This window comes from Pogona vitticeps, chromosome 2 (assembly GCF_051106095.1).
Source record: "Pogona vitticeps strain Pit_001003342236 chromosome 2, PviZW2.1, whole genome shotgun sequence".
Lineage (NCBI taxonomy): Eukaryota > Metazoa > Chordata > Lepidosauria > Squamata > Agamidae > Pogona > Pogona vitticeps.
The window spans coordinates 30,222,600-30,336,729 of record NC_135784.1 but is presented as its reverse complement, the minus strand read 5'-3'; the positions used below and the strand labels follow the sequence as shown (position 1 = coordinate 30,336,729).

Genomic DNA, 114,130 nt, shown 5'->3' with positions numbered 1-114,130 from the left:
CAAAAAGGTGCCTGAGATACAGTAGCAAAGTGGATAAAGAGACGGGAGATGCTTGTAAACCGCGCTCTGTAGTAAACTTGAGGAAACCTTGCCACTTGTGTTGGTAGAGTCGTAAGGTAGAAGGCTTCCTTGCCTTGTCAAGGACCTCCTTTATCGATGGGATATCCTCCACGCTGTCAATTGGAGGGAGTCCACATCTGGGTGGAAGATCGACCCCGAGTCCTGAGTGATTAGGTGAGGGATGAGGGGAAGCTTCACCTTGTCGACCGCTGTCTGCAGAAGTAGAGAGAACCAGGGTTGTCTGGGCCACCAAGGTGCAATCAAGATTGCTTCTGCTCGTAGGGCCCTGACTACTGACTTCTGAACCATGGGAATGGGAGGGAACATGTAGAGAAGGCCCTTGTGCCAAGTGATCATGAAAGCATCCCCCAATGACCCGGGGCCCCTTCCTGTCCTGGATGCATAGTGGGGGCATTTCTTGTTGTAGTTCGTGGCGAACATGTCGATCACTGGTGTTCCCCACCCGTGGCAAAGTTCCTGAAAAATTTCCAAATCCAGCTCCCATTCGTGGTTCTGAGTAGAGCGGCGACTGAGCTCGTCCGCAATGAGATTGTGGTAGCTATGTGAATGGCTACCGGATAGATGTGCTCCTGGTAGCACCATTCCCAGAGATGTATTGATAGAAGCAGGAGGGACTTCGACCTTGTTCCCCCTTGCTTGTTCACATAGAACATTGCTGTGGTGTTGTCTGTGACGAGCTGGATTGCCCTGCCTCTCACCAGAGGAAGGAAGGACTTCAAGGCCTTTATGATGGCTAACAACTCCAGATGGTTTATGTACAACTGCTTCTCCTGAGAGGACCACAGGGCGTTGATCTGGTGACCCTCGCAATGGGCGCCCCATCCTAGTGGACTGGCGTCTGTAGTGACCTGTGTTGTCAGATGGACAGGGCGGAAGGGACGCCCCACTAAGAGGTGAGGTCGGAAAGTCCACCATTGCAGCTGCTGTGCTAACTCCGGGGTGACAGTGAGGAGCTTGTTTTGACTGTCGAGGAGTGGATTGAAGAGGGACAGCATCCAAATTTGAAGTGAACACATCTTGAGGCGAGCATGGGACAGGGTCGCCGTTTTAGAAGCCATGAGGCCTAGCAGATGTTGTGCAAGACTTGCTTTTAATCTTGCCCCTGGCCTGAACTTTCTTATGGCTTTCTCCAACTTCTGGATGCGTTCTGGAGGCATGAACATCCGAGCATGTACTGAGTCTATTCTCGCTCCGATGTAATCTACCACCAGAGAGGGAGTCAGTTTGGATTTCTCGTGATTTACGGTGAGACCCAGTGACTGCAACGTCTGGAGGACATACTGAGTGTCCTTTAAAGCCTGATGTTCGGACGTCGAGACAATCAGCCAATCGTCTATGTAGGGGAACACCTGAATCCCCTGAAGACGCAGGTATGCTGCCACTGGAGCCATGCACTTGGTAAAAGTCCTGGGTGCTGTGGAAAGGCCGAAGGGTAAGGCCACAAATTGATAGATGGTGTTGTTGAAGAGTAGACGCAGATATTTCCTGTGACTCCTGTATATGGTGACATGGAAATATGCGTCCTTTAGATCCAGAACCACAAACCAGTCTCCTTGCCTCAGAAGGTGGATGATGGACTCCAAGGTCACCATCTTGAACTTGCATGCCTTGAGAAACCTGTTGAGGTTTCTCAGATCCAGGATGGGACGTAGGCCCCCGTCCTTCTTGGGAACCAGAAAGTATCGGGAGTAAAAGCCGTTGAGGACATCCTCTGATGATACCTTCTGGATGGCCCCTTTGCGAAGAAGAGTCAAGATCTCCTCCTCCAGGACAGGATCGAATGATGTAGGGTTGAACTGTCCTAGAGGAGGCAACCTTATAAACTCCAGGCGGTAACCGGAGCTGATAATGTTCAGAACCCAGATGTCGTTGGTGATGAGAGTCCAGTTGTGGAGGTAAGGAGAGAGGCAGGTGGTGTGGGAGGTTGGTACTGGAATAGTCAGGGAGTCAAAGGTACTGTTTTTGTTTTCTTCCAGGTGTCTTGAAAGACTGCTTCTTACGAGACGGTTGGGGTCTGAAAGCAGCAGATGAAGAAGAAGAAGCCTGAGGAGGACGTTGAGAAGAATTGCCCCCATAAGGACGGTAAGTACTGGTGGATGGCTGCTGGTAAGGCTGGGTGGTGTACTTTGGACGCCACTGAGGTTTGGATTGTCTAGGTGCAGGTTGCACTCAATATGATTTAGCCGTTTTCTTACATTTGTGTAAGTTCTCCAGGTTCTCATCAGTATTTTGGCTGAAGAGGCCTGAAGCATCAAAAGGTAGGTTTTCTACCCTAGTTTTAATGTCCTCAACAATGTTGGCTGAGCGCAGCCAAGCATGCCTTCTCAAGGTGATAAGACAGCCAAAATTCTTAGACGTGGCGTCTGCCACATGGCGGGCGGCTAGTCGTTGGTATTTGGATACTGTGAGAGCCTCCGCATGAGTATCCAGACAGAGCTGCCTTATATCTTCTGGTGCCAATTGAAGGGCTGGGAGAACCCTGGACCAGAGCTGTTTTTGATAGGCACCCATGGCCACCAGATAATTAACCGCACGCAGGATGAAGGTTGTCATTGAATACATGCGACTTGCCACAATCTCAAGCTTCCTTCCCTCTTTGTTGGTTGGAGTAGGGTGACCCTTTGTCGGAGTCTTAGCAGAACTAGATTCTACTATTAAAGAGTTAGGAGCCGGATGCATGACAAGGAAAGAAGTATTCTCGCCATGTATTCTGTAGAGATTTTCAGTCCTTTTCAAAATCGTGGTAGCATTAGCAGGATGCTCCCAGAACTCTTTGATGAGATCCATCAGTTCCGGAATGAAGGACAAACTAACTGGATGTGTCCTTTCAGCCTCAATGTCTCCAAATATTAAGTTTTCTTCTCTCCTAGGAGAGTGTTCGACTGCCAGCTTAAGAGCTTGGGCCATACGAGAAACCATTAGAGTGTAGGAAGAAAAGTCTTCCGAAGGAGAAGACGGTTTCAGGTTAGCCGCTTCTGGGGGCAAAGGTTCCCCAGGGACTGGGACTTCTAGGGACACCTCAGACTCGTCGTCCTCTCCCACGTCTGAAGAGTCATCTTTAGGATCCTCCTCCTCCGAATGGTATGAGGATGGAGGCCGAGGGAGCTTTGGCTCCGAGGGTGCCTTTTTTGGGCACGAAGGAACCCCATCGTCAGTCTGTCGAGGTGGTAGAGCCGGCGGTGCAGCGGGGACATCCTTCGGCACAGTGGGCTTGTCGGAACCCGTGTCCAACGGCCTCTTAGGGAGAGGGCTTCGACGCGGAGACAGGGAACCAGAGGTTGAGGAATAGGAGTACTTAGACCTCTTCCTTCTATGTCTCCTTTCTCTCGAGGTCGAAGAAGAATCAGTGGAAGAGTCTCTCCTTCACCTTCTCCGGTGGGACCTCTTCCGACCCCGACTGTAATCCGAGTCGGACGGTGAGGAGTCCCTTCGGTGTCGGTGCTTCCGTCGGTGACGACGCTTCTTCGCCGGCGGTTCGTCGTCGGCAGAATTAGAAGCTGGACGCCGAGGGATTGGTTCCTCCGTTGGCTTTACTGGTCGGCCCCGTGGAGGGGGAGGAGATGTAGAATGACCCAACTCCGAGAGGAGTGAAGGAGATCGGGTTGTTCGCCCGGTAAGTATCGGGCTGAGTGGAACGCTCTCGGCGCCGGCAACGAGCTTGTAGAGCTGGCTAACCGTAGGCAACTTTCCCAAATCCACCGGTGGCGGTTGGCGAGGTGGAATGGGGGCGCCCAAGTCGGAGACCGGATCCTGGTCCCGAGAAGATTCCTCGAGGAATGGAGAAGGCACCGACGCCGACACAGGCGGGACGACCAGGGTAATCTCCTTGGCCTTCGGTTTAGCCTTCGGCGCAGCCTTGGATGGTCCCTTCTTCGTTGGTGCCGAGGTCGAAGAAGAAGGAACGTCAGAGGAAGACTTTTTCCCTGTCGGCAATTTCTTAGATTTCCCCTTAGAATTCTTCTTGGGCACCTCCTTAGATGTCGAAGGAGGGGAAGAAGAGACCAAAGTCACCTCAGAACGGACAGTGGAAACTGACTGGACAGATTCCATATCTGACGGTTGTGAAGCGGACAGAGTTCGACTCCACAGAAAATATTTGAGGCATTGCTGACGAGATTTTAGGGTCACCTTGGTGAATTCCTTGCAATGCCTACAAGTGGTGGGCGAATTGGCCTCACCCAGACAGAAAAGGCAGAGGGAATGATGATCCTGGAAGGGGAGCTTCCCGGAGCAGGCAGAACAGCGGCGAAAAGGTCCTTTTTTCGCTGACATAGGCCAAGCAGTAGCAAACAGCAGAGAAAGTAAGTAATTGAAGGAATCCTGCAGGCGCGTGGCGCCTCAGCAGGAGGTAATAGGCCTCAATCAGGATCAAGCGGGAAAACGAAAGTACTTGCAATGAGCACGCCAGAGGCAAAAGAAGGTCAGCCGGTCCGAATTCAGGGCAACGGAGATGCGGATAGACAAAAGACAAGCCAGGTCAAGTCCGAAAAATCCGAAAATAGCGAAAAGAGAGGCAAATCTCAAGAGCTCTAACCAAGAGGTTCCAACTCCGCGGGCAGATAAATGGAACTGGGGGTTTTTGGCGGGCTGCACTTGCGCAGTGCAGGGCAACTCAAACTTTGTATCTTTTTCCTCATAGCTCTGGAAAATTCCGAGAGGAACCAGCGCAGGCGCTGTTTAACCCATCAGTGTGGATTCATAGAGAACCACGTTGAAGAACCATCAGATCATGGCCCTAAAAAACCTTCAAGAATACATTGCCTCGAGAGTGTTGGACAACGTGTAAATTCAGTAACTCAACCAATCAATCCATGTGATTCTGTGAACAAGGCAGGGCACTGGCAGGCTTAAAAATCCCATCCAGGAACATCCTGAAATATAAAAAGACTTATTACATGGCATATTCAGGTCAAAGTGGAGCAATAATTTGTATTTATTCTGCCAAGAATGGTACTGTCTTAAGGAATAGGGTGTCATAAGGATATATGAAGAGCCCTGCTGGATCAGGCCAAGGGCCCATCTAGACCAGCTTTCTGTGTCTCACAGAGACCCCATCAGATGCCTCTGGGAACACACAAGACTAGATGCCTGTTCTCCTGATACTCCTCCCCTGCATCTGCCATTTTGAGGTACCTTCCTTTTAAGCCTGGAGATTATACATCCCCATCATGGTTTGTAACTTGTGATGGATTTTTCCTCCAGGAATCTGTCCAATCCCCTTTTAAAGGTGTCTAGGCCAGATGCCATCAGCACATCATGTGGCAAGGAGTTCCACAGACTAACAACACACTGGGGTCAAGAAATATTTTCTTTGGTCTGTTCTCACTCTCCCAACACACAATTGGAGGGGATGTTCGCTGGTTCTGGTATTGCGTGTAAGAGAAAAGAACTTCCCTCTACCCACTTTATCCACCCCCTACATAATGTTAGACGTCTCAGTCATGTCCCCCCTCAGGTGCCTTTTCTCTAGACTCAAGAGCCACAAATGCTGTAGCCTGTCCTCATAATGGAGGTGATCCAGCCCAGTCATCATTTTAGTTGCTGTCTTCTGCACGTTTTCCTGTTCCACTATGTCTTTTTCGGGGTCTGGCGACCAGAACTGTATGCAATACCCTGTTTCCCTGAAAATAAGACCTAACCTGAAAATAAGCCATAGTATGATTTTTCAGGATGCTCTTAATATAAGCCTTAACCCTTCACCCCAGTGAAGTGAAACTCTGGCTCCACCATTGTGCAGCATTGTGCAGCAACCAGAAGATGATATGACTGCATTTGAATAAATGTAGATTGTTGTACATGAAAAAAATAAAACATCCCCTGAAAATAAGCCCTAATGCTTTTTTGGGGAGCAAAAATTAATATAAGACCCTGTCTTATTTTCGGGGAAACACGGTACTCCAGGTGTGGCCTTACCAGCATTTTGTACAATGGCATTATAATGTTGGCTGTTTTATTTTCAATCCCCTTTTTAATGAAACATAGCATGAAACTGGCCTTCTTCACTGCCACTGCATACTGGGTTGACACACTGGTCAAGCTGTCCACCAGCACACCAAGATCTCTTTCCTGATCCCTCACGGACAGCTGAGAACCCATTAGCTAATAAATAAAGTTTTGATTTTTTGCCTCAATGTACATTACTTTACATTTTCTGATACTGAAACACATTTTCCATTTTTCTGCCAATCCTCCCAGTTTGAAGAGATCCTTCTGAAGTGCTTCACAATCTCTTCTGGTCTCCACCACCTGGAAAAGGTTCGTGTCATCTGCAAACTTGGCCATCTCACTGCTTATCCCTGGTTCAAGTCATTTATGAAGAAATCTGTCCCAGGACAGATCTCTGCTGCACATCACTGTATGGCATAAATTTAAGTATGTCTGATCTGGCCTTCATGCATATGCATTATTTATTTACGTACTGTATTTTTCTGTGTATAAAATGACCCCCATTTTTCTAACCCCAAATTAGAAAATTTGATTGCTGCTTTCCCTCTACACTTCCTAAGTCCTGCAAAAGCAGAATCAAACGGCTGCGGAATTGGAGGGGGAAAGCAGCAATCTTGCAGCCCTTTCTTCCTGCAGCCCTTTCACCGCTGGTTTCCCCGCCAATTCATAAGCCCCCTGCATTTCGTTGCTTGCAACTAAATTGGGAATGTGTCCTTGGGCCTGATAAAGAGACCTGGGTGCCTAACATGGAACCAGGAAATATGAATTATTGTCAGTTGCCTAGACACCTGCAACTCCTCCTTTGTCTCCCCCTTCTCCACTCCCCTTTGCCACCCTTTTCATGTGGAACTTATAAAAAGTGTATACTCTGTAATAAGGGATGGAACTCTCCTCTGCATGTTTGGGCAGATGGAGTTGCATCCATTATTTTTGCTTGCTTTCAGCTGAAAATAAACAAATGTATATTGGATCTCCTTGTCCCTGGTTAATTGGGCAATATACCAGAGACAGGTTAATGGCCAGACATTAGTTGTGGCGCCCTTCATTATATATATCCATACAGATCCATCACTTAGATTTATGTTTTTCGGAGTCATTTTTCAAAAGGATGTTGTTTTTTGTTGTCATTGTGTGAGAAGGGAAGTGAGGGAAAGAAGCCCCTCGCTGGAGTGCGTACCCTTCCACCAACTACAGAAAGGGAGGTACAGACCTCAACCGCTCCATCCTCTGTCATGAAAGAACAGTGGGGTACCAATACCCGGGACTTGGAAGTAAAAATGTGCAGGTTAATGGTAGCCATTCAAACAGAGGAATGGCTACCAGGAACTGACAGGAACGGGTAGGATAAAGAGGGTGGAGATTGAGGCAGGGATGGCAGAGATAAAAAGGGAGGAGAAAGGATTACCCCCAGGTTGGGAATGGATCTGGGCACAAGATCCCTGGACCGGAGAATGGGAAAGTCTGGGTACCCAAGAAAGAGGCGGACTATCGTTAGAGATGGGAGATTCCCCCGCGTCCATCTTATTGGGGTGAAGCTGAAGCTCGTGAGTGGCAGAGGCGTCTGAGAGAGGAGAAGGAAAAGGTAGAAAGAGAAAAGCAAGATAGACTGGGATGGAGAGTGGAGGAGGTGAGAAGGAGGGAGGTCCAACGAGACCATGGACCCTGTTTCCTGCTGCCCAAGATGTTGAGTGGGACGGATCTGCAGAAGACGAGACTGTTCCCTTATTGGAAGGAGAAGACGTCGAGAATCTAAAAGACGATCCCATCCATGGTTGGCTGGGGCCCTGAAACCCAGAAGAGAAAATCCCTTTTGGGTTGAAGCAGAAGAACTTTTGTTGGGCCCATTGGCGACAAGAGAAATGTTATGGGACAATTTTGTTGACAAAGAGTTCTTGTTGAATACTCCAATAAACCTTTCCCCTGTTGCAAAGTTATCTAAATCTAAAGATGTTTTTGTGGAGACCTAGTTTCAAAAAATCGACCCCTCACACATTGTTGTTTTTAAATTCATGGATCATAAGCATTCTTCAGAGGAGTAGAAAGAAACAGGAAAAAGAAGAGACACAGTGTAGATAAGAGGGGGATGGGGAAAACCTAATGCATGCAAAAAGCTGAAGGACAAAACAAGACATCTGCTTCCTGATTATGGTAATACAGCTTTTTCTGGCATTCGGCCTTTTTATACAAACACCCTGTCCCAGCTTGTAAGATTAAGATAGTCCATAGTCAAAATGGAAACTTTAGCCAAGAAATCAGAAGTATGGAGGTGGAGGGGCTCCTAAGGAGGAACTAGAAAAGATCCTTCATGTGTAAAGATGTCTTGTGGGAGATGACGGCTGAGATCATGCAGCTGTTGATATTCCTGATTCCTATGTACAGATGTGAAAGCTGGAAGGTTAGAGGAGAACTTTACAGAGATCATGGACCCCCAGAAAAGCAAACAAATGCATTTTAGCTCAAATAAAGCCTGGTTTGTCAATAAAGGGTAAAATTAGTAAGCTGAGGCTATCGTATTTTGGATTCTGCCCAATAGAGAATCCAGTTTTAAAGTATGAGCACTGAAAAACACAATTCAAGAGAAGAAACTCCATCAGTCCAATTACAGGCTCCAACAAAGTCACCCACCAATATCACAGCCTTGTTTACTTTTTCATTTACCCTTATGATCTGTGCCATCCCACAGGGCTCCCTTCATTCCACGTTAGACAAACAGGGCAATTATCTGTACAAGTGAATAAATGGACAAGTAAAGACAAAGCTAATTTTTCAATGAGCCTGTGACGTTTACCCCATGGCCCCTGCTTGTTTCATCAAACACAGGGCTCACCCGAGTATCCCAACACGCCCTTTAACACACTGCCACCAGTTGATCTCTTTATCAACTTATATCTCCTATGAAAGACTGAGGTCCATTCAGTACTGAACTTTTAAACAGAAACAGGATTATTGATTACAAGTTCTTTTAGGAATCGTTCTTAGGAACATCCTTAAAGTTACACAAAGCTACAGTATTTTACTTTAACCTGTCCTATCTTAATTAATACAGGTCACACTCTGACTAATCATTCCCTAAACACTCTCCCTGCCTCAAACCCAAACTATCTCTCTCTGTCTCTGACTGAACTCCCTAGACTCTGACTCACCCCTCCCTTCTAGTTTCTCTGGCTCCGCCTCCCAACAGTTCTCATTGGTTCATGCCAATAATCTTCTACCTGAGTCAAAGCAGGGTGATCACTACAGAGCCCCAACACAGCTTTGGAGTACAGTGGTGCCCCACATGACGATGATAATCCGTTCCATAGAAATCACTGTTTAGCGAAAACATCATCATGCGAAAACCATTTCCCATTGGAATGCATTGAAACCCATTTAATGGCTTCTACTGGGGAAAATACATAATCGTCCTGCAAAGATCACCCATAGGGAAGCCATTTTGCGAGTGCCAATCAGCTGTTAAAATGGCTGTCCTGCGAAGCATAGGTCCCAAAACACCCGTTTTGCAAGCACGGAGCGAGCTGTCAGAATCATCATCTTGCGAAAATTGGTTTGCGAAGCATGGACCCAAACATTGTCCAGCGAAAATTGCCCATTGGAAACACTGTTTTACAAATCACTAAAGCGATTGCAAAACCTCATCGTCATGCAGATTCGTCGTTTTGTGAGGTCATTGTCTAGCGAGGTACCACTGTAATGCCATTTATTAAACCAGAAGAAAACTCCTGGGGTGACTAGCCAGCCATGCACTGACTATAAAACGGATAAAATAGCAGGAAAAGTATTTCTAGACTGTGAGCAGAAAGCTCTAAAAGGGAGACCCACTAAGCATTTTAAATGCAACCTCCTATTAGTGTGTAACACTTTCTGTTTCCTCTGCAGATTGTCTGAAGCTTGCAGATGCTACACCTATAACACAGACATACCTTGAGGACTTTCCTCCTCACCTAACTCCAAGGTGGTTACTTGCCAGAGGAAGGAAGTTGACAAAATGGCAGTTTCATTTATTGTTATTGCCAAATGGTGAATGCAGGGTAATCCTCATGGGCACTAAGACTGCCATCTAGTGGACGTTAGATCCAGCAGAAATCCAATATAATGGTCAATTAAATTGTTTTGATTCACTTGTTCTTGGGGAGGGGAAGAGGGTTTCGTTAGACATCAGTTTCATACAGGAACTTCCTTAACATTTGAGAGTGATCTTGGAGCACAACATTGTGTAGCAGAATGGGGAGCACATAGCTTAGAGTGTGGTTACACTAGGAAAAGCCTTGCATTTGAATTTGGTTTCGTCGTTGTTGTTTAGTCGTTTATTTATTTATTTTTATTTATTTATTTTATTTATATCCCACCTACCTGGTTGGTTAAGACCACTTTAGGCGGCTAACAGCATAAAATAGTACAAAAATAAATATAAAAACATTTTTTACATAGAAGAAACATTAAACAAGATGGGAGGAAACAATGGGAGAGGGAGAGAAGAGGGCATCAGGAATTGTCTGGAGGGAAGGCCTGCCGAAACATCCATGTTTTTAGTTGATTTTTAAAGATACCCAGCAAGGGAGCCACGCAAATCTCAGGAGGTAGGTTGTTCCAGAGGCGTTTCCTTCCGGGCCTCCCTTGACGTTAGGTGTTGTGTCCGACTCTTTGTGACCCCATGGACCAGAGCATGCCAGGCCCTACTATCTTCCACTGCCTCCCATAATTGTGTCAAATTCATGTTGGTTGCTTCGCAGACACTGTCCAACCATCTCATCCTCTGTTGTCCCCTTCTCCTCCTGCCGTCACACTTTCCTAACATCAAGGTCTTTTCCAAGGAGTCTTCTCTTCTTGCCTAAGGAGGAGGTGGACTATAGAAGGAGAAGGGAGATCCCACCCAGACCCTCATATGGGGGGAGGGGGAAGCCGAAGCAAGAGAGTGGAGAAGGAGGCTGAGAGAGGAAAAGAAGTTGAAAGGAAGGAAAGATTGGAATGGAGGATAAGAGAGATGAGGAGGAAGAGTTACAGGGGGGACCCTGGGAGAATCGAGATCCAGAGAAACGAATCCTGTGGATTGATGCCTGGGATGACGAGACTGTGCCGCTGTTGGAAGGTTCAATGGGGCAGACCATAAGAGATTGGGTTCCATCAGATTTGTCGGGACAATGGAACGCGAGTCGTGGGAATCCGTTTGTGTTTGAAGACTGGAAACCCCTTTGGGACCCATTGGCAGAAGGAGATGAACTTCAAGGTCATGTTATGGATACCCATTCAATGTTAAATACACCAATAAATCTTTCCCCTGTTTCGAAGCAACAAAAATCTACTGGTTTCTTTGAGTCAGAGCCCAAACCCAAACCCTCACAGTGATCTCCATAAAGTCCTGTCCTCAACAGCCTTGCTGAAGTCCTTCAGACTCAAAGCTGTGGCTTCGTATTTGGTCTTCCTCCTTTCCCGCCGAATGATCAAGTGCCCTTGATAAAAATGTGAATTTGAAATAGATGTGTCCCCAGCAGAGCAGAGCATGTGAATTCTGGAGTGAATGTGAATGGGGTGGAAGAGAACAGGGGTGTGCCTTTTTGTGGTTTTTAACTCAGATCCTCCAAGAACCCAAGGAACTGCAGCTCATGAATCCTAATCTGCAAGTCTGTGGATTTTGGACCAAGGGAGACGGGGGTTATTTACCTGCACCATTGGCTTCTTTGGCCTTTGCTTCATGTTCTTGATTTATTTATTTTTTTAAATGGAAGTTGCCACTGTGCTTCCTAGAAACCATAGTTTTTTGGAAGGTGACATCTGTAGCAGTAAGACTGGTGGCAGAGCTTTCAGCGGTGCCCAAAGAACTGACATTCCTCTTCCTGGAGGAATTTGAGCAGTTATTGGTTCGTGAAGATCCAGAAACCTCCCAGTCATAGGAACCAGAAAGGGTAGGGCAGCTTCACAGTCCCCACCCCACCCCATCCCTGTCCCCAGAGTCATCTGTTCCCTCCTCCTAGACCAGCAGCACCCTTGGGACACAGAGTTCTTCCCAGGCCAGCAGCAGTCAGGGACACGCAGCGGGTCATTGTTTTCCCAAACATGGCAGAGGGGCCCTGTGGGGTCATTTTGCGGTGGTCAGTGTCCCGAGCTTGCACACTGCAATGCCTGTCTTGTGGTGGTCCAGAGGGGCCAGACCTCAGGGGTCTGTTCTCCACCACCCTCCGCCAACATCTGGAGAGGCACCACCCAAGGCCCCTGTCTGCAGAAGGCACTTTGTCACCACCGTTTTGGGGAGGGAAGATAGTAGCTCCAGGGGAAGATGTGGGGAGGCAGAAGGAGGCGACTCCTTCCAAAAGGGCAGCCATGGGGTTTCTGGGGCCGGGAGCATGAGGCAGGCCATGCACCACCAAGTGGCGCCCATTGGGTCTGCAATGACCCTCAGCCGGCAGTCAAAGAGTAAAGCCCAGCAGGCGGCCACTCGTCTCGTCACCAAGGCAATTGCATGTTTTTTCCCACCCCCTGGTACAAGACCATGGAGAACCCTGAGTTCTAGACTTCTGCCCTCGCTCTCTGACTTTGTGAGGGAGGTGGTCCGTGACCAGTTTTCATGGGCCCAGGGGTGTAAGGTGCACTTCATGGCGGACCAGTGGAGTGGAGGTCAGCACGGCTACCTCTCACTCACAGCCCACTGGTGGCAGCCAGAGGACCTGAACAGTGGCAGGGTATAGGCAACAAGGCCGCAGGGGAAGAACCTGGTCCTGCCCCCAGGCTACAGGTCTGCTCTGCTGCAGGCGTGGCACATGGAGGCTCAGGCGACGGGGAGGAACATCACCAATGAGTTCCTGTAGGAGTGGGCACTGGAGGGGGGGGTCACCCATGGCCACATGGTCACGGATGCTGGGCGGAACATCTCGGCAGCACTGAATGCGGTGGGATTTGACGGCATCGTGTGCATGGCACACAAATTGCACCTTGTCATGCACGATGCCATTGGCCTGGCAGCTGCGTCAAGCCTGAGTGGGACATACACACCCGGGAAATGCAGGCACTCCTGGAGAAACACCACCAACTGGTGGGCCACTTCTCCCACAGCCTGAAAGCTGCCCTCTGGCTGCATGAGAGGCAGGAGGAGTTGGGTCAGAAGACCCACGTTCTCCTGACAGATCTGTCCATCAGGTGGAACTCCATCTACACCATGTTGTCCTGCCTGGTAGAGTAGAAGACTGGTTTGGAGGACATCATGTCCTCCATGCCCATTCTGCCCGGGGGGGCGGAGAGGTGGGCATCAGTGCCACGGACTGGCTGGCCCTCTCCCAGATGGTGGAGGTGCTCAAGTCTTTCCAGGAAATCACTGACATATTGTGTGGTTACACAGCAAGCCTGGGGCAGGTCATTCCCCCTGATTCATGCCCTTGATTGGTCCTGGAGGAGTGGACAATTGAGCTCGCAACAGAAAAAAACCCTACCCCGTTTACATTTTGTATACCTTGGTTCAGTCATCAGTCCAAATGGGGACTGCAGCCAAGAAATCAGAAAACATGAAGACTTGAAAGCAGCAATGAAGGGACTACAGAAGACCATCAAGTGTAAGGATGTGTCATGGAAGACCAAGACGAAGATCAAATCAAGATCAAATCAAAAGACAATAAAGCTGTTCTATTTTGGGTACATGATGAGAAGACAAGATTCTCTAGGAAAGATAATCGTGCTGGGAAAGGTGAAAGGCAGCAGGAAAAGAGGAAGACTAAAAATGAAATGCGTTGACTCCAAAAAGGAACCCACCGCTTTGAGTTTACAAGAGCTCATCAGAGCTGTTGAGGATAGGATATTTTGGAGACTGATCATTCATAAACTGGAGGCCACCTAACGACATACAACAACAGTGGTAATTTCCGCCAAAAGCCCGTCCTTGTCGGGGAGAGGTGGCTGAAGCGAATCTTCTCTGTTTCCACCGCCAGACACCAAAGGCTCCCACATGCCCTACAGACCCAGCACCCAACAAAGCCAACAAACGGTGGCCAAGCCCTGGAGGCGACAGAAGCTCTGCTGGGACAAGGAGGCAGAGAAAGGGTTTCCTCTCCTCCTCCTCCTGTCTGGAGGCTTTCTTCGGTCAACCCGTGGCCATGAAAAGTTTGTGTTTGGCCACCTCTCAATCAGGAGCTGAAGCTCCACTGGGGGTGGGTGGGAATGATCTCCCGAGCTGGGGGCTTGTCCTCGGGAGGTTCCCCATCCACCCAAGCCATGCAGTTCTTCTCTTTCCACCTTCAGCACCTGCCCTTCGTGCACATCCATCCGGCCTCTCTCTGTCTCCCATGCCGTGCCCTTCTTTCACCCTCTCCAAAGGGCATTGGTGCTCCTTTGAGCAGACCAGGACTCACTCTCCCTTGCCGGCCTTGACCTCCCAACTTGGGAGACGAAGAAAGAGGGTCACCGGAGAAGTGAAGCCAGCACATTGGCAGAAAATGCTTTCTTGTCCTTTTTTTGTTGTTAAGTCATATCCGACTCTTCGTGACCCCATGGACCAGAGCACGCCAGGCCCTCCTGTTTTCCACTGCCTCCTGGAGTTGGGTCAAATTCATGTTGGTAGCTTCGATGGCACTGTCCAACCATCTCGTCCTCTGTCGTCCCCTTCTCCTCTTGCCTTCACACTTTCCTAACATGTGAGTTTTATGGTTCCTCTTTGGGCATAGGTGGGCTCTTGGAAACCAAACCAGTTTAAAGGACAATGTGGCTCTTTGAGGAGCCACACATCACATCCATTTTTATTTATTTATTTATTTTTTGCAACATCAAATCACAGCCCAAGGAGCAAAATGGTATTTCTGTTACAGCTTGTGAGCACAGTGGAATTTCAGGTTTGATCATGGTTTTAGTAGGAATCCATGAAAAAAAGTTGTAGGGAATCTGCAATTCAGACTAATTTTTGTGTCATGGTGAAGCTTTGATTGTATTCCTGCATTCAGCAGGGGGTTGGACTTGATGGCCTTGCAGGCCCCTTCCAACTTCACTTTTCTATGATTCTGTGAACGTTGTGCACCAAGGCTGAAGTGATGTTTACAGTTCAGTCAGTGGGCACAATCTACTATTGTGGGCAAGAATCCCATAGAAGGAATGGAGTGGCCCTCATAGTCAACAAAAGAGCGGGAAAAGGTGTACTGGGATACAATCTCAAAAATGATAGAATAATTTCAATACGAATCCAAGGCAGACCTTTCAACATCACAGTAATCCAAGTTTATGCACCAACCACTGATGCTGAAGAGGCTGAAATTGACCCAATTCTATGAAGACTTACAACACCTTCTAGAACTGACATCAAAGAAAGATGTTCTTCTCATTCTAGGGGACTGGAATGCTAAAGTAGGGAGTCAAGAGATAAAAGGAACAACAGGGAAGTTTGGCCTTGGAGTTCAAAATGAAGCACGGTAAAGGCTAATAGAGTTTTGTTAAGAGAACAAGCTGGTCATCACAAACACTCTTTTCCAACAACACAAGAGGCGACTCTACACATGGAAATCACCAGATGGTCAATACTGAAATCAGATGGATTATGTTCTCTGCAGCCAAAGATGGAGAAGCTCTATACAGTCAGCAAAAACAAGACCTGGAGCTGATTGTGGCTCTGATCATCAGCTTCTTATAGCAAAACTGAAGCTTAAACCGAAGAAAGTAGGAAAAACCACTGGGATACTCAGGTATAATCTAAACCAAATCCCTTATGAATACACAATGGAAGTGAAGAACAGATTTAAGGAACTAGATTTGGTGGACAAAGAAATAGAGGAAAAGAATAGAAAGGGAAAAACCAGAGATCTGTTCATGAAAATTGGAGCTATTAAAGGAACATTTTGTGCAAAGATGGACATGATAAAGGACAAAAAATGGCAGGGACCTCACAGAAGCAGAAGACATCAAGAAGAGGTGGCAAGATCTGGATGTCCTGGACAACCCAGATACTGTGGTTGCTGACTATGAGCCAGACATTCTGGCGGGTGAAGTCAAGTGGACCTTAGAAAGCATGGCTGACAGAGATGGAGCTTTGTCGTGGTGCAGCCAGCAGCTGCCGGGAACAGCTCCTGGGAAAAGCTGGAACCGCCCTGTCTGGGGTCCCTCTATAAATGGGAGATCGAAGGGGAGACCAGGAGAGGTCTCTCTCTGTAGCAGTTGGTGAGCATCAGAAAGAAGAAGACTGGGCAGCAACCTGAATTTTCTTTTCTCTGAAAATTCACCTGAGCACAGATCGGAGATGGGAGCCATCTTGGCAGAATAGCTGTGAGTAACTCCACCCCCACCCCCCGAGGAGAGGAGGAGAAGAAATATGGCTGAAAATATACAATAACAAAGTAAGTTGAAGCCTTTGATTTTTGAATGACCTCATTAAGATGAAAAAGAAATTAGAGTGGAAATACTTGGCCGAAAGAAGATAAGGAGCGACGAGTCTTGTTTACCAGTCTGCTTCTTCAAAACAAAACTGACGGGAAGCAACAATTAGAACTGGATATGGAACAACTGATTGCTTCAAAATTTGGAAAGGAGTATGACAAGGCTATATATTGTCTTCCTGCTTATTTAACTTATATGTAGAATACATCATGAGAAAGTCCAGACTGGAGGAATCCCAGGGCGGAATTAAGATTGCCAGAAGAAATATCAACAACTTCAGATATGCAAATGATACCACTCTGGTGGCAGAAAGTGAGGAGGAATTAAAGAACCTGTTAATGAGGGTGAAAGAGGAGAACACAAAAAATGGTCTGAAGCTCAACATCAAAAAGACTAAGATCATGGCCACTGGTCCCATCGCCTCCTGGCAAATAGAAGGGGAAGATATAAAGGCAGTGACAGATTTTACTTTGTATTCGCGAAGGCTTTCATGGCCGGAATCTAATGGTTGTTGTGGGTTTTTCGGGCTCTTTGGCTGTGTTCTGAAGTTTGTTCTTCCTGATGTTTCACCAGTCTCTGTGGCTGGCATCTTCAGAGGACAGGACTCTGTGCTCTGGTGTAGCTGGCTTGGGAGTGGAGTATTTATGGCTGTGAGATAGGCTTTTGTCTTTTTTTTTTCTTGTAGATGGGTGATTAGTGTGTCTTTGTTGTGGGTGTATTGTTGTGTTAAGGAGGAGAGATTATCTGTCACTATGATTGATGGGTGTCATTAGCTGGTCTTTTGTGTATAGTGATCCCCAGCTACACCAGAGCACAAAGTGCTGTCCTCTGAAGATGCTGGCCACAGAGACTGGCGAAACGTCAGGAAGAACAACCTTCAGAACACGGCCAAAGAGCCCGAAAAACCCACAACAACCATTAGATTTTACTTTCTTGGGCTCCATGATCACTGCAGATTGTGACAGAAGCCACGAAATTAAAAGACACCTGCTTCTTAGGAGGAAAGCAATGACAAACCTGGACAGCATCTTTAAAAGCAGAGACATCACCTTGCTGACAAAGGTCTGCATAGTCAAAGCTATGGTTTTTCCAGTAGCAATGTATGGAAGTGAGAGCTGGACCATAAAGAAAGCAGACTGCCGAAGAGTTGATGCTTTTGAATTCTGGTGCTGGAGGAGGCTCTTGAGAGTCCCCTGGACTGCAAAGAGAACAAACCTATACATTTTGAAAGAAATCAACCCTGAGTGCTCACTGGAAGGACAAATCCTGAATATGAGGCTCCAATACTTTGGCCATCTCATGAAAAGAGAAGACTCCCTGGAAAAGACCCTCATGTTGGGAAAGTGTGAAAGCAAGAGGAGAAGGGGATGACAGAGGACAAGATGGCTGGACAGTGTTATCAAAGCTACCAACATGAATGTGACCCAACTCCAGGAGGCAGTGGAAGACAGGAGAGCCTGGCGTGCTCTGGTCCATGGGGTCGGAGACGACTTAAACGCTAAACAACAAGAAAAGCCATGTGCTAACCAATCCATGATTCCAGTGTTGTACTGAAACTCTATTCTTATATCTCCATGTATGTGATATCTCTGTGTTATTGCTTTATACTATGGTAAGCTGTGTAACTTTGCAGGAAATTGTAGGGCATTAAAAGTTATTAGAATTATAGGAGAAGCTGATATGAAAAAGAGAGTTAGAATCCTTATAAAGCTTGAGTCCAGTCTCTGAACTGTGTCAAGCAACAGGAAGAGGTCTGTGGTTTGAACAACAGAACCGAGTTTGTGGCTAAGTCTGTCTACACAGGCTAGTTCTTGGCCCTGGGGCTTTCTGGTGGATCAGAGATATGCATACAGAAGAAGCTAAGCTAAGGAAACCACAAAATGCTGAACTTAGTAGAAACATATTGTTCTTAGGTAGAAATGATCCTACATATCAAAGGAGGGAAGGAATAGGGGCAAGGTTACTCCTGAAGGGTATAAGACTGCCTGTCATATGTGATTTTCGGTCTCCTCGCCTTATAGGGAACCAAGTTAGCTTGTATTGGTTGCATATTCCAAATAATATGGTGTTCTATCTTTTCTTCTGGTTGTGTCTTGTTGATCTTCTGCTGGGGGGAACTTGCCTTTCAAGTGTCCAGGAGGAAGCTGACTGTTCACCAAAGAAGGATGTTGTTGTTTAGTCATTAAGTTGTGTCCGACTCTTAGTGACCCCATGGACCAGAGCAGGCCAGGCCCTCCTGTCTTCCACTGCCTCCCAGAGTTTGGTCAAATTCGTGTTGGTTGCTTCAATGATGCATGCTGAGGCTTATTCAAAACATGTCAAACATGCCACGCAGGGAACAAAGGGTCCTTTTAAGAACATAAGAACGTAAGAAGAGCACTGCTGGATCAAGCCAATGGCCCATTTAATCCTACTTCTTGTATCTCACAGGGGGCCCACCAGATGCCTCTAGGAGCACACTAGATAGCTATCACCTGATGACCCTCCCCTTCATTTGGCATTTTGAGGATCCTTTGGGGGATTCCCTCCTCCTTTTAGGGGATTTGGGATGCTAATTTCCCTTTCTTCAGTGTAAACTGAATTGCTTGTAGCCTACAGTACTAGGATGCAAATAATATTGTCTGTAGTATTCATCAGTGGTTTAATTTGTGGCATGGTGTGTCATGGATGAAGTTGTCATCTCTCCTTCTATGTATTTTGAGGAAAATTCTAGTATATATTTCCACTGGGATAATTTTAAATATGGCTGTATACTGTAGAAGAAATGATCTGTTTAGAGCAGAAGAGGCTCACCATATCTTAACCCATCCTGACTTTAAAAGAAATATTGATCCATCTTGCAAGTTGTGTGCTGGTAATGTTTACTTTAACTCTTTCAAAGGCTTGTCTCACAGAAAAAGAAAAAGATTGGTGGTGTGATCAGTACTCATAGATCAATTGTGGTTTGAGGCTTTGGCCAAGAAAAGATCCAAAAGTGAAAATATTTAATTTTATTCCCATAATTCAACCAAGTAGCATCATAATTTGGATTCTGCCCAGTATGATATCTGAAAAAGCATAACTCAAGGGGAGCGAGTCTATCAACCCATTTATGGGCCCCAACAAAGACACCCACCACACCAGAGGCCGGTTTTGCGATCGCAGATGTGATTGCAAAACGGTGCCCGCATAGGGCAAAAATCTCAGAGCGAAGGTCGGTAAGCGGTTCGCTTACCGACCTTCGCTTTGCAACCCACTGATCAGCTGGTCGGCGGGTCCAAGATGGCCACCGGAACAGCCGAAATGGCCGCGCACAGCGTTTTCACACCCTCGGTAAACGAGGGAAGGGCGCGAAAACGCTCTGTGCGGCCATTTCGGCTGTTCCGGCGGCCATTTTGGACCCACCGACCAGCTGATCTGTGATCTCGCTGCGGCCAAAATGGCCGCGCGCAGCGTTTTCGCGCCCTCCCCTCGCTTACTGAGGGCGCGAAAATGGCTGCCGGACCCGGAAAAGCATCGCTGTACAGTGAGTTTTTGACCATTTGGAACGCATTAAACGCTGTTTAATGCATTCCAATGGCTTTTTTTGATCCGTACAGCGATGCTTTCACACAGCGAGGGTTAATCCGGAACGGATTAACCTCGCTGTGCGAGGCACCACTGTACAACTCTTGAGCAGGAAGGCAGTGGACCTCCTGGGCCCATTGGCAGGAAGAGCAGGTGCTGGGACACATGAGTGGGACACATGAGGACAGGCTAGTCCAGGGGCTGGGCCCTCATTAGCTCCAGCTGGGACAGGGGCATCCCCATCTTTAGATACTGTATGAGTTTCATCCAGGAACCTTCCTAGCTTCTGATGGTCATCCTGAAGCACAAATTTGTACAGCAGAAAGGGGAGAAATTTAGCTTAGAGTGTGGTTACACTAGGGGGGAAAAAACCATATTTGAAGCTTCCTCTGACTTTTCTCTACAAGCTCTCCAAGTATGGTAAAGATTGGTTTTCAGATGTACAAGTTCTACACTCACAAAAAGGCCTTCCCTACGAAAGCACATAGACTCACTAAAATTACAGAGAAACTTCCACCGGCTCTCCTCTACAATTACTCCAATTTTGGTGAAGATTGGTTTCCCCTCGTAGCTCTTAAAGGTCATTTTCCTGGGGGGGCACCCTTTTTGGGTGAGTAAATTAGATGTCTGAAACCCAATCTTCATCAAACTTGGAGGGATCATAGAGGAGAATCAATAGAAGCTTCCCCAGGATTTTGATTTCTCTAGGTGCCTGAGGAAAACTGTCGTGGGGGCCCTTCTTGTCGGTTTATAACTCAGATGTCCAAAATCCAAACTTCACCAAATATTCAAGGATTGTAGAGAAGAGTCAGGAGGAGCTTTGCTGCATATTTAGTAGCTCTGGGTGCTGGATGGGGTTTTATAGGGGTTTAAAGTAGAAACTGAATTGACAAATCAATTCATCGGAAAAAAAATCATAAATTCTTAATTGTGATTTGCCAACCTTGACAAATCTCAAATCAAACTGAATCACCATTTTCTGATTGGTCCCTATCTCTAATCAGGAGTGGAGAGATGCAAAGACTCCACCTGGTCTTCACTACAGACCAGACCCATCTCTGCCTCCAGATAAATATTAGCTCAGTATTCCAAGAGTATTAAATAAATGATCAAGATGTTGCTGTTATGTGCCCTGAAATCACTTCTGACTCACAGTGACTCAATGAATGAGTGATCTGCAAAATTAAGAACCAAATGGTGCTGTTAATGTGCTGTCAAGTTGCCTCCGACTTAGAGCAACCCCATGAAGGTCCATAATGTCCCATCCTCAACAGCCCCACTTAGCTCTGCCAGAATCAAGGCTGTGGCTTCCTTTAGGGAGTCAGCCCATGTCATATTTGGTTTTCCTTTTTTCTCTGCTGAAAAATGTGAATTTGAAGTACAGTGGTGCCTCAACTTACGAACTTAATCCATTCCGGTCGTAACTCAAAATGGTCGTAAGCCAAAGTACCATTTTCCATAAGAATGCATTGAAATGCAATTAATCTGTTCCAGCTGAAGAAAAAAATCAACTCTGCCCAAAAAGAACACAAAAAATCCCACACTGCAAGACCCATTGGAAATGTGATTAATCTGGCTGAAGGGGAGGGGAAAGCAAACAAACCGTGCAAGACCCATCGGAAATGCAAAAAAAAAAAAAAAAAGCAAAGCAGAAAGCAAACAAACCATGCAAGACCCATCGGAAATGCAAAAAAAGCAAAGCAGAAAGCAAGCAAACCCCACAAGACCCATTGGAAATGGGATGGGGGAAACCAAAAAGCAAACAACCCCCCCAAAACCCATTGGAAATTGGGGGGGGGGGGACCCAAAACAAACAAATCCCGCAAAACCAATCACAGCATAGAAACATAATCCCACCACCCAGCCCAAAACCACGCTGCAAAACCCACCCAGAACAGTTTTTAAAAAGCAGAAAGCAGCACCTTACCTTACCAGGCAGTCCAAAGCCTCCTCCGATCACACTCACTCTAACCGTTGGGGCAAAAGAGCTACAAAGAAGCAGCCTCTTCGCCTACCAACGGTCAGCAATTTGAATTCCCCCTCTTTTTTCCCTGCCTTTTTTGGTTGTAACTCGAAGCTCCGGCCACAAGTCAAGTCAAAATTTTGCAGCCGGAGCTGGTCGTAACTCGGAATGGTTGTAAGTCGGGGACGTTCATAAATCGAGGCACCCCTGGAGGAGAACAGGGGAGGTGCCCTTTCATGTTTTTGAACTCTTAATTCCTCAAATCTTCCAACAACACCAGGAACTGCAGCTTGTGAACCCAAATCTGCACAGCTGTGGGCTTGGGCCCCACAGGACAAGGGAGTTATTTACCTGCACCATCAGCCTCTTTGGCCTTTACTTCCTGTTGTGGATTTAAAAAAAAAAAAAAGTTGTCGCGCTGTGCTTCCTAGGAATCATAAGACTTTGGGAAGTGCCATTCACAGAATCTGATGGGCAGTGAGACTACAGTGTGAGATTTTCTTCTTCTTTGTATCTACGAGGAGGGAATGGACAAAAAGATTTGCCATTTTGAACATGTCTCTCTTACCATGTCTTCTTCATGACCATTTTTGGAAACAAGCACCATCCATTGGCCAGAGATCAAGAGCAGAGCAGAGCTGCTGACAGGTGGTCAGGGAAGAGGTGTCCCCCCCACCCCCCGCACCGGTTTCCTGTGCGATTTGCTTCCTTTTCACCAAGAAGCGGTCAGTGCTGCTTGTCGTGCAGAGCTGAGCTTGATGTTCAGAGAAATACTTTGCCTTTCTGCCAATTATCATCTCCCTTCTAAGGGGTCCCTAACAGGTACCTGGAGAAATGGAGGATGAGGAAGGCTACATGGCACTTAAAATCCGACCAAGGCAACACTACAGACAGAGTCCTCAACCTCAGAATTACGGTAGGTAAGAGCTTGTTTATTTATTTGAATTTGTTGCCCCTGAAGTATTGTGGAGCTCCGTAAAACACGTGCTGGTCAGCTGGTAGGCATTCTTGATTATAGTCTGCACAGCTCCTGGCAACTGCTTGCTCAGAGGCTATGAGCCTTACAGCCCAAAACACCAGGAAAGCAGAAGGTTATCTATCTTTGACGAAACAAAAAGGATCCATCAGGTCTTCAGCTCTGTGTCTATACTGTATTCCTGCTCATTTGAGGACATCAGTGTTTGCCAGGTGTGTGGGAGAGAAAGGAGTGAAACATTCTGCTCACTGACATCTGGAGATATGTGTTATTGAAGTCACTGGGATGTAACACTTTATCTGTTGGGCATGTGTGAGGGTTCGATCTTGGGATTAACTGTCTCCACAACAAAATCATGAGTCGTCTTCAACTTTAAACTAGGGGTCAGGTTTAGTGGGGTATTCAACAAAAAGTCCTTATCAAGTAAGTCATCCCACAATTTCTCTCCCATCGCCAATGGGTCGGATGGGGGTGTCCATTCTTTTTCAACCAACTTAGAGTCCTCAACGTTATCCCAGGGTCTAGTCCAGTGGGGAACTCCATTTTCCCTCAGTAATTTGTCGGCTCTCTCATCAAGGAGTAGGATGGTTTCATCCTCGTCCGGCTGGTCATCTCGGATCTCTCTGGTCTCTCGAAAGGGGTTCCCTGCAGAAAACCCCTCCTCCTCGCCTACTCCACTCACCATTCTCTTCTTTCTCTCACCTCCCGCTCAACTCTTCCCTTCTCTTCCCTCAATCTTCTTCTCCACTCTCTTGATTCTGTTTCACCTCAATACAAAGGCCTTTTAGGGATCCCCCTTTTTCTATGATAGTCAGCCTCCTCTCTCAGCACACGCACACACTCCCATTTCCCGGAACATGGGTCTTGTACCCAAACCGAACCCCCTGGTATCAGATCTTCCCTCCTTTTTATTTCAGCCGACCCCGCCTCAATCTCCACCCTCCTGGTCATTGGTATTCCCGCCAACTCATCCGGGGTTTATCCCATGCATTTGTTCTTCCAAATCCCAGGTATCAGTTCCCTTTCGAATAGTCTCTTTTGGTGGGTCTGTCAATGTGGTCTGTACCTCCCTCCTCATGTGGAATGGCCAGCACTCTGGTGAGAGCGTCTTTACTCTCATCCTGGGTCTCACAGCAAGGTCTGGGAAAACCCAAATTCAGATTCTCACACAATGATGACACTCATTGGTCGGCCATGGACCAAACCCCATCTGTCACCAGGCTTGTTGCGAAGGTGAAATAGGTATGGATAGAAAGAGAACCAAGTATGCCAAGCTTCTTGGATTAAAAAAGGAAGACTATTTGTTGAGATTGTTCTATGCTATCAAGTTGCTTCCTATGATAAACATTCCAACAGGGTTTTTGAGATATGTGAGATGTTGAAGAGTAGCTTACAAATGCCACCCCACCCCTTGAGTTTCCATGACCCAGTGAAGATTTGAACTATGACTTCTTCTAGTCTGAAGTCTATCCACTATACCAACATGGCTCAAATATAAGAATATTTATTTATTTTTAAAAAATCTGAATGTGACCAATAAAGATAGCTCAGTGAACTGTTGCAAAACAGGGCTGTGATTAAAACATACAAATATAGCAAAACACTATAAGAAGGAGCATAAAAAAAACCTCTGTCAACTTCAGTGCCTTGCCTACTGTCATAGCCTTCTTCTTCCCTGATGCTTTCTGGAGGCTGAGAGACAGAAGATGATGAAATTCACAAAGCACTATTATGTGACCTGTTGGGTGGGATATCCTCTCCTTGGCCCTGGGGCTCAATAACTCTAGATATGCATTGAAAGTCATTCCTGTCCTGTGCCGTATAAGGCTCACAATATTCATTCTAAACAGTAGCCTTGCTGTGATATTTTATATAAAACCCAAAGGCTGAAGAGTTTTCTATGAACATTGACTGTTACAGAAACTGTATCACACCATTGCCGATGCTGTCAGATCATTGCTGGGGTTGGAGGTGCTGTGATCCTGCTCCTGGTAGGAGCTGCCCTTGCTGGTATTTGTGGTAAGTAGTTGTTCTAGCCTATACATTGCAGAAACTAACAAACTAACAACTAACAAGAAGTAATTGCAGCACTGGATATGTTGCCAGGATCATTCCTTTTCCACAGGTGAGCAGCAGCACTGCCATATTGAGATAGATAGATAGAGAGAGAGAGAGAGAATTTAGCATATTGTGTATTCGTAACCTGACTTTCTGGACTGTTCAGCCCAGAGGCCTGCTCTACCAAGCTGCAAGGTGACCTGACTTCTCATGAGAGAATATTGTCTCCTCAACATTCATGGCATGATAGAATCATAGAATAATGGAGTTGAAAGTGGCCTGTTAAGGCCATTGAGTCCAACCCTCTGCTCAATGCAGAAATGTGTTGAAATTGACACTGTCCATCTGGAAACTGCTTCCTGTCCTAGCTGCAGGATAGTGGCCTGTTCCACTGAGCTTTAGGGTAGAGCTACCCTTCATGGACTCAATGAGGCCATACAAACCATCCTTCTTCTTCAGCCCCCTCCAGTGGACTAGTCTACTGGCCCTGAGATTACAGTAGTTGGCAATGGTCTTTTCCTGTGTTGATAGACCATTCTACTGGGCCACTCTTGGAAGCCTGAGGGGACTGAATGTGTATGGGCCCTCATTTATTTATTTTTTAAGTCAGTTGCACTGGTCTCCTCTCTTGCTCTAGTCCAGGGGTTTTAAACTCAATTTACCTGGGGGCCACTAGAGACAGAGTCTGGGTGAGGCTGGGCCTCATCAGATTTTCCGCCAAGCGGAGCAAGAGCCCTAGGAAGCCGCCCAGGAGTTTCTTTAGCCGACAGACAGGTGGGCTGGCTGGCAGGCTGCAGTTCTGGATGGAGGGTGCAAGAGGTGCTGTCTTGGGAGAGAGCCGGCGAGCGAGGCGAGGCTTTTTTTTTTTACTCTTGATAGCAGAGGATGTGTGGGCACTTTGGGGGGGACAGGCAAGGCGAGGGCCACAAACTATCATCTGGGGGGGCCCGCAAATGGCCCCCGGGCCGCATCTAGTCTCTTATATCATCAACCCCTCCCTCCCTCCACCAGCCCTCTCCTCCCTCCCATTGATAACTTAACCTTAATTGTGGTTTCTATACCTAGTTAAGGTTTGTGTGAAGGCACAGACAGATCCCATCCTTATTGTATGCTGATTTCATTGTGTTAACACAGTCTTCGCTGATTTAGTGCATATCCATTTTATACTCCATTTCATCGTCGCAGTATATAGTATTTACAGTAATACCCTCTAACTGGAGCCTTCGTCTCTATGAGTGTTTACACATCTTGCTTCATCATTGCCTGACACATATTGCTTCATCAACTTACTGCTTCATCAGTTATGATTCCTGTACCTGAGATTGGGAGACAAGGCCTGGGCCTGTGAAATTGCACCCTGAGGCCTGGCGTTCGGCCTCCCAGTTCACCCTGTGGTAATAGTACCACTTTGAAATTTTGGCTCATAGTCCCCAAAGGTTGATGTTCTTCTGCTAGTTTACTTCCTCCCTACCAATAGTTCATAGTTTCCAATTTCCAGATCTCGGCCTCCTTGCCTCTTTGCACATAAATTCCAAATTTATATGTTTAGCTCGCCTGATCCTATGTGAGGAAGCACAGAATAAAAATCGAATAACCTTTGCTGATGATAGGGTAAGGTAGAAAATCTATGACTACTGCACAAGATCACAGTAGCTCAGGGCCACTTGTATCTAAAATAAGTGCCCCCTCAAGTGGTGAAGAAGGTCTAATTGTGATAACGTTGAAAGGCAAAGCATACAGGTACGTATCCTGTGGATTATATCTGGAATGTCAGCAAGCCATTCTCTGCATGTCTTAATTCCAGAGATAGATGTACCAAAGCAAAACATTATGTGAGGGTAAAAACATTGTAAGATCAGGAAAAACGGATTTCCTGGAAGAGGAATAATTCACCACCATAATTCACCAGAACAGTAACACAATGTTCTTCTACCAGACTTTGAACATGGCCTGATTTTCTGAAGATGCTAATCACTTAAATACATTTTTGTACTGCCAGTTTTTCAGTTGTGTGGATGTAATCTTGAGGATGCTCCAGAGAAAGGCCTTGTCTTCCAGAGATCCAGCAATGAAACAGAAGATAATACACGCTTGGACACTGTAACTAAATTAAGGACATTTTTCTGTAAGCCACTTGATGGCAGCGCCACAGGTAAATTCAGTGTTTTCAGTGACATGGTTTAATCCACTGGTTCTTAATCTTTGTTATTCAGATGTTTTTGGACTGCAACTCCCAGAAGCCTTCACCGTCAGCTCTGCTGACTGGGGTTTCTGGGAGTTGCAGTTCAAAAACACCTGAGTGTGACAAACCCAGACCTACTGGGATCTATCACACAGTTACTAAGCTGCCACCAACCATTCCCTATAATAAGTCACACAGACCAGGGATGGATTTTTAAACAACAAAAGAATAAGGTTTATTTTAAATACAAACAGGGTAAATAAAACAATCAGGTGAATAAAATAAAGTAACGTGGCTTATTCTCACACACACAAGCATACAGTTTGGTTCACCTAGAACCTTTAACTTAAAGCACAGACCCTGAACCCATCAGTTCTGGCTAACCCACAGACACCTGAACTTATCAGGTTGGTACTCTGACACACAGTAGTACCCTGTCAGACACCCAGACTCCCACAACAGCTTCTTCTTCCCCAGCTGCTGCTTCGTCCCAACCCAGTGTCTCACAGTCTGTCTCAGCATCTACTCTTCACCACACAGGCATCACATATTTATACAGTACAGCCCCTCCTCCTGATGTCCCGCCTTCCACTCCCCATAGGATGGAACTTTCCCTCCAAACCCATGACAGACAGGTAACATCAGTGCTGTTATGTAACACCTCCCCTCTTTAAAAGTTGTTTTGTAGGGGGAAAGCTAAAAGTGCTTTTCACCAAAAAAACAACCTGCATAAAATACACAACAACATTTATACATACCATATAATACTTACATATACTTACACTCCAAGTTAACCATAGCAAATATGCATTTAAACATTTTACCATATACAGTACATCAATTTACCTTTATTAATACCAACCAAATTCAAAACCAGGTACATTTTAACTTTTTGTTTTCATTATATACATATAGTCCATGTTCTTTCGCCGTCTTCAGTCTTCAGGTCTTCTTGATAAGGCGTCAGCAACACAGTTCACTGACCCTCTGACCACCTTCACTTCAAAGTCATAGTCCTGTAAGTTCAAAGCCCACCTCATAAGTTTGCTATTGTGGCTTTTCATTGTCTTTAACCATTGCAATGGTGAATGGTCAGTACACAAAACAAAATGTCTTCCCCAGATGTAAGGCTTGGCCTTCTGGATCGCGTAGACTATGGCCAAACACTCCTTCTCCACGGTTGCCAAATGTCTCTCACCTTTTTGAAGTTTCCTACTCAGGTAGGACACTGGATGCTGGCCACCATTCTCATCCTCCTGGCACAGAACTGCTCCTACCCCGCTGTTAGACGCATTGGTGTAGATGATGAACTCCCGGTCGAAGTCTGGAGCACGCAGGACAGGATAGTTGATTAACGCCTCCTTCAACCTCTGGAACGCCGCCTCACAGTCGCTGGTCCACGGGATGCGGTCATCAGTCTTCTTCCTCGTCAGATCGGTCAGCGGAGCCGCAATCTCGCTAAACCTCGGGATGAACTTTCTGTAGTAGCCCACCAACCCAAGAAATGATTTGACTTTTCTCTTGGTGGTGGGTCTAGGCCAATCTCGAACAGCTTCTATTTTGGCCTCCAGGGGTTTTATCATTCCTCCCCCTACCATGTGACCTAAGTATTTTATTTCTGGGCTACCCAGCTGACACTTGCTGGCCTTTACTGTTAGCCCTGCTGCACTTAACCTCTGCAGCACTAACTCCAGGTGTATCAGGTGATCTTCCCAGGTATTACTGAAGATCCCTATGTCATCAATGTAGGCCACTGTAAAGTCACTGAGCCCTGCCAAGGTCTGGTCCATCAGCCTTTGGAATGTGGCTGGTGCATTTCTGAGACCAAAGCTCAGGACTCGAAACTCATAGAGACCAAAAGGGCTGCAAAAGGCAGTTTTTTCTTGATCCCTGGGATCAATTCTTAATTGCCAATATCCCTTTACCAGGTCCAATGATGAGATGAACCGACAACCCCCTATGGTTTCAATCAGGTTGTCTAGCCTGGGCATTGGGTAGGCATCAGGAGTGGTTACACGGTTTAATTTCCTGTAATCGACACAAAACCTAATGCTCCCATCAGGCTTGTCCACAAGGACTATCGGAGAGGACCAAGGACTAGAAGAGGGGACGATTATGTTCTCCCTCAGCATCTCGTCCAGCTCCTTCCGCACCTTGTCCCTATAGGGTCCCGTTACTCGGTATGGGGATACTGCCTGCGGGGGTGCATCCCCTGTGTGGATCCGATGCATCACTCCCTTCACTATCCCCGGCTTGTTGGAAAACACCTGTTGATATTTGCTAAGCAGCATTTTTAGTTCTTGCTGCTGGTCTTGGGTGAGTGCAGGACTGATCTTTACCTCCTCTGGGTTGTATTTTACTTCCCCTCTACCCTCCCAGAAGGGTAATTCAGCTTCCTCACTCTCAGCTGCTTTTATAGCAAATAGAACCCTCTGTTCCCCTCTGTAGTAGGGTTTTAGGGCATTCACATGAACCACCCTCCTTGCTTGGTTCTCCTCCTGCTCTATTAGGTAGTTCAGATCTGACATCTTGGAAATGACCCTATATGGTCCTGCCCATTTGAGCTGCAGTTTATTCTCTCTGCAGGGCCTAAGCCAAAGCACTTCCTCCCCTGGGTCAAAGTGCCTCTCTCTAGCTTTGTGGTCATACCATGTTTTCTGTCTGACCTTCTGAGCTTGCAGGTTTTCTGCTGCCAGCTCTAGATTTCTCTTTAGGTCATTCATCAAGGTGTCTATGTATGTCACAACGTCTTGTGGGTCATCCTGGGTGATCTGCTCCCAATTTTGTTTGATCAAATCAAGGGGCCCTTTCACCCTTCTCCCAAATAAAAGTTCAAATGGACTGAACCCGGTACTGGCTTGTGGCACTGATCGATAAGCAAACAAAAGGGATTGCAGCTTCTGGTCCCAATTGTTTGGATTCTCTGCCAAGTAAGCCCTAATCATGCGCATTAGAGTCCCATTGAACTTCTCAGTTAACCCATTACTTTCCGGATGATAGGCAGTGGTTTCCTTGTGCTTAATTCCACAGATTTGCCATAAGCGTTTCATGAGCTTTGATGTGAACGATGCGCCCAAATCTGTGATTATCTCTGAGGCAAATCCCATCCTGGACATATACCCCACCAAAGCATCGGCCACTGTGTTAGTTTCAATGTTAGTCAAGGGTATGGCTTCAGGATACCTTGTGGCATGGTCCACAATGGTTAGAATGAACCTGTTCCCCCTCTTTGTGGCCTTGGGCAAAGGTCCCACAATATCCACCCCTATGCATTTGAACGGAGTGTCAATCACAGGCAAAGGGCACAACTTTGCTTTGGTCCTGTCGCGGTTATTCCCCTGCCTTTGACACACATCACATTGTTTACAGAACTCCCTGATCTGCTTCCCTATGTCAGGCCAGTAGAAATTCTGTGTTATTCTCTGCTGTGTTTTGTTCACTCCTAAGTGTGCAGCAAACATGTCAGAGTGCCCCCTTTGTAAGATCATGGGGCGATACTTTTCAGGTACCACCAGCTGACTTCTGATCCCATCTCCCCCTTTTGAGATATTCCTCAGGGTTTCTCTATATAAAATCCCCTTTTTCTCCAGAAATCTCACTGGGGTTTCAGGTGTCAGCTGGGCGTCAGTCACCTGTTCAAAACACTTTTGGAGAGTGGCGTCTGCCTTTTGCTCCTGTCCAAATCTGCTGTCTGTGGTTAAGGTTTCCACCACAGCTTCTGAACTCCCCCCACCTGCTTCCGTCTCTGGCTCATCATTACCCCCCTGAACTGTCCCTGTGGTGGCTTGTGAGCGTGTAATCACTAGCACCCGTTTCACATGTTCAGCCAGGTCATTTCCCACGAGCACGGCTGCTGGCAGAGTCGATGAAATCGCTATCCGCCAATCTCCCCTCCAGCCTTGAAAGTTGACAGGTACCTCTGCTACTGGCAGAGAGATTATCTGCCCCTCAATCCCTGCCACCTTCATGCTCTCATTTGGGATTATAAACTCCCTAGGGATGATATCTGGATGGCATAGGGTTACTTGGGAACAAGTGTCCCGCAGCCCCCTATACTGACGGTCAAGTATTCCTACGTCCACCCCTGCTGTCTCAAACAACTGAGAATCTGTTTTTATCAGCAAGCAGCGCTTTACCTCCAGAAGAGGACCATTTTCCTCAGCCTGATCAGCAGAGGCAGCTGTCCCAGACTGAGTAGCCATGGCAACAGGCTCCCTCTGTGACACTGAGCCTTGCTCTTTCTGGACACAGAACACAGCTTTTGGCTTGGTCCCACTAGAATTCTGAGGCACCATTCCTTTTAGCTGCTTTAATTTTTCACACTCTGAGATTAGATGACCCTTTCCCTGACAGAAATAGCATTTTCTGGTATATTTTGATTCTCTCTCATCTTGTTTTGGTTTTCCCTCCAAAATCTGAGGTCTTGGTTTCATGTCTGAGGGCTTCCCTTCACCATGGGCCCCTCCCCCTTGCTGGCTTTTCCCTGGTCCCTGAGAGTACTTGCTGTAGGTTTCTTTGGGTTTACCTACAGATTTCCCCTCACCCAAGGGCTTTCTTATTTGGGAGATAAAATCTGCGATCTCTGCGGCTGCTGCCACAGATTTCGGTTTCCTTTCCCTCACCTGGAATTTCAATTCCCCCTGCAGGACTGAATAGAACTGTTCCAGGGCTATCAAGTCTTTAAGCTGCTCATAGGTCTCTATTCCCTCCTGCGATAGCCATTTCTCAAGCAGCCTCACCAATTGGGCCCCCACTTGGGTAAAAGTCTGTTCTGGCTTCTTGGTAAGGGACCTGAATCTTTGTCTCAGCTGCTCTGCATTTATCCCATGTCTTGCAAACACCAGTTTTTTAAACTCTGCAAAATCTTTCAACAATTCCTCAGGCATCTCGGCATAAACCTCAGCCAGGCTACCACTGATTAAAGACCGCATGATGGTCATCTTCTCAGTTTCCCTCACTGAGAAGTCCACAAACGCTCTTTCCACTAAGGAAAAGAACACCTCAGGACAATCTCCCTTGTGGTACACAGGGAATTTCTTCAGGTCAGCCTTAGACAGTTGGCCTCCCTCAGAATCCCTATTATTATTATTGTTCTGGTTCATCATTTCCAGTTTTCTTAACTCATACGCCATCCTTTCTTTTTCCAGAGCAATTTTCTCTCTCTCCATTCTTTCTTCCCTCTCCATTCTCTCTCTCTCTCGCTCTAATTCAAATGCCATTTTCTCTCTCTCTAATCTTTCCTCCATTTCCCTCACCCTCAGTTCATGCTGTTGGGCTAGGATCAATTTTCTAAGTTCTGGGTTCTGCTCTCCTGTGCTGTCACCTTGCACTGAGCCAAATTCATCCTCAGAACCTTGGTCAATCTGGGGGTCTTTCACTTCACTCATGTCTGCTACTTGGCTTCGAGTCAAGGGCATACCCCCCCTCAGAACAGGCTGCTTTAAAAAGTCAAGCCTCAAAATAAAACGACCACTTTTTTTCCTTCTTGCCTCAGAACCCAGCTCTCCCTAGAGACTGCTGCTGTTCTTCAGCACTACTTGCAACAGTATCGAGTCAGAGCCTACCCCCCTCTGCTGGGCCTCTCAGCTGGCAAGCTAGCTCGCTGTTGCTACGCAGTTTTGCCTCAGCGTTTTCCCGCCAAAACTAGGCTGCCTCAGAGCACCTTAATCTAAGTCTCCCCAGTTGGCACGTTCTTCTACTAGCGCACCTCCCCGTGAGGTACACCTAGAAGATTACCTACGCGCCTCAAACTGTCCCTGACTAGACCCCCCTTGCTCTGGGCACACCTGCCAAGGCTTTGCTGGACCGCTGGACAACTGGACCAGTCGTATCCCACACGCTGGACACCAATCAATGTGACAAACCCAGACCTACTGGGATCTATCACACAGTTACTAAGCTGCCACCAACCATTCCCTATAATAAGTCACACAGACCAGGGATGGATTTTTAAACAACAAAAGAATAAGGTTTATTTTAAATACAAACAGGGTAAATAAAACAATCAGGTGAATAAAATAAAGTAACGTGGCTTATTCTCACACACACAAGCATACAGTTTGGTTCACCTAGAACCTTTAACTTAAAGCACAGACCCTGAACCCATCAGTTCTGGCTAACCCACAGACACCTGAACTTATCAGGTTGGTACTCTGACACACAGTAGTACCCTGTCAGACACCCAGACTCCCACAACAGCTTCTTCTTCCCCAGCTGCTGCTTCGTCCCAACCCAGTGTCTCACAGTCTGTCTCAGCATCTACTCTTCACCACACAGGCATCACATATTTATACAGTACAGCCCCTCCTCCTGATGTCCCGCCTTCCACTCCCCATAGGATGGAACTTTCCCTCCAAACCCATGACAGACAGGTAACATCAGTGCTGTTATGTAACACTGAGTAACAAAGGTTAAGAACCACTGGTTTAATCCACACCTTATAACAGTTTGCATAACATTTATCTCCTACATGTTGTGAGGGCTTCCATGAAATTTAAAAATGTTCTCTAGACTCCAAGGTTATGAAAACGTCTGACTAGTAAATTCATATGAATGCCGTTAACTTTTATGTTTTTGTTCTATAACCTTGTCTTTTCTGAATACTGTACACATATTTTAGGGAGAAAAAAAAATTAAACATTTTTGTGAATGCTGTATCTCTCTGAGCCATGAGATGTTCCAAGATGGGTTCTCTTGGGCTCATTTTCTCTCTGAGGAGAGAGCGCTCAGTGCTTATAGCATTTCTGTCCATTGTATGCACATAGTAACCTACCAGTTGAAAATGTGGAAGGCTTTTATTTATTTGTTTATTTTACTTTGGGGTATATGAACAATGAGGAAGTGGAAGTGATTCAGACAATTGATCCATGTAACTCAAGTACTGTTGGCACTCACGAACTCAATATCAGGCAGGAGCTTTTCCCAGCCATGGACTCACTGGTGATTCCAGAGAGAAAGCTCTGCTTTAACTGCAGTAGTGACTGGTGTCCATCATGGTGTGGCGAAAGGTGCAGCAGTCAATGGGGGGATGGAGCCAGGGATGAGAGGCAGAACTGGGGCAAAAGCAACCATTCATTGATGTACACGTATGTGCGTACACACACACACACACACAGAGCCAGACATTATGATCAGCAAGCTAACTAGGAGTGGACTGGATAGAACAACTGTCAGGTGGACACACAGTTTGGCTACAGAGTCATACTCATAGGGTGATGATTAATGGCTCCTTCTCAAACTGGGTAACAAGTGGGGATACTCCAAAGCTCAGTCCTGGGCTGTGTGCTCTTCAATATTTTTGTTAATGACCTGGATCAGGGGGTGCAGGGAACGCTAATCAGATTTGCAGATGACACAAAATTGGGTGGGTTAGCTAATACCCTGGAAGACAGAAAAAAAAATTCAAAATGATCAGGATAAGCTTGAAAAGCTGAATATGAGCCAACAGTGTGACGTGACTTTAAAAAGGCAAATGCTATTAATGCTTTAACAGAAGGGTAGTCTCCAAATCTTGAGGGGTACTAGTTCCCATCTCTTGGGCACTGGTTAGGCCTCATCTTGAGCACTTTGTTCAGTTCCGGACACTGCATTTCAAGAAGGATGCTGACCAATTGGAACGAGTACAGAAGAGGGCAACAAGGATGATCAGGGGCCTGGAAACCAAGCCCTCTGAGGAAAGACTGAAAGAACTGGACATGTTTAGCTTGAGAAAAGAAGACTCAGGGATGATATAGGTTGTCATACAGAGGAGGGGCAGGATCTGTTCTCTATCATTCCAGAGCACAAGTTACAGGAAGCCAGATTTCTGTTAAATATCAGGAAAACCCTTCTGTTAGAGCAGTACAACAGTGGAATCAAATACCTTGAGAGATGGTGAGTGCTCCAACACTGGAGGCATTCAAGAGAAATTTGGACAACCATCTGGCAGATATCCTTTGATTTGCATTCTTGCATCGAACAGGGGGTTGAATTTGATGGCCTTATAAGCCCCTTACAACTTCATGATTCTACAATTCTGTTATTCACTCTCACTTCTTAAAATGTGCACAAGCTAAAATCCTTTTGTATAACTTATGCCAGCATAAGGTGAATGATGTCACCAGAAGCCGTAGAGTCCCTGTATCAATTCTGGATTGTTTGCAACATTGTCTCAATGTATGCAACTTACACATATCCCAGAATTGATGCAGGGACATTTTCATTAGTGGAAATCTGATACCCGTTAGGTCATTCTTTGTAATCCTTTGTAAATTATGTAACAGGATTTTGGCCACTGTTGGAGGGAAACTGACAATTTGCACAATTGAATAGCTTTAATTAGTTTTTTTCTTCTGATTTTTATTTAAGCAGTGTTTCTAAATATCAGATACCAGATTTCCTTTACATAGCTGTGCCTTTGACTTTAGTATGACATTAAACCAAGTGTCTTTATTTTTCTTTCGTCTGTTTCTTTTTTCATGACAGAGTGTAGACTCTGCCCTGTCAACTGGCTTCCTCACAAGAGAAAGTGCTACTGGATCGCCAAAGAAAAACAATCCTGGCACAAGAGTCAAGAAGACTGCAGAGAAAAACACGGCCAAATGCTGGTGATAAAGAGCCAAGAAGAACAGGTAAAAGTTTCTGTCCCACTAAGGTGCAGAAAGAAACTAGTGCAGGCTTAAGCACAATACTATCTTTTATGTGGGGCAAATATTATCCTGTAGAAGACCCGACATCTTATTTATTTATTTATTTATTTATTTATTTATTTATTTATTTATTTATTTATTTATTTATTTATTTATTTATTTATGTATTTATGTATTTATTTATTTATTTATTTATTTATTTATTTATTTATTTATTTATTTATTTATTTATTTATTTATTTATTTATTCTATTTATATCCCGCCTATCTAGTCAATTAAGACCACTCTAGGTGCCTTTAATGGACCCTACCCTCAGGTTTGCTGGCTAACAAGCAGAGGATGGGGATTTCTGTCTCTGCATGAAACAATGGAGCAGGAAGTACCTTTGGGTGTAATCCAACAGACATTTGTCCCACTGTTTGGTCCTTTGGGGGTGGGGAATGGACTGTTTCACTCCTTTTTCCAATGACCACAAGAAGAAATTGCTAGAGTGAACCAGTCTGTCCCAAGAGTGTCCCTACCTACATTCCTTTCTGGATCTCTCTCAAATACTTCTGAGTTTTTTTTTGTTGTTTTGTTTTTGGTGCTGGTAGGATTGCTCCATTTTGGTTCATTTCCAGCATGTGTGATTGCTGGCATTGAACTAAAACAGATCTTGCTGCTTAAACTTCCCTTCCACTTCCAATTTCCGAATATTGTTAGGTGACTTGAGATGATAGCTTAGCCACTTCATAATTTTGGGTAATTTAAAATGTCTTCTTCTACATTAAGGGTCACAGGACGGAAACAAAAGTTGTTATAGCTAAAGTGTCCCAGGTCAGCACTGATGCACTATATCACTTAGAATTTTTTAAAGTTAAAAACTTTAAAAAAATTCTTCCTAGAAAGAAGAGAAGAAGGGGCAAAGAGGGTTTTTGATTGTTTGTTTTTTGTTTGTTTTGGGGTTTTTTTCCATCAAGGAGGTAGGCCAACTAGGATAGGTTGTGTTTGCCATTTGGATGCACAGATCACACCAAATGCCACACCAGACCTCTACTGATATTAAATTACCATATTTAGTCCAATCCAGCCCACTCCAACTGAGCCCATGCAGATGCCATTGTCAATTTAGATCTCAACAAGTCATCTCAATTTGCCTATGTAGACTGCTGACATGTGAACTCTGTGAGATCAGAAGAGAATCTGTAGATTCGCCCCATGGCAGATGTTACTCTCCATGGAGAAGAGTTTTCTTGTTTGCGTGCAGCTCAGACAGCAAAGGTAAAGGTTCCCCTTGACAGTTAGTCCAGTTGTGTCCAAAAAGCCTTCGAGAATACATTGTCCGGGAATAATTTGATTCATTTGAAGGAGTAAGTGGACCCTAGATCAAATCAAGCCTGAACTATCTCAAGAAGCAAAAATGATGAAACTGATGCTATACTACATTGGGCACATTGTGAGAAGGAAGGGATGTCTGAAAAAAGACAATAATGGTAGGAAAGATGGAAGGCAGCAGGAAAAGAGGAAATGAAAAAGATGAGATAGATTGACTTCCCAAAGAAACCACAGCCTTGAGTCTGCAAGAACCGAGCAGGGCTGTTGAGGACAGAACGTTTTGGAAATCATTCATTCATAGGATTGCCCTAAGTTGGAGGCAACTTGATGACATTTAACAACAAGCTGCTCTCTCAGTTTTAATATGTTTTAAAATACATTTTCTATTTCTAAGTTTGTAGTTTGTGTCCTATCCACTTGCCTTTGACTTTGGTGACCATAAATAATGAAAGGTTTCCTTTCAAAGATCTAATGACTGTTTAGCACATCATCAGTTCTCCACTCTCTCCTCTGACACCTGATTAATCATTCCTACATGAATGAAAGAGGCTTCCACAAGAATAGGCTTCTGTTCCCTAGAGGCAGTTCATATTATAAGAGGTCCTCCTTCTGTCAAAATATGGGAGTCAAAAGAGGTAGATTTGGGGATAATGGATTTTCTCCTCTTTCAGAAATGCCTTATGTAGTCTTACTCTGAACAATGCCATATCCATGATTCATTTATGACATATAATAGGCTTGCTTTCTCCAAATTCCCAGAAGTCCTTCTGTTCTTGCTTATGTTGAATGCCTAGAAAGGGTGTGTACTTTGGAAATAGTTAGTAGGCTGTCATTAGAACACACTTGATGAGATGCAGCATGTGTAGAATGATGTTGGTATACTAGATCCAAGATAACAGAAGATTGCACCATCTTCCTTACACCCTTTTCCAGTTCCACAAAGAGTGCAATCAAACCAACCATTGAAAGCATCACAGTATTTCTGTTTCAGTGTTGTTGTTTTTAAAATTAGGACGAAATCGAGTCTATGTGACTACAAAGATGTAGTTTTCTATGTTTTCATGTTGCATTTTGCTACTTGCAGAGCTTCATATGGAAGATGATTAGTGAAGGAAAAAAACTTCCATGGCTTGGACTTAAAACCACATCCTCTGGAGGCAACTGGTCCTGGATAGATGGCTCCCCATTAAATGACACAATGTGAGTATTTCCTCCTTTAGTTCACAGAGATTTTGGCTGGAAATGTTTGCTTTTCACTGCCACTGCTGTCTAATCAACAGCTATATTCAGCTTCAGTCTACTTGAGAGAATATGTGAAGATGACACAGGTGCAAGGGTCTAGTTCAAATCATTAGATTGTACAAACTGATATACAGTGGTGCCCCACTAGACAATTACCTCGCAAAACGACAAATCCGCATGACAATGAGTTTTTGTGATTGCTATAGCGCTTTGCAAAACAGTGTTTCCTATGGGCGATTTTCACTATACGATCGTGGATCGTGCTTCGCAAGACTTTTTTTTTCAGGACCGATTTTCACAAGACGACGATTTTAACAACTGATCGGTGCTACGCAAAATGGGTGTTTTCGGGACCGATGCTTCGCAAGAGAGTGATTTTAACAGCCAATTGGCGCTTCACAAAATGGCTTCCCTATGGTCAATTTTCGCAAAACGACGACGATTTGTCCCCATTGGAACGCATTAAATGGATTTCAGTGCATTCCAATGGGGAATCACATTTCGCAAGACAATGTTTTTACAGGACAGTAATTTCAATGGAATGGATTAACATTGTCTTGTGGGGCACCACTGTATTCTACTGTAATACTTGAAACTTTTACACTGGTAGAACTGTCACCACCTTGGTTGCTCAGTCAATGCTCAGTCCCAAAGAAATGACAGGCCTCCAGGCTACTCCCCAACCTATGCCAATGCTGGGCATCCTTATCTACAGGAATCCAAAGCTCCAGGTACTGAGATAGTTATTTGGTAGCTTGGCTGAGCAGCTAGGACTGGAGGTAGCTGTTATCATGTTCCTTATCACTTAAGACCAACACTGGCTGACGTATTAAAAATATAGGATGTTTATTAAAAATAAAGATTTGATTACATATGATTTAAAGAAGGCAATATAGGTATAAATAGAAAGGAACATCAGCAATTTTGAAGCAACTATAAAAACACATAAGAGACAAAACTTCCAAAACAACGCCAATCAAAATGTACTTCCTGCTCTGGCTAACCCTTTCTCTCACCTGGTTCTTGGGGGTGGGAAGGTAACGGCATTCCATGTCTAGTCGCGCTGGCCACGTGACCACGGAAGATTGTCTTCAGACAAAACGCTAGCTCTATGGGTTGGAAACGGAGATGAGCACCGCCTCCTAGGGTCAGACACGACTGGACAAATTGTCAAGGGGAACCTTCACCTAGCCCACAGACTACCTGCAATTAGACGGTCAATTCCCAAATCAAAAGCCACCCTCCTTCTTATTATCCAGGAGGAGATTGTTATTTAATCCAAATGCTGGAGCCAAAGAACATTTGGGAAAGCTGCATCACCTTCTGGCTACTAACGGTCACTTACTCATGACCCCTCCCAGCTGGAGAATCACAGCTGCACCGGTAAGCCATTAGATGTCCTCCTTCCAGCTATTCTGACTTGCTTAGCGGTTGCTGGCAATATAATATAGGAACTTTCCCAACTTTCTGGATGAGGCGGGGGAATAATTGATGCTGCTTGAACATACACAGGGAATGAACTCAGGTCTGATCTTACTCTGAGCATCACATCTACAAAAGAAGATCACACAACATTTTTAATTGAAACAATATCAACTGTGGGTCCCGATGGCAATTTTTAGAGTACTGTATTTTTAATTGTATTTTAATTGTTTTATCTTTTTATTGTATTTAATTTGTTGTAAGCGACCCAGAGACCCTTGTGTAGTGTGGGCGGCATATAAGTTAAATTAAACAAACAAACAAACAAACAAACAGGATCTCTCAAACAATTTTGAATGTATAGTAAAATGGAAGCCAGCTCAAAAGAAGAATGTTGTTTGCTTAATATTTCACAAGGACAGCAGCTCCCAAACAACTTGGAAAAACTCAGCTACATAATTAAAGAAAAGTAAGACACATTTGCTACCTTCAAAACCCATAATAAGCACAGTTATGTGCTCTCATATGTGTTCAGTCTTCATGGAGTTCTCTATTGATGGATTGATTTTATTTAAACTTTTCTTAGGATTAGTCCCTGCTGATAACCATGATTCAAAATGGACCACAGATGTTACACTTTCCAATACACTTTAATTAAAAAGAAGGAAGCTCTTTCTCCTCCCATCCAACTCGTTTCTTTTCAGGAACCACGAGCAATTCCAGCCTCTTTTTTCATATTGTGACATCTACCACCTGTGGGGCAAGAGTTGTGTGCAAGCCCTTCATCTGTTGCAGAGACAACTACAGGTGCCTGCAGTATATTTGTAGACACTCATGGACTGTTATATGTGAAACGGCTTGCTTGTAGAAAACCAGCTCATATAAACAAACCTATAAAGTGAATGATGCAACATGTGAGAATAGTCTTGATATCAGTGCTTTCTCTTTTGTTCTGCAGGTTGCAGTCATTAGGTATTGCAGAACCGAACAGCTGTGGGATGCTGAAGAACAACCAGATTACTTCACAAGCCTGCGGTGCCCTCGCAGAGTGGATCTGTGAGACTGGAGCTCTTCTGGTGTAAATAGTAAAATGGAAAAATGAACTGTTGGGACAAAACACCAACATAGAGTCAACATGAGTTCTGAAATCATTATGTGGTACGACTGTACAGCCATTTCAGGACTGGATTTGGATCTTACCAATTTGCATACCCAAGAGGAAATGACAGCAATATAGCTCCAAGGCACAGTTCCCGAACCCCTGGTCCACAGCCCGGTGCCGGTCCATGGCCTGAGCCAGACCGGGGCGCGGAGACAGACCTTCCACCCCCCTGCATGCACTCTCCTCCCCACAGCTGCTTTGTGCACATGCGTGGGTGCCAGCACCAGTGTGAGTGCTCCCCCACCCCTTCACACATGCACCCGTGAACTCCCGCGCAAGAACGGGTGTGGGGTACCCCACCTTCATCAGAGGTTCAGCTGGTCCACGGTCCTAAAAAAGTGGGGGACTGCTGCTTTGGATCACAGGAGCCTTGCCCCAAAAGAGGACTCTTCTTCCCACAGTGCACAGAGTCGGCAGTGAGTCGTTTCAAGGCCGTATGGCCCCATGGGATTTGCAGTCTCTTTTCCGCCTTTTACTCCTCTCAGTGCAAAGGCGCCCATAGACAGCCCCCAACTCCCATGCTGCCTCGCACTTGTGCCTTGAAGGCCCTAATGGAGGATTGTTATTCTGGTGGCCCGGCCCCCTGAAGACTCCTCTTAGTGTTTAAAGACAGCGGCTGCAGCCACAGAAGGAGGAGGAGGAGCAGGAGGAGGAGGAGGCAGCAGCCCACTTCCCTGGGCGGCCTGACGGGTGCCGTGCACGGGGCACAGGAGCCGGGAGTTGCATGCGGGTCTCCCTCCTGGCGCCACTCTTGCTGTGGGCCGCTTTGGGGGTAAGCGAGCGGTCCATGGTGGGGGACGCCACCCTGGGGAGCTTCCTGAGCCTCAGCAGGAGCTAGCATCACCTACAGGGCCTGTTGAGGTTTCCTGTAGCGAATGCTGCCATTTGGCTCCTTGGAGGTGGTGGTGGTGGAGGAGAGGTGGCAGCGGTGGCACCTGGAGCATTAGGGGAGCCTCTCTGCCTCCTTTGCCTCAGTGATGTGGGGTCTTGCCCGTCTCAGCCCACCCCTTCCCGAAGTGGGTCTGCAACAGGCTGTGTGGGGGCCAAGCAGTAGTCGCTGCCAGTCAGGAAAGCAGAGCAGAGCAGAAGGCAGCAGAGAGGGTGTCCAGGCAGCCCTCCTTCCCCCACATCCAGCCCCCCAATAGTCCTGGTTGCTTGGCATGCAGGGGTGCAGGACAGTGAGGCCATGGCGATGTTTGAGGGCACAGCCAAAAGTGGGGAGGGGGGCTCTGGAAAGGGCTGCCACTTAGGCAGGCCTGTGCCTGTCATCCCTCTGGGTCCCCAACCCTTCATTCCCAGAGTGCTAACAATGATTACAACGAACACAGACACAGTCCTACATAAAAGTGGATGAAAAATAAAGTTGTGATAAACTGTCAAAAACAAGGCTTTCAATTACTGAATAATATTTGTCCATGATATGCAAAATAAACATTCACTGTAATGTGCCATCCAGTTGCTTGCAACTTACAGTGGATATAAAAAGTTTGCACACCCCTCTTAAACTGTCAAGTCTCTGTGATGTAAGAAAATTAGACAAAGATAAATCATTTCAGAACTTTTTCCACCTTTAATGAGATCTATGAACTATACAACTCAGTTGAACAACAAACTGAAATGTTTTAGTTGGAAGGAAATAAAAATAAAAAACTGAAATAATATGGTTGCAAATCTAATGCTTTGTTGAAGCATCTTTTGATTAAATACAGTACTTAGCCCTTTTGGGTATGAGTCTACGGTCAACCCTCAGCTTACAAACAGCACTAGTTATGAACATTTCAACTTACGAACCGCTCCATTGGAAAAAAATTGGCATCAACTTGTGAATGGAGCATAGACCTACAAACGAGGCTTCGTCCGTAAGACGATGCCAACAGAATGATCGGTGCCTTCAGAGCTCTCAAAGGGCTTCCTCCAATGTTGGGGGGGAAGCCGTTTGAGACCTCTGAAGCCAAAAAGGTAGGGCAAAAGGGCAGGAAATGCGAATTTCCTGCCCTTTCCCCCTGCCTTTTTGCCTTCGGAGCTCTCAAATCATTTTCCGACCAACATCAGAGGAAGCGCTTTGAAAGCTCCAAAGGCACCGATTGCGGCTGCGGGGACTCCCAGGGAGGTCTCCCATAGTGGCAGGCACGATCAGCAGCTTTGGAGCTCTCAAAGGGCTTTCCCCTGACATCAGAGGAAGCCTTTGAAAGCTCCAAAGCTAAAAAGGCAGGGAGAAAGGGCGGGAAATTCGAAGTTCCTGCCCTTCCTCCCTGCCTTTGGAGCTTTCAAAGGGCTTCCTCCGGTGTCAGGGGGAAAACCCTTTGAGAGCTCCAAAGGCGCAGATCACGGCAGCGGGGACCGCCAGGGAGATCTTCCTGGGGGTCCCCGCCACCACGATCAGCGCCTTCAGGCTTTCCCAGGGAGTAGGCCGGGCCTACCAGGGGAGGGCTTCCCCTGGTAGGCCCGGTCTACTCCCTGGGAAAGCCTGGGGAGTAGACCGGGCCTACTGGGGGAAAGCCCTCCCCTGGTAGGCCCGGTATACCAGTCTTTTCCCGGGGAGTAGACCTGAGGGCTTCCCCTGGTAGGCCCAGTCTACTCCCTCGTAAAGTCTGAAGGCACCGAACACGGTAGCGGGGGACCCCCGGGTGGTCTCCGATGGCGGTGAAGCCTTGGGAGCTTCCCTGCCACCACCGCTTGCCCCTGGCCACGCGGAGGCACCGGAGCACCAGCAGGCTTTGGACTGGTAAGTCCTTTTAAAAAAAACTTTTCTGTGTGGGTTTTGGAGGGTGGGTTTGGACTTGTGTGTGTGTGTGTGTTTGTTTGTGTGTGTGTGTGTGTCCCAGCGTGGGATTTGCTCTTTTTATTTTGGTATTTTTTTTGAAATGCTGGAATGGATTAATTCATTTCCCATGCATTTCAATGGGAAATGGTACTTTGACTTACGAACTTTTCGACGTGCGAACGTCCTTCCAGAACGGATTAAGTTTGTAAGTCGAGGATTGACTGTATCATCTTGACTTGGCAATATTTGCCCACTCTTCCTTGCAAAAATGCTCCAAATCTGTCAGATTGCAAGGATGTCTCCTGTGCACAGCCTTCTTCAGATCACCCCACAGATATTCAATTGAATTCAAGTCTGGGCTCTGGCTGGGCCATTCCACAATGATAATTTTCTTCTGGTGAAGCCATTCCTTTGTTGATTTGGATGTATGCTTTGGGCCTTTGTCATGCTGAAAGATGAAGTTCCTCATGTTCAGCTTTCTAGCAGAAGCCTAAAGGTTTTGTGCCAATATTGGCTGCTTTTTGGAACTTATTTATTTTATTTATTTATTTATTTTATTTCTATCCCGCCTATCTGATCATATTAGACCACTCTAGGCGGCTTACAGTAAAAACAACAATGTAATTTTAAAACTTTACAGCAGAAACGTAAATAAAAAATAAAAATAAAGAACAGAATAAGAAAAAAGATCGTCAAGGGTTTTCTGTTGGGAACTGTTCATAATTCCCTCTACCTTGACTAAGGACCCTGTCCCAGCTGAAGAAGAACATCCTCAAAGTATGATGCTGCCACCACTATGCTTCACTGTGGGTATGGTGTTCTTTCGGTGATGTGCAGTGTTGTTTTTGTGCCAAACAGATCTTTTGGAATTAGAGTCGAAAAGTTCAACCTTGGTTTCATCAGACCATAACACTTTTTCCCCACATGCTTTTGGAAGACTTCAGGTGTGGTTTTGCAAAATTTTGCCAGGCTTGAATGTTTTTCTTTGTAAGAAACGGTTTCCGTCTTGCCACTCTACCCCATAGCCCAGACATATGAAGACTACGGGAGATTGTTGTCACATGTACCACACAGCCAGTACTTGCCAGATATTCCTTTAATGTTGCTGTAGGCCTCTTGGCACCCTGACCAATTTTCTTGTAGTCTTTTCATCACTTTTGCAGGGACGTCCAGTTCATGGTAATGTCACTCTTGTGCCATGTTTTCTCCACTTGATGACTGTCTTCACTGTGTTCCATAGTACAGTACAGTGGTGCCTCGCATAGCGAGGTTAATCCGTTCCGGATTAACCTTCGCTATGCGAAAACATCGCTAAACGGGACTAAAAAAGCCATAGAAACGCACTGAACTTTGTTCAATGCATTCCTATGGCTTGAAAACGCACCGTTAAGCGATGTTTCTTCCATAGCGCCGCCATTTTCGCGCCCTCGGTAAGCGAGGGCAGGGCGCGAAAATGCGGTGCGGACCTTCCGGCGGCCATTTTGGAGCCGCCGATCAGCTGTTCTCCCCCGCTTCGTTTTGCGAAGATCGCTAAGCGAATCACTTAGCGATCATCGCAAAGCGAAAAATCGCCGTAGGGGCCATCGCTGAGCGAACGCTCCAGCGATGGACCGGACCCCCTCGCTATGCGAATTCATTGCATAGCGAAGCACTCGCTAAGCGAGGCACCACTGTATATCTAATGCCTTGGAAATTCTTTTCTACCCTTCTCCTGACTGATACCTTTTAACAAGGAGATCCCTCTGATGCTTTGGAAGCTCTCTGCTCACCATGGCTTCTGCTGTAGGATGTGACCAAGAAAATGTCAGAAAAGATCTACTAGCACAGCTGATCATTTTTGGGATTCCTCAGAGGCACTTTAAATGATGGCATAACATACTACTGCATAACAAGTATTCCCATGCATGGACACTCCCGCCTCCACATTCATGAACACTGGAGGCAGCAGCCCTCCTCCGGTCCTTGGAAGAATGGTCTTCAACAAAACCAGTCCATGGCATTAAAAAGGTTCGGGACCACTGCTCTACATGACATCCCTTCAAATATTTAAACATGGCTAAACAGGGTATTTTGAATTGTGGTGCTGGAGGAGACTCTTCAAAGTCCCCTCAACTGCAAAGAGAACGAACCTGTCCATTTTGAAGGAAATCAACCCTGAGAGCTCACCGGAAGGACAGATCCTGAAGCTGAGGCTCCAATACTTTGGCCATCTGATGAGAAGAGAAGACTTCCTGGAAAAGACCCTGATGTTGGGAAAGTGTGAAGGCAAGAGGAGAAGGGGACAACAGAGGACGAGATGGTTGGACAGTGTTCTCAAAGCTACCAACATGAATTTGACCCAACTCCGGGAGGCAGTGGAAGACAGGAGGGCCTGGTGTGTTCTGGTCCATGGGGTCACGAAGAGTCGGACATGACTTAATGACTAAACAACAACAAAACATGGTCTCTTTTGCTGCTGGGTACCCCTCTTGTTTGATCATCTTTCTCATTTACTTTGGCTGTTCCGACACATCCGGTTTGCTGCACATCCAACGGAAAGTTGTTCGGCACCTGGCTGAACTGGCTCTGAACTCATTGTCCAAATAAGCACAATCTCCTCCATCGCCACGAACCTCCAACCTGAAACACAAACCAGAGTCACAAAAGGATGCACCGTTTTTTCACCCTTTGGAAAACAGACCCAGTGATATCTTAGGAGAGGGTGGTTCACAAGATGGAAAACATACACTTAGAAAAGCCTTGAAACAAAAGGAAGGAGAATGTCGGGTGATGACTAAATTTGAAGAAATTATTGAAAAAAGGGAGAATTGAAGGGAGCAATAAGCAAAGAGAAGTGATAATAAGTGTAATATGTAAGATGTTAGTAGAGGGTGAACGTAAAATAACAGCCCTGAAAGAGATATGGCAAGGAGGCATAAAATAAAGAAATCAGTGGCTAAGTACGTATGGAAAAAGATATGGGGGAAAAGAATAATGAAAAATATGTCTGTTAGGGTAAATGAACAGAACAGAACAAGCTTTACTGTTTAAAACCATAGGCAACCACAATATCAACAGCAACACAAAACTGCACTGACGCCATATACAGTGGTGCCTCACACAACGATGTTAATTGGTTCCAAAAAAATCAATGTTGTGTGAAACATCGTTCTGTGAAACACCATTTCCCATAGGAATGCATTGAAAACTGGTTAATCCATTCCAATTGGAACAGATTGCCATCGCTGAGTGAAAATCCCCATAGGAAACATCGCTGTGTGAAACAATGTTTCCTTCATTGGAACCATCTAATGGTTTCCAATGGAGAAAATTCAAAAAATCATCATAAATTAACGAAGTGTCAGAAAAACACCAAAATCAGTTTGCATAGGTTTCAGGAGGTGGGCTAACCATTGCAATCATTTAAAACAGCTTCCAAACATTGTAAGACATTTTTACAGGAGCGAAAAGGGAGATCGTTGTGTGAAAATCCCCCATAGGAAACATCGCTGTATAATTAGTTCCTGTAGGAAATCAGAGTATGCTTGCAATGATATGGGAGGAAATATGCGTCTAGGGTTACTAATATTTTAACCTTCAAGAAAACATTAAGAAGAGGTGGTAGTACTGTAATGGTATTTTAATTTCTGTTTTCAACTGAAGATGTATGTTGGGCTGAAGACTAGAGCAAGTAGCAGATGAATGCAATTAAAGTAAAGAAAATATGAAAAATAAACATGACTGCAGCACTTCCTTGTAGTAAAGCACCGTCATATTTAAAATGGAATAACTGATTCAATCTTGACTTTTAAACAAAATGGACTGTGCTAAATGAATGGATATTTCAGAAGTGAGACTCAACGACAGAGAAGGCTTTAGTTCTTTTTTTAACCATCTTAGTTAAAAAGTATGTGTGTGGGTGCTTTGAACAGGCTTTCAAGAGCAGGGATGGGCAATTTCAGCTGTTGCCGGTGCCAGTTCCCCACCCTAAAATTTTCTGAGGAGCCATAAATATTTGTAAGCATTACAGTGGTGCCTCGCTTTACGATTGCCCCCATTACGACAAAACCGCATTACAGCGATCTTTTTGCGATCGCAAAACGATGGTCTAAATGGGTTTTTTTCCGCTTTGCGGTGATTCTTCGCAAAACGACATTTTTTAAACAGCTGATCGGTGGTTTCAAAATGGCCATCGGGTAAACAAAATGGCTTCCCGCTGTTTTCTGGGATGGATTCCTCACAAGACAGGCAGCGAAAATGGCTGCCCTATGGAGGATCTTCGCTGGAGGTGAGTTTTGACCCCATTGGAATGCACTGAAGGGGTTTCAATGCATTTCAATGGGGATTTTCCGCATTACGATGTTTTCGCTTAACGACAATTTTCCTGGAATGGATTATCAACGTTAAGCAAGGGACCACTGTATTTATTTATTTATTTATTTGATTTATATCCCGCCCATCTGGTATATTTATACCACTCTGAGCAGCTAACAACAGGATATATACAATTATAATAATATAAAACAAAAAAATCAGTTATTAACAAAACATACCAAAAATCATAAATGATAGATAGATAAGGAAGAGAAAATTAAATTAAATTAGATTAAATGCTGGCGGGAGGGAAGGCCTGGACATAAAGCCATATTTTTAGTTGAATTTTAAATGTACCCAGCATAGGGGCCATGCGAATCTCAGGAGGGAGATTGTTCCAAAGGCGAGGAGCCACCGTTGAGAAGGCCTGGTTTCACATCTTTTCCCTCCGGGCTTCCCTCGGCGTCAGGCTCCTCAGTGTCACCTCCTGGCTCGCGCGGGTGGTCTGGGTAGATCTTGATGGGAGAAGGCGATCCGCCAAGTATCGAGGTCCCAAACTGTTTAGGGTCTTATAAGTGAGCATTAAAACTTTGAAGTCGATACGGAAATGGATAGGCAGCCAGTGCAGTCTAGCCAGAATAGGAGAAATGTCTGGCTGCTGCATTCTGCACCATCTGAAGTTTCCGTATCAGCCTCAAAGGCAGCCCCACGTAGAGCGCGTTGCAGTGATCTAATCTTGAGATTACGAGCGCGTGCACTAAGGTAGTGAGTGCCCCCGTGTCGAGATAGGGCCGCAGCCGGGCAATCCGCCAAAGGTGGAAAAAGGCGGAGCGGACAACCGACGCCACCTGTGTTTCCATGGTGAGTGTTGGGTCCAGATGTATGCCCAAGCTGCGGACCCCACTCATCGGAGCCAGGGTCGCCCCCCCAAACGAGAGCCGACCAAGTCACCACCCCTGGGGGCCCCTACCCTCAGGACTTCTGTCTTGTCCGGGTTCAGCCTCAGGCCATTCTCCTGCATCCATTCCAGTACAGTCCCCAGGCAACGCTGGAAGGACAGGATGGCATCACCTGCAGTTGGTAAGAAGGAGATGTAGAGCTGGGTGTCGTCAGCGTACTGGTGACACGACGCTCCACACCCCCTAATGACCCCAGCTAGCGGTCTCATATAGATGTTAAACAGCATTGGGGAGATAATCGACTCCTGTGGAACCCCACAATTGAGACTCCACGGGGCCGAGACACTCTCCCCAAGCTGAACTCTCTGGGGTCGGTCCTCCAAGAAGGAGCGGAGCCAGATACGCCAAGCCACGGATTCCCAACTCGGAGAGCCTCCCCAGGAGTATACCGTGGTTGATGGTAACAAAGGCCACCGAAATATCGAGGAGGACCTACAGAGACGTTTTGCCCCTGTCAGCCTCCCTCAGCAGGTCATCACACAGGGCGACCAATGCCGTCTCTGTACCGTGACGCGGCCTAAAGCCCAACTGGAACGGATCCAGGGCATCTGTTTCATCCAGGAGTGCCTGAAACTGGTCTGCCACCACCCTCTCCACCACTTTGCTCATGAAAGAAATGTTGGCGACGGGCCTATAATTGCCAATTTCATCCGCCACCAAACTAGATTTCTTTCGTATGGGCCTAATGAGTGTTTCCTTGAGGGCAAGCGGAAACCTGCCCTCAAGGAAAGACCCATTTATTATTGCTGTGGCCCATTCAGTTGTTTTCGGCCTGGCTGCTTTGATTAGCCAGGCCGGGCAAGGGTCCAAAGAGGAGGTGGTGGCACGACAGCGGTCAAGCACCCTGGCCACAGAGTCAGGCATTACCAGCTGAAAAGAGTCGAAAATAACCGGGCAAGACGGAGTGCTGGACATCTCAGCTCGATTCACTGCGTTCAAAAAAGGAGAGAGCTCCCGGCGGATGGCCTCCACTTTAGATTTTAAAAATGCTGCAAATTGGTCCGATGAAAAACTAGGGGGAGTGGTCTATGCGTCCAGATAGGCGGGATATAAATCAAATAAATAATAATAATAATAATCTCCCGAACCAACTCCGGATAGGTCGCGCACTATACGGAAAAGCTCCACCTGCTGGCTGGACGCGTCGCTTATCCGGTTAGCGAAGAATGATCTGCATGCAGCCTTCACCTTGTTCAGGTAAAGGTTAGTTGCGACCTTGACAGCTATCTAATTGTTATCCGTCGGATTCTTCCTCCATCTACGCTCTAGCCTTCTCCTTGTTCGCTTCATCGCCCAGAGCTCCTGGTTGAACCAGGGCGCCGGACGAGTTCTGCGCCGGAGAGGGCGTTTGGGCGCGATCGTGTCTACTGCCCTGGTGGCAGCAGTGGACCAGCTGTCCACCAGGACGTCAACAGGAGCGCTAGCCAGGTCAGCCGTAATCCCTCTCATGGCCTCCTGGAAACCAATCGGATCCAGTAGCCTTCGAGGGCGGACCATGGAAATAGGCCCCTGCTCCCTGCGGGGGGGGGGGGGGGGGAGAGGACCACTGTTAGGTTACATTTGATCAGGTGGTGATCTGACCATGACAAGGGGACTGACACTAGGTCCGTCACTATCAGACCACTCTCGCCCCAATTGGAGGAAAAAACCAGGTCTAGAGTGTGACCACCCACGTGGGTGGGGCCGTTGACATGCTGGGACATGTTCAAGGAAGCCATGGTTTCCAGGAACTCAAGAGCTCACAAGACATCTTAAGACATCTTAAACATCTTGTCTTTTTATTTTAAAACAGGGCTCACATGGTGCAGGTGATGAATATCTAAATCTAAACCTCTGGTTGAAGAACGAGGACACATGCCCTGCACATTTGAGAAGTATTCAGGAGTCCCCTCCACAGATTCAGCCTCCATGATGTGAAGGGAGTGTTTTAGCCCTTCTTTCCACATGTCGAAACTGTGGCACTTGCAGGGCAGACAAAATAGCCACTGCCGCCTCGGTTGCCCAAGTTATCCCAGATTGGGGCAAACACACATTCAAACAGACCTGTGTCATGTTTCCATCTACTTTCATCCTTAGCTTCTGATTCCCCCCCCCCTTCTCACTCATTCTCTCCTTCCTTAAAAAACAACAACAGCAGTTTTTTCCTTTCATCTTGTGCTCTTTAGTGAGCAAACCCAAGACAAAATAGTTATATATGAGAGGTTCTGGTAGCAGAAAAGGATGTTGCCCTCTTAGCAGAACACGACTCACCAGAGTCCTTCCTTGCAAGAAAAAACGGCTGATGGAGGGGTGGTGCAGGCTGCAGGACTGTGCATGTCTGCCATGGAAGGCTCTGGCTTACAACCTTCCCCTAAATCTGGCTTACAATCTTTCCCCAAATTGTTCGCTCAGAATGTTAACCCTGCCCACTATTCCTGGAAACGAGATTAACAATATGGCACGAAGGCAATGCCTCACAGACGTATATCCACTCCTTCCCCACATTAATACGAGGAAGTGAAGGCCTAACTGAAACTGTTCCCTGCTTCACAGACCCGGTGATCAAGCCCTTGCATTTCTCTTAAAAAAATCAGTGAATTACAGAGTACTCCAAAGGAGTCATTCCTTCCCTGAAGCTGGAAACATGCATGGGCAGAGAGCCAAAATACCCAGCCTCAAAAGCACCATTTCCTTTAAGACAGAAGCATGTTAGGAGAGGGCTGAGCTGGTGTTGTATTTTTATTTTTTATTTTTTAGAATAACAGGGCGATGGTTACATGCAATGATTCATTAAATATCACAAGGTAATTTGAACCAAAAAGGGAAAGAGAAGGACTCACACTGCAGTGTCTCCATTTAGCCATGTCCAGGGCTGACCTGGGGATCTTCTGAGGCCAATCCAGAAGGCGTCCTTCCCTTTGAGAAGGTGTATAAAATCCTGTCATGATGAGAGAAGGCACCTCTTAAATCCTTGAGTGGCTACATCACAAGGCCAAGGGCACAGCAACCATATATCATGTAAGAGTTGGCTAATAACAGTTATAACTATTTTCTAACACCCTGCTAATTGTGAGCTTCTTCTTCACCATCGCAGCATATATATGGGGCTACCTCAGTAGACTGCTGACTAGAAGGACAGATCCTGAAGCTGAGGTTCCAATACTTTGGCCATCTCATGAGAAGAGAAGAGTCCCTGGAACAGACCCTGATGTTGGGAAAGTGTGAAGGCAAGAGGAGAAGGGAACAACAGGACGAGATGGTTGGACACTATCATCAAAGCTACGAACTTGAATCTGACCAAACTCTAGGAGGCAGTGAAAGACAGGAGGGCCTGGCATGCTCTGGCCCATGAGGTCATGAAGAGTCAGACACGACTAAACAACAACAACAACAGTAGACCCATTGTTTCAAGCATCAACACCATCACAGTTGGATGGTGGACTCCATCCTCAAGCCTTATGCCATCAATGTACCTAGTTAAGTAAAAAATACCACAGATGTCCTAAGGAAACTTCACTCCACACGCAAACTCCCTGGCAACACCACCCTAGCAACAATGGATGTAGAGCCATTCTATACCAATATTCCACATGAAGATGGACTACAAGCTGTCAGAAACAGCATTCAAAACAAGGAAAAAGCCCACATAATCACCACCCTTTCTGACTTTGTACTCACACACAACTGTTTCACTTTTGACAATAAAACCTACCTCCAGATCAATGGAACTGAGATGGGCACACACAGCTCCACAATATGTAAACATATTCATGACTGACCTGGAACAACGATTTCTCAATTGCTGCACCCAAAAATCACTCCTCTATTTGAGGTACACTGATGACATTTTACTGATCTGGACTTATGGAAAGGAATCCCTAGAAAAAGTCCATTAAGATTTCAAATTTTTTTACCCAAACATCAACTTTGCCCTGGGACAGTCTATGCAACAGCTGCATTTTCTAGATACTGCTGTGAGATTACAACATGGATATCTTAGCACCACACCACACCAGAAATTCACAGATTGATACACCTACTTGCACTCCTCCAGCTTCCATCCTGAACACATGACAAAATCCATTGTGTACAGCCAAGCCCTTAGATACATGCACATCTGCTCTGACCCACAAGAGAGAGACTCCAAACTCAATGATCTACAAAATGCATTTCTCAGACTACAATACCCACCCCATATGCTAAAGGAACAAGTCAACAAAACAAGACACATTGCCAGTAATAACTTACTGCAAGACAGAGCAAGATGACAAGATAACAGAACACTGCTAGTTGTCACTTACAGTCCACAACTGAGACCACTCACACACATCCTAAGTGATTTCCAACCCATCCTTGACAATAACATTTCACTCTCTAAAGACCTTGGTGGGAGACCCATACTTACCTACAGACAACTCCCCCAACCTCAAGCAAACACTAACACACAATGGACTACAAAACAGCAACACAGAGAGGGGCTAAATCCTGCCACAGTCCCAGATACCAACTGTCCACACATCTATTCTGGCAACACAATCATGGGACCTGACAACAGTCAGACACAATATCAAAGGGACCTTCACTTATTCCTCAGCTAAAGTGATCTATGCCATCTTTTGCCAACAATGCCCCTCTGCACCCTATGTAGGACAAACAGGACAATCTCTACAGAAACAGGTCAAGGGTCACAAATCAGACATCAGGAACCACAATACACAGAAATCTGTCTCCAACCATTTTCAGTCTACCAGGACACTCTATAGAAGATTTGGAAGTCACTATTTTAAAACGGAATCATTACAAATCAAGAATACGGAGGGAAGCAGCTGAAATAAAATTTATATGCATGATGGACCCCCATAGAAACAGTGTATGAGTAGACCATGAAACTAAAATATAATAGTTAAGTTACCACATGTTTTTGTATTTATTTTTGTTTGTTTGAATTTTGCCTGATATGGGGGGCTTAGGCGATACCTTTTACAAACAAAATGAAAAGGACTCTACCATCTCTTCATCTGTAATCCTTGCCAAGGAAGCATCATGGGAAAAGCAGAAGTCCTTGCTGGAAGTCCAGTTTTTTTCTCCCTCTGAAAAGTAATAGCACTTTCTCTGATACCAAAACCAATGAGGTGGACATGGAGGAGAATGGCGTGGAAGGGGAACATCACCACCGGATGGCTCCTTGTTTAGACACACTAGAACTGAGAAAGGAACACAGAATTAGAGACCATCTTCAAAGGTACTGGTGGAGCAGGGAGGAACTTTGAAGCAGGAGCCCAGGGCCCCAAGCATCAGAAGGAGGGTCCCCAAATCCAGCAGGGCTGGTTTATCCTATCAAAGTAAGTGGCATAAGATCCCAAACAGGGTTAGTGCATAAAGATGTGGGCTACTTACAAAGTACAAAAAAGATGAGGCACAAGACAGCAAGTAAAACAATTGAAGATCCAACTGCCACCTTCTTGGTAAACACTAAATAAAAAGAGAAAACCACACTTATCATTACATAAGAACATAAGAAGAGCCCTGCTGAATCAGGCCAAGGACCCATCTAGTCCAGTTTCCTGTATCTCACAGGGGCTCTGCCAGAGGCCTCTGGGAGAACATGAGACCACTAGATCCCTGTCTCCTGATCCCCCTCCCCTGTATCTGGCCTTTGGAGGTACATTCATTTGAAGCCTGGAAATTACGCATCCCCATCATGGCTTATAACCTCCAATGGAATTTTCCTCCAGAAATCTGTCGAATCCCCTTTCAAAGGCATCTAGACCAGATGCCATCAGCACATCCTGTGACAAGGAGTTCCACAGACTAACACGATGCTGGGTAACAAAATATTTTCTTTGGTCTGTTTTCACTCTCTTAACACTCAATTGGAGTGGATGTCCCCTGGTTCTGGTATTGCGTGAGAGGGGGAAAAAGTTTCCCTCTATCCACTTTATCCATCCCCTGAATAATTTTAGACGTCTCAATCAGGTCCCCCTTAAGGCGCCTTTTCTCTAGACTAAAGAGACCCAAACACTGTAGCCTTTCCTCATAAGGGAGGTGCCCCAGCCCAGTCATCAGCCTAGTCGCTCTCTTCTGCACCTTTTCCAGTTTCACTATGTCTTTTTTGAGGTGCGGTAACCAGAACTGTATGCAATACTCCAGGTACGGCCTTATCAGCCTTTTGTACAATGTCATTATAATATTGGCTGTTTTATTTTCAGTCCCCTTTTTAATGATACCTAGCATGGAACTGTGTGGGTGAAATTCTGAGAAAGAAGAAGATTTCAGGGGTGACTTGCTGTCTGAGTGGGAGAAGATGCTTCATCCCAGCATTCTAGTGGTTGTGTGTGCTACACTCCTGCATGTTTTAAAAACTTGTTGTTAATGTTATATGTTTATATTGTTGTTATGTTCCATTACGTCATCTCCAACTTATGATGATCGATCTCAAAAATGTCCTATCCTCAACAGGCCTGCTCAGATCTTATAAACTCAAGGCTGTGGCTTCCTTTAAGGAGTTAATCCATCTAATATTTGGTCTTCCTCTTTTCCTACTGCATTCAACTCATCAAAGCTCTGCTGTACAGGCACCACAGAAAAAACGTAAAGTACATTCAAGTACAGAAGAAATAGAAGAAAGACGTCCTGTGTAGGCTATGAGTGAAGGCACCCCTTTTTGAGGCCATGCAAACAAAGTACAACGGTCTGTGCTGAGGGCCTCTCTCTCTCTCTCTCTCTCTCTCTCTCTCTCTCTCTGTGTGTGTGTGTGTGTGTCCCCTCTTTGGGTTATTCTGGTAAACCCAAAAGGGCTTGCATTTCTCATGTTCTCTAGTTCTCATTCAGATCTCTGGCTCTGGACCATGTTAAGCCCTACAACACCCTCAAAACTACTCCAAAACACCGGCGTCAAGGCAACAAGACAATCGTCTGCTCCAAAAGTAGGCAACACAAGAAGGCATAAGAAACAAATGAGTGTGCGGTCGGCAAATTCCACCCCATCCCGTCATAGTAAGTATCACCAGCAGGAAACAATACATACGGCAAAGAGAGGCAACCCCAGATCTCACCGTCACCAGACCTATGGCCGCCTGAATGAGGACATCTAAATGAAATACTGTACGATAGATTCGCTACCCTTTCTTTCGGAATCCTGACTCTGCCATATTTGAAAAGTTGACTATCGTAAAGAGAGGAAAGACTCTGAAAATGAACAAAAGTTTCTCTGCTGTGTTTTTCCCCCCCTCCCACTCCAAAAGTCCTGTCCATAAGCAAGACTTCTCTTGTCATCCAAGCCAGTGCTTTCACATTAAGATATGTTCAACAGTGTGGGACCTCGACCCCTGGCAGAATGGGTTCTGCCTGCCCTACATGTTTGTCCCAGGCAGGGCAGTTGAAGACCTTGACCCCAAGAGAGGCCCAGAACAAAAAGACCAGCAGCTGAGCCTTCTCAGTGGTGGCACCACATCTGTGGAATCCACTTCTGCGCAATATTTACCTGCCCCCTTCACTACCACTTTTAAGAGATCGCTGAAAACATGGTTGTCTAGATAGGCCTATTCCATCAACACAATGCAGTCTTCTTACCAGTTCTTAAGCCAATGACTCTGCCATCTTGATCTTTTTCATTAAAAGTCATTATTTTGCTATGTATTGCATTTGTAAGTTTATAATGATCTTAATTCATAATGTTTAGCATATGTTTGTCTCTTTATATTAACTCATATGTACAGTATGTGATTTGATTTGATGATGTTGTAAACTGCCCAGAGTGGCCGTGGTAGCCAGATGACAAGTCTATAAATTGTTGTTGTTTAGTCATTTAGTCATGTCTGACTCTTTGTGACCCCATGGACCAGAGCATGCCGGGCCCTTCTGTCTTCCACTGCCTCCCGGAGTTGGGTCAAATTCATGTTGGTGGCTTCGATGACACTGTCCATCCATCTCGTCCTCTGTCATCCCCTTCTCCTCTTGCCTTCACACTTTCCCAACATCAAGGTCTTTTCCAGGGAATCTTCTCTTCTCATGAGATGGCCAAAGTACTGGAGCCTCAGCTTCAGGATCTGTCCTTCCAGTGAGCACTCAGGGTTGATTTCCTTCAAAATGGATAGGTTTGTTCTTTTTGAAGTCCTGGGGAATCTCTAGCACCACAATTCAATTCTTCAGCAGTCAGCTTTCTTTATGGTCCAGCTCTCATTTCCATTCATCACTACTAGAAAAACCATAGCTTTCACAATGTGAACCTTTGTCAGCAAGGTGATGTCTCTGCTTTTTAAGATGCTGGCGAGGTTTGTCATTGCTTTCCTCCCAAGAAGCAGGCGTCTTTTAATTTCGTGGCTGCTGTCTCCATGTGCAGTGATCATGGAGCCCAGGAAAATAAAATCTGTCACTGCCTCCATATCTTCCCCTTCTATTTGCCAGGAGGTGATGGGACCAGTGGCCATGATCTTAGTTTTTTTGATGTTGAGCTTCAGACAATTTTTTGCACTCTCCTCTTTCACCCTCATTAAGAGGTTCTTTAATTACTCCTCACTTTCTGCCACCAGAGTGGTATCATCTACATATCTGAGGTTGTTGATATTTCTTCTGGCAATCTTAATTAAAGTTTGGGATTCCTCCAGTCCAGCCTTTCGCATGAAGTATTCTGCATATAGGTTAAATAGGCAGGGGGACAATATACAGCCTTGTCGTAATCCTTTTGAACCAATTTTGAACCAATCAGTTCTTCCGTATCCAGTTCTAACTGTTGCTTCCTGTCCCACATATAGGTTTCTCATAGGTTTCTCAGGAGATAGACAAGGTGGTCAGGCACTCCCATTTCTTTAAGGACCTGCCATAGTTTGTTGTAGTCCACACAGTTAAAGGCTTTTGTGTAGTCAATGAAGCAGAAATAGATGTTTTTCTGGAACTCTCTGGCTTTCTCCATAATCCAGTGCATGTTAGCAATTTGGTCTGTAGTTCCTCTGCCCCTCTGAAATCCAGTTTGTACTTCTGGGACTATAAATAGACTATAAATATAAAGTCTATAAACTTGATAGTCATCACTATCAAGTTATGAAAATTATAAATACCTTGGAATACTAGAAAAAGTTGCATCTTGCACACAAAAGTTAAAGATCTAACCTCAAAGAAAGGAAAATCTTAAAATCACATTTGAATGGTGGAAATACTATCAAAGCCATAAACACATTGGCAGTTCCAACAATTAAATACCTAGCTGGAATAATAGATTGGACCCAAAATGAATTGGGACATGGTGGCACTGCGGGTTAAACCACAGAAGCTTCTGTACTACAAGGTCAGAAGACCAGAAGTCGGAAGATCGAATTCATACGACGGAGTGAGCTCCCGCCGCTTGTCCCAGCTCCTGCCAACTTAGCAGTTCAGAATCATGTAAAAATGTGAGTAGATAAATAGGTACCACCTCAGTGGGAAGGTAACGGCGTTCCGTCTCTAGTCAAGCTGGCCACATGACCCCTTGGTGTATGTTTATGGACAAACGCTGGCTCTACGGCTTGGAGACAGGGATGAACACCGCGCCCTAGAGTCAGACACAACTGGACTTAATGTCAAGGGGAATCTTTACCTTTACCTTTAAATTGAATTAAAATAATTGAGTCAAAAACATGGAAACTAATGAACATGCATCATGCACTACATCCAAACAGTGATGTGGACAGATTATATTTACCGTGAAAAATTGAAGGCTGTGAACTATACTGCAGATACATCAGGTAGTAGAGGAGGAAAAAAGAAGATTAAATGATTATATTAGTACAAGTAGAGAATTATATTAGAGAATTATATTAGTACAAGTATAGAAAAATTAAGGTGGTTAAAATGGAGAATATTTTGAAAACAAAAGAAACAAAGACTCAATATTAAAAAAATTTGAAATAAATTAAACGATTTGAAAAAATAAACCACTACATGGACGACACCCAAGAAATACTGTTGGAAAGCATGATCATAATTCAACATGGGCATGGCTAAAACTGGGGACTCTTAGGAAAGAAATTGAGGGCTAGATTTTTGCTGCACAAGAACAAGCACTCCAAACCAATGTGATGAAAACTAAGATCCAAGGAATTAGTGCTTACAGCTGTCACAATCATGGGATATGTAGTTGGAAAGTGTGTCATGATGATGGGATATGTAGTCAGAGAAATATAAAATGGAGTCAGAATGGTTCTGTGTAGAGATGATTTGAAGGACTTTTGAATGTGTTTTTCTTAAGCACCATGAGAATGGTTTCCTGTGACTGTTACAAAAAAAACCATTCAGATATCTTGAAGGCCATGTCGAGAGGCCTATGGAAGACTCAACATTCCAAGCCTATTACAGAAGACAAGCAACACCTGCACTCTCATGGGAGTGAGGGATGGAGAGAGGTGGTACAACCTCCAAAAAATAAATTGGTTAACAGCTAGAGGGGGCCAAGAAAAAGGGAAGAGCTAGGAAAGTAGAAAAGGGAAGATGGGTTATGTGTACTGCGTTCACTTGTGTGCCATTGTGTTCAATGATTCCTGATGATGGATGCTGTCTTGATGATGGTATGAGCATGTAGCTTGAAAGAGTGAGGATGTAAGTAAAGGAGAAAGCAGGAGGTGGAGGCATAGCCCACTATAGCCCTCCATAGTCTCTATAGTTCAGTTTAGTAGTTTATTATTTTAAATGGGAAATAGGTATTTTATTTAACTGCAATAATCTTTGAATATGTTCTTGAATGCTACTGCTTTTGCAATATAAACTGATTTTACTATGAAACTCTATTTTTCTCATAAAAAATTAATCTTTAAAAATCCTTATTGAGGACTGGTCTCTTGAACAGCAAGATCTGGCTAATTCCAGTAGTGAAGAGGGCCACAGATTTGCTATCATTTAAGAGTCCTACTTCACTGAGCTGTCGTGAGTTCTAAGGAATCACAAAGTCCAGGTGTCTGTACTTCCTAAGTGCTAAGCAAGTGCAATGTGTTCTTTTTTAGGTTAGACTTGATCAAAGGGGTTATGCTACACACTGCTGAGTTCTAGGGACTCGATCCAGCATGAAAATGATAGATAAGTGCCAGCGAACTCTCTCACCGAACACACTATGACCCTTTAGTGGACCGGGAGCATCACAATAGCAAATGCCGATTCAGCCAAGAGAAAGATGAAACTGTATCACACCTCATCTGCAAATGCTCAGAGATTGCACAAACAGATTACAAAGTTAGACATGACAGAGTGGCAAAATTAACGCACTGGTCCTTATGCAAAACATTTAATGTGCCAACCTCCAAAAACCGATGAGAACATCAGGTAGAGAAGGTGTCATAAAATGAAGGAGTCAAGATCTTGTGGCATTTCTGGTCCAAACTGACAGAAACCTTGAACATAACACACTGGACATATAAGTACCCTATTTCCCCGAAAATAAGACCTAACCTGAAAATAAGCCCTAGTATGATTTTTGGGATGATCGTAATATAAGCCATAACACTCCCCATAAGACCCAATTAAGTGAAACCCCACTTTCCACTATTGTGGAGCAACCAGAGGAAGATGACATGACTGTATTTGAATAAATATAGATTGTTGTACATGAAACAAAATCCCCTGAAAATAAGCCCTAATCGTTTTTGGAGTAAAAATTAATATAAGACCCTGTCTTATTTTCAGGGAAACAGTAACAGAATGAAGAAATTGATAGATCATTGACACTGCAAATTCCAGGTGATGCTGGAGTTGAAAATAAAGAATTGGAAAAACTAACAAAATACAGAGCCCTGGCAATCGAAACATCTCACTTGTGGATGAAACACACTTCAGCCATCCCCTTTGTCATCGGGGCTTTGGTAACAGTATCAAGAAATTTCACACATAATTTCATACTATAAGCAGTTGCAGATCTCAGAAATCATATTGTCAGAGCTACAAAAAACAGCAATATTAGGAACAGCATACATACTGTGCCGATATTTAATAGGTACTTAGGTTTTTGAGTAAAACTTGTATCTATTATATAATACTAGTTAATGTTTTTATAATTTTGATAGAATGTGTCTGGTGTTTTTGAATAATAATAATAAACTGAGGGTGTTTATTAATAAGTAGTCAGTGGACTAGGAAAAGGAGAAAAAGAACCATTATGTGTTATTTCGAATAATTCTTTTAAACAAAAAAAATGAGTCCATGCCTGTTGGTGGAAAAAAAAAGAATCTTGGAAAAAAGATGACGGGAGATAATGTGAACCTCACAAGGTGAAAGATTTAAATGAAGCCTCCAGGGTAAAAATCATTTGAAATACAGGCAACTAACAAAACACAATTAGGATGAGGCAAAGGGCAAGTGAAACAGGTGCCCTTGGAGTTTCCTCCTTCTCTATGGGCACTAGAACCAAAAGAAGGGAAAATAAATCCAAATGGTGACAAAAAGATCACATGGGGACCTTTTTTTTTTTTTTTTAGGAAAACCTCTGAGAAAGAAAGAGGAAGATTTCAGGGGCAGCCTGTGGCCCAAAAGGGAAGGGTTGCCTTATCCATTCATTCCAGTGGCTGCAGGTACATTTCTCTGTATTATCTCTCTAAACAGCGACGTCTACGTTGGCTTGGGCATGTTGTAAGAATGGCTGATGGTCAGATTCGAAAGGATCTCCTGTATGGAGAATTAGTGCAGGGAAATCGCTCCAGAGGGAGACCACAGCTGCGATACAAGGATATCTGCAAGCGGGATCTGAAGGCCTTAGGAATGGACCTCAACAGATGGGAAACCTTGACATCTGAGCGTTCAGCCTGGAGGCAAGCGGTGCATTACGGCCTCTCCCAATTTGAAGAGACCCTTGTCCAGCAGGCTGAGGCAAAGAGGCAGTCCCAAAAGCAGCCAAATCAGGGAGCTGGACAGGGGACGGATTTTATTTGTCTTCACTGTGGAAGGGAATTGTCACTCTTGAGTCGGCCTCCTCAGCCACACTGGAGGCTGTTCCAGGTCCTCCATACAGAGCACGTTACCACAGTCTTTCGAGACTGAAGGATGCCTAACTAACTAAAGATATGTGAAAGTTATTCAAGTAAACATAATCCTGTATTTCTTTCTTTCCCTTTAATATTCTGGCTTGGATGAGGACAAAGTTTGCCATGCTTGGTTCTTTGCCCTTGACTGATAGGGACGTAATGGCTACCTTTTCACATCAGATTCAGTGGGACGTGTGTCTGACTAGGTTACGGTGCAACCTGCTCACGCAGAAGAACATCCCTCTGAGTTCAAGAACAATTTTTCCCAGACAAATTTAGATGTTGGAGTGGACTTCCAGCCCAGGCTGCCTCCACCATGAGGCAGGAGAAGAGCTCATAAACGTCTTTATTGTGATGGCTTTTGTTTTGCAACAGAGGGCGCAATTAGTGCCATGTGCCTTCATCTAGATTGCTCAGATAATAAAAATAAAGAAGAAAAAAGGGAAAGGGGAAAAAGCAGACCAAAAATGTTAAAACATAAAACAGCACAACAAAAGAACCACGAGTACAAGAACAAACAGGCGTACCAACCATTGCAGTTGAAAAAAGGGAGCCCCTGTCCAGATAAAAAGCCACACAGAGTTGGCATCGGTAGGCCATGCTTTCCAATCCCAAAAGGTTTTCCTTCAGGCCACAGAATAACAGGCCCTGGTCTTTCTGAGGTTGCAGTTTAGTTCCTGAAGGCAGGCAAGGCTATGAGATTGTTTAGGACTTCACTACAGCAGCTTCCTTGGCTTTGAGAAGAGTTTGAATTATTGTATCAACATCCACTAGAGCAGAGGCAAACTCTCAGGGGGAAAATAACTTATCTAAATTTTAGAGTTTCTTAGAATTCCTTCACTCCTGGCTCAGATTCCTTCACACTTTTGCAGTGCAGTTGTCTCACCCATATTTCACACTCCCCTTACCTCCATTGGAGCCGATTTTCCTCTGTTTCCATTTCTTTTCCTGGCATTTCCTGACTTTGAGTTTATCTTATGATTCACGTGTCCATAAGACATGTCAAGAAAGAGGAAGCCCATGTTATACAGTGATTTCATTAATCATGGAAACAGTCAGGAACACATAGCTGGGAACACCACAGTTTGCGCAGAGAACACCATTGGCATGATAGCCTGTACTGCTCATTATTCTCCTTACATTTTTATCAAGCACTCTTAAAATTGGCTAGCATTAAAAGTGTTGCATTATTTGGATCTTGAAGGGCAGATGAACTCTTTTGGAACTGCATCGTTTTTGGCTGCAGAAAAGCCCAGAATACTGACTGAGGACACGGTTACCCTTTCTGCTAGACCTGGTAGCCTTTAACACAGATATATTCACTGCCCTGTTGGTTCTAAACCGGATTTAGGCAACCTCTCTGGGAAAACCTGGAATCTAGGCAAAGTCTATTTATTTACCTGGGCTCAAACCCCCACCCCCACCCCCAAATTATTTCCTAAGTTCACTCTACCACATGTGATGGTCCTTTGGAATAGATCAATGCAGGAGGTGCACCTACCCATTCAACTTGCAGTCCAGCGCTACCATAGTTCCATCACCCTCTGAATCTACCATATCTGACAAGCTGCCTATCGTAAATCCAGGAAATACTTTGGAAATGAACAAGAATATCTCTGTTGTGTTTCTGTTGCTCCAAAAGTCCAGTCCGTAAGCAGGACCTCTCTTGCCATCCAGCTCAATGTTTTAACTAAGGGCAATATTTGAAAAGAAGTGAACAGAACAAGGAAAGGCAGGACTCGGCAATGCGTTACCTTTCAAATTTGTGACTCAAAAAAGAAACCATGTTGGGGTGTCAAGTTCCCTGGGTCCCACTATACTGTATTTTTCCGTGTATAAGATGCCTCCATGTATAAGATGCCCCCCACTTTTCCAACCCAAAATTAAGAAATCTAAGTGGGGCTTAGCAAGTGGAGGGGAAAGCAGGGATCAAAGCCCTGCAGGATCACTTTGATCCCTGCTTTCCCCTCCACTTATTTTTGTTCTTTCCTCAGCTTCCTTCCATGTATAAGACGACCCTCGATTTTTAGTCTAAAGATTTTAGAAAAAGGTATAGTATTATACATGGAAAAATACGGTATATTGATTCCCCCAGTCCACTACTTGAAGCTAAATGGAGCTTATGAAGTACCTTTCTTGATTGTAAGTATTTCTTCAAGATGGGAGAGTGGAAGTGATCCTGTGAAGTGCAGGGATGGGCATGTGTAGTCCCTGACACTTAAAAAGAAAAATTGGGTGACAAGCCACCTCTGACTTATGATGGCCCTTTTCAGGGATTTCTAGGTATACAATGGTCAGAAGTGATTCAGCTTTCCCTTCTTTCTGGGGTGCTCTGGGATTGCCCAGCTTGCCCAAAGCCACTCAGTCTGGTACTTTTCTCAGGGGCCCAGAAGGGAATCCAACTCCTGGCCAGATGTGCCAGATTCCTGAACTCACTGAGCTACATAGTGAGCATCAGAAAACACCTTGAGAGCAATTAAGGGCCTGTCACACAGCCAAAAACACACACCCTACGAGCTGATCTGTGTTAAAAACTGTGCTGCGTTTCATGTTCACATAATGAATCCCAAAGTGTATATTTATTTTCCTGTAACTCAGTTTAAGCAGATTGCCTTCTTAAGGCATGACGTTAAAGAGTTAAAATGAAACTTGAAGGTAAAAACCTTTTTAAGAAACGGGCTGCTTACAAAACATAGTAAGGATGAAGCAAAAGACAACAAGGGAAACAAATACAGCTAGAACGCTCAGCTTCTCTGTGTGCACGAAACCAAAAGAGGGGAAAGAAACCCAAATGGAGAAAAGCACATGGGAACCCCTTTATGGGGGAACTTCTGAGAAAAGGGGTAGATTTCAGGGGCAAGCCTATGATCTGAGTGGCAGAGGATACCTCAGCCCATTTTTCAGGGCTACAAGTAGTACATTTCTCTGTCTTTCAAAATTGCTTAGTATTGCAAGGTTGCTGGTATCTTTCTTTATAATATACAGTTGTGCCCCGCTAGACGATTACCCCGTATAATGACGAATCCACTTCATGACAATGTTTTTGCGATCGCTTTTGCGATTGCAAAATGATGTTTTAAAGGGTTTTTTTCGCTTGAAAGGATATCAGGCAAAATCCAAAGAAACAAAACAAAACAACAAAAACCTGTAGCACCTTAACCATTATATTTTAATATAAGCTTTCATGGATACCTCCACTTCATCAGACATTAAGAGACAGAATGAAATGAAATACATTCACTTATACATTTCATTGCAGTTCATTCTGTTTCTTTATGTCTGACGAAGTGGACATGTCCATGAAAACTTACATTAAATATAATGGCTAGTCTTTAAGGTGCAACAAGTTTTTGTCTCTTTTTTTGGTCTTGCCTTGTTTTATTTCTTTGGATTTTGCCTGATATCCTTGCACGGACTAACAGGGCTACTTCTTCAAAGCTGTCTGCCATCCTTTTATCTCTTCTCTCAATATCATTGCCACCTTTTATTGTTCTATATTGTTTCCATCATTTTATCTCTTCTCTCTATATCGTTTCCACCTTCATTCTCTCCTGGTCAGATAGGGTCCTTCCAAGGCGGTTATTCAGCATTAATAATCTAGAGTTTCTCTTGGATTTCTTTAAACTTCTGGAAGAGATTGCTTGTTTTCCCCCGTATATTGTTCTCTTCTCTTCTCTGTGGTTTTTATTTTCCTTTTTAAAAACCTATGTGGAGTTACCAAAGTAAATATAACATAGTCTTTCTTTATTTCCATTTATATAATCTGGCTTCGACCCACGTAAAGTTAGCCATGCTTTGTTCTTGCTGGAGAGGTATATAACTTTTCACAGTTATTCCGGGAAAAGGATGGCTGAAAATTTGCTTACCGTAGAATCCAATGCTGGTTCACTCAGAACCACACTCCAATGAGTTCGACAAGAACTCTTTCTAGGTAACTGGTTATAGTGTAGCTGGACTTTGCCAGATTTGACCCATTTTGTTTGGAGGTTTTTGACGACCTCCATCCAGGAATGGCTCCTCCATAAGATGAGGGAACAGCCTTCCTCAGAGGGCAAATCAACCTCTCCCTCTCTGCTGCACAGAAGGGTGGTTCTCTTTCTGTCTCCTTGGCACTGCAAGAATTGCCTGCCCATCCCTCAAGGGTTGCTGCTCTCCTCTGCTATGAGAACATTTTGGGTCCTGTGGGATACCTGCGGGGAACAATTACCTGGCTTCAACTCAGAACGGCCTTCCAGATGGATTTTGTTTTCCAAGAGAGGCTTCAGTCGGTTCCATTCATCATCATCTAGATCATTCAGATAATTTAAAACGTCTTCACATATTAAGAAGAAGAAGATGATAAGGGGGGGGGAGAACAAACAAAAATGTTTAATCATGAAACAGAACAAACAAACAAACCACCAATACACCAACAAAAAGGCATACCAACCCACTTCAGTTTTTTTTTAAAAAGGTCCCCCATCCAGATAAAAAGCCACACAGAGTTGACATCTGAAGGCCAAGCTTTCCAATCCCAAAAGGGTTGCCCAAGACCTTCGGTCCAATGAAGAACAGGCCCCTGGTCTTCCTGAGGACCAAAAGTTATATTTTTACAAAGAGCATTTCTGCTCAGTAAAGTTACAAGAGGGAAAGACAGGCAGGTGAGATGAATAAGTTTAATTCTCCTTGAGAAACAATGTGTGCCTCTGAGTAAGATCAGTATAAAAGAAGCAGTAGCAGTAAGAACAAAAATGTGACCAAGGAGGCCAGCAGGAGAGAGGAAGAAGGAAGGAAGCAGCAACAGAGGAAAGAGCAGCAGAACGAAGCAACAGAATGAAGATATACTGCCAGATGAAGTGAGAGGAGTCAACATGGATATTTCCTCATAGGTGAGAGGAAAACAGAAAAGAAACAAAGGATTTATGAGCCCTGAAATTACAGAGGCTACAAGCAATTAATGTAAGGGCAATAAGCAATGAAATGCTATTATATTTTTGGACTATGTAAAAAGAAATATTTAACTCACATGAGTTAAATGTGAATCATGCTTTTGTAGAATAAATTGACTTTATTCAAGTTAAGACTCTCTGCTGTGCCATCATGCACTTAAATATATACAAAGGGGACTACAAATCCAATCAGGGGCTGCCCCTGAAGGCAAGCAAAAGCAATGGGGTTGTTTAGGACTTCCCTACAGTAGCTTCTTGGGCTTTAAGAGTTGGAGTTACTGCACTCCTCTCACAATCCACTAGAAGGCAGTCAAAGTCTAGAAAAAAAAGATACCTTATTACAGAGGAGCACAAACCAAACCATGAACCACAAAACCTGACAAATTGGACTGGTTCCTGGTTCGGTTTGCCAACCCAGTGAAGGAATCCAATTCTGGCAAAGCCCCAAACTTTTTTCCCTTTGGCATTTCATTTGTTTCCACAAAATGGATGCCCACCTGCTCCTTACCACTGCCCTTGTCACCTCCACCGACCTGCCCTTGCCCCTGCTGCCTTTGCCACCATCGCCACCACCGTCAGGGGCAGTGGGCCAATTTCCCTTCCTGCAACTTCTACGCATGTGTCCACCTATCGCCTGAGCAGCGAGCACATGTGCACTGGCTCTGAGAAGGGAAGCTGGCTTGCTGGCTCTAATAGTTTCCCTGCACAAACTTTAAAAAAAAACCCTGAACCATAATGAACCAGTTTCCTAGGTGCCCATCTATAGACCTTATCCAAAATTTAGAGTTACTAAGAATTCCTTCATCCCTGGATCAGATTCCTTCACACCATCACTGTGCAGTTGTATTCTCCCTCCCATATTTCACACTCCCCTTACCTTCTGGGTCTCTGAAGCGCAGTTCCTCCTGATCCCTCCTTTTGTTCAGGTGGTTCTGGAAATTATTGACTTCATCTTAAGAGGCACGTGTTCAAAAAACATGTCAAGAAAGAGGACAAACACGTTATACAGTGACTTCACTCGTGAAAACAGTCATGAACACTCAACTGAAAGCTCCACAGATTCTGCAGAGAATGTCATTGGCCTCACAGCCTCGAGTGCTCATTATTCTCTTTACATTTCTATCATGTACTTTTACAAGAAATGACTAACGTTAAAAATGTATTACTTTGATCTTGAACGGCAGATGAGCTGTTTTGGATCTGCATGTTTTGTTGCTGCAGAAAAGCAGCCCATTCATCTTGCAATCCAAGCCTAAACTTTCCTATGTAGAAGCACCAGAGAAAAGAGTGAAGTACATTCAGGTGTAGCAGAAAGAAAAATATCTCCTGTGCTGCCTACGAGGACAGGAACCCCAAATCCATTACTATGGCTTGACTTTTAAAGGCCATGCAAAATAAATAAATAAACCACATGGGTTTGTGTTCAGGGCCAACCCTCCTGGGGAGCCTCATTCACGTCCCTGCTCTGGACCAAGATAAGCCCTACAGCACCTTCAAACCTATTCCAAAAAATCAGAGTCAAGGAAACAGACAAGCATGATGGTTGTTGTGGGTTTTTCGGGTTCTTTGGCTGTGTTCTGAAGGTTGTTCTTCCTGACGTTTCACCAGTCATCTTCAGAGGACTGGAGTAGGAACTCTGTCCGTGCTCTGTTGCTGTTTATTTATTTATTTTATTTATTTGATTTATATCCCGCTCATCTGGTAAATCTATACCACTCTGAGCGGCTGTTTGTTGGACAGTTGAGTATTTACAGCTGTGGGAACAGCTTTTGTCTTTTTTTTTTTCAGGAGATAGGGTCATCAACTGTATACTATAGTGAACGTCCCGACTACTTTTAGAGGTACTGATTTATTTCCTCGTATTTGAATAGTTTCACGGCTAAATCGTGGTACCAATTTCACCCCCTAGGTGACATACTTTTACCAATGTATCGATGTATCAGGCACAAAAAAATTTAAAATATCAATATGTGTCCCGCAGTAATGGCGGCCACCATCCTGTCTTTGATTTTAAAGAGGCACAGAGGCAAACCCAGTGCAACAGAGGTATAGAGTAAAACAGCCCTCCTGGTGATGGGGAAATGTTCTGCAGTTACACTGCTGGCCGGGAAAATATCTCGATCTTCATTGTGCATCGTATGACTGGGGGGAAAAAGGCAACAAACTAACTGGGGGATAATTAGAGAACATTTCCCATGTGTGACCAGGACCAAAGATAAAAATTACGTCTATGTCTCAGAAGGAAAAAAAAAGTTAGTGGAAAGGCATGGAGGTTGTTTCAGTCTGTCACTGTTTTTATCAAGAAAAGGATTTTGTCCTTGAGGTGGCAGGAAAAAAATTAGAACAATCATCTCAGAACCAGGTACTTTTACAGGAACAAATGCTCCCTCTGGATTAGACCCAAACTGGTTTTTGCTGTTTCTGGGCAGAGAAGATGCAATTACCTGTCTCATCCCTCGATTCTTCATTCTGGAGAAAGTTGGAGTTGCTATTGAAATGAAGCATCTCTATTGAACAATCCATCTTTCCTTTATTAAGATGCTGGGCTACATATTGCTGAAGACTTTCCACCACACACACACACGTAGGGAAGAAAACCACACTTGTGGAACATCCAGTCTTCACTCCCCTGGAATGAAAAACAAAGCCATAAAAGAAGGAAAGGCTAAAAAAGTGTTCAGGGCAGCTTCTTCTTGAGGAGAGCAGACTGGGGACCACTGCGCACAGGGCCACACATACGAAGAAGGGATGGCAACCACACTGAGCAACAACACTCTGTAGTGGTTGGCATCTCCTGGTGAGATGAAGGATGGGGGGGGGGAGGTCACAGGAGTTGGCATGAGGAGGGGAATCTGTGACCCTTCCTTGAAATGCAGCATCAATCTCCCAACCAGGAAAGAGCATAAAACTCCTCAGATCTCCCCAAGCCTGAAATGTCTTGCTCTGAAGCACCCCTAGCACTGTGGGTCGGATGTCCAGAGAGGCCTCTTGGGCCACCAGGGGACAGGCAATCTTCCACTGATAAGGCTTGACACTCGGGAAACAGCCATGTACGGCACCTTATATATAACCAGTGCTTCCTCCCACTGGACACACCCACCCAGAATGGAAACAGGGGCACAGCCACACGTCTTCACTACTGCTTTTCAGATGAGATATAGAGAAGAATAAAGGGGGAAGCTGGTTGCATAATTTAAAATTGCATGCCTTCAAGTCAATTCCAACTTATGGCGACCCATTCCAAGATTTTCTAGATAGCGAATACACAGAGATGATTTACCATTCCACCTCCTACGGGCATCCTATGGGACTGTACAGCTTGCCCATGATTACAGAACCCGGCTCTTCTCCCAGGAGGCACAGTGGAGAATCAAACTCCTAACCCTTAGCTTCACAGCCAGATGCCAGCCAGCTACCTGGTTGCATACATTGGTGGATATTGAAAAGCCAGGAAAGGTACATTTGTCATACAAGGTTAGATCCCATTTGCTTTTCATTTACTTTCTTTACTAGGGTTTTCTGCCTAACTGTGTTCTTTAGCCAGCCAGTCACTACCATCAAGCCATTTGCCCTCTTCCACTGGCTGGCTTCTGCTCTGCTTTTGCAGATGTCCTTTGTCCAAGGCTGCAGCTGCTATGCTTCCTTATCCCCCCCCCCTTTTTGTTGCTGTTCTTCTCCTACTAAAAGTTCTTCTCCTACCACTGAACAACAGTGATGTGTTGCATTGAGACCAATTTCTAATTTTTCAGCCATGAAATTCAACTCCTCGGCATAAGGATACTGTTTGTTCTCATCCAGTTCTTTATTGATGGCAGACACTGGTTTAGAACAGGAACAGCTTCCATGGAATTAGATGGAAAGGAGAGATTGAGATGGCTGTTGTTGACATACTAGTGACACTGAACTTCAAAACCCCTGAACAACTTCCTTCAGTGGTTTCATGTTTATGCTAAATAGCATGATGACAAAACAGAGTCCTGAGGGACACCACAGTCCAACAGCTAAGGCAATGAACAGGCCACCACCACATTCTGGGTTTTTCTCTCCAGGAGGTACTGGATGTCTCCAAATCTCATTCCAGAGAGACAGCTCAGAAGATACCATGCTCAATAGTATCAAAAGAGATCCAACAGAACCAACAAGGGCCCACCCCACCCCCCGGCTAGTTCTTGGAGTAAATCATCGGCAAAGATAACCAAAGCAGTCTTTGTTCCACAACCTGGTCTGAAGCCAGATTGAAATCAATCTAGACAAACTGTTTCATCCAGGAACTCCTGCAGTTGTGAAGCTTCAGCGCCTTGCCCAAGATTGGAATATTAGAGACCGGCTGGTAATTATTCAGTACTGTGGGATCCAAAGACGGTTTTTTCAACAATGGTCATACAGTAGTATTGCCTCCTTTAAGCATGCTAGGATCCTACCCTATTGCAAGTAGGCATTCACCACTCCTCCTACCCACTTTTTGGCAGCTTTTATAAGCCAGGAAGGTCCACTAGACATGTGGTAGCCCACCTCTCCAAGAGTCCTGTCCACATCCATTAACACTGAGCAAACAGAGGCCAGTTATATTCACAGGACCTGTATCAATTGCTGCATCCAAGTTAGAGCAGATCTGAGAAATTTTGACTGCAAAGTATTGGCAAATTCTTCACAACTGGTTCACGAATACACAAGATTGTGCACTGCCAACCAACAAAGCTAAATTTAATTCTATTTTTCAGCTCAAGGAAGGAAAGTGCTCTCAGCTACTTCTGTTTTGATTTTTCTACCATGGCAACGATTCTGTTGTTTATTCAACCAAATTCCAAAATACTTATATTTGGCACCTTCCTCCACACTCCTGCTTTGATTGACTGCACTATTTGTGTTTGACTAATTGCCAAAGATATATTAGCAGATTGTATTGTTCTACTCTGGAAATCATTTTCCTTATCTTATTGTGTAGCCAGTGTTCTACTCTAGAAATTATTAATAACTTCTTGTGTAACCTCTGTACATATACTGTATTGTTTTATTTGTTCAGTTTTACCCAACTTTTACTTTCTTTTTATCTCACCCATTGACAAAAGACTTCTCTTTTTAAACATTGAAAAAAAAAATTGCTCAGATCTGCTCTGGCTTGACTTTCATGGTTGAGACAGCCCCAAGAGAACAATGTCTCATCAATAACTCATTGCAATAAGGAAGAATTACCCTCTCTCTCTCTTGGTCTTCTTTTGGGGCAACCAAAGAATTTCATGCCCTCTTCCCACCAAACCTCCATTTCAAAATCTTACACATTTGCTCTGATTTTTTTTAACAGTAATTAACAAATTAGGTTTTATTTACATGAGAGACATAGTAGAGTCTCCACTCTTAACAGGCCTGGATTAATTCACAAAAGCTTACCTTGAAAAAAGTTAGTCTTTAGGTGGCACCTTATTCTTGTGTTTATTTCTGTCTAACTACAATTACACAGACTACAGTGGCTATTCCTGTGAAAATTCTTACAAGAATATACTAAGAGATATAATATGGAGAACAAAACAATGGCTCATAAACTAGCAATATTTAATATACACATCCGTCTGCTAATATATCCTTCGCATGGAGGAGACGGGAACTCCTGAGGGAAAAGCCACCGGCTGGCCTTTTGGAGATGCAGTGCTTATAGGTGACCCTACGTCGGAGGTGACTTGACTCCACCTAACAACAACGGTGTAATTTCAGCCTAAAGCCCCTCCATTTTGGGAGGAGGGGGGGGGCTGAAGCGAGTCTTCTCTGTTCCCACAGCCAGACGGCGAAGGCACCAGCCCAGCACTGAACAAAGCCAGGAAAACCGGAGCCCATTCTTGGAGGGGCGGGAGAGAAGCGCCCGCGGGGACAAGGAGAGCGCGCAGGGGGGTTTCCTTTTCTCCGGGGCGGTTTCTTCAGTGAATTTACTGTATTAGACGGCTCTGACCACGAAAGCGCCGCCATTGTTGGGCTGTTCCCCCCCCCCAAAGACAAAATCTTCGCTGGGGGGGCGATTACCCGCTCGAGCCTCGAGACGCCCTGCGCCCACCCAATACTCGCGGGCTCGCCCTTGGGAGGCTCCTGCGCCACGCGCGCCCGCGGCAAACTCTGGCCTTCGAGGGCAGCTTCTGTCCCCGCCCAAGCCCTCAGGAAACTCTCCTTTCCTTTTTTCACGCACACCCAGTCTCCCTCCTTCTTGCCCTTCCCTCTCTCTCCCCCCTCCAGCCCTTCCCTCTCCCCCCCCCCGCTTTCCCCATTGACCCTCTAAGGGGAATCGGGGCTCCTTTTTGCTGAGAGCCCCGGACTTACCATCCTGGTCGCCGGGACTCGACGCCCAGGGACACCGGGGAGCCGCCAAGCCCTGAGCCGAGGGACCCGGCCACATTCCCATACGAAGGACTTCTTTCACTTTCGAATCGCAGGGGCTGCGTTTGCCCAAGAAGGAGGGGCAGCGAGGCATAAAGTGCCTGGATTTCTTGACGGACAAATAAGCTCGAAAGAGGAGTTGCAACTGGAAAATGCCGACTCACGCGGAACTCGATTTTGAGAGGAGCTTTCGCGGGTCAAAGTCCCTTCCTCAGACAACTGTCACCGTGAAGGGGACAACTCCCCTTCCACCGTTCCCCCTGCAAGGTCTGGAAGTTGTTCCTCTCTTTTCATGTGGAGAGCCACTTAGTGGCCCCATAAAGTTTTCTTAAGACGCCACTCGCTGCCCCCCCTCCAGAAAGCCTTCAGCCCTTTCGCTTTTGAGCACCTGGCATTTCCTTTCAACTGGGATGCCATTTCTTATGGCACCAGGGTAACAGTGCCATATATTACCATTCACAAAGTGAAACCATACAAGTGAAAATCCCAGAAGCTGACTCCTGTTTTTCATCCATTCCCCGTTTCTAACCCAAAAACAAAGCAATTGTCAGGGCTGTTTTTCAACAAGTGTGAAGGGTAGTCAGCAGAAGGGGGTATCCTACATGCCAGTGGCCCCAAACCTTTTCCAAATTGCAGACCAGTTTGGGGGGGGGCATGTGTCTCTCCCATGCTCGAAGGTGGGTGGGGCACACTTCCATGCATCGCGGATCAGCGAGGCACCTATGTGTGCAGGTGGGCAGGCCATGCGGGTGGGTGGGCATGCGTGGGGGGAGTGCATGCAGGGGGGCAGGAGAGCTGTCTCCACTTCCACGGTCTGGTACTGGGCCATGGACTGGGGGTTGGGGGGCCCTACTATAGATCATCTTTATTGCTGCCATTGGTGTTTATCAACATTCTGGCTTCTCTTTGCTATGTAAAGCTTGACATCCTTTTTCCTGCTGGCCACATGGGCATGATATTTTGCAGCAATTCTGGGCCATTTCTTGGCTTTTTGACTCACGGGTATAGAAATACAATATCCCACATTGATAAACTGGAAGGTTTTTTTAAAGAATTGGATTTATTTATTTATTTATTTATTTATTTGTTTATTTATTTATTTATTTATGTATTTATTTATTTATTTATTTATTTCGTATTGTACAGCAGTTAAAACCATACAATGCAGCAACCCTACGAATTAATGGCTTCCAAAAGCCCCTGCCATTAACAACCCTGCTCAGCTCATGGATTATATCTTAGACTCTTTTTATTCATGTTTAACCTCTACCATCCTAGGCATCCTACTGTTTTCGTGTTCTGGTAGTGGACTGGCAGCATTTGATGGAAGGAGATGTGACACACTCATTCTTCTCTGTTTTTATGTTTGCAAACTGGCTGGAATGTGTTGGATAGAACATACGTTATAGTCATGCTCTGTATGGAGGACTTGGAATAGCATCTAGTGTGGCTGAGAAAACCAATTCAAGAGTGACAATTCCTTACACACTGAATACAAATGCAATCTGTCCCCTGTCCAGCTCCCTGATTTTGCTGGTTTCGGGACTGCCGCTTTGCCTCGGCCTGCTGGACAAGTGTCTCTTCAAATTGGGAGAGGCCATGATGCAACGCCTGCCTCCAGGCTGAACGCTCAGAATGTCAAGGTTTCCCATCTGTTGAGATCCATTCCTAAGGCCTTCAGATCCCACTTGCAGATGTCATTGTATCACAGCTGTGGTCTCCCTCTGGGGCGCTTTCCCTGCACTAATTCTCCATACAGGAGATCTTTTGGAATCCTACCATCAGCCATTCTCATGACATGCCCAAGCCAACGTAGATGTCACTGTTTCAGTAATGTAGCAGGTCTGAAAATTAGGTAAATACAACCTCAGATAAACAACACATGACATATTTCACCATGTCATGATTTATTTTACAAAAAAATGTCAAAATGAAGATGTCATGTGTGAAAAATTAGGTACACCCTTACTGCTTCCCTAGGTATTAAGAGGCTAAGTAGTAGTAAATTGCTGCTTACCCAATGCCCTTGAGTAACTGATCATTAGCAAGTGTGACCACTTCTATAAAAGCCAAAGTTTTAGCAGTTTGCTGGTCTGGAGCATTCAGATGTGTGTTAACAGAATGACAAGGAGGAAAGACATCAGCAATGATTGTAGATAAGCAGTTATTGCTGTCCATCAATCTGGCAAGGGTTATAAAACCATTTCAAAAAAGACCAGAATTCTATAGTGAGAAAAATTATTCACAAGTGCAAAACATTCAAGACAGTTGCCAGTTGTCCCAAGACTGGGCATCAAAGCAAATTCACCCCAAGATCAGACTATGCAATGCTCAAAGAAATTACAAAATAAACCCACAATGGGTTATATCTTAGACTCTACAGGCCTCAGTTAGCATGTTAAATGTGAAAGTTCATGATAATTAGAAAAAGACTGAACAAGTATGGTTTGTTTGGAAGGGTTGCCAGGAGAAAGCCTCTTCTCTCTAAAAATCATAGCTTAGCTTTGCCAAGTTGCATCTGGACAAATCACAAGAATTCTGGAACAATGTCCTTTGGACAGACAAGACCAAGCTGAGATGTTTGGCCTTTGTCCGATCTGTTGAGCATCATAAAGAAAACTGAATTGCATTAATGTTTGATCAAAATACACAGCACCATGTTTGGCAAAAACTCAAAACAGCATATCAGCACAAACCCCTCGTACAATGGTCCAGAACAGTGGTGGAGGAGCAATTATTTGGGGTTTTGTTGTTTGTTTTCTTTTGTTTTGCAGCCACAGGACCCGGGCCCCTTGCAGTCATTGAGTCAACCATGAACTCCTCTTTATACCAAAGTATTCTAGAGTCAAATGTGAGGCCATCTGTCCGACAGCTAAACCTTGTCCAAAATTGGGCCCTGAAGCAGAACAATGATTCCAAGCGCACCAGCGAATCTACAACAAAATGGCTGGGGAAAAAATCAAGATGTTGCAACGGTCCAGTCAAACTCCAACCCTCAACCTTATTGAAAGGCTGTGGTGCGACCTTAAGAGAGCTGTACAGAAACAAGTGCCTGCAAACCTCAATGAACTAAAATGGGCCAAAATTCTTCCACAACACTCTAAAGAGTGTGCACTTTCTCAACCAATCTATCAATCCATGTGATTTTGTGCATGGGAAAAAGCAATGGCAAGCAAAACAATCCCATCCAGAAACACCCCGATTGTATAAAAAGACCTCTGGCATATTCAAACCAAAGTGAGACAATAAGGTGGATTTATTCCAGCAAGGGCTCTGGTACCTTAAAGTATAATGCATGTAGACTGAATGGCATAAACCTGAGAATGTCTGATGTGCTCATTGTGCACATGCATTATTCATTTATGTATTTCTTTAAAACAGTTATATCCTGAATTTCTCCTCAAGAGAACCCAATATGACTTACACTGTTAAACAAGGAAAAAACTAAAAAAACAAGAAATGTCTACAACATTAAAAAATAGATATCACATTAAATCTGATGGTTATAATAGTTGAAAACTGTTCTAAATATGCAACAAATACATACATATACAACCCTGTTTGGATTACTGTAATGTGCTCTATGTGGGGTTTCCTTTGGAAAGTGTTTGGAAATCTCAGTGTGTCCTGCATGCTAAACTCCTGGCAGGATCAGGTGATAATAAAACAAGAAATGACATCTGGTAGTGCCGCTCCTGTGACGGCAAAATGAAAGCCTTGTCCTGTGAGAGCAGTGGTGGGGAGAAGGCACAGGATCCAGCCCAAGTGAGCCCCCGTCACTTCCAAGAAATCAGTCCCTTTCTGGGATGGGGGCCAAGCTGAGCGGTGTTGCAATGGGGAATGATTCGAAAGCTAGCAGACGGTGTTGTTGTGGAACTTAATGGACATTAGAGGGCCTGGCCTCAGCATTTGGAAAGTTTACTCTAGGGGAATTCCTCTGGGGAGGAAGCTCTTTCTCCTGCTGCCGCTCCCCGAAGCTCTGCAATGCCCAGCTTGTCGAGAAGATTCCTGCATCACTCAGCGGTAGCCTGTTTTTGAGATATTAGTGCTCTAATAAAAGTATCACTGAGAGCTATTTCTGGATTTTCCACAAGGGTCTTATAACTTTCTTCCCCACCATCCATACTACTGTTCCAAAGCAAGGTCAGGAAAGAAACTGGCTTTTCTGCAAACCGACAGAGGGAGTGCTTGTTTGGCAAAAAAAATATTAAAAAAGGGGGGGGGGGATTCCAAGTACAAGAGAATCCAAAAAGAATAAAACCAATAAAATGAAGGAATGCAAAAGATGTGAGATGGACCTTGAATCGTTTCACATCTTTTCATTTATCAAAAGGCATGTAGGGGAAGTGCTTATTCCCCTTTCCCCATCCCAACTACAAGAAGGGAATAAAAAAGAATAAAATGAAGGAATGCAAAAGATGTGAGGTGGAATCCTTTCACACCTCTTCATAATATTGAATCCTTTCACACCTGTTCATAAATCGAAAGCCTTTTTAAATGTGACTTTTCACAGGTCAAAAATCTCTTCTTCAGATGCTGGACTCCAGGATTTGCTACTGTGAAGAACTCCACTTCTCTAGTCTCACTGCAGACTCTGGACGTTGTTCCTTTTTTATTTATTTATTTAATGTACACCTTACCTTTCTCCCAAGTTAGATGCTTGGCTTGACCCTCCTTTAATCTGGAGATCTCCTGGGTGGCCCTATTAGGTTCTCTTTGATGCCACCCTCCACCCCCGCCTCTCCAGAAGACGTTCAGTGCTTTCCCTTTTGAGCAGCTGTCAAGTCACCTTCAATTTATGGTGGCCTTGTTTGTTTTTTTAAAATAATATTTATTTACCACCTTCCTCTGCATAGGGGACCCATGGCTACTCACAAAAATTCAAACCACACAATATGGCGACGTTGTGAATTAGTATAATACAGTTTTAAAAAAACAATTAAACATATAGGAATAATTAAGAAAATCTTAACTTTTTAAAATTTTAGGGACATGCTTAAAAAGAATGGAAGTCTAGCAACTAGGAAGGACCCAATTGTGGGTACTAAAAGCCTGCCTCAAAGGCAATCACTAACTGTTGCTGAAAGGATTCAAAAGAGGGAGCCAACCTGATAAACTGATACCACATTTTTATGAATTGGGCTGACCTTTTTTTTAAAAAAACCCACAACCCCATTTATCAATTCACTTCTGTGAATTAAATGTTCAGTTAATTCCACACTCTATATGCTGCTAAACTACATACAGTATTTATTATGAGGATTTCCACATTTTTCTTTCTTTTTTGCAACTTTGTATGGCAAGTAGCAATAAGATACAGTATCTTTGTGTAGAAAGCACCTGTAAGAGTGGTGGGATGGAGAGAAAGGCTTCCCTTGAGGATTTTAAAACCCAGGCAGGCTCTCAAAGGGAATTGTGGTCTTCTAAGGGGCTCGCATACAATTGCACTCATTTCACACGCTAGCAAGGTTATGCTCAAAATCCTACAAAGTAGGCTTCAGCAGTATGTGGACCAAGAACTCCCAGAAGTACAAGCTGGATTTCGAAGGGGCAGAGGAACTAGAGACCAAATTGCTAACATGCGCTGGATTATGGAGAAAGCCAGAGAGTTCCAGAAAAACATCTACTTCTGCTTCATTGACTATGCAAAAGCCTTTGACTGTGTGGACCACAGCAAACTATGGCAAGTCCTTAAAGAAATGGGAGTGCCTGGCCACCTTCTCTATCTGCTGAGAAATCTATACGTGGGACAGGAAGCAACAGTTAGAACTGGATATGGAACAACTGATTGGTTCAAAATTGGGAAAGGATTACGATAAGGCTGCATATTGTCCCCCTGCCTATTTAACTTATATGCAGAATACATCATGTGAAAGGCTGGACTGGAGGAATCCCAAACTTTAATTAAGATTGCCAGAAGAAATATCAACAACCTCAGATATGCAGATGATACCACTCTGGTGGCAGAAAGTGAGGAGTAATTAAAGAACCTCTTAATGAGGGTGAAAGAGGAGAGGGCCAAAAATGGTCTGAAACTCAACATAAAAAAACCTAAGATCCATGGCCACTGGTCCCATCACCTCCTGGCAAATCGAAGGGGAAGATATAGAGGCAGTGACAGATTTTACTTTCCTGGGCTCCGTGATCACTGCAGATGGGGATAGCAGCCACAAAATTAAAAGATGGTTGCTTCTTGGGAGGAAAGTGATGATAAACTTCAACAGCATATTGAAAAGCAGAGACATCACTTTGCCGACAAAGGTCCGCATAGTCAAAGCTATGATTTTTCCTGTAGTGTTGTGTGGGCGTGAGAGCTGGACCATATAGAGGACTGACCACTGAAGAATTGATGCTCTTGAATTGTGGTGCTGGAGGAAATGTTGAGAGTCCCCTGGACTGCAAGGAGATCAAGCATATTCATTCTGAAAGAAATCAACCCTGAGCGCTCACTGGAAGGACAGATCCTGAAGCTGAGGCTCCAATACTTTGGCCATCTCATGAGAAGAGAATACTTTGGCCATCTCATGAGAAGAGATGGCCAACCTGGAAATGACCCTGATGTTGGGAAAGTGTGAAGACAAGAGGAGAAGGGGATGGCAGAGGACGAGATGGTTGGACAGTGTCATTGAATCTACCAGCATGAATTTGACCCAACTCCAGGAGGCAGTGGAAGACAGGAGGGCCTGTCGTGCTCTGGTCCATGGGGTCATGAAGAGTCGGACATGACTTAATGACTAAACAACAAGTGGCTTGCAACCAAGTCAATTTGAGCTTTATGATTCGAAATATAAAGGGAAATGTTGATTTTAAAAAGCTGCTTGTTTCTCCAGCCATTTTGTTGAGAATTTTGGTTAAATATGTATTCTCAGGACATAAGCAGAATTAGGAGATATCAGGTTGAAAGACACTATAACACTGAGAGAGTAAAATACCAACTTAATCTATTAACATATATACAGAGAGAACAGACATTCATCTGGCAGCATGACATGATACAATACATAGCATAGAAATAAGTGATCTGACTTACAACAGATAAAATGTTCTATTTACACATGACTTATATACATTCTTGGGACCAATCTGAAAATACACTACTTCATTTTTTACTTACATAAGGTTACCTCATGTACAACATCAAGTCCTTAAACCTTGGTAGCCACACCCAAATACAATCAGTACATGACTCAGGTAAATTCAGCCATTTTACAACTATACAACATTTATATTTAATACATTTTGAGATCAAAATCTCAACAAGAGGTCATCTGCAAGTTCTGTGTGTTTTGTGCTGTCAAATTGGGTATGACTTAAAGAGGCCCTAGAACTTTTAACATAAGTGAGATATTTAAAGAGTGATTCTACACACACACACCCCAGTGAGTTTCCATGGCTGACAGGGATTTGAACCCTGCTCTACAGAGTCCTAGTCCCTCATTCTGTCCACTACACCACATTGGAAACCTGTGCTACACCTGCCTAGTGCCATTAAATTCTTGCCACCAGGCTGACGTGAGTCAGCCTATTAAAGTGGATGATAAACAATCCACATGATGTGGGACAGAGCTACCAGGATATTTCTGGGGCCATATATTTGTGACGTCCAAGTCTCCCTAAGGAGAGTATGGAGTTTGGACAGGGAGTCACTTTGGTTACAAATCTCTCTTTATACTGAGGTAAATCCTCAAGTCTCAGCAGAGCAGAGCATTTGTACCATGGACAAGCCTGACCATTAAAGAACACTTCACTTTACTCATTACTTTGAAAGTACTTAAACATGGCCTTTGTGATTCCTCAGAACTCACAACAGCTCAGTCAAGTAGGACTTCTCTAAGGTAGCTAGTTATTGACCTTTTTCACTCCTCTGGATTTAGTCTAACCCTGCTGATCCAAGAGACCAATCCTCAGTTGAGATTTCATAATTATTTTTTATTAAGAAAATAAAGATTCATAGAAGCAGTTTTGTTTGCAAAAGCAGTAGCACAAAGACATGTCCAAATATTACAATAGTTAAATAAAGCTGTTATTTCTTATTAAAATAAGAAATACTATAGATCTAAGCTATGGTGGGCTATTCCCACCCCTCGTTCTTACATTCCTCAATTCATTCGAAAACTCGCCAAACTGTCAAAGTTAAGAGAAGCTCTCTAGCACCTCTTCTCCACCATTTTTTTTACATTACTTGGACCTCCTTCTTCATAGCTGTAAACCAATTAACTTCAAAGAGGCATAACACCACTCTCCACCCATAATTCTCATCAAGATGCAGGTGTTGTTCATCTTATCCCAATTAGGATGGTGTGTTGAGTCTTCACACAGAACCTAACTGACTCCATTTTCCTCAGACTACAAATCCCACTCTCCTTCAATATCACCAGAATATTCTCATCCCTTCAACATGGATTCTCCACTAATGGCGTTGACTGCCTATTTATTTCTGGGTTCAGTCTGAAAATTTTATTTTGAAAACCTTTAAATGTATTGGACCCAGACGATGAACTGCTGGATAGCTCAATGGTTTAGGCTTCTAGGTTGGGAATTTGATTCCTCACTGTGACTCTTTGACAGGGACTGGAGTCAATAATCCATAGGGTCCTTTCCAACCCTGCAGCTCTAAGATTTGTTGGACCACCTTCACCTATGGAAATGTGCCTGGCATTTAAGGGTAGCCCAGAAGGCTTTATGCTCTGGCTCTTAAGAGGTATCTGGCTGGCAGTCACCAAAGACAGAAGCTGTTTCTTGGCAGTTCCTCAACTGTGGAGTTTCCTATTTCATATGTTCCATTCAGATAGATTGCAAATTTTAAAAAGAGCAGAGGAATTTATTGACATAATGTTATGTTAAGCTCACTCTTATGTGTGTTTTAGGAGTCCTCCGCCTATTAACATCTTTGCTAAAAGGCTGGCTATGAATCTACTCATTTAGGAGGTAATTCACTCTACTGATTCCTTCCTGAAAATACCTTCTTGTCCCTTGCCTTGCTTCAAAAAGTTATGCTTATTCAAAATCTGGGCAAGGAGAAAAGTAACATATAACTGCTGATTTCTTGTTGAAATTAATTTCTACCCAGCTTTTATCCCAGTAAGGGGACCCAAGCCAGCTTACCAGAATTTAAAAACACAAATATATTTACAGTAATTAAAAGAGCAATGTACAATGAAGATAAAAACACTATTAAACCCATTAAACCTCGTTATGATTAAAAGGCACTGAATAAAATCTTTAAAAAGAATTTCAAGCCACATGTTAAAAGATTTTTTTTAAAAAAAGACATATGTCATAAAATTCCTTCCTGAGCAACAATTTACTAATTAAAAGTTGGCTCAGGAAGTCTTTGCTTATTGGTATAAGGAGAACACAAAGGTTTCCAGTGGAAAAGAGTTCCACAGTCCAGGAACAACCTCCAAAATTGTCCTTTCTCGTGTCCACACCAAGCATGTGTGAGAGAAAGCCTTTCTTTAATGTCTTCACCAAAGACCTTAAAACCCAGGAAGGATCATGTAGGGAGATGTACCCCCTCAGATAGCACATTAAATGCTGCATGGAAATAGACCAGTTGCTTAAATGGTCCCTTTTTATAATGCACACTGGGGAAAAAAACCTGATGCGATCCAGTGCATTCTTTATGTACTCATCTGATTGAGCCCTTGGTTGGAAACCTTGTCCTTTGGCTTGTAACATAATTTCTCCCAGAAATAATTTAATCTTGGCTTTGGCAAGGAACTGATTAAGATCCTTTCTTCCTACCAATGGATCATGAAATTACATACTGTATATGTATTTTAAAAGTTAAGATGCTATTGTGTTCATTCGGCTAATTTTTTAAATTGAGAAATAATGAAGTGAGATTTTTGTTCATTGATATAAGGAAGAAATGAAGAAGAATGTGCCCATTTAAGCACATACCCTGTGACCTTTCATTATCACCATTTTTGGAAATGAACAGTATTGACAGCTTTCAGACATCAAGAGCAGAGCAGAGGTGTTGACAGGTGGTCAGGTCGGAGGCCCTGTTTCCTGTGCAGTTGGCTTCCTTCTTACCAAGGAGCGGTCAGTGCAGCTTCTCTTGCAAAGCTGAGCTTGACACGCAGAGTAACGCTTTGCCCTTTACCAAATATCTTCTCCCTTCTGAAGAGACACCAAGAATATCTTGGAAAAATGGAGGACGAGGAAGGCTACATGGCGCTTAGCATTCAACCAAGGAAAAAGCACAAACAGAACCCTCAACATCAGGAACCAGGTAAATAAGAGCTTGCTTATTTATTTTGAATCTGCTACTGCACATGTTTTATGGAGCCTCATAAAGCATGATTCTGCCAGCTGGAGAATTCTAGGCATTTTGGACTACAATTTGTTCATGTGAATGAGATATTTTTGCTCAGAATGTATAGGACTTACAGTCCAAATCATCTGGAAAGCAGAAGATCATCTATTTTTTACTTTTTAAACTGGATCTATGAAGTCTTCATCTGTCTGTCTACTTGCCTGCCTGCCTAGCTTGCTAATATGGTTGCCATTTGTATCCTAAATAAAAGAAAAAGTTTCAGTAATGACACTCCTGGGGTAACTTTGGAACAACCCCCATTTGTCAGCAGGGCCATTGTGAAGGTCAAATGAGCATGGCAGGATGGTGGGGAGAGAGAACCAGATACACTATCCTGAGCTTCTTGGAGGTATGGAGGCATATCTGTTGGTGTTCTTATATGCTGTCAACTTGCTTCTAACTTATGGTAATTCTAATAAGGTCTTTGAGGTATGTGTGATGTTCAAAGAAGGGTTTATCATTGCCTCACACACACCAGTGATTTTCCATGGCCAGTTGGGGATTTGAACCCTAGTCTGATGCTTTTCCATTACAGTACACTGGCTTGAATACAAGAATATAAATGTGACTAACTAAATGTTAGTGATTAGTGATTTGGAAGTGTTAAAACATAAACAAACAGCAAAACAGACACAGAAAGAAAGAGTGTGTGCATGAGAGAGAAAGAGAATAAGAGAGAAGAAACGTACAAATATGATCCCTGCCTAATTCAATGGCCTGCCTACTTTTATGGCCTTCTTCCTCCCTGGGGGTTCATGGAGGCTCACAGAAAAAGACATTCATTAAGTGCTGTTACTTAGCACTAGCTAGGGGTAAACACTGTCTCTAAAAATGGTTAAGAAATTCGCTGTTGTAACTAGCTATCAAGCACCCCAAGCACTGTGAGAGGAAGGCAGTTAAGGCCCACTTCAGACATTAGGTGGGCGGCATGGCTGTTGCTGAGAAGCGAAACAGCAGATCATTGCTGATCTTAATAGCTTCTCTCCATTGCCCACAGAAGGCCCAGCCAACTCAGTTGCTTGTGAATTTGAAGCCCCAGATAAAGGGCTGAAATCGGTTCCGGCCCTGAAAAGAAATTCTTCAGCACAGACAACGGAGTATTGTCAAGTACAGCTGAATCATATGAGGGACAGTCCAAGATCTGTCTTTGTGGCACATTGTGGAATAATTGTGGGCTGGAGTAATTTGTGGTCTGCCCGGTGGGTGGAAGAGTCTCTCCTTGGCCTTGAGACTCTTAGCAGAGTGTGAAATATTTGGCAAAATATCTATACCTATGTAGCAGCTAGTGCAGGAACCTAAAGAGTGGAATTAGCTTCAAATCTCTCCAAAACAGACCAATAGTCAGCCACGACCAGGCAACCCTCTTGGATCTGTGCAGCTTCCCCTGCAGAAGAGGAAAAGGAAAGATGGAGTTGCATGTCATCAGCATACCAGTGGCCATGAGGGTGAAACGATTTCCCCAAGCTAGAGTCTCTGGCACAAGCTTTTGAGGAAGGAACAAAGCCAGCATGATGCTAGGTCTCCAATCTCCAACCCTGCCAACCAGTCCAGGAAGATACCATGGTTGATGGTATCGAAGGCTGCTGAGAGATTTAGGAGCAATAATGGTCACATTCCCCTGGTCAGCCTTCCATAACAGGTTGTCTAGCAGAACCACCAGAATTGTCTCAGGCCTTATGATGTGGGCTGAGCACCTACAGCTGATTGGCCACCAACCTATCAGTTTTCCCATGAATGCTATGTTAGCAAACAGATGATAGTTGTTCAAATTGTCAGTCAGCAGATCAGCTTCTTTGAGAATGAGCCAGATGGTCATTTTCTTCAGAACAGAGGATATATAATCCTCCTGTAGGGATGAATTCAGCATCTGAGTTGCCCACTCAACTGTCACCTCTTTTTGTGATTTTAAGAGCCAGGAGGGACATGGGTCTGATTGGGAGGTGGTGGCCTTACAGTATGTGCAAGTGCCTTGTCCACGTCATCAGGGGACATAGGTTGAAGTTGATCCAATATGATCAATATGACATCTCAACATGACTTATCATACTAACAGAATGAAGGTCCCTATGGAAGGCCTCAATCTTGGTGGGGAAATGGGCTGCAAACCACTCACAGGTACTGTGGTGCCCCGCATGACGACAATAATCCATCCCATTAAAATTGCTGTTTAGCGAAATTGTCATATAGCGAAATCTGTTTCCCCATTGGAATGCATTGAAACCCGTTTAATGCGTTCCAATGGGGAAAATACCTCGACGTCCAGCGAAGATCGCCCATAGGGAAGCCATTTTGTGAGCGCCGATCAGCTGAAAAAATGGCTGTCCTGCAAAGCATGGTCCGGAAAACACAGGGCGGCCATTTTGCGAAGCTGACGATCAGCTGTAAAAATCATCGTCTTGTGAACAAACGGTTCACAAAGTGCAGACCAAATCATTGTCAAGTGAAAATCCCCCATTGAAATGACTGTTTTGCGAATCGCTATAGCGATAGCAAAAAGTCATCGTTATGCGGAATTGTCATTTAGCGGGGTCATCGTCTTGTGAGGTACCACTGTAATGGATGTTGTCTGGCTCTGGTGAGGTTGTAGAACACTCTAAAGACTTTCACCAGGTGGTTAGCTGCTTCACCAATATGCCATTTACTCCCAGTTCTGAATAGATCACAAAACAATGTATTGTAGAAAAATAAAGACTGGTTACATGAACAAAGCTTAACTGATTCATAGCTGCATATTGACTACATGACAGACTACATATTGCCTGAAAAAGAACAGGGAAAAGATTCTTAAGGCATAAGCTCTTCAAAATCCGAGATGGACCAACTGGTTACTGCTGGGTTGATTGACAGTCACCCAACCCAGAAAGGTCCCTCCCAGCCAAAACCTCTTTAAAGCAGCAGAGGAAGGTTGCTAAAACTCCCAAATGAAAATGTTGTTTCATTTTGTATAAGACTCATGATAGTCATTTTAAAAAATAACCTTACAGTGGCATTTTATAAACAGTCAGAGGTTGAACAGCTTTCTCCAAACCTTGACTTTTGTAGAAACCCTACTGCGACATCGCCGGTGTTGTCAGATCATTTCTGGGGCTGGAGGCGCCGTGATCCTGCTTCTGGCTGGAGCTGCCGTTGCTTTGCGTATTTGTGGTGAGTAGCTGTTCTAGCCCATACATTGCATTGTTTGTGCAAGGTGGATAATTGTTTGAAAACACCCAGGTTTATGAGGATTATGGATATGATCGTAGGAGAAGATATGGAGAAATCTGTAGAACAAGGGGCCGTGTAGGCCAGAGTCCTGTTTTCCACATTAGACAGACAGAAATTTCTGGGATAGCTGCAAGTAAGGGATTCAACTGTCTTTTCCCTTCTATTCTTTAACAAGCAGAAGCTCTGCTTTTCTTCTTGATGGAAAGGGCTTTAAAAGCTAGTGTGGCAACTGAGGCTTGTCCCCATGGCCTTTGGCTGGGTTCCCTCTTATGCTGTTGAACTACACACAAAAACATGACATATTTATTTTATTAAAAGCATTCTGCACATCACTGTACCCCAGAAGATTCAACATGGTGTAAATAAAATACACGTCTCTCTTGAACTGCATGAGTTAGAACAGCACAGTTTTGGTTATACATGGATTATTTTTTTCAACATACTTACATATCAATATGTAAATATTGCAATTTATTATTTATCACCCCTTCACGGATTGCTGCCTTGTCGTGGCAATGGGGTTTGAGTAATTCAGAGAAGCTATGGCCTATGCCGTGCAGGGACACTCAAGATGGACAGGTCATAGTAGTGAGTTCCGACTAAACGCGATCCACCTGGAGCAGGAACTGCCAAGCCACTCCAGTATCTTTGCCAAGAAAACTCCATGGACAGAAACAAAAGGCTAAAAGATATGACCCTGGAAGATGAGCCCCTCAGGTCGAAAGGCATCCAACATGCTACTGAGGAAGAGCGGAGGACAAGGACAAGTAGCTCCAAAGCTAATGAAGTGTTTGAGCCAAAGCCAAAAGGACACTCAGCTGTGGACGTGCCTGGAAGTGAAAGGAAAGTCACTGCAATGAAAAATACTGCATAGGAACCTGGAATGTAAGATCTATGAACCTTGGTAAGCTGGATGTGGTCAAACAGGAGATGGCAAGAATAAACATTGGCATCTTGGGCATCAGTGAACTAAAATGGAACAGGAATGGATATGATAATTGTCTGAATTCAATTCAGACGATTATCATATCTACTATTGTGGGCAAGAATCCCATAGAAGAAACAGAGTAGCCCTCATAGTCAAGAAAAGAGTGGGAAAAGTTGTACTGGGATACAATCCAAAAAATGATAGAATCCAAGAGGAGATCGGGAGGCTTCGGCTATAATGTTATCAGTAACTGATGATACCCAATCATGCCTGTCTTTCCCATATGATTCCATAGAAGTCATAGGGATCCTTAGCCTCTGTTTTGAAGTCAGCAGAAAACTGAATGTTGTAGGCTGCGATGCTAAGAAGGTATAATGCTGGAACATCTAAAATTCCTGTTGGCTTCTTGGTTACAGGGTAGAAGTCAATTTTTCCAGGGTTTTCTAGGTAGAAAGTACTTGGAGTGCTTTAGAAAGAGGTGACTATACAGGCATTTCTTCTGCTGTTTGGTCTGTTGTAGGGACAGGCTGGTTCACTCCTTTCACTGGCAATCAGACAACATAAGAGCCAGTGTGAAACAGCTCATCCTGAGAGTATCCCTACGCATGGCTTTCTGGCTCCTTGTCAGGGGCTATTCATTTTTTCAGGTGCAGCTTGCAGGTAAGATTGCTTAGTTTTAGATTGTTTCCAACAAGTTTGATCACTGGGATCAAACCAAATCAAGGCTGGCTTAAAATTTCCTATCCACTTTAAATTTCCCAGTATTACTTAGGCACTTAATTATATTGGGAAAATAAAAACTTCCTCTGCCCCAGCGTTTTCATTTTTTCTAAAACATACAGTACATCAGCACTGCCCTAAGAAGCTTTTAAAAATACTCCAGTATTTATCTTTGCATATCATTGCATTACAGTGGACCCTCTACTTACGGAATTAATCTGTATTGGAACGGTGGCTGCAGGTCGAAAAGTCTGTAGGTCGAGTCTCCATTGACCTACAATGAATTATAAACCGATTAATCCATAACCGGCCGTTTTTGTTCCATTTTTGTTCCATTTTGTTTTTTTTTCTGGTCTGTAGGTCGATTCTCCAGCTGCAAGTCGAACCTAAATTTTGCAGCCAGAGAAGTCTGTAACTTGAAAAGTCTGTAAGTTGAGCCATCTGTAAGTTGGGGGTTCACTGTATATGACTTTATACATTTTGTGTAGTGTAAAAGAAACTAAATATCTGCAGGAGTCAAAGGAAGATGAATGCTGGGGAAAGATCTGAGAAGATTCCCTCGAATCAGACGTGCGCCGACACTGCAGATAATGTTGAGCAATGAAGGAGCAGAGCGAGGAATCGGGCTTTTTTAAAGTCTATAAGAGCAGAGCTGATGTGTTGTACCTTTTAGAAAAAAAATTAAAAATTGAAAGCTTCTTCCCAAAAGGAGGAGGAGACAGGAGGGAGCAAGGACAGGGGTTGTTGTTGTTGTTTTATTTTCTGCCTCAAGATAGGTGGGCCAAATAAGGTTGCTTGAGTTATGTACCCCATGTGGATTCAAGGATTACATCAAATGCATACTGGACCACTACACAATCTTAAATTAACCTATTTAGTCCACTGCAGCTTGTTACATTTAAGCTATCTAGCCAAGCTAACCGGGTGCCCTCTTCTGGGAGAAATTTGAGACTATGCAGCTATGCATGGCCACACAGACTGGCTATTCTCATAAGAAGGCACAGAGGGGAATCAAACTCCCAGCTACAACACCACAATCTGCTCACCAAGATGGTGATTTCAGGAATAATAATCTAAAATACCGATGTTTGCCATCTCCGTTATCAGTCTACCAACGCCATACAGAATAGCAGCAGAAAAGACATGTTGATAATATGTAAATAGCATTTGTGGAATGTAATGAATGATGTGTGCCTTTACTTCCACATAAGAAACATTGGTGGGATACTTTGATTTTTTTAAAAAAATTACTAATAATTTAAATGAATGTTTTCTTCATTTCAAGCTTTTCAGAGGAAGTACTATACAGATCCTCTAGAGAAACCTGTTGTCCCTCAAGGCCGCATCAATGACACAGAAAACAACTCCAGACACAAGAACATAATCTCCCGCTTACAAGAGTTTATGTGTAAAATACCACAAAACAAGTTAACAGGTGAGGTTGATATTTTCGCTCAATGAAAAAAAAGGGGGGGGAATCCTTTTGAACTGGTTTATATAGTGTATGGATAATAGATTAGGCCAAGAAACATTGCTAGGATTTAACAGTTCTGCAGAAAATATTTATCAACAGAGATTACTAGTAATGTAATGACAGATTTGCTTATCAGAGTTTTATTGATTTATGGCAGCCTCCCAGAGATTGGTATCCAGCAGGTGTTTTGAATTACAATTACCAGCATCCACATTAAGCGTGACCATTATCAAACTGGGTACAAATTATGGGAAGAAAGTATTCTTATCTCCTCCTCTCATAGCAGAGCTTGAAAAGGTTAAAAAAAATTGGAATACAAGTCTCATGATGACTTGTGAAATGACTTTCTGGGAGCTGAAGTTCAAAAAGTAACATTTCCAAGCTCTGTTCCACTGCTGCCTATAAGCAAAAAATCTAATTTTGTCCCTACTTTATGAGGTCTCACTTGACTGAAGTTTTTGTTCATGCACCACGGTTGACGATATAATCTGGCTTGGTCCTACATGCACCTGTCAAGTTCAAATGTATGACATTCAAACAAGCCCCCAGAGCACTATAAATTTATAACACTCTTTGGTAGGTTGAGTCCATGAGAGGTTCCTCACAGCCTATATTTTCCCCTGCTAAGGGCTAATTTTTCAGTGTGAAGTCATATGAAGTTTCGCCTGAGTATCAAGTTATAAGTTGTTTCATTGCTTAAATGTTTCAACTAATAATAAACTATTGTTTCACTCATGGTGAAGCAAGTCTTCCTTTAGATATTCAAACTCCCAACCTGTGTCTCTGCAGCCAGATACTTAAATCACTGAGCTATCCAGCCCGCTACTAATTTTTTATAACCCTCCTTAATTATGTTAACACTATATTTATACACAATGACAAACTTTGACACAACTGCTAAGTACACCCTGGAGCTACATCAAAGTTCGTTTACAAAGTGCTGAAAAGTGTAAGTGACAGATGTGCAACATTAAAATCTGCAGATGCCTAGGGAAAATGGTGCCAGTGAGCATCAACTGAAGCACACAGGGATCCACATTTCTATTCTTTTCTCCCTAGAGAGCTTCAGGTGCAAACTGTGCCCTGAAAATTGGCTCCGTCTTGAGAACAAGTGTTACTGGGTCTCTAAAATACAAGCAACCTGGCAAATGGGTCAGGAAGACTGCAGAGCAAAAGGCTCTCAAATGCTGGTGATACAGAAGCAGGAGGAAGCAGTAAGTCTATCAGATTCATTATTTTGTGTTGTGTACTGACAGTTGCTCTAATGCAGCAGTCCCCAACCTTTTTCGAACTGTGGACCGGTGGGGGGGGGGGCTACATGCACAGGCGGGTAGAGGCACCCCTGAGCTCACAGGTGGGCATGTCACACTCGCGGGTGGGCATGTCGCACTTGCAGCGGGCGTGTCATACTCACAGAGGGGCATGTCACGCTTGCGGAGGGGCGTCATGCTTGTGTAGGGGCGGGTCACACTTGCAGGTGGGCCCCTCCAAGGGCATGACATGCCCACCATGCATGCGGGGGGGGGGGGAGATCCATCTCCCCAGCCCAGTTCCAGGAAGCCCACGGACTGGCACCGGGCTGTGGACTGGGGGTTGGGGACCCCTGGTCTAATGGACAGCAAAGAGAAGAGTCTATTGGAAGAGTCTATATGGTTGTCCTGGACCAGTAGAGTGGGCGACAGAAAAACTGTCAGCCATCAAATGCCTCCATCCCCATCATCCTTCAGGATAACTCCTTTCTGAAGTGTAGATTGGTATGGTTGAAATATGCAGCAACCCAGCATCCTGGGTTGGTCACATGACCCCCTTTTTCTTAAGCAAACAAACAACAACTCTCTTCCCTTCCTACCACTAGGTGTTTAACCTTTTTCATTCTGAGGCATTTTGTTTTCTGCTCTTGTTGCTTGTCCTCCATCTTGTGAGGGAGACTTTATGTTGCGCTTTCTCCTCAGTCATGAGTTTGAGAGAGAAAAAACTATGTTCTACCATTTTAACAAGCAAAATGATTCTTCTTTTCACCATTAGTTATCCTATGTCTTCATGTCAGGTTTTTGAACACATAATTTTGTAAATAAGCATTGTTTCTTCTTTTTTACTCTTGTCTGACTTCTTGTTTTTGACCTTGTGAAGGAGCTGAAGGCAGTGTGCCGTCCTCTGGTGGGAAAGAAGACGTAGAGGAAGGAGGATGTGTGGAAGGGGTGTTAATAGAGTTAGATCAAACAGAGATAGTGACTGAAAAAGCTGCGGAGGTCTGTCTTGTGGAAGAAGGAGGGGAGGAGTTAGATTTGCTTATGTGGGAGGAGATAAAAGGGGAAGAAAGCGCGCGCGATTTTAGAACTTGGACTGATCTTAACCCGGACAGACCTAGGCACCGAGGGGTGCAAACGGAACCCATTCTCGGACTAAGCCAAGGGACTGATGTGACACCGGGATTCCCCAACCTGATGACAGGAGGTGGACTGCTCCCAGATCCATTAACCACAGGGGCTAGAGGCAGAGGTATTGAGCCTCTAGAATGGAAGGTATCGGTTTTCCCCCTGAATTACCCTGGAGGCGGGCGGTGGGTGATTCGTCCTGGCCCGGAGTTTCAGAAGAAGCCTTTGGAGGGCGATTGGGCCCGCCACCCGTGCTGCGGCACAGTGTGCGCGGTGAGGAGCGCGCCCATAAGGCAGATGACGGACCGCGAGAAGTTTGGGCCGGCTCCCTATTAGGGGATCCAGATGTTCCACCTAGTGTTCGTCCTAAGAGATATAATCTGTTGCCGGATCACCTGTTGCAAGATCCTTTTGATTCACGCGAGTTGCGAACTGTTTGTAATAAAAATAATGTTAATGAAAATCATGAGGAGCCTCCTTGTCTTTTTCCCGCCTTCACCACCAGCGCTCCCCCCGCCAGAGAAGGACTTTCTTACAGACCTAAATAAGGGAAATTCTTGGAGAACATACTTATAATTATATATATATAAACTGCTCTGCTTTTTTGCTGTGCAACCACACAAAACCCAACAGATACTAGGCTTTGCTTCCTGTAATAATATATCCATAATGATGTCTGGCCTCTTGTAGGACAAGAACAAGAAGAAGCATGGCCATTTATGGATAATAGTATTGTGACATCAAAAGGGAGAGTAAAAGTGTTTTCAACAAAATGAATGCAATCAAGAAGTCTGGATTTGCACTTGTACAGGCCTGCTTACAATGCCATTTTGTCATTATATCTATATGCTGTCTGGCAGTACTGTTTACATTTGTCACATTTGAGATAAGAATGTGAGGTAAAAGTATAAGATCCTGTGAGATGAAGGGCAGCCGTGCAGTCCAAACCAAAAAAGAAGAAGAAGAAGAAAAAATGCAAGAATAGGCAATGTCTTTCCAGACCACTAAAAATTTCCATATAGTATCCGAGCTTTGGGGAATCGAAACACTCCTTCCTTGGACTTGTACCAGTGTGAAGAATGTCAAGTCCAAAGTTCATGGCAAGGCAGGTTTTGTCAGGCACACCTTTCTGAGATAGAAGTCTGGAGAAGTTCAGGAAGCAGAAATCGCTGCTTGAAATTCAACAAAGCATCCTGTTCCCTGCAGGCTTTTATACAAAGTATTTCTGAAGAGGCGCAGCTGCTGTGGATTGGACTGATGACCACATTCCCCTTGGGAAAATGGATCTGGGAAGATGGCTCCCCATTAGATGAAAACCAGTGAGTACCTCTTCCTGAAACCCTGCATACTTACAATCAGGGGTAAGAAACCCACTGACAGCCCTTATGTCCTCAATTGGTATACTAGGAAGTTGTAGCTTCCTACAACTAGCATGGATATCAATGGCCATAACGACACGTGCAGGCCTGTTATTGCTTTTTTTTAAGAGTGCATTGGTGCCATTTTAAAGCCATACTAGGGGTTCCTGACCAGCCAGCACTGGGAGGCTTCCCAGCTACTGACAGTGCCAGCCCTGGGGCCTGACCTGTGGCAAAAACAGAGTCACAAGAGCTGCTCCCTCAGGCAAGAACAGCTTCACTGCCTGGCCAAGGCTGGGAGGCTTCCCAATCACCTTAGCACTGATGTCCCTTCCTGGGGAGGAGCTCCAATGGCGCCTTTCCCGCCACATGGTGAGCAAGCAAGGCTGCCCTGACCCCAGGCTCTTGTCAGTAGCTTCAGGAAAGTTCTCAGTACTGGCTGGCTGGCAGACCAGTGGCTGTTCCACATCTTACTTTAATGCAGGGAATCGTGTTAAAGCAGAACATGTGGAACAAGTGGTTTCACATGTTTTCAGGTAACCCATAGTAAAAAGCTTACTATGGGCTATTTGAAACATGTAGTTCCTGCCGGAGACTCTCACCATTAAAGTGTGTGAGGGGCTATCTTACCCTAAGGAGAGGTGGTAAGAAAATTAACACTACATTTGAAGTGAAATGGAGTTTGGTATGTTTAATTATGTGGATAAGTCCTTCAGATATCCCAAAGACAAGGAAAGCCGGTCAGACGTTTTTCAGTATTATACATTCAGTATAGTCAACATGCAAGAACACCGGATTCATCCCTACACTTCTTTTCTTTTCTTTTACAGATCAGAGGCATTGGGCCCAGTTGAAGCAAACAGCTGTGGGATGCTGAATGGCGGCAAAATGATTGCGGAATCTTGCAGCACGGTGACTTCGTGGGTCTGTGAGAAAGAAGCGTTTGATCTAAGTAGTAATTAGGCCTGAACTGAAGTTCTGTGCTGGATGTTTTCTCCAGAATTCAGTGGCTGAAATCCTATCACACTATTGTGTAAAAGTTGTAATTTCTAGGGGTGAACTGCCTCAAGTTAAGAAATCTCCTTAGGTAGGACTCATCTGTTGCATGCCAAATGGTGTGACTTGGTGTGCAACAGTTAATGTCTAAAGAGATTTTCTAAAAAACTTCATGCTATTTGCCTCAAAATGTTACGCTTTTTGCACAACAGCACTACAGGATTTCAGCCAGTGTCTGGTGTTTAATATGGATGAAGGAAAACCCTCCCTCCCAGATGATAGCAAGAAAAATGCATGTATCAGCAAATACAGAGTGCTTGCCTGGAACAAGAAGCATTTTTTTTCCCCTACCATTTTTTTCCTTATGAAATACAGTGGACCCTCGACTTACAGATGGCTCGACTTACAGACTTTTCGAGTTACAGACTTCTCTGGCCGCAAAATTTAGATTCGACTTGCAGCCGGAGAATCGACTTACAGACCAGAAAAAAACCAAAATGGAACAAATATAGAATAAAAACTGCCAGTTATGGGATTAATCGGTTTTCAATGCATTGTAGGTCAATGGAGATTCGACCTACAGACTTTTCGACTTGCAGCCACCGTTCCAATACGGATTAATTCCATAAGTAGAGGGTCCACTGTATGTAGCTTGGTGGCTTCTGCTAGCAGTGACCCAGTAGATCACCATGTTCTTTCATAAGGCCTCATTTTGAAGGCTTCTGCATCTGCACATTGTACAGTGGTGCCTCGCTTTACGATTGCCCCGCATTATGACAAAACCGCATTACGACGATCTTTTTGCGATCGCAATTGCGATCACAAAACGATTGTGCAAATGGGTTTTTTCACTTTGCCATGATCGGTTCCCTGCTTCGGGAACTGATTCTTCGCAAAACAACGATTTTAGAACAGCTGATAGCGGTTTCAAAATGGCTGCCGGGTAAATAAAATGGCTCCCCGCTGTTTTCTGGGATGGATTCCTCGCTGCACAGGCACCAAAATGGCCGCCCTATGGAGGATCTTCGCTGGACAGTGAGTTTCCAGCTCATTGGAACACATTGAAGGGATTTCAATGCGTTTCAATGGGCTTTTTATTTTTGCATTACGGCGTTTTTGTTCTGCAGCGATTTCGCTGGAACGAATTAACATCGTAATGTGAGGCACCACTGTATTGTGTTCTTGCCTACAACCTGATCATATGTCAAGCAATAAAGTATCTGTATATTTATGCTTTGAAGTGTATATTAAAATGAAAGTAAAATTAGAAAACTGGTTCTTGAAGCAATTGTTTGCATTATGTGAGAACTGTTTTGAAAATACCTGCCATTGCTCAGCCAGATCTTGGACCACAGTCAGATAACAATGACAGAAGTGAGCCAGTTTTCACAGGCATAAACAATGAGTAATGTTTTAAAATATGAGGATAAAAAAAAATCAGTGGAACCACCTGTGCTCTGACAGTATTGTGTATTTACGTGGTCTAGAGATAGGTGGGTTATTCTACAATTTTAGATATTTAAGGTTATGAAGGCATGGCTGTGATGACTTCACATACTGGCTAAACATGCAGGAAGACATTAGCACAATGATTTCTTACAAAATAATTAGGAACCACAGTACTGCCTATTTTCTCTTAATCTCCCCCCCCAAGGACTAGAGGTGAGCTTTCTTAAATAAGAAGGTGGAAATTCAGATCACCTTCTTGTTATAAAAATGGATGATGTGAGTAGGAAAGCCATGCTAATGGCTGACATGGCTATACACCAGCTAAAACCTGATCATTTTAAGCCAACATTTTTTCATCTCCCTGTTTTCCCCCTCTTTTTCCTAATTTCTTACTTTTTCCCTCCGTCTCTTCTTCACTCCCCGCATGATCATAGAATCCTCCTTTTCACTCTCCTCTTTCATATACCTGGTCTTTCTTTCTTTCTTTCTTTCTTTCTTTCTTTCTTTCTTTCTTTCTTTCTTTCTTTCTTTCTTTCTTTCTTTCTTTCTCTCTCTCTCTCTCTCTCTCTCTGTCTCTCATTGCTTCTGATTTCACAGGAATGGGTTGCTTTACAGAGAACAATCTCCTTTAAAGATACTGTCTGTCAGGAAATCACTCCTATCTGTCCCCTAAAGCAGTAACCTCATCTATGACTGGATCAAAAATGTCCAGCTTGGTTATGGATCACGGTTGGACTGGAGCGCAATTTCTCATACGTCATGTCATGTGATCACTTTGAAATTGATTGGACTAGACTGTTCTATAAGTGGTTCAAAATCCATCAATATTCACAGCAATTTTCAGTTTCCTGGTTCGTGCTCCAGAACCATGGCAGAAACAAACACACATACATATTTGTGATAGATATGAAGGAGTAGATGATACCTTTATTAGACTACTTTTAAAAAAAGTCAAGCAAACAACAAACAGCTAGCTTTCAATTGATAATCCATCTTCCTCAGGCTGTGCACCAAGTTCTTGTGGGTAGCTGAGGCACGATGCGGGGACCTGAACCAGGTCTTTCAAGCCCCAGTCCATCATCCTAACCTCTACACCACAATGATTGTGCCAAAAGGAACACTGAAATTTCTCCCCTCTGTGCAAGTTCATCCGAAAACTTCATGTTCTGTAAAATCCATGTAAATTTGGTGTTTTTCACCTTAATCCTAAGATACTAAATGTATTTTTAATATTATATTTATTGCAATCTTTTATAATCTCTTTTATAATCATTATAATATTTCATAACCTCCCGTTCTGCGTCAAATATCCAGTTCCTCAGATTACAATAAAATATCTGATAAATTGTAGTCAATCACCTTGTTCTGCCCTGTCTTTGCCCCATCTACATTCCTTAGCTGCTCCAGCCTAAATGAAATTTTCCCTCTGTTTTTCACTGAAGTTGGGGCAAATTCACAGTTTATGTCCCACCCATGTAACTCATGAATGGTGCCGTCTTTCCGACTAACAGGGGTGAGCAGCACCAGCCCTCCCCCTGCCACTGCCAGAGGGGAATACAGAACTGTTGTCTGCCTGCTGCCTCCACAGCAAAACAGCTCGCTATTTGATCATGTCTTGGCCCTCTGGTCCTTGGTGGGTTGGCCAGCCTTCCCACAATGTCTTGGCCCTCTGAACTCTAGGAATCAGGCATTATCTAGATCAGTGGTCCTCAACCTTGACAATGGGTGGAGAAGGAATGCAGAAGTGGGACTTTCACTCACCCCAGTCCTTTGTCCATCTAAGGAGCCTATTCACATTAGGGGGAAGTGAAACCAACGTGGAGAATATATCAGGGGCCTCTTACCAACTCTCCTCAGGCTGAAGAAGCTACCTGGATGAGCAGCGAACGTTCAACCTAATAAGTCCAGCTGCCATGACTCAACTTCCAGATATACTGTATACAGAACTCTGGTGTTGAGTTTGCAAGAGCTGAGCAGGGTTGCTGATGATAGTACATTTTGTACTATCATGATAGTCACACATAGAATAATAGAATCATTGAGTTGGAATGGGGCCTATAAGGCCATTGAGTCCAACCTCCTGCTCAATGCAGGAATCCAAATAAAAGCAGATAGTTGCCTAATTTTCTCTTGAGTGCCTCCATTCTTGGAGCACTTACCACCTCCCGAGGTAATTGGTTCCATTGTCATAGTGCTCTTTCATAGTCACAAGCCAGAAGTGATTTTGATGGCACATAACAGCCTACTCAAGCCAAGATCCTTAAGCACCAAAAAATTTGGTGAAAAGCGATGTTTGAACCTAGCACAGGAATGAAGCAAACTGAACCCTCAAGGGGAGAGTATATGAAAGCTGGTGGGCAATACAGCCTAGAAGGCCTTCTCTTGTTTCTCCATAAATGGCTGAAATCCTCTTACCTAGTCACATTGGTATCACACAAACCTTTGAATCTTAATTGCCTTAAGTTAAGAAATCACAGTAGACACTATTGATTGCATACTGAGTTGTATGACTCAGTGTGCAACTGATAATGTCTATGCAGATTTCTTAACTTGGGGTAATTTGAGATCTCAGTCTTTCACATGAATGCTTTGTGTAAACAGCTCATGGGTTTCCAGTTGTATCAATTCATGTTTATTGTTTAAATAGTCCAAGCTTTTGATGGCAATATCCTGCACCATCTTTATCAGGGAAGGCAAGATATCACATAAAACAAAGTTAGCCTTAAATACCTCAAGATAGAATTAAAACCCGTTGGGTAAACATTCAAACTAAACTCAGGCAGATTAACATTAAAGAGCCCCACATTGGCTAGCATTATATAAGGGCAACCTGCCAAGTCTATCCAGTTTACAAAATAAAGACTTTCAGCAAGCATTAAATGTAACACCACTATCTCTGTTGATGGAATGTGGCTCAGGTTTTATCAAGGGAGCCTCAATAATGATTCTATCCCAGAACTGACTGGTCTGGGCCAATAAAAGCAAAAAGCCAAGTGCGCTGCTTATATACTGCCCCGTAGCACTTAAAACTCTCTGGGCATTTTACCAACCTAGGAAAGATAGAAGGCTGAGCCAACCTTGAGCCGCTACCCAGGATTGAACCCCAGGTCATGAGCACACTTTTGGCTGCAATACAACAGTTTAACCACTGCACCACGAGGCTTAACAATACTTGCACCCGATTCCATTGGGGCTGATGACCATACTTAATACAATGCTCAGCCAGTCCAGATTTTTCAGATTGTTGTAATCTAATATATTGTGAATATTCTGATATTCTCTCTGTAACAGATCTTCCAGTTTGGCCAATGTAAACTTGACCACAACAACATGGTACTTCATAAATCCCAGACGTTCTTTAACTGGATAGGCCATTTGTTTGATTTTGTCAATTGGGTGGAAAACTGGTTTGAAATTAAGCTTGCATGCCAATCTTCCTATCTTTGCTGAAACTTTTCTGTAAAAAGGAAGAATGACCATTCCTTTTATTTATTTATCATCATCTTCCTTTTGTCCTACTTTTCTGTTATCATAATCCAGCACCCAGTTAATGTCCCTAGTAGAATCTCAATTTCCCCTAAAGATGGACCATAACAATTGGAGCTCTATGTACTTTGGTTCATAAAGCACATGTGGTCAGAATCTTTATCTGACCACATGTGCTCTATGAACCAAAGTACAAAGGATAACTTTGCTGCTACACAAAAGGATTTTGGCCAATGTATTACTTTGACTTGCGGGACAATCTCCAGCCAATTTCAATGCTCAAGGATATGTGTATATACCGTGTTTCCCTGAAAATAAGACAGGGTCTTATATTAATTTTTGATCCAAAAAATGCATTAGGACTTATTTTCAGGAGAGTTTTTTTTTTCATGTACAACAATCTACATTTATTCAAATACAGCCATATTATCTTCTGGTTCCTGCACAATGCTGCACAATGGTGGAGGGTGGGTTTTCACTTAACTGGGTCTTATTTTGGGGATAAGGCTTATATTATGAGCATCCTGAAAAATCATACTAGGGATTATTTTCAGGTTAGGTCAAACAATGCAAACTCATACTAAAGTTGTACAACACAGTGATTGGAGAATTCTTTGCATGCATACAATGTACTTGAGGAGAGGTAGGAAGTGAGACCACTGTAACATTGTGAGCGGGGCTCCTATGTGCTGTTATGCTGTGTATTGTGACCTATCACTGCGGCTTTTAATATTATTGTAATACCAGTGGCCAAATGTATAGCAGCAGAGGAAGCAGGAAACAAGCAGCACATAGTTAGGATGCGTGTTCGGCCTGCAACCAGTGACTGAAGAACATTATGTTGGCAAAAGAGTTTATATTGCAAAAGCATAGCATTCAAGAACATATTCAAAGATTATTGCAGTTAAATAAAATAACTATTTCCCAACTAGGGGATGTGGTGGGGCTGCGGATTAAACCGCAGAAACCTCTGTGCTTGCAGGGTCAGAAGACCAGCAGTCGTAAGATCGAATCCACGCGACGGAGTGAGCCCCCGTCGCTTGCCCCAGCTCCTGCCAACCTAGCAGTTTGAAAGCATGTAAAAATGTGAGTAGGTAAATAGGTATCACCTTGGTGTGAAGGTAACAGCGTTCCGTGTCTAGTCGCACTGGCCACGTGACCACGGAAACTGTCTTCGGACAAAGACTGACTCTATGGCTTGGAAATTGGGATGAGCACCACGCCCTAGAGTCAGACAGGACTGGGCTAAATGTCAAGGGGAACCTTTACCTTTACCTATTTCGCAACTAAAATAATAAACTCTAAAAGCTAAACTACAGAGGCTATGGGGGGTTATAGTAGGCAAGCCACCCCGTCTGTCTTTCTCCTTTACTTACATCCTCTTTCCTTCAAGCTACATGCTCATGCCATCATCAGAATAATATCCATCATCAGTCTCAATCCTAATGGAATAATAGAATCATGGCCTCTTGCACACAACACATTCTCAATTTTTCTACCTTCCTACTCCTCCCTTCTTCGTAGTCCATTCTGGCTGTTAACCAATTAATCTTTAGAGGTTGAACCACCTCTCTCCACCCATTAATCCCATAAAAGAGTAACAAGCTTGGAATGTTGCATCTTCTGGGCCAATCTGGCCTTCAGGTTATCAGAATGCTTGGCTGTAACAGTGTGCAGAAAAACACTCTCATGGTGCTAAGAAAAACACATTAAAAAGTCCTTCAAATCATCTCCACATAGAACCATTCTGACTCCATTTTATATTTCCCTGACTCCATATCCCATTATCATGACACACCTCTAACTACATATCCCATGATCGTGATACAATGAACCTATGTATACATTAAAAACAATTGTTAAAAAATGTTAGTCTTATAAAATTACAAAATTATAAATGTATACATATCAGGTGTATTTTAAAGTTTTTTAAAATAAGTGCATAAGATATAGGTCCTTAGCCACTCATATACATAGGTTTATTGTTGTATTTGCTTGGTTTTTGTAAGTTTTATGATGAGTTAGTAAGGCCTTGAGTCCTATAATAGTTTATAAGAATATACCTGATATGTATATATTTATAATTTTGTAATTTTGTTCATTTTTAAGCTTCTGATGAAGCTGCCGAAACGCGTTAAGCTTTTCACCACACAACAAACATACCATATATTGTTACCTATTTCAGACATCCTGAGGCTGTTTCTCTTTGTATCTTTTGGTTTCACTGGATGTGCCAGTTCCCTACAACTTGCCATTTATATCTACAACAATTCCACTGATTTGATTTTTTTTTGTCCTGCGCTTACTTTGGAACCGCGATCTCAGGGCTGTTCACAGTAAATTTGAAAAACACACCAGCCCAAATCCTTTTTGTTTTTTTCACATGTATGCAACCACCCATAGTTGTTTTTTATAGCAACTGCACATGGGAATATTCAATGTCATCTTGTACATCTGGTTACAGGGATCACATAACTTCCCTGTAACAATAGTTTCACTGGCTGCTGATAAATTTCTGGGCACGATTAAAAATGTGAGTTTTAACATATTAAGTCCAAGCAACTTCAGTCAAGCTATTTCAAAAAACATTATCTCCTTTGGGAGCCTGATCGTGTGTTAAGATAATCAGGGGTGTCCTTTCTCTCGGTCCCACCACCCTCACAGGTGTGTTGGGTGGGGACACAAGACAGGGCCTTCTCTGTTGCTGCTCCCAGACTCTGGAACTCCCTCCCATAGGAGGCCAGACTGGCACCCTCATCACTGTCCCTCCGCAAGCAAGAAAAACCTTTCTCTTCAAACAGTCTTTCCCTTAGTGCCTGGTTAATGGAGATGGGTTTTAAATGGAGTGGTATGCCTTGCTGCTTTGAATCTGTTTTTGCTATTGATTTTCTTTACCATTTTTAGTGTGCCATTTGTTCGATTCTTTTTAAACATCTGTATACTTACTGTTTTAGCTTTAAAATATTGTCTTTTAAGTGAGGTAATCTGATTTGGGGTCCTTTTTAAGGAGAAGGGTGGGGTAAAAATATTATTAATTAATTTCTTTGGGTGCTACTGTCCTTACCTACTGTCCTTACCTGGGCATCATCAGTCAGTAGAATTCACTCCCTGTCTCCAAAGGAGGGGTCAGCAAAACAAAGCCAAATACATATTGTCAGACTTTGCCCACTCTCGTGTAAAAAAGTCAAAAGAAAAGTGATTTCCAGGTGTGGTAGTTTATCTTCTCAGCTTGATCCCTGGGTGGTGCTATAAGCACAATTTTCAGTATTTCAAACCGGTTTGTATTTCTAGGAAGCTCATGACTTCAAATAAAACACTAAATAAAACAAACCAGTACATTCAATAAACAAACACTTTTTATTAGGCAGAGTTTCTAAGCAATCACATCCTAAAGTCCTTTTAACAGGCCCCTGATCTTGCCACATGATTGTCTCTTGTACTCAAAGGGACAAAGGCAAAGCACACTTCCATGTTTTGGATGACAATACCCATCAACCCCGAACATTAATCATGCTCCCTGGGGCTGACGGAGACTTCAGCACAATAAAAATCTAGACTTTAGAGGTCCACAAGTCTTCCCCCCATTTCTCATAAGGAATGCTTTCTTTCATATAAACCACACTGGTTTATTATACAACATTATTATTTCTATCCAAAGGTAAACAGATAAAGATTAGATATAAATCATGAACACTCCTGAGTATACACAAAGTGTGCTGCTTATACACTGCCCCACAGCCGTTCAAGCATTCTCTGAGCCACTTACAATTTTATGTATTTACATTATCACTGCCTGCATGAGTTGGGTACTAATTTTATAGCCATTCTTTATAGAAAAGAGATGAGGGTGGAGGGTGGAAGAGAGAGGAATATTTTGCAATTCCTCCCTGAAAATATAGATTCCTCCACCTTCAAACTAAGTGCAAATGTTCCAGAAACATTTCCTCTGAATGCTTAAAGCAGCAGTGGTTAAGAAGACGTTCTTCTCATTATTTGTAAGGTTTTGTAACTCTTCAGAGGCAGAGGAAATGAAAACAGCTGCAATCTCTGGAGATGGCCAAACCAAAACAATCTTTTCTCTCTTTCTCTCTCCCTCCCTCCTTCCCTCCAAACTGCAGTTTGGGGAGTTTCAGACACCATTCAAGCTTATAAAGAAATAACCATATTACTCTCTTTCAGACAAACTTTTGTTCTGGATTGGTTTCTATTACACATGCCTGTTATCAGAAGGTGAGGGCCCCCTCCCTCCATCTCAGAGTTTCTTTTACTTACTCAAAGGCAGCAATCTGTGAAAGGGGATTGATGCTACTGAAGGAAACTCCAAATCAATTTTTTGTTTGAAAAAGCATGGTGGGTGATGGATGGGAATAAGATGGCACACTGCTCATCCTCCTTGTTTCTGCATTAAATCACTAACCCTGCTTGCATGCTGTTGCAGAGTTTTGACTTTCTGGTAAAGTTCCTTTTACTATGCAGTAAAAGAACAGCATCATCAAAGGAGAATAGCTACAAGTTCCCCAGAGCCCACCCCTTTCTCATTAACTGCCACTTAAAAGTCTCAATAACTCACTCTGATACATTTGTTGGAGAAAGAGCTTCAAAGGTTTTCTTTACTCTCATTTGCTTGAAATTACATACCTGTGTGTGCTTCTTTCTTTGCTGCATTCATACTTTGAAACCAACTGAACTGATCAACAGCAAGCAAACAACCAGCACCAACCAAGGAAAGAGAGGGGTAAAGCATTCAGCAGTGAGGCAGGGCTACTCTTTGAATTCAAAGGCTGGAAGGAACAATACATTAGTGCTGGACAGGCAAACAAACACCTCAGCCCAGAAAAGTCCCTCCCAGTCACTGAAACTGGAGACAGAGTGTGAAGTTGTAAATAAAACCCCAATGTTGGCAGCCCAAGAAGTCATGATGTCCAGCCTGGTCCTGAAGATGAAGGAAGATCAGATCCCCAGCCCAGATAGGTAGTCTCTAGACAACGTTTCTCAAAACAAGACTGGACTCAGCAGCTTACTGTGCCACAGGACTTTGATTTCCCTTGGGAATTAAAAGCAAAAATAGTTGCAAGCCCCACCCACTGCCAAGGTGTCCAGAGTATTTTGCACCATGAACCTGTCCTGGATGACTGATTCCATAAGGCCAGGCAGGGGAAACCCAGGACTCAGGTTTGGCAACACGTGTGTGGGAAAGATAGTTAAAAAACCCTATTCAAGTAAAGCCGGTGGGAGGCTTAAACACACCTCTAAGTAAACAGTGTAGTTGACACAGAGGTAAACATTTTTAGAGGGGAGAATGTACTTCCAAGAACACCCTAGTTACAGGCCTTGGTGCTTGAGGTATTTCTGGGCCTGTATTCCAAAAACTCAAATAAAATCCCAAAGCTGAGCTCTTGTCTCTCATGAATTCAATACTGAGCTTTCCCTCCTCCCTTTTCAAGCAGGAAGTGTCAGATCAGGCCATGGCTCAATGGCTAAAGCAGGAAACCAAGCATCAGGAAGCCCCTGACCTCTGCTTCACATTCTCAAGTCACCATCCATATAGATAACATTCTTACCACAGAAAAACAAATGTTTTTCTGAACATCTTAGCAAAAGAGGTTTGCAGGATACCGTGCAGATCACTGTGTTCCATTTTGTCTGTTAAATATATCAGGCTTGACACAAATCCAAATCAGTTCTGTGGTGCACCTCGCACCAATGGCACCACCATCTTTATTTAAATAAGCACAATCTCCTTCGCCAGTCACCACCGGAACACTGCAATAAAAATACAGAAGGTCGTAAAGCAAGTGATTGATGTTTCCAAACACCCTGGTCAAATGCAGTGGGCAGTAATTGACAAGTGAGGACCACAAAGAAAGTGACTTCAAAATTAGGCAGCCTATCCACATAGCTCTTCTGAGGCTTAATCCATGAAAACTAATGAGCTGTTGTGACTACTATTGGTGGCCAGTAGGCTGATAGAAAAAAAATGCACTGCAGCACCTTCTATTATCTCCAGAAAATAAACTATCCCTTTCCCCTTAAGCTGACAATGTGACCCATAATATCCCATCAGGACATACTCTTGCCTTGGAGCCACTGAAAATATCCAACCAAGTATCCTTTCAGCACTGCTCCATTGTCTTCCAGCTCCTCACTTATGCTCTGAGGCAATTGTCCTGAAAAATAATTGTACTAGAACCAAGAGTGATGCTGAGATCAGTTCCTGTAAACGACACATTTACTTCTGGCAAGAGCATTCCTATGCAGGAAATGCCACCAGGAAAACATGTGTGCAGATTCTTTTTGTAGGACAGATGCAGGTGACTTGTGGTTCTCCAGATGTTGACAATGTCCATCAGCCCTTACAACTGGCTATGCCGATCGATTAAGACTGACAGGAGCTATATTCCAACAACATCCAGAGCACCTCAAGATATCCACCTCAGTTACAGAACAAAAGTGAATTGAACGACTTGTCAACAGTGTCATGATTGTGGCTAGTCCTCAGATTAAAAAAAAGGGACGTGGTGGCGCTGTGGGCTAAACCGCAGAAGCCTCTGTGCTGCAGGGTCAGAAGACCAAGCAGTCGTAAGATCGAATCCACGCAGCGGAGTGAGTGCCCGTTGCTCGTCCCAGCTCCTGCCAACCTAGCGGTTCGAAAGCATGCAAATGCAAGTAGATAAATAGGGACCACCTCAGTGGGAAGGTAACAGCGTTCCGTGTCTAAGTCGCACTGGCCATGTGACCATGGAAGATTGTCTTCGGACAAAACGCTGGCTCTATGGCTTGGAAACGGGGATAAGCACCGCCCCCTAGAGTCGAACACGACTGGACAAAAATTGTCAAGGGGAACCTTTACCTTTATATAACATAACATTCATATATATGAATGAAGTGGACTCACGTTGAGTTTCCCCCATTTGTCCATCTCCAGAGCTGGTCTGGACCTTTCAAAAGACCAAGCCATGTTGAGTGTTTGTGTTGAAAACGCATCACAAAATCCTGTCATAATTCAAGGCATGGATGTTAGAGAACTGGTTTGCAGTATGTCCAGATCAGAAATGCAGCAGTCAATGTCTGTATTTACTTATCCATGATCTCAAAACCTTTCAGTGATCTCTGTGGGACAGTATCTCTGAAATAGGGGGCATTTCACCCCCTAACTGGGTGAGCATACCCTATGCTCTGCTCATGAGCCACCAATGATTTATATATGTAGAACTCTGGAAGCAGTAGGGGTAGGAGGAGTATTGCCTCTCCTTTCTTTTTCACAGAGATCTTTCAGTGCCCTGGACTTTTTATAGCAGTGGTTCCAACTTTCTGTAACCAGGTGTTCTTGGACCGCAACTCCCAGAAATCCTGGTCAGATCAGCTGCTGCTGAAGGCTTCTTGAAATCGCAGTCCAAGAACACCTGGGTTATTCAAGGTTGGGGACTGCTGGATTATAGGATGGCTTCACTGCATAATAGCAATACATTTGTTTGCCGTCAAGTAAATTCTGACTTATAGAGGCCTTTTCCAGTGTTTTCTAGATAGAGAGTACTCAAATGTAGTTAACCACTCCCTGCTTTTTGGGGCATCCTGGGAGACTTTCCAACTTGCCCAGAGGCTGGCATCTTTTCCTAGGAAACATGAAAGGAACTGAACTCCCAATCTGCAACCAGAAACCTAAACCACTGAGCTATCCAGCCACCTTTTATCGCATAAAAGCCCACTTTTAGAAAAGGAAAGGAAAGGAAAATACAATTTTATAGTCTCTGTGGAATCCTGCATAAGATAAGCCATCCATCTATTCTTCCAGGAGTTGGATCAAAACAGATGTTAAACAACTGGAAGAGTTATATCACCTTTGCAGTGTAGTGACTGAACTAAGTAGCCATGTTAGACTGTGGTAGAAAACACTGGAGTCTAATCAGTTTATTGTAGCGTAATAATAGAATCACAGAATTATAGAATAATTGAGTTGGAAGGGGCCTATAAGGCCATCAAGTCCGACCTGAATTGTCAATCATTAATCAGAAGGAGAACAAACTGGGTCAATCTAAAGATCTCTCTGGACCCTTCTCACGAAGAAAAACTGTAGATCAGTGCAAACAGAAGGATTGCTCTGGTAGCTAGATCTCACTCAAGGTAAGAACTTTTTAATTACAAACCACACTGCTCCAACTTCCTCCATCTGGATGTGCCCTCAGTGGATCTCTCCTGCTACTGGAGTGAAACTGGCTCAACAACCCCTGGGCCTGGTATCTGCCAGGAAGCTTCCATCCCCTCTGAGATCTTCTAAAATACAGTACTCTGGTACATAAACCTCTTCTGATCTTATCTGAGGGCGTATAAGAAGTGTGTGAATGAAGGATGGGTTTCCTGGAGTAAATACAGTGGTGCCTCACATTACGATGTTAATTTGTTCCAGCAAAATCGCTGTAGAACAAAAACATCGTAATGCGAAAATAAAAAACCCATTGAAACGCATTAAAACCCGTTTAATACGTTCCAGTGGGCTGGAAACTCACAGTCCAGCAAAGATCCTCCACAGGGCAGCCATTTTCGGTGCCTGTGCAGCAAGGAATCCGTCCCAGAAAACAGCAGGGAGCCATTTTGAAACCGCCGATCAGCTGGAGGAAAATAGTCGTTTTGTGAAGAATCGGTTCCCGAAGCAGGGAACCGATAATCGCAAAGTGAAAAAAACCCATTCAGACCATCGTTTTGTGATCACAATTGCGATCACAAAAAGATCGTCGTAATGCGGTTTCGTCATAATGCGGGGCAATCGTAAAGCGAGGCACCACTGTACCTCATGTGGAAAGACCCATAGCCCTACAAGGCTATTATTAATTTATGGAACCCTTCAGAGTTTCACTAGATACATTTGTGTGTAATATGGGGAAGAACCATTGGACCAGAGAATATCTCAGCCCACAAGGAAAGATGAAGGAGAATAATGTTGTGGAGAAGTGAGTGTGCATAACATGCTTGTAAATGAGCAATGGGTTTTCTGGAGTAAAGGTCTCAGGTGGAAAGGCTCATAGCCTTCAAAAGCTACTTAAAGCTTAGGAAACCCTTCAGGGCTTCATTTCATACAGTTGAGATCAATATGTGATCTGGTCTTGAAACCTGCTCCTGCCCCTAGCAACACTGTTGTAAATAACAAAGGGCAGCTTAAAGCACAAAGACTAATTGTGGCCCTTACCTTTTCTTTATCATGACTGAAAGTGAGTAAAGAGGCGTTCTGAGAAGAACAGGCATTCAGGCTGAAGTGCCAATCTTTGTTTACATCTGAAAAATAGTAGCATTTCCCTTTATACCCAATCCAATCATCTGGGCACGCTGGACCTGAAAACACTGGAGGGCAAACGCAATTGTGTCTTTGCAGCTCCATTTCTGCGACTGAAAAGGAAAGAGGAAAATTAACCTGACATTTCTCTTTAAGAAACATACACAGAAAAAGGGGAGAAGCATAAGAAAAATAGGTACTGAGTGACACCTTTTATTGAGACAACCAAAGAGGCACAAAAAGTGTGCAAAAGCACAAACTTTGCAAGCTTTCAACAGAACAGGTCTCCTTGCTGAAGGGAAAACAATTTAGAGAGCTGTCCTTTCGAAAGCTTCCACTGTTAACTTGTGCTTTTCCCCAGTTTTGTTCAAAAAAATTACTCAAAAAATATCTCACCTTAGCATGTATTTTGGGATGTATTTGTGCCAACAAGGCTGTCCCTACTTTATTTGTGTTCTTGAGGGGAAATGGGGTTCCTGTACCTTCTGTCTAGATAATAACCTGCAGATACCCTGACCAATCACTGCTTTAACTGTTCCTCTACCAGTCCTGCCTTGACCATGTGAGTGAGTTCAATCTTTATAAGTCTTTCTGACTGAGAGTTTATAGAGCATGCAAGTTATATAACCTCTCAAGCAAGGATGGGAGACATGTGGTCCTCCAGATGTGACTGGGCTGCGGTTACTCCAATTTCTGATCATTGCTGGCGAGTAGCTGCTGGAGGTTGTGGTCCAGCAACATCTGGAAGGCTATAAATTAACCTCTTCTGCCCTGATCGTAGAGTCACAGAATAATTGAGTGGGGAGGGGCCTCTAAGGCCATGGAATCCAACCCCCTACTCAATGTAGGAATTCCAATCAAAGCAAATCTGGCAGATAGCTGTCAAATTTTTCTCTTGGAAGTCTCCAGTGTGGGAGCATGCATGTGTCCTTTCCCTCACTGTGTGTGAGATTTATCTACCAGTCAAGTCATTTCCAAAGCAATGCCCCCCAAAAGGTGTTATCATTAACAGTCCTACTCTGGTGTTGCAGACTAAAGGTGGTGACTTCCTTTACTGAGCAATTCATCTCACTGCTAGGTCTTTCTCTTTTCCTACTGTCTTCTACTTTTCTGAGCATTATTGTCTTTCCCAGTGAGCCCCATCTCCTCATGTTGGGTTCAAAGTACAATAACCATACTTTAGTCTTGTTCACTTCTAATGAGGCTTCAGACTAGACTTGATCTAAAATCATCTTACTAATCTTTTTTAGTGTTCATGGTATCTGTAAACCTTTCTTCCAGGATCAATTTCAAATGAATCTCTTTTTCCCTATCTCGTTTTTTCATTATCTAACCTTCCTCTGAAGACAGGAGGGCCTGGCGTGCTCTGGTCCATGGGGTCACGAAGAGTCGGACACAACTGAACGCTAAACAACAACAAACCTTCCTCTATTAACATAGTAATTAGGAATACCATAGACTATGGTGGGAAAAGGTAGACAGAGGAGAGAAATGGTGCTGAAACACAATAATGAGATAAATCATTAGTGTCTGGCTGCCAGTTGCAAAAAAAATGCTTTGGACAGCATCTTAAGTAGAGTGCCATCCAGATCTTCTCCCCACATCCATCAAGGAGGTGGGACGGGGATTCTCCCCACACAGCAAACAAGTGGTTGGTTGCCTGAAGAGGTGGGGAAAGGCCTGCCAGGCTCCTGCTTGGATCGGTGCACCACTGGCACAGAACGATCCTGGCAATATGCAATGACAGGTAAGTGGCTCAGCTGGCATGGGAGTGGGGAGAAAGTTTGACATCTGTGGTGCCACATTCATTGAGGGGCCCTGAATTCATTTGGGCCCATCTCTAGTCACAACCCCTGGGTTGAGAACCTGTGCTTTATGTCGTGAGTCTTATTGGCTGAAATCCCTTCCTGATATGCACCATGGCACAGGATCTCCCAAAAGAAGCATCACAGCCAAAATAACTTACTATGTAATTGGTAGTCTATCCAGATGATGATGAAGGCAGTAAGTATAGCCACCACGGCAGCTCCAACTGATATTATGTATATCCATCTTTGTTCTCTGTCCTTTTTTTCGTCTGCTAGATCAGAAGGAAAAAGAGAGGGGGGGAAACCATTATTTCAGTTCAGTTCATTCCAATAAAACAGCTAAGGATGTCTGCAACCATTTTTCTGGGCAAAACACCAAATAATTTGCCAAGAGGGAGAAGTATGACAATATTGTAGAAATATTTCTCAAATTTGAGGGATACACATGAACTCTTGTGAGTGCTTCTGTCCCAACTCAGAAAGGAGTCAGTGCTGTCCTCTGAAGATGCCGGCCACAGAGACTGGCGAAATGTTAGGAAGATCAACCTTCAGAACGGCCAAGGAGCCCGAAAAACCCACAACAACCAAAATCAATGTCATTGAACCAACCTAAATCAAACCTTTCACGCTGTTAATAAAGGATTAGGGTCATATCAAAGATAAAATGAATACACCTAGAAACTAGCATCTCTTCCATGACTTTTAATGAAATCTACTAGGTCAGGAGTTCAGTTCTTTCCAGGCCAAGAGGCCCATCAGGTTCTCAATGCCCCCCCCCCCGCTATAAACCAGGGACTGGGCTTCAGCTCCCATTGAGGGCTTTGACAGGAGCTGGAGTTCCACTTCACAGCAACTTCCCCTGTCCAGCCTCGGTCCCCGTATCTTCTGCTGCGCTGTTCGCAGCTCAGCCCGCCGTCAAAGGCTCCACCCGGGTCTCTCACTTCACTTACAGCTTAACTTTTCAGGAGGAGGAGGAGGAGGGGACAGCAACTCCAGTTGCTCTCCAGCCACAGGCACGTCCGGCCCTCTCGTCTCCATCTAGCGGTGGCTGCCCGGCCGGCTTACCTGTCCGGGGCGCAGGGCGCTCTTCGCGGGCCCGCTGCCCTCCCTGGCTACGCCGCAAGGGAGAAAGGGAGGAAGAATTACCCCCCCCCCCCGTTTCTCCCTTGCCGTCGGAGGAGGACTTTTCCCGAAAAGGAGGGGACTGGGCGGCGAGCAGCAGCTTCGACGGGGAGTGGCCGGGCGCTCAAGTTTCAAGCTGGGCAGGCGGGAATCTGGAACCTCCCCTCTTCCTTCTGGCCCCAGGAGCTCTCCCGGGGATCCGCCCGCCCGCCAATAGGCACACCAGTCCCCACTGGCCAACGGGGAGGCCGCGGGGGAATCCTCCAACTGGCTTGGGTTCCCTCTCGGCGGCGAGAACCCACTGCCGGTCGGTACCCTTCCTCGTTTCGTCAACCAGGTTTGGCGCGTAAGAGAGAACGGACCTTGCCAGCAGGCAGAAGGGCTTCAGAACTCAAGATAATGGCCTACTCCTCCTTCTTGTCCTTCTGGTGAGGAGGGCAAGTCCTGTTTTTAAAAACAGGCTTTGGATTAAAAACCAGCTTTGAATAACTGCAGTTGTGCCTGAAAGCTAGAAGTTCCTTGAGAGCTTGGATCAGGGTGTTTTTCAAAGTGAGTCTTTTCATTTTCGTCCTTTGGGAAGGACTTCTGTAAGCGGAAATCTTTCCCAAATTGGGGGGGGGGGGGGGGAGAAGGAACACAAACTTTGGCAGAAGAAATGTAAGAAGATGATATGGAAGGCAAAGAAAGACTTTGAGGAACTTATGACCAGCAATATAAAGAGGAATAATAAAAGCATCTTTAAATAATAAAAGCTTCTTTCACTATGTTAGAAGCAGGAAACCTGCCAGAGAAGCGGCTGGCCCTCTGGATGGGGAGGGAGGGAAAGTGGGGCTTGGAGATGGCAGAGAAATTAAATGAGTTCTTTGCATCTGTCTTCAGGGCAAAATATAATAGCTGATAATAGCCAAACAAACAAACAAACAAACAAATAAATAAATAAATCACACACACACACACACACACACACACACACACACACACACACACACACACACACACACACACACACACACACACATTAAAAAGGCATAGCCAGAAACCAATTCTGGAATTTGGGTGGGCAGTGTCTCATTTCCCACCATTTCAGGGCCAAAGCCTGAGATCCAGTGAAAAGACCCCCCCAAAAAAACCTTAATCTCAGGGCCAAACTTTTAGCACTGGTCACCATGTTCTCCACACAGAATCTGATACACTTGGCCTCCCTCTTCAGCAAACAGAAATTATGGGTTTCTGAGCACAATTTTTATAAAAACATAAGAGGAGTAGTGTCGGGGGACTGAGGAAAAAGTTGCCTAGTCTTACTTTCTCTTCCCTTCCCCCACCCTTCGAGTTTTTTCCAGCTGAAATGTGGAGAAATTTATAAATTTGAGTAAATTCATTCAAACAAGCTGCAGTGAAATTCTTCTCCATCTGCCTGGCTGAATTCAATAGGTAAAGCTACTGTTTCTAGCATAGAGACGCATATACTGCACCCAAATGTCATGGAGGTGCTGAAGGTTAAATGTTTCTCAGAATGGGGGGAGGGAAAGTGGGAAATCCTAATCCAGAGCTAACATGGCTGAATAAATAGGCTCTCAAATCTAAGTCAAAGCTCATTAAAAAAAGGTCACGTCTATTCTGAGTAAGCTGAAATCTGTACATTTTCACATATTCTTATTTAAAGCATGAAATATTCACCACACCTAATTCTGACAACATTCTTTTCCATTTGTAACTCTGCTGTGCTTCCTTACCATTTCTGCTGTTCTTTTTGTTTGTTTGTTTGTTTGTTTGTTTGTTTGTTTGTTTGTTTGTTTGTTTGTTTGTTTGTTTCAACAATCTGTAATCAGAGAAAAAGATAGCTGGCCTGACCCAAGACATGTTTGTACCTGAGGTAAAAGACAACATGGTGTCCCTTCTCCTGCACTCCACATACAGAAGCTGACAGAGACCCCAAATAAACCTTATCTTCACATGGGCAGTGGCAATGGGCTAGCATCCTCCACCACCACACCTGAAAGCAGTGATATGTGTTAGTGTGGAACAGACCACATAGAACACAAATTTTGTCATCCAGAACAAGGGATGGGAGAGGGATAAGGGAGAAGTTCAGGAAGAACTGTCTTCCATGACTGCCTTCCATGGCTACTTGAAGTTGCTGACTACTCAGGAGTCGAGATCATGGGAACATTTCTTGGGACATTTCTATAGTTCCCAGAACTCTATTAAAGGAAAAATAATTACAGACAGACACATTTTTGGACCACAGCACCCATAAATCCTGGCCAGCATAGCTAGTGGTGAAGGCGTCTTAGCAGTTTTAGTCCAAGAACATCTCGGCATCTAAAGTTGGGAACCATTGCTCTAAAATAAAGATGTGGGGTCTATCTCATCTCATGACTTTTCTTTCTGTTTTTTTTAAAATCCATTTTAATGGGAAAAATATAAATACTGTATAGTATTGTAGAAGGAATATTCCAGGAACAATGGTCCTAGGACTTCAAAATCTTTTGCATCATTCTTACTC

The 114,130-nt window shown here is 44.1% G+C and overlaps 5 protein-coding genes and 1 long non-coding RNA gene across 8 annotated transcripts; 2 read left to right on the top strand and 4 right to left on the bottom strand.

Moving 5' to 3' along the window:
- Positions 1 to 22,574: 22,574 nt before the first annotated feature.
- On the top strand, positions 22,575 to 41,172 carry LOC110090167 (killer cell lectin-like receptor subfamily F member 1). Of its 3 annotated transcripts, none has more exons than XM_072989142.2 (6): positions 22,575 to 22,791; positions 24,768 to 24,866; positions 26,905 to 27,057; positions 35,551 to 35,696; positions 38,114 to 38,229; positions 40,652 to 41,172. In XM_072989142.2, the coding sequence occupies exons 1-6, from the start codon at positions 22,713 to 22,715 to the stop codon at positions 40,773 to 40,775; spliced, it is 717 nt and encodes a 238-aa protein (XP_072845243.2). In that variant the 5' UTR covers positions 22,575 to 22,712; the 3' UTR covers positions 40,776 to 41,172. The 3 variants fall into 3 exon arrangements, with proteins under 3 accessions (XP_072845243.2, XP_020669392.3, XP_072845244.2); XM_020813733.3 differs by having other exon boundaries at positions 22,593 to 22,787; XM_072989143.2 differs by lacking the exon at positions 26,905 to 27,057 and having other exon boundaries at positions 22,593 to 22,787.
- On the bottom strand, positions 27,298 to 33,490 carry LOC144587584 (uncharacterized). The gene is made up of 2 exons (XM_078388719.1): positions 28,286 to 33,490; positions 27,298 to 28,103 (listed from the first exon to the last, which is right to left on the bottom strand). The coding sequence occupies exons 1-2, from the start codon at positions 32,502 to 32,504 to the stop codon at positions 28,096 to 28,098; spliced, it is 4,227 nt and encodes a 1,408-aa protein (XP_078244845.1). The 5' UTR covers positions 32,505 to 33,490; the 3' UTR covers positions 27,298 to 28,095.
- On the bottom strand, positions 39,094 to 41,284 carry LOC144587585 (uncharacterized). The gene is made up of 2 exons (XR_013542735.1): positions 41,156 to 41,284; positions 39,094 to 40,766 (listed from the first exon to the last, which is right to left on the bottom strand). It is a non-coding gene; the product is annotated as an uncharacterized LOC144587585 (long non-coding RNA).
- A 4,791-nt stretch (positions 41,285 to 46,075) lies between these two features.
- On the bottom strand, positions 46,076 to 73,293 carry LOC110090163 (C-type lectin domain family 2 member A). Its single transcript, XM_072989140.2, has 9 exons — positions 73,059 to 73,293; positions 69,200 to 69,384; positions 67,633 to 67,707; positions 66,035 to 66,139; positions 62,736 to 62,801; positions 54,248 to 54,322; positions 53,858 to 54,054; positions 51,691 to 51,788; positions 46,076 to 46,238 (listed from the first exon to the last, which is right to left on the bottom strand). The coding sequence occupies exons 2-9, from the start codon at positions 69,276 to 69,278 to the stop codon at positions 46,109 to 46,111; spliced, it is 825 nt and encodes a 274-aa protein (XP_072845241.2). The 5' UTR covers positions 69,279 to 69,384; positions 73,059 to 73,293; the 3' UTR covers positions 46,076 to 46,108.
- Positions 73,294 to 83,034: 9,741 nt separating this feature from the next.
- On the top strand, positions 83,035 to 94,809 carry LOC110090162 (killer cell lectin-like receptor subfamily B member 1B allele A). Its single transcript, XM_072989138.2, has 6 exons — positions 83,035 to 83,355; positions 86,482 to 86,583; positions 89,577 to 89,726; positions 90,825 to 90,979; positions 93,347 to 93,459; positions 94,329 to 94,809. The coding sequence occupies exons 1-6, from the start codon at positions 83,274 to 83,276 to the stop codon at positions 94,459 to 94,461; spliced, it is 735 nt and encodes a 244-aa protein (XP_072845239.2). The 5' UTR covers positions 83,035 to 83,273; the 3' UTR covers positions 94,462 to 94,809.
- A 7,958-nt stretch (positions 94,810 to 102,767) lies between these two features.
- Positions 102,768 to 111,669, bottom strand: LOC144587583 (C-type lectin domain family 2 member B-like). The gene is made up of 5 exons (XM_078388718.1): positions 111,453 to 111,669; positions 110,661 to 110,774; positions 108,611 to 108,807; positions 106,325 to 106,422; positions 102,768 to 105,192 (listed from the first exon to the last, which is right to left on the bottom strand). The coding sequence occupies exons 1-5, from the start codon at positions 111,538 to 111,540 to the stop codon at positions 105,054 to 105,056; spliced, it is 636 nt and encodes a 211-aa protein (XP_078244844.1). The 5' UTR covers positions 111,541 to 111,669; the 3' UTR covers positions 102,768 to 105,053.
- Between the last annotated feature and the right edge of the window lie 2,461 nt (positions 111,670 to 114,130).

What these genes read in the sequence shown, in the direction of transcription:
- LOC144587584 (XM_078388719.1), bottom strand. Translation starts at nt 32,504, where the DNA reads ATGCCCTTGACTCGAAGCCAAGTAGCAGACATGAGTGAAGTGAAAGAC.
- LOC110090163 (XM_072989140.2), bottom strand. Translation starts at nt 69,278, where the DNA reads ATGGATTGTTCAATAGAGATGCTTCATTTCAATAGCAACTCCAACTTT. An exon ending in GCGCTTCAGAGACCCAGAAG is followed by an intron (nt 66,140 to 67,632) that starts GTAAGGGGAGTG and finishes TAATATGTGAAG; the next exon opens with ACGTTTTAAATTATCTGAAT. An exon ending in GAAAATCGGCTCCAATGGAG is followed by an intron (nt 54,323 to 62,735) that starts GTAAGGGGAGTG and finishes CTTTTTATTTAG; the next exon opens with TGTTTACCAAGAAGGTGGCA.
- LOC144587583 (XM_078388718.1), bottom strand. Translation starts at nt 111,540, where the DNA reads ATGGAGACGAGAGGGCCGGACGTGCCTGTGGCTGGAGAGCAACTGGAG. An exon ending in TCAGTCATGATAAAGAAAAG is followed by an intron (nt 106,423 to 108,610) that starts GTAAGGGCCACA and finishes GAATTATGACAG; the next exon opens with GATTTTGTGATGCGTTTTCA. An exon ending in ACAAATGGGGGAAACTCAAC is followed by an intron (nt 105,193 to 106,324) that starts GTGAGTCCACTT and finishes TTTTTATTGCAG; the next exon opens with TGTTCCGGTGGTGACTGGCG.
- LOC110090162 (XM_072989138.2), top strand. Translation starts at nt 83,274, where the DNA reads ATGGAGGACGAGGAAGGCTACATGGCGCTTAGCATTCAACCAAGGAAA. An exon ending in TACAGAAGCAGGAGGAAGCA is followed by an intron (nt 90,980 to 93,346) that starts GTAAGTCTATCA and finishes TGTTCCCTGCAG; the next exon opens with GCTTTTATACAAAGTATTTC. An exon ending in TCCCCATTAGATGAAAACCA is followed by an intron (nt 93,460 to 94,328) that starts GTGAGTACCTCT and finishes TTTCTTTTACAG; the next exon opens with ATCAGAGGCATTGGGCCCAG.
- LOC110090167 (XM_020813733.3), top strand. Translation starts at nt 22,706, where the DNA reads ATGGAGGATGAGGAAGGCTACATGGCACTTAAAATCCGACCAAGGCAA. An exon ending in TGCCCTTGCTGGTATTTGTG is followed by an intron (nt 24,867 to 26,904) that starts GTAAGTAGTTGT and finishes TTGTACTGCCAG; the next exon opens with TTTTTCAGTTGTGTGGATGT. An exon ending in ACTTGATGGCAGCGCCACAG is followed by an intron (nt 27,058 to 35,550) that starts GTAAATTCAGTG and finishes TTTTCATGACAG; the next exon opens with AGTGTAGACTCTGCCCTGTC.